Here is a 134,772-nt window from a genome sequence, read left to right on the forward strand (position 1 = left end):
CATTGTCTCTATTCGTATTAGTTTGATATATAAGAATGAATATACGTACCAACTGTTTTAAAGGTACAAATGACACGCAAAAAAGAACTCTGTGTATTCATATATCGTTCTTCAACAAGATTTGCATAAATTTGTCAATATTAAAATAATGATTTCGAGAAATTATGCTAAATTTATTCAATCGTGACAAAAGTTCCATACAGTAAATCTTTGCAGCTTCAAAACAAGTATATATTTAGCAACATTTTTAATCTTGGTCTGTTCTAGATGTAACTTCAAATTAAGAGCAAATCTTAAAACGTCTATATAGCAATGCACGTTACAAAGATCATGTGATTGACAGAAGAAAAGTGCATTAATCAAAATAAACATGCATTTGGTTCTTGCGTCTTAAATATCATGATAATTTTCAAGCAATGAGAATCTACAAGCATGCATCTGTGTTGTCATATTCATTCCGTTGAAAAGAATAAGTCTTCTTCATATGGTAAACTTTATATTAAAATTCGATAATTGCAGAAAACAAAAAATGTTGCTAGCATCTTATCAAAAAACTCTTGACTACTGCATAAACAATTAAAATGAATTTTGATAATGCCTCCAACTTCATTTTGAATAAATGTTTATTTTGAAATAAGCGACACAAGTATTCCTTTTGATCCAACCGTTTTTTTTAATTTTCAGGAAAAACAAAATCAAAAGGTAATATTTAAAAATACCTATTGTTGTCGTGAGTTATTCTTTTTATCAAAAAGGAACAAGGTTTCCTGCCATTGTTTTTTCTCAAATGAATATAGAAACATACAGAAAAGTAGTATTGTCGACATTAAAAACACTTGTACCCTTAGATATATCATTCTTATTTGTTATTAGGTGTAGCAACACGGAGTTTCCTGCGACAGTATAAAAATGTGCCGTGCGACCAAAAATAGCAGACACATTTTTTGTATTTTTAAATAGTTCAATCCAAGCTCCACTACGTGATTGTGCACGAGAAAAAAAATGGAAAGCATAGAGCCCTGTTTTTTGGCCAACAAAGGTACCAAGTGAGTCAAATTCGGCAGATGGGTTTGTGATGACCTTGTTGTAGGACAACTGTCCATGACTAAGGTGAAGGTGATTAGTCTTTGGAGCGCATCAACAAAATAAAATCCATTTTTAAACATCTAGATTGACCTAATCTTTTTCTTAAATAAATAAATATATATAGGAAAAACATGTTAAAGAGAAATTTATATCAATTTATTTATTTTATAATGACAGTCGCCCAATTACAACATCTGGATTTCCAATGATAAATTCTTCTGTCGTATCTAATTTGTATCCAGAAAAGGTACAATAAACTTGATCTGGTGCACCATAATACGAGTTGGAAGACTGTCTAGATTTCAGAAACACAATATCACCAGCAACTAGATTTAAGGCTGCGGCGTTACTTCCCGTTGCATATTCGTCGTCAGAGCCCCCATACAAAGAATCAATGTAATGGTAGTCATGATACAGGTCCACCCAGATGTGAGCATCCGAGCGAGACAGTGCGTGAAAATGAAATACGTAGACCCCACTTTCCTTGGCTGTAAAGTGACCAGTTACTTGACTGTACCGTCCACCGCGATTAGAGAAGACGCGATCAAAAATCAGATTTGTTCCAGTGAAATGGTGCGAAAGACCGACGGAAAATGACGTTTCGGATCGAGAATCTGCAAAGAAATGTCATTCACAAAAAAGTTGAAGTAACATGGAAATCGGCACAGCAGAAAACATAAACAGTTTTACTATCAACTAGAAACTTCACGAAACTGTATTACCTTCTGAGTCGTGACTTAGAGGAGCAAGAAGATTTCCTGAAAAGGTTGCATAGACTTGATCAGCGGCACCATACAGATTGACTTGATAGTTGTTTCTCGCCTTGATGTACACTTGGTCTCCTCTTGAAAGATGCAAAATGACGGTGTTACCGGCATCGGCGTAACCGGAATCAGTGTGGCCAAATGCAGAGTTGACGTATTCTCCATTACGGTACAACTCTAGCCAGATAGCCTATATGGAAAATGATCAGATATTCAAAGGTTGTGATGAGCGTGATTAAAAATATTGAACATAAAATTTATAAAGACCCACCTCATCATTCTGAGCAAGTCCATGGTAGTGAAATATATATGTCCCGTCCATCGCGGCCGTAAATTTTCCAGTCTGTGTATTGAATACATTGGCATTGCTATTTACAATAATGTTATTGTATCTGACTAGTTCTCCTTGAGATGTCTGGAAATGATGGTTAAGCCCAACAGAAAATGACTCTTTTTGATATGGATATTCTGTACGGAAGAAAGACTCGCAAAGTTATCATCATGAAAAATAAATGAAAAACCACTTAAAGTTATAGAAAGTTTTGAAATACATGTATACATGTAAAACTAATGGTATTAAATGATAAAAATCAGAATTTTATCATTTGTTCTATTAAATGTTATAGATTGCTGTTAGGTTTGTACCTGCGTCGTCAGGGTTTAACAAAACTCCTGTGAATGTCGTATATATTTGATCCCCAGTTCCGTAAAGAGTAGTGTCATAAGATGGATGAGATTTAATGCTGACGGTATCGTGTTCATTTAGATGGAGAAACACGGAGTTTCCTGCATCAGCATAACCATGTGATGTGTAGCCAAATATAGAACATATGTAATCTGTATTTTTAAAAAGTTCAATCCACGTTCTACTTTCTGAGTGTGCCAGAGAGAAGAAATGAAAAGCATAGAGTCCGGGTTTTCTGGAAACAAACGAACCTAGAGAGTCAAATTCGGCCGACAAGTTCGTAATGATCTTGTTATAAGTCAACTGTTCTCCATGACTGAGATAAAGATGATTGGTCTGGCCCAAAGTGAAAGCCACATTAGACAACTCACAATGCACACACGCTGAAAGAAAATGTTCTCGTGAGTTGATATTAAAAACAATATAAACAACAAATATTATATCGATATTTCAAAAATCCTTGCGATTTTGATGGCTAAATAAATGGATAATTGTTTTTTGTTAAATTCTTGTAGTTTAGGAAGAGAAAAGACTTAAAAAAGAAATGAAATTCCTTCTATTTGTCTCGATACATGTCGAACATTTACATACCAATAACGCGGTACGGTATTTAAAATAAAGAATGAATACTCTATAAATTCATACGGCGATCTCGCCATTTTTTAATGATCAAAACTTACCATTTCAAACAAAAAAATGTGCATGATCTGTATGAAAACAATGAAATACTTTTTTTCAGGGATATTTTCATGATAAACATACAATGTAATACCAATCAAATAAAATAGTGTACGTCAGTGTGAAGTCCCGTTATTTCTAACATGTTTTAACATTTCTAACACCCCTCTTTTAATATTCTATTATTTAGAAACTTTGACATCAGTTCTTACGTCGTTGCCACTATCGTCTACTTTTTAAAATGTTTTACTGTCCAAAAAAGTAAGCAAGTAAGTAAATACTCGACCATAACCGTACTTGCTAAAGAGCGTGGAGTGCGTGTTCGAAATGTGTTTCGAAATACTCATCTCAGATCGCTGGAGCATTTTAGAGACAATTTAAAATCATTTAAAGGCTTGTCCGGAAATCCAATGCAATCGGAAAAGTGGAGGACCTTCCATGAAGGTCAAAACGTCATGTAATAAAACTTCAACAGGACCGCAACATTAGGGTAATTCAGTTATCTAATATGCAGTGCACCGCACGGACAATTGCACAGCACATTTTGGAACACATTAATGGACTGTGTGTGTGAGACGAATCAAACCCGAGAGTTAGACAATTGCTCAGCTTCATCATAATTAATCAGAACTAGACCATATAATCAAATTGAATAAAGTTAACGTTTCACAAAGTTTTTTTTTTTGTTTACTCGTAGAATCTTTTTGAGAAGCTGTTATTAGTACAAAAGAAAAACGCACGAGGTATTAATGTTGGGATTTCTATATCGTAGGGTATTTTTATCTTTTTTTCTGAAGCCCTTAAATAAAGTTTGACTGAGTTATTCGAACAACCTGGCAATTTAACGGGCATGTTTATAGTTTGATTTAAAAATTACTTATAAAATATAAGATGTATCTAGTTCAGACATAGTTTTGTGTATATTTATAATGTTGCATAAAAAAGTACTAGGCTTAAAACAAATTTAGTGGTTACAACCACCATGGACTGTACATGTATGTTCATTATGAACAAGATAATTGAAAAGATCTCATGGCAAACCTCTTATCAGTATATTGAAGTAAATAACGATTTTTTGAGGAGGTGAAAAAGAAATGAAATGATACTTGATTCTATAATTGTTAGACATTATCTTGGTATTTTGTTTTTAACTCGAAAATTGACATTAAAAGTTAAGCTGACCAGAAAAGGTACCTTAGTGATGCATAATGGTATTCTAAAATAACCAAATGACATGCACTTTAAGTGCCAATTTTAATAAAGTTGTGATACCAATGTTGTATTGCATTGTTTTTATGCAGAAATGTATCATTTCATTTTAGTATTCTTACCTATTGTTTGGAAAAATATAAGAAGAAAATAAAAACTGAACTCCATTGTCATCAATAACGTGTCAAATAAAAATGGATAAAGATAGATAAGGTCGAGTCCTTTATCTATTAGATCCTAGGATTTCTTCTTTCCCTATAAACCTTACTAAATACTAGGTCAACTTCCTCCTTTATAAGTTACAGGGCATTTAATATGTTTTGATTTCTTAAAAAATCCCTCAAAATTTGGCAGGGGATTTCCAATTTTGTAAAATTAATAGTATTAAAAAGTAAAATTATGGTAGTTAATTTAAAATAATTTTTCTGTGCGAATATTACCAATAAACAACCACCTCCAATCATTAAAGATGCTTTGAAATATACATCAATGAATGCTATAATCATGTAATTAGAGTATTTTAAAGTATTTCTGAATTGCAACTTTATTATTCGAAACAATGGGTGAGGTAAAATCTACTAGTAATTTGCAACACTATTTTGAGAAAAAAAATCAAAACAGATTGGTTGTTTTATAGGGACCAAATTTTGTAGGAAAAAATGCAAAAATTGTTTGCCACAGGTGAATTTTGTTTAAGCCTTATTATTGAAATTAAAATCTATAAACATTTATGTCACAATGAATGCATTTTCTTGATTTTTTTCTGCTGAAAACATTTTTGTTAAAAATGAAACTTTTTGAAATGCAATTATTAAACATGAAACCACGAGAAATCAACAGTAATTGTTTTCATGTTCTATATATAAAAACACGGAAAATTATAGATATACATAGAAATGATATATCATATAATTATTTATTGGCTATGAGGACGATATCAAGTTTATTGTCCCCAAGACATTTCAGGAGGCGTGGCTGAGGGTAAAAATTACTGTCGAGAGAGACAACACACCTGCTTCGTTTGTCGTCCAAATATCCAGCAAATAGGTATTTTACTAAACCGAAGATTTTGTTGAGTATAACAGATTATGATAATCGGATTTTGAATTTAACTTAGCGATTCGGATTACACCAGAGGTGTTCCGAGTTCCGAGTTCAAGAACGATACCAGCGGTGAATAGTTTCGATAATTATTCACAATGGGCAGGGAGCACGGAAACTATTTCACGGTTAGATAGAATAGCATGTTTACTAATTGTGACTCCACATAGAAAATATTCACATGGATATTATAATAACGTCTATTTACTACTATACCTTATAAGTTCTTTTAAGAATTATGTGAAATGCTTCCACCTCTAAAATGTATTTCAATACTTGAAGCGAATTTTGTAGAAAATGAAACAATGTTTGACATTAGAGTGAAAAGAGTGAAAAGTAGTTGTTACATACTATTTAAATTATTTTTATGAAGACGTTACAACATATCAATTATCTTTCAAATGGATACAGTACGCAGTTTGGATAAATTCATTTTTAGACCTGAAATGGTTTATCATTAGGAGAGGAACAATTTGAGTGTTAATGATTTATTCAAATTAACATAGAACTACAACATATACACATGTGACCGTATTACTGAAGTATATAGAAATAGACACCAGTTATAATATATATTAATTTTAAAAAACTTTGCAAACCCCCATGAAATTATTATTTTAGCTAATTATTTAAATTAAAATAGAACTACAACATATTCACATGTGAGCGTATTACTGAAGTATATAACTGTTTAAGTACATACAAAACTAGCTGCATGTCGGAAGCTCCCAATCTGAACAAATTCGGATGAAATGTCGTCCATCCGAATTTTTTCCGAATTTGAGCTACAGACATGCAACTAATACAAAACAAAAAAAGTTTAAAGCAAACGCTAAAAAAAAAGAAATACCGTTGGTACGAGTCGACTAGTGAAGTCGTACTCAAATATTTGGGTACGAGTGAACTACATAGTTTTGGGTACAACCTGACGATTTGAGTACGAGTCGCTTTGGGTGCGAGTCGGTTTTGGTATGACTTGACTTTAATTCGATTCTATGAAATAGGCTATAAACACGAGGCACGATTTTTACTGCGAAACTGAAAGGGTCAAGTATAAACACGTGGTATAAAATTTAAATGACAATATCATTCGCAGGGATGATTAAAGTGAGATATATACCAAATTGTGAATTGATAGTTAAAAGACGTGTTACGAAAAAACATAGAAATCGCATCAATTATAAATTCAAAATTGTAAAGTAATCTCCAAAGGAATAATAACGTTAACTGAAGGTATGATTAGGAATTAAATATCAGGGTTGGGGTCAATTACTTTGAAATGTAATTAATTACTTTCAAATACATCTATAATTTTGTCAATTACTTGCAATTATAATTACATTGGTTTTTTCAAATGTAATTAATTACTTTCAATCACTTTGACAAATGTAATAAAATACATTTCAATTACTTTTAATATCTTAAGAATATATACATTTAGAAACAGCACTGAGACACACAAAACCTTTTTTATGGCAATGTCTTTAAAGGTTTGCGTTCATTTAAATCATTATTTAAAGATTTTGCTTTAAAATAATATATAAACATTACAATGGGTACTAAATTCATTGTCATTGGGTTCATGTTTGGTTCTGAACAAGAATTTTAATACTAAACTTTTAGTCCATACTATATTTGTTCTTGGGTATGAGAGGGCTTCCGGCCTGAACAAATTAAACCTTTTCTAGAGTGCCATGTTGTATAAACACATCAAACATAATGAGACACTTAATAAGTGTGTAAACACACGCCCATTTAAAACAGGTATGCAACCTAAACATAATTAATAAACTTCTGTATGTCATTCTCCTGTTAACCTTATATATCTGTACATGCATATAATTCTTTACATTTATTTGTACTGATAAAATGTACTGCTTAAAGCTGAAAGTTAATGAAGAACTGAACTGAATATGATACCTTTTTAAACTTTTAACTTGAAAAAAGTAATTGAAAAGTAATTGAAAATACGTGATATTTTTGGGATGTATTTAAATGCAATCAATTACTTGTAATTGAAGGGAGACTCAATTACAAATTACTTCCAAATACTTTGAAAAATGTAATTAATTACACTCAATTACAAATACTTCTTTCAATTACCCCATCCCTGTTAAATATGATTCTTTACTTTACGTTTGGGTCATCTATGATATTTATGGTAAATAAATCACTGATTTTTATTATTCAAAATCGAACAACCCTTTACTAGTTGAAAAATCTGAATGTAAAGTAACCGAGGTAATCCTTTCGCTACATTACTTCTAGTCCAAATATGCACGTACAAAATGTTTACATCGCAATTTTATAGCCCTTTTTTGTAAATAATTTTCCAATAATATCTAATACATGTATTCAGATAAGTCTGTTTTAAATTTAAGATATTCAATATTTATATAAATCAAAGTACTGAAAGTACTGAGAGACGGAGGCATCATTGCAGAGGAGATTAATCTAATAATTCCAAGTATTGAAGTACCGACTGGAGTTGGTTTCATTGATTGATATTTATCTTAAAATCAACAATTGAATATGTAATTTCTCATGCCAAGTAGTTTCTTATCGGTAATTGAATAACGCATATTTTCATAATATGAATTGTCGGGCTTTTCCGACAATTTTAAGAATTCTAGGAAAACATCATATAAATCATGTAGCGTAATATTTTAAAATAGAATGAATTCCATCAAACTATGTATCAGTGATGTAAATATTTCTGGAAAATTATATGGATCCAAGAAATATTTAACTATAATAATATTTAATGCTTCAGAATGCATTACATCGAATTTATCGATTATTTTCGAGAACAAGGTCTTGTCAGCGACGATGATCTGTGGTTAGGTCCAAACACAGTTTCACTTCCGGTTTGCCAGCTAGAGTAGCTGCATAGGAGAGTTGATAAAAATAAACTCCCAAGAATAATAATGGCTTTTCTTCTTCAAATTTTAAGGTATAGAAGGTTTCGAGTATTAATAAGTGTTTGCAATACTAAATACTACAGGACAGAAACTACTTTGCTAACATATTCATGCTCCCTTATGGAATATGCAAAAACAAATTAAAAACAAAAAAATAATCTGTTAGTTAGTACTATACCTAATGATTCACAATATATACTAAAATTTATGATATATAATCAATAAAAACTCTCTTTTGCAGAATGTACGATTCGATTGTAGAGTGATCAAATATATTTTTAAGCGTTTCAAAAAGTTATGGAGATGAAATATTTATATATAAAAGACGCTACAGCTCATTTTGCTCAATTTTGCTCAAAATTACCGTTGACTTAATCATTTCATGCGGTCCAAAAAGTAAATATTGCTAGCTCAGCCTTTTGATCAACAGCTTAGCGCATCAACTGTAAACATTTCGTTGTGACTTTCTGCAATGGATGTAAATATTACGAATTTGTACAGATTTTACTTGTGGTGTAAACAAAATTTTAGAGATATAAATTTAGAATTTCGGGAAAATATTTAACACGCAATTGCGAGCTTTTTTTGCTGTGAAAAGATTAAATCTTTCGGTATATGCACGACTTCTATTCTTTTATGTAACTATGTTTAAAAAGGGAAATATCCAAGATGAAGAGAATTCGCTGTAATATCTCTTTAAAGCTAAATCTAAAATAATATACCACGGTAGATCTTGTAATACCCCGTTCTTCACTTTAAAAGAAAATATACATGTTCATTCTGTCAAATGTTTTTACACTTTTTTCACGCGAAATTCTCTTATCAGGTTTCAAAAACACACTGACTTCCCAACTTACTTTGAAATCGACAGCGCTGGCCAGACAATGCAGGATTAATCAAGCTTCACAGGACGTGGTCAGGGTACTCTACCTATGCACACACTGAATGTGTGTGTGTGTGTGTGGGGGGGGGGGGGTTGCGTTAAAGGGTGTAATCTTGATGTTTAATTCATTTGTTTCACTATCTTTATAGTAGGTTTAGTATGCATGTCAAGTAAAACTAAACTAAAATGTGCCATGCTACGATCACGGTTGTCTGTACTTAATTGGGGGAATACTCAAGTTCACACAGTAGTGGTTCAACTTGTTAAATAATCATTTTATTGGATCGATGCCGGGGGGCGGAAGTGTAGCTATACATAGAAAGAGATATCTCCGCAGGAGATTAATTGATAATGCGCAAGTAATATACGATACTGACTAAGAACAACGCCGTGTTTATCCATTGAATCTCATAATTATTCAATATTTCGGTCAACACAAGATGGTTCTTGAGGAATCCTCATTATTTGACGTCACGGACAGGAAGCTGACTGTATAAAAAGTATAAATAGCCACAAAACGATTACACACCATTGCTATTCTTAAACTCATGCATATTCATACTAACTTGGAATTTGACATATGGACTAAAATTTTCGAGAGAAATTATGTTTATTGATCGCAATGTGTTTAATTCTTTTTGTTGTAATTGCAAATAAGATATTTATTTTAATAATAATATTGAAATATGAATCCCAAACAAATATTGCAATTTTTGCCGCTAGGTGGTGTCCATCAAATCCACTATCGACGTCACATGTGAGCTGACCGGTAGCAATAGAGGAGGCTCATAGAGCCTCCGTCTAAAAAGGTACAAGATAAAGAGACTTCAGGAGACTCCTCTTTTGTTTTATATTTATGACACTCAACCAATTATTACACCTGGATCGACGATAGTTAACTCTTCTAGTAGATCCAATCTGTAGCCAGAAAAGGTACAATAAACTTGATCTGGTGCACCATAATACGAGTTGGTAGACCGTTTAGACTTCAAGAACACGGTATCCCCAGCCACCAGATTCAGGGCCGCGGCGTTACTTCTGGTTGCAAATTCTTCATCAGAGCCACCGAACAAAGAGTCAATGTAGTGGTAGTTGTGGTAGAGATCCACCAATACCACAGTATCTGAACGAGACAGTGCGTGGAAGTGAAACACATGGACTCCACTTTCTTTAGCTGTAAAGTGACCAGTTACTGGACTGTATCCTCCACCGCGATTGGAGAAGACGCGATCAAAAACCAAACTCGTTCCTCTAAAATGATGTGAAAGGCCAACGGAAAAGGATATTTTTGACCGAGAATCTGCAAAATAGGTCAATCTGCAAAATTTTATTTTTGAATATATAAATCTAGAACATTTCAAGGATAGATGAAAACAACGCCAGTAAATTACCTTCAGAGTCATGACCTATAGGAGCTAGAAGTGTTCCAGAAAAGGTTGAATAGACTTGATTCGGGGCACCAAACAGATCCACTTGCCTGTTGTTTCTTGTCTTGATGTACACTTGGTCTCCACTAGAAAGGTGCAAAATGGCGGTGTTCCCAGCATCGGCAAGACCCGATACAGTGTGACCGTAGGCAGAATTAACGTATTCCTCATAATGATATTGTTCGAGCCAGACAGCCTATATGGATATTGAAATATGTTTGAATAGTTGATCTCTTTACTTACAACTAATACATGTAGGATGTGTTATCATTTGAAGGAAAACCTGAATTTTTGGAGCAAGTCCATAGTAGTGAAAAATGTATATGCCACCCAAAGCTGCCGTGAACGGTTGTATACATTTGTATTGCTATTGGCAATAATAAAGTTGTATTTTACAATTTCTCCAGTTGTTGAGAGGAAATGGTGGTCCAGCCCCACAGGAAAAACGTCTTTTCCGTAGACGTGTCCTATAAATAACAACCTATTGTACACAATATTAAGTAGTATGAAACACCAATGAAATGTATCATTTGAAATATTTTCTCAAAATAAAGACCTAATATTATGTTAAAGTTAAAACTTATTATCGTTTATCTTAATAAATTAAAATGATATAAATCATACTCATAAATTTCTCAAGGCAGAAAAGAGTTAAGGTACGGCGTACTTTGCTAATTTTGAAAACTACATTTGAATGGTGTTCATTTAACTTTTGTGCAATTTTGCCTTCTATCATTTGAAAATATTTGACTTGTGTTCCGACCTGAAATTTGAACACAACCTTCACCAGTGTTCAGACTTTATGACCATCATATTTCAAGGTCATGTTAAAAAGGTCAATGGTCAAATATGATGACGTCTTTCAGGATTTTTATTAACAGTCACATCCCTCAAATATATTTAAACCCCAATTGATGTATAACCCATTGCCAAATTTTCACTATTTTAATTTATCTAAATTACGGGGTAATGGCCATCATAAGTTAGTGTCTGTAAGTAACGAAAATGTTTACTGTACAAATTAAATAGCAGTACAAAAATTACCAGGTCGCATTTTTTCTCTACAGATTTTACACATCATTAGATGTCATGGAAAATAACAAAATACCCAAATTTGAGAACAAAAGGAACATTTTACCTTATCTGTTTTGTTCTTGTAAAATGCATTATTTTTGCCATTTTCATAATTTTTTCTCATCTATTCCAATCTAATTATTCTTTTGAAAGGGATAAAAAATCAAAGTAAAAACTATATGTATAAGGTGTTTTACCAGTTATTTCAGGGTTAAGAAAAACTCCTGTGAATGTTGTGTAGATTTGACCAAGTGTCCCATAGAGAGTAGTGTTAGTTGACGCGTGAGATCTAATGCTTATGACGTCATTCTCATTAAGATGAAGCAGCACGGAGTTTCCCGCGTCGGCAAAACCATGCGTGGTAAACCCCTAAATTTAAGCACACGTAATCCGCGTTTTTATAAAGTTCCATCCATGTTCTACTCTGCGTGTGCGCTAGAGAGAAGAAATGAACCGCATACAGTCCTGGTTTTTTGCAATCACAAGAACCGAGGGAATCAAAGTGAGCTGACAGTTTTGTGATGGCCTTGTTATAAGACATTTGTTCTCCATGACTTAGATGGAGGTTGTTGGTCTGACCCAGAGTAAATGCCACATTAGCAGACTCACAAGGCCGAAACTCTGTAAAAGACAAATAGTTCCTTCGGTAAAATTTGCAACTAGAGGTTTGTGTTTTCTAATCTATCTTATATATTCGAAAATGCAGATAAAATTTTGAAAACAATTGATATATGTAAACCACCTTTAAAAGGGCTTCTTACTATTATGAAGATAATGGTTTGTATTGTTTCTAATTTTAGCTATAAAACCTTAAGAAATGATGATTTAATCCATCTTATAAAATTTTGACGCTTAAACAATTTGAACCAATTTTGAAAATGAGTTGGCATATGGAATGAAAAATTGCTACCAACATGTTACTCTTATATGCAAAATAAACCTTTGTGGACGTAAATGAGCCTTCATAGATAATAGTGCATGTATTGTATTTTATCTTTAATTCGTTTCGAGCTTTAATTTTTTCTTTAAGAAGAAAAAAAATGACATCTTTGATAACTGCATTTAAACACACTGGTGCTGGTACCTTACATGACGACTCGTGTTTAAACTAAAAATCTAGTGTAAAACATTACCTATCGATCCAAATTTTCAATAGTTAAAAATAAATAAAACTCATTTTTATCGTTCAATTATTATTTCCTAAGTGCCAAAGGGGAAAAATACTTTAGTATAAATATATTCTCACCTGAAGCTGTTAAAAATATCAAAAGTAAACAAAAGGTGTATTTGTAATCCATTTCCGAAATAAATGTCAGACCCTTAATGGGAAAACAGAAGTCTACTCTTATAGATAAGGATATTCAAAGTGAATTATTACCTGCAATATCATAATCAAACGTGTAAGAATGACCTTTATGTACTATATTCTCTTCATCGTATTGCCAGAGAGAGAGAGAGAGAGAGAGAGAGAGAGAGAGAGAGAGAGAGAGAGAGAGTTGGGATACATAACTTTATTAACTATACACAGTTATCTAATTAGATGAAAACAATAGAACATGCAAGGAAATAAATACAACCATGATTTTTTTCCACTTATATTTATAAGAGAGACAGCAGTTTTGCATAGCAAGCAAGCCGTCTCTTGTATGTCAGTGTATGGTGTTGGTAAACATTTGTGATAAGAGACAAAAATCACAATGTTGATTAATGTGACTGACAGCAAATAGAAAGTCTGATTACAAAGAACACACATATAGAGAACAATACGTTAGCATACGTTTCCGATACACCCCGAAATGATAAACTTCAAAACACCGACCTTAGTCTGGTAGGGGACATTCCGATAACGAATTCAATGTTAGTTAAAAACTCACAGTGCATTTTAAGGAATTCAGTTCCTGTGTATGTTTAGCAGTCGTTATGCAAACGGTTGTTAGGACATATAGCACGCTGCCGGAAGAAGCTGTTGGACAGACATGGGTGTTAAACAGAGAATTCTGGATACTCCACTGTTTTTAAAAATTTCCTGTGTCTTGATAATTGCAGCGTTTGTAATCAATCTCGTTGCTTTTTCTGCTCCGTATTGGTTTGAGTCTGATACTTATCATGAAGGATTGTGGTCAATTTGTAGCGGCACGGACTGCACAGACTATACGTTGGATAATCTCTCCAGTAAGTAAACACACAATAAGCTCATCAAAATAGGTTATGTCTATGACAATAACAGGAAAAAATATTGTTATACTGAAAAATACTCAAATGTCTGACAACTCATTTAAAATTGTCCGATTGATTAAGTATTTTATACATACATTTTAAACTCTAAATTTGTGCTCTTGCGTTTCTTCGAATAAATAAGACAAAATTAATCGAATATGTCTTTAGAAAAAAAAATACAAAAGAGATAAGAATGCATGTAACATTCTGATATTTTATTTAATGATTTTAATGTAAGATGTATAATATATAAGTTCTTATCATATAATATTAAACAATATTCCTACACTTGTAACTAATCATTTTAGGATGGTTCGAAGCAACTAGGACATTTGCTGTGTTCGGTTTCCTGGGGTCCCTGACAACTATTGTCCTTCTTGTCCTATATATCTTCGTAGAAAAGCTTAGTCTTTATTTCATTTACATAGCAGCTGTGGTTTCCTGCTTCGTGACAGGTATGAAAAAATGCTATTTTATACAGTTTCACTTAGGTGGCATTGGAATTTGAGTTCTATATTTAGGTACCTATATGCACTATGTAATTAGAACTCATTTTTATTCTTCACAAATATGTTTCAAGTATTATAAGTTTATTTTTTAATTTTAGCCGAAAGAAAAACTGCTTTTTGTGGTTCAACTTTATCAAGCAAAAAGATATAATCAAATGATAAGTTCGAAAATAACAGAAAACAATACATAAAGTGTTACATTTAGAAATCTTGCTAAATTATATTTTTGTCACAACAATATAATAATTGTATTGCTGTGTCTGTAGGTAATTAAGAAAAACTCAAACGTTTTTTTTTCTTGATGTTGTAGCTGGCTTCATCTTTCTGTCTGTGTTGATCTATGCGGCCTTCCTGGACAATCTTTCCTGGAACTGGGCGTTCTGTATTGTATCTTTTCTGCTTTACGCTGTCGCCGGTGTCCTTCTCATTATCAACTTCCTCAGAAAGGACGGGAAAGTGTTCAGCAAATGAAACGTTATCATGTAGTAGATTTCCAATTTTATTTCTTCTTAATTCTTGCTACATAAAGTAGCAATAGGGCCTTGATGACGACAGATCATGCATACAATGATAAGATCATGTAGTGATTGATTGATTGTGTATCTTGATTTAAAAAAACCCCAACAACTTTATTTGCTGTAATTGATGGATTTGTTAGTACGAAATAAATTAAAATTAAAATAAAAGCTTTGATAAGGTTCTAAGTATAGAAATGTAATGAGATTTCAGGTTTCTCATCTGTTTTAACACGACAAGTGGATTGTACATTGTATAACCTAACGGGGCCAAATAACTTAGATGATATTATATCACATGACAAACCAAACGTTCGAGGAAATTTCAACTACTGAATTTTGAACAAACATGCTGAAAAGTTTAGGCATTAAAAAACAAAAATGTACTTGAGATGATAATGACAAGAGACCAAATGAAAACAGAAGTTCATATTACACTCATTAGGTAAATTCGTGAAAAGTGATGATATTAATATAATGGTTTCTTAGACATTGCACTTCGATGACCATTTTACTCCGTTGACCAACTCACAACAAACTCCATGAAAATTTACATTCAACGAATACTAATGCGACCAGAGTAAACACACGATATTTTTTTAACGGAATTGTTCATTTATCCTTTTTTTCATTTTTATTTACTGAAATTTGATAAGAAATTATAGAGTCTATAGTGTATTTTATTGCTTTAAAAGATAAAAAAAACCGGAGGCAATGATAACCCGGTAAAGGCACAATGACGTAAAATTTACGTGAAGGAAAAGAAATTTAATGCTATAGCTAATTTTATTTCCTTCACAGCTAATTATTAAAGTATGCTTAGGGGGCTTGCCTGGTAAGAAATAAATAAAAAGAGTTAGTAATCATTTTGTTGATGAGATCCTATAATGATTTTAATCCTATAAGTTAAACATGTATATTACACCCTAAAAATGCATATAAAGACATATTATTCTTAATTCAGAGTATTAAATTATAAAAGGTGTAGTTTTTCGACTTCTATATTACACAGAACAAATACCCAAAATTTAACTTTCTCTAGGCTTGCCTTTACAGTAAAGTATTAATTGCAGCAAAATGGCATTAATCGTTTAGTTGATCTTGTTTGAATAAGAGGAGTTTTGACAAAAAAGTCGAATTTCTTTGTTTAAAAATTGTTTTAAAATTCGAACAAAGTTCTCAGAATAAATGAAGAACTCCTTTGTTAGATTTTATGCAACAACAAACATATATGCCAGCTCGAAACCCCCAAAAGTTCAATACAGCGGGAACCTAAAAATACATGATATATTTAGAAAAAACCCTTTACCATCTAACTGCTTATATCAAACTGTTTTTTTTAATCTTATTCATGAAATTATACCATAAGATTGTCTTCATTGTTTTAAAATGTGCTTCTTAACGCCTTAGATGCCTTCCAATAAGCGTAATTACTCCTTAAATATCTGCACTATAATTAGATTTGATTGATAAGTTTGCTTTATCGCAATTGTTTAGTTTGAATTTTTACGTTATACGGATAGCGTTATAACCGCTATCAACCCCTTCTACATCGCTGTATTAATATCAATTTGCATCACGACGCTTTTTGAAAGGTAATATTACAACCACATCAATTATGTTTTTGGTTTGCATTATTACAGTGATGGTTTACGTGATATCTTCTTAATAATGCTTTTTGCGTTGCGATCGTTCTTGACTTCATTTAAAACGTTTTGTTCGCGTTTTGGTTTTATTTTGCTTTCTACGATATTTTATTCAAATAAACTGAATAAAGTACAAAAAGTACAGTGTACGCATGAAATGACTCAGTGCAAATCCACATTAAAATAGCTCTTTGAAATATGAAGAACATGGCTTATATATGGTTTATTCAAAATTCACATGGAAAATAGGAAAGACATTAAGTTCAAATCTGAAAAATATATCGAAACTATAAAAATCAATTGAAATGAAAGAACTTGAACCACAGTTAATACTGGTAAAACATGAAATCAAGAAAAACAACATAGATCAAAACATACTTCCTTGACAATACGTATGATTGCCTAGAAATAAACTTTTTTTATCGTGTGAATAACTGATATATTATTCAGAGAAAAAACGCACAGATGCGCCTGTTTGATTGTGGGAAAAACCATTATAAAGTTACATAAATAAGGAAATATTTGGTTATAAGTGCATGAAGATTTGAATTTGTAATGAAAATGACATTACATTGCATATCACGGAATAAAACAATATAACTGTATAGATTAAACAAAATGCATGATTATAAATCTTAAGTTATTTGTATCATAAATACGTACGATAGGTAAGTTTACATCATGTACATCCTCCAAAAACGATCAATAAAAGCGCCCCATCTATAGATACTACTTATGTGCGTTGTTCCTATAACCAAGTGACGTCATAGACGTAACTCTGTGATGGAGATTTGTTTTCATAAGAGCCCCGCTTGCTGATCTCGTCGTACGACACATAGTGGTACTCCCTCTCCTCTCGATCTTGGTCCCTGTAATCTGAGAGCGACAATTCCTTGTTTGATGTACTCACATCAACACCCTCAAGATTTTTGCTTCTCGACGATTTGAATCTGAAAAAAAAAACCATTTGGTGAAGTTGTGATGCGACAAAAAGAATATGAAATGGCTTATTTGATTTTGATTTTGTATTTTTTTGTTGACCACGAAATAGGTTGATCAATATTTTAAATACATGCATAGCTTTTTTTCTCTTAATACAAACATCATTTAGAAAGAGCATTGTAAAGCTAGTTTTTATTTATAAAAATGCATGGTGGCATCTACTATTTTAAACAATGCAGCATTATTCACACGGTGAATGAAAGAATACCTTACATCTGGAAGAGCCTGACTGCCGTGTACAAAACCACACAGATGGTCATGGAGGGAAGGGCCACTAGAATCACGATAGAATTATTGCTCTCTGCAAAGATTGTTTAAAAAACACCATATATATATATATATATATATATATATATATATATATATATATATATATATATATATATATATATATATATATAATCCAGAATGAGTAAAATTAATCCACACAAGTAAATAAATAATAAAAAATAACAGAAAGCCGATTCAAAACTCTACCGGTTTTATTATAATCTTCAGGAGTTTTTTTATTTTATATATATATATATATATATATATATATATATATATATATATATATATATATATATATATATATATATATATATATATATATTGTATATATTACACAGAATCAGTTCTCAAGTAATATTTGGAAAAAAATATTTCTAAAATAGATTTACTAAAGTAAATGGTAAAATACCATTTGCAGTACCTTCTTTAGAAGAAGTTGGTTCGTACGTTTCTTTTCTAGACTGTGTGCGATTGAATATATCCGGGAAATCAATGTCTCTTGAGGCTGAGATGTGAGATGTTGACCTATTTACAACCCAGGGTCGAGGTTTGGTATTTAGGGTCGTAGTGTAACGTTTAACCGCAGGAACGGTAACGGTCCTTCTAGAGGAAGCAAGCAGGATAGTGTTTATCGGCGATTCTGAGGTTTGGGTACTCTTTGATACTTTTTGCTGTGTTGTTACTTTGTTAGGCAAGACTGTTGTTGCTAGAGTCTCTTTTTGTCGAATAGCTGCTGGATTTCTTGTCGTCACTTAAGAAACGAAATATTTTTTTAATTTAATTTAATTTAATTTTTTCATTGTAACTTATTGAACCTCAAAATAATTTGTAGCTCTAAAACTTGCAATTAATTGTACAGATTAAAATAAATATTTGGCTGAATTTCAGTATTAATTTATGTTACAAATTTTATGTATGTTCCCTTATTCAACATCGTTTTGCTTGAATATGTCAGTCAATCGTACAAAGTAGTATTACATAAATAATATAAATTCACATTGACATCCAAAGCAAAATAGATATTGAAATAAGGTCTGATTTTAAAAGCAAATTAAATTGAATTTTAAAAAAGCAAATACAAACAAACCTAAGCAGTCTCTTGGTTCACAGCTCTTAACCTGATAGTATTCTCCATTGCAGAATTGTGTGACACAGTATCTTCTTCTTGATTTTGATCGTCCCTCACATGGAATAGGGCAAGTTGTCCAATCAGACCAGAATGTCCAGCCACCTAGAGACCAAAAAAACCCCAAACAAACAACAACAACAAACCAACAACAACAAAACAAAACGGACGAACAACTCCAATTAAAGCTGAACCTGTCGTACAAATTCAGAGTAGTCTTTAAGATAGTTTTTCAGCGATTCTCAAAACCAACAACAATCTGTGGAGGATCTTTTCGTATACATTCTTCTTTACGTAAATAAGTGAATAAACTATTAAGATAGAGCCAATTTCTCCTTTATAAAAATTCATAAGCTAATTATGCAAATTCGGTTGAGTAAATCGATTTGTTTATTTATCTTTAACGTTCACGTTTGGCGGGAAAACACCTGCTTTAAAAGAGACCTTTCTACAGAAAGGATATTGCTTTTTATTTTTCCAAGATATGATATTAAAATTAAACAGAAATATATAAGACAACACAATTCCAAGATATCAGATAGTTGTTTGTAGAACTTACCATAACCACTTTCACACAAAAGAGCCAGGACTGAAACGCACAGATTAAAATTCATTCTTTATGCACAATCTTGAGAAATATTTAATGACAAATCTGATAATTATAATGAATTTATTTTATATATGGTTTGATTACAATTAGTAGAAAAGGAAACACATGCATTCATGTAATCATAATCCATAAAAGTACATAGAAGTAGGTCATTGGCTGCATATATCATTACAATCCTTTTTGAACACATGTCTAATCTATATTTAATCTCCGTTTCCTTATGTGCCAGTTCGCTCTGTACAAAGATCATATAAAGCCGGATAAAATACTCAGAAAAAGATAAAACAACCCATTATTGATGACTTTTCACAGAATAAAACTATATTGATCACGTAAATAAAATTAAGTAGAAGCGTCATGCGGAAATTCAGAGTCAGCGATGTGACAAACTTTTTTTTTCATGCAACACATAATGTATAAGTGATAGTGACTTAAAAAAGTGCTTGATTGAAATTATCTACATACATGCGTGGATGCAGAAAATTTTTCCAGGGGGGGGGGGGGGTCCGCTGGTTTACTTAGTTTTTCGGGAGGGGGGGGGTGGGGGTGGCGGCTTACGCACATTTTTTGATAATGTTCATTCGAAGAAATTTGAATTTTTCGGGTGGGGGGGGGATGGGCGCCTCTGACCCCCTTTAGATCTGTGCATGACATTAGTACATATTATTCATCGTGAGATTTAAATTTGAACTGTTTCATAATCAGAGCAAAATTTCACACGGAAATAATTCCATGCACTTCTCTTTTGACTCCACTTTCACGAAAACATTTTTTGTTTAACGAAACCTTTATTTTTGATTGTATAATTATTTCTTCATATACAGACACACATTGCTCTGTTGATTTACTGACATTTCACGAGAAGTCAACGTTCTAGTTTTTAGTAAGCATTTAACCTTTTTTTAACTCAAGTACAGGTAGTTTAATTGATTTTTGTATTTGACATTGCATATATGAAAAAATGATAATAACAAACTGTCAACCATCTCAAAAATACATTAAACGAAATACAAATTCAAAGCAGAGCAACACGGACCTCTTAAAAGATAGAGGTAGGACCAGGTGTCATGGAGGAGTGAGCATCCTCTGCTGACCGGTCACACCCGCCGTGTGCTCTTTGTCGTAATCGGGGAAAACGGAAAAATTCGTAGACAATTAGGTGATTAATTATGGACTAACAATGTTCTTGTAAATGATATCCCATCTACACTTTGTGTTGTTGAAACAGAGCTTAGACGGCAATATATTATGCCTAATTGGTGCGTTATCTGTAGTTCCATAAATGTACCTCTGTACAAATAAAGGAATTCATTTTGCAGACACATTGGTTTTCTCTTTTGTTTGATCTTATTAACGTATCGCTGATGCAACATAAATTGTTGTTGATCAAACAGTTTATTTGTTAGGGTATATTAATTATCTAACTCAAACTTCTTTAAACTTCTGATTTTATACTTTTGGTCAGTGGAATTCAAAATGGGTAATGCTGCGTGAAATCAAATAAAAGAAAAAAATTAAATGGTTATTAATACAATGGCCATTTAATCAGAACCAATCATATAAAACGGAAATGTACTCTTTTAAATTATAGCTAAAAAATATTAATACAATTACCATATATTGAGTAAAAAAACATACAGAACGGAAATGTACACTGCACTATGACGACATTACATATCACAAGGTACCGTTTAAACAAAATGCGCTAAAATAAACGTAAAGATGCATAATAAACATGTACTTAAATGTAAAACGTACCATGTACTAAAAATAAAACAGAGTACTTTGGGCGTTCTTCTTAAAACCAAGTGACGTCATAGACGTAACTCTGTGAAGGAGATTTGTTTTCATAAGAGCCCCGCTTGCTGATCTCGTCGTACGACACATAGTGGTACTCCCTCTCCTCTCGATCTTGGTCCCTGTAATCTGAGAGCGACAATTCCTTGTTTGATGTACTCACATCAACACTCTCGAGATTGCTGCTTCTTGAAGGTTTTAACCTAAATATTCATAATGAGAACACCAGGTGAAATTTTCATTGAAGGAAAGGGGAAATTCAATGCTTTTTGCTTATTAGTTTGTATTTTTGGGGTTTTTAATACTTAATGGACTGGGTTTTTTAAACATTCTTGCGCAGGATAATTTTCTGTCGTGATATATAACTCCACTCTCGACGACTAAAGACCTATTTTTTGCCATATCTACCAGTAACACAGTAAGAAAAAATTCAGTTGTTCGTTTTAATTCTAAATTAAATGCACAGATTTTTCCTTCGACATCAATAAAAAAAACATGCTGAAAAAAACAATGAATATCTTACATCCGAAAGAGCTTGACTGCTAAGTACAAAACCACACAAATGGTCAAAACCGGAAGCGCCACTAGAATTACGATATTGGTATTGTTTTCTGCAAAATATATTTGGAAATAATTTTTTCTTAATCGGTAAATCATATTTGAAAAGAAAAGAAAATGAAATAGATTATGAATTGTTAAATAGATGTAAGTAAATTACCATTTGCAGTTTTTGATTTGGAAGAAGATGGTTTTAACATTTGTTTCCCAGCCGTGGTGTTATTTTTCCGGGGGTAATTGTCTACGATATGATCAAGAGATGTCAACTTCTTCGTGAGCTGAAGTCGCTCTCCGTTTTTCACGGTTTCTGTGTGATGTAACAAGGCAGGAACGGTAACAATGATGAACGGGTGTATGGTGACATTAGTCCTCCTAAAGGGGGCACGTGGGATACTGCTAGTCAACATTACTGAGCTAGGAGTTTTGATGAAAATTGTTTGTTGTTTTGTCACTTTAGAAGATAAAGTTGTTGTATTATGATTCTCGGTTTGTCGACGAGCTCCTGAAATCTTTTTCATAACTGAAATAATTTTTCATGAAAAGAGCATATTAGATTATTCCATGTAGAATATTGAACCTTAAATATAAAAGCTTAATTTCATCATCAACATATTGTCTATTGTACCAGTGAACACTCATTTTATTCAGTATTCAATTTTATTCATTGGAAGGACAGGGTTACAATGCAGAACCAACCAGAACGACAGCTACTGTTACAGCGTGTACAAAATCATCGATATTGCGTCAATCATTACAATAAAACAAATCAAGCTATCAACACCAATCAGAATATTTTTTATTCATTTATTCTAGTTTTAAAGTTTAAAAAAAATCCAAAAATCAAAAACATAGTAGATTCTCTATAATTCATTATAAAAGCAGGGTTGTTTTGATAAATTTAGGGATACATGTATCATCCTTTAGAAGGATTTTTGTGAAGGCTTGATTTGTTGTGATAAATCTGATAACATTTAAACCAAGAGTTCAAAATTGAAATCTCAACATGCCAGTATTGGTAACTTTTTCCTTTTTTCTATATATATTCAAAATTGTTATTTTTGGAAAAAAATTATACAAAGACTAGTTGAACATCAAAAACTGAGTTCATGTTAATTTCTATATCAAAGAAATTAAAAATTATAACAGTTTCAATTTTAAAAAGCAAAATAGAACAAACCTGAGCAATCCTTTGGCTCACAGTCTTTAAACTCAAAGTAGTGCCCATTGCAGAACTGTGTAACACAGTATCTTCTTCTTGATTTTGATCTTCCTTCGCACGGAATAGGACAAGTTGTCCAATCAGACCAGAAAGACCAGCCACCTACACACCAGAAATCAGACAAACAAATTAAAAAAAGGCTTTACCCTCTACTTTAACAACTGTCCTATCTCTTCATCAATTCACAAATTATGCAACAGAGCAAAGAAAAACACATCAAATGTTTTGTAACACCGAGTGTTAGAACTTAATACAAAATAGAGTGGCTTTGCATTAATTTAAATATTGGCTTTACAACCTCCAATATCTTTCTGATTTTTCTCCCTGATTATATGAAATTAAGTATTGCTATTCTCTCCACTTGCGATTGAAATACATATATGTGCATATTTTAAAAAATTTATTTCAATATAATAGGAGATCTTTTTTGTTTTATTTATAGATATATTTATAATGAAGTTGATTAAGACCTCATTTTGCATATTTTATAGATGTATATATAGCTTACCATAACCACAATCACACAGAAAAGCCAGGACTGATACATACAGATAAAACTTCATTCTTCTTCTGCCTTCTGTCTTCTTTGATGTTAAGTGAATTAATGAATTGAGTCATACATGTATTTATGGTGTTTGATTACGATTACTAGGAAAGGAACTATATGAAAGCATGCAATAACCACTCAAATAACGTTTTTGAAGTAGACCATTGAATTGTTATATCAATCCAACTAAATAATCAAAGGCCGGAACGGCCACAAAGGCGTCGAGCTGACATTTTCTTTTATATAGATTGATAAAATGATATCAATAATTTGAATTTTTGTACTAATAGTCGTATATCAAATAATACATATTAGAATAAAAAAAAGTAAATAATTTATGTTTTGCGTTCTTTAAAAACAAAAATCACTATATTTCCATATATAATCACAGGGGCTCGTCACGAAGTTTTTTCAACCTTTTATATATACCACCTCTATACTATAAAATACACAAGGGAGGAATCAAAACTCGGAAAAATCGCTACCTCCCGATTTCGGTCGCCTCGTATTAATTCTTCTCGGACGTTAAACCCTGCATTCTAGGTATCATTAGATCGGGAAAGGACCATAGTTTTTAGGAATACCTGCAAAATTTAAACATCGGCAACAATTTTAGAAGTTTTCACGCATTTTCTTCCAGTTTACTCTCCGGTGACACTTTCTTCGATCAGATGTTGCGCTCTCATTGGTCAATTCAATGTTGCTCAAGATAACTCGTACGCGGACTTGTATTTTAGAGGAATTTTCAAACGATATTCAAACTTGCTTTGATGCAAGAAATACATAGTCACGTCCTACCGAATGTCCGATGTATGGTTAAAATATTTCTACATAAATATGAAAATTAATACATATACTCACCACGTAATAAGAACTTCTTCACTCACCATTTGAATATCCCTCTAAAATACGAGTCAACGTACGATTTATCTTGATCAACAAAATTAACCAATGAGAGCGCATGAATAAATTTGGTGCGCAACATCTGATCGAAGAAAGTGTCACCGGAGAGTAAACTGGAAGAAAATGCGTGAAAACTTCTAAAATTGTTGCCGATGTTTAAATTTTGCAGGTATTCCTAAAAACTATGGTCCTTTCCCGATCTAATGATACCTAGAATGCAGGGTTTAACGTCCGAGAAGAATTAATACGAGGCGACCGAAATCGGGAGGTAGCGATTTTTCCGAGTTTTGATTCCTCCCTTGTGTATTGGTGGTATATATAAAAGGTTGAAAAAACTTCGTGACGAGCCCCTGTGACCAAACCGACTGCATTATCGTGTTTATTTTTTTTTGCAACAAAATCACTAGATACGTTTATCGCTTACATTTATTTTGGAGGCCGTGCCCGATAACAAATAAATTTACATATCAAATTTTATTTCTATCGGGCACGGTCTCCAGTTAAAATGTAATCGATAAACTAAAATAATATTTAGTAATGTTTACACCTTTTGTATTCATCCGCCATTCTTGAATAGGCAAATTTATACTTATGCAAAGAGTTATCAATAACCAGGGAGGCAAGGTTGGAATTTTTGTACACAATGTAGTTGAATAAATGGAATAAAAATCTTGTAATACGTTTAATACTATAAGGAACTTATTTTTTTGTGCGCATTTAAAAGGCGGTGCAGTGCATGAATTTTTGGACGATTGCCAATCCAGACGATCGCTAGAAGGCTGCCGAGCATTAGCTCGACGCCTTAAAAATATATCTGATATATCTTTTATCGCCTTTTCTGTTTGCGCTAGCCCCACTTTGTACCGATATTGTAAAGGCTGGAAAAATGGCTAATTTTAACACTGAGAAAAGAGAAAATTTAACTCATGATTTCAGTGTAATAAAGTTATAAAGAAAAACATTTAAAATTGTCAACGCTTATTCAGTATATACTGTACACTTAAGTTACACTATCGAAATTTACCTGAAAGAAATTGAATTATGGAATAATTAGAAATATTTTGAAAATTGGATAGTGCATGCAATCTAACAATGATTGTACTCTTTCAGTTTGAGTACTTTCATGTTGATACTTTTGATACATACCTCTGTGTCAATATAAGTCATTGGGTGAAAGACAGAATGAATGAATGAATGAGGGAGAAATAGAGAGGGAGAGAAGGGTGGACTCTATTCTTCAGTAAAAAAATTAAAGATAATTCACTTTGATTCTCATATACATTTTATTTACTGATTAAATTAATCTAAAATACAACTTAATTAACATTCCCTATGAGGTTTACATGTGTACTACTTCGTTTCCGCAACAATAATTTCATACGGAAACGTCAAACAAGTATTTCCGGGAACTTCTTGGAAAATCCACTTTTTCCAAAACGTTTTGTGTCTAATTATATCTAGAGTTCGATTTTATCTTTTCAATTCATATTGCGTGTAAAGTATTAACCGGTGCCAATATAAAAAAAATGCGGTATTGAAAAGTCATTCTAAACAGATATTGCTCTGTTGGCATATCAGTATTCCATTAGAAGAGAAAAAAACTTAAATTTAATATGCATATCTTTAAAAAAGTACATGTATATGTACTACGACAGTCAATACATGTAGATAGTAATTCATACAAATTGACATCAATTTATATTAATAATATTGTCTTATTTGACAATATCAGAAAAAAGACGATATCAAAGTATAATCTCCATTCAGCACATAACATTGTCTACCAAAATGGTACCTCTGAACCATTCATGTATTGTTGCCCTATTCTCCCCTCTATATATGGTGTTGTTGCTACAGGGCTTAGACTAGCGATTAATTCTGCTTATTTTATCTGAAGCTTACTGTACATTTATAAAGAAATCTATTTTGATTCATATTTTTTCTATAAGTTCTGATCTTATCAATGCATTGTTGATCCAATGCATATTCATTGTTGTTTATCACAAACTTTTGATTGTGTACTTTTGATCGGCCGAATTCAGAATTGACTTGGCTTTTTGCCAAATTTTTATTCAAATGAATTTTTTTCAGAACAATTGTCATAAGTATAAAAAGGAAGAGCAGTTTTCTAAATAATAACAAAATATATACAATTTAAGTTTGTTTTTTGTTTTAAAAAAATGGGAAAAAGAACAAAGCAAAATAAAATTGTCCCGAATGCACATTCACTATGCAATTCATGCTTATTAAAATTTTCCCTTAGAAAATACGATCTACAAACATGTCCTTTATTACATGTTGCAATATGTCTGTCTTCCCAAAATGTGTCGTTAAGGTTTCTCACTCCTCACGTTTTGATTTCATTGAGCAGATAATCATTTTATTTTAAATGAATATGATTTTATTTATTTAATCATCACAAAAAGATTGTTATTTTTTTTCTATTCCGTGTGACCATTGTGCATAATCTAAAAGCACAATATTTTAAGAAATAAGTTTACTTGATCAAAAATACTGACAAGAAATCATAATCATGCTGAAACTGCATTTTAGGTGCAAAAAGGTCAAATTAAATTGGCCATAACTCAGAGGGATGAACACTGGCATCTCATTATCTTTGTATTTTTTAAGTGTGTTTTGTCTATAGATTTCAATGATATACTTCTTTAAATAAAATTGATACAAGAACATTGAGGAGTGGAATACTTTAAGCATTTTGTCGTCCATGAGGGTAATAGGTAATAAAGTTTTAAGGAATAACATTTAAAATTGTCAACGCTTAATCAGTATATACTATACACTTAAAGTCGAAATTCACCTGATAGAAATTGAATTATGCAATAATTAGAAATATTTTGAAAATTGAATAATAAATGCATCCTCTAAAGAGACAGCCAGACTGAAATCTACACGTTCCGTTTATCGATTGGTCGAATTCTACAGCGGCTGAGACTGACAAGAAACTGACAGGACTGAAATTGACACGCCCTGTTTATCGATTGGTCGAAACCTACAGCGACCGAAGAAAAATCCCGGACTGCATGATATAATGATGATGATGTCAGACCCAAAGTTTCACAGGAAACGATTTGACTGTTTCTTTTAGCTAACATACTTCTGTACATTAACAGTAACTTAGTGAATTTTGCCATAATCAATTTATTAATTAGCTAAAGGAAGATGTTAATATAAACAATTAAATGCTTTCTTTAATGATTCATGCGGGTTATGAAGGGAGCGAACATTCCAGAAAAAATTACATAACCGGTAACGCGGGTTTTTTTTTCCGATGTCGCTATCTTCATATCCCGAATGAATCACCAAAGAAAGCATTTTATTGTTTAAATAGAAAGTAAAATGAAAATAAGATTTAAAGATAATAAAATAATAGAAGCGAACGCGGGTTATGCATTTTTTTTTAAATGTCGCTATCTTCATATCCCGAATGAATCACCAAAGAAAGCATTTTATTGTTTAAATAGAAAGTAAACTGAAAATAAAATTTAAAGATAATAAAATAAGAGAAGCGTTTATAAACCATATTGCTCGGACAACGACTGTGGAATTTTTTTCATCCAATCACTACACATTATGAGAACCAGAACCTAAAGAGGCTTCAATCGAAAAGTGGAACGTATATCGATCTATTTTTAGTGATGACAGATATCAGTACCGGTCTAATTGACCGATTCTTTATGTTAATTATATAAAGTGATCCTTAGCCGAACAAAATTTAATCTGACGACATAATTTTTGTCTTCAAATCATTTATTTCAATAGTCACCAAAAAAAATTTAAATACAAAGAGCGTTAATAACTCTAACATGTCATTATGATATAACTCACTTTATGAAGTCATGCCTGAGTAATCACATGACCTATATTTTAACTTATGTAACACCTCGCTGACAAAATTTTTACCTTCTTTGCAATCTAGAAAGCTTTTGAAAACTCTACTGGTATTCTGTTATTCTCTGTAACCATATTGTATAATAAGACTAGGTTGTTAGTTAGAAAAAATAGATTAAACAAGGGCTTTCCGTATATTTTTACAGTGTAAAACCATCAAAGTGGTGTAAAAAAAAATCCCCCGGGAGAACATGTGTTGATCAATGCGGTGACTAGGCGAGCGCTAACGTAAGAAGTGCCAGTAGAATTATTTCTTTTCATATTTGAGGAAAAGAAATTAAATAATTCGCTTCCTTTTTTACAGCGGGAATAAATGCATTAATTCAAATGATAAAACAGCAAGATACCATCTGAATAAAAGATTTAAATACGTTATTGTCATATAATTATAAAAAAAATCACCTTTCTTAAACAGGTCAAACTGTCATGCATTTATACCTGTCAGCAGTGAACTATAACTATAACTTACAATATCTACGTGCTAAATGTGGTAATGTATCCTGATTTTATATAACAAAGTCAATATTCAAAAGGTAGAAATCTTTTTCAACATTGTTGCTTTTTTAATCCCCAAGAATAGTCCGTAGACACGATTCATCAGCACAACAGTGGACTACTCCCTGTGTTTTATCCAGCGATTTTATAAGAGCACAATCATCTTTCTAAAATAAGAAATACGTATAAAACTTAATCAAAGATACAAACTATGAGTTCTATAAAATTCTTAAAAGAAACTTTTTCATCGAACTGCATTCTACTTATCAGTAAAATACCATGATGCAATGGGTGGTGAAATTAGAATCAGGCATTTTTCGGACCAAACATATCTCTGACATGGGGCATGTGGAGTTCCAATTACATCCCAGACTCTCATTACAAGTAGGGCAAGTTACACCTATGAGAGTAATAAAGTTTCAAATGTTAACAATATATTTATTACATTTATACATTCACTTGAATTAAAAAGATTCAAACAGTAAAACTAACAGACCTAGTATGCATAGCATTCCAAAACAGACACATTTGTATGCCTTTCACTACAAAGTTTAGTTATCAGTTTAAATCCAAGTTAAAAATGTGGTTTGGTTTTGAAGCAGTTGTTCTAACTTATATAATTCTGGGATAAATTAGTAAATATCGATTTTTTTTTTATTTTTTAAGACTTAAACAATTTAAACAACAGTTAATGATATTGAAATACACTTTCTTTTTATTATCTAAAAAGAAATATTACATAGTGAGTTTTATTTTTATTTTATTTTTTGCTGGAATCTTTCTTGACAACTTTTAAATGATAGAACCTAATTCATTTAAAAAAAAATTGTGCTCTTGCAAAAAAGAAGAACCATATACCTAAAATTAAGTAATGCAAACTTTTTCAAAATAGGAAAAAAACCAATAATTATTTAAACAAATCTCAATTTGTGTATCTTTCAATATTGTGACTTTATAAGAACAAATCTCAATAAATCAATGTGTTGATCGTTCGGTATTCATACCTTTTAAAAGGCATGGTGTTGCTTTTCATATATTATCAGTATCATGTTTATTTTAAAAGTTCATATACGCTGTACTCACCTATTTGTGGAGCTTAATTTAAAAAAATTTAAATTCGGAAAAGTAGAAAATAAAAAAAGATAAGCAAAATGCACAGATGAAAGAAGAGGAAGAAACAAAATATTTCAAAAGCTGTCCAAAAATAGTATTTTACTTACCTGGACATGGAACTTGACTACAGTTATTCATCTCAAACAACGGTTCAGTACAATTGAGACCCCCGTACTTTGGTGGAATACAGGCCCTGGATCTCACTCTGGTACCGTTCCCACAGGTAACACTGCACGGTGACCAGTCCCCCCAAGCCAATGAATCCCCATCCACTGTCAACAATATCAAAAAGGTCTAAATATATCTATCTACCATCTATCTCTCTATCTGTCTATGCATCAATGGGTATGCAAGCTTTACGAAATAACTTACAGAAATGTAAAATTGAATTACCCTCAACAACCAAATTTTTTTCAATTTAAATTTATTTTATTCAATTTTTGTAAGAATTTTTTCCCAGATTAAACATTTAATTGCCTATTACAGCCACTATTTATAAATTTGCTTGCAAGTAGTAAACGTTTCTATAAACTGTTGTACCTAACACTATTAAAATTACCCATATACGAAATGAAATGATTCTTTTTAAGTCAAGAGACCAAATTCTTCCCCTTACAGATTTCAAGTTCATAAATTTGTACATATCATAGAGTATAACAATAAGAATCAATGTCTGGTTAGGCATCGTCTTATCTTTACATAAAAGACAATAACTTAAAGGAAACAACTTAATATTATTTACATCCAATTCTTTATGTATTGGCGGTGTTATCATGCAAAGAAAGGGCCGACACCATTATCTCCCCTTCGTCACGTGGTACAAGAGTTAACTCGCTATTAAATATATAAATGTCCATGCCAAATAATCTTTCTTTCACTTCCTGTTGCTGAGAAGATAAGTTTGTTAAGTTAATATTTAATTTTTCTATTTGATAAGCACGTGCTGCAATTTTTTTTTTTGAAAAAATATAATTTACAAATTATTGTCAATATTTAATATCGGCTCAATTAATGTTGATGCTTATATAATGCTTTGTTTTATATGGATTTTATTTCGGGTAGCCCAATATAAGGATAACCTTTTCCTCCGCCATGTTGAATTTTTCTGAATTCCTCGTTTGATCAAGATAATATCAATTATGCATGGACGATATTCCGCCAGCAGTCCCATCATTCCACGAACAAAATGCTAGGTATGCACGTTAGCAACACAATAAAACAAAAAATTATAGAAGGGCAGTAAATTGATCTGGCCTTTTTAATGCCTCCTAGACCTGGTGGGGATGTAAAGAAATTAATCGTAAATAATATGGGGGAAATAATATCCAAGGATGCTTACCCCAAAAAAGGTTGATACCACTTAACAGTGGACTGATCTCATGTTTATATTTGCTGGGGTTTATCTTAGTGGCCACCCTGCTAAATTCATAGAGTTACTGAAATACATGCAGTGCGTTAGGATGGGAGCCAATAGGGAAGCAGTGGGATAGAAAGGATATGATGTTCAGTATAGGTTACGTAAGGCTCATAATCCAGCATCATCATAGAGGGAAGTTAAGTGGATTCTGAGCTCTGGTTAAAGGACATGACCCAACTTCAACCTTAAAAGCTCCTCAAACCTTGCATAGAGCTACATCTAAAGGAAAGTGCTACAACTTCAATTTCAAAGGGTCTTGTGAAAAATTTCCTTGCACATACACTCATAGTTGTTTACGTTGCAACGGCCAGCATGCCATGCTACACTGCACTCTTGCACAAACAAATCATATCCATACACATCCATACTCCAACAACCTGCACCCCCGTTTTAGATTTACAAACCCACAAGGTATTGGGTCTCGGTAAAACCCCTTTCAAACTCCCTGCACTTGAGAAATATTTGTCAGATTTTTTAAATACTCAGACTGCGAAAAAATTATTGTTAGGATTTTCACATGGTTTTCCATTATATTACACAGGGCCAGGAATTTATATTCAATCAAAAAATTTGATATTGGAGTATGAACATCACAACAAGCTTCAAAAAAATATAATGAAGGAAGTAGAATCAGGACGGGTCGGGGGCCATTTCGGGATCTACCAATTTCAAACGTCAGTATATCTCCTATCGGAGTAGTGCCAAAGGGGGGCAACTCTGGTTGGAGATTAATAGCACACCTCTCATCCCTAAATTCAATAGCGTAATTTTTTTCATAGACCCAGAGGAAAGCTCAGTTAAATAAACACCTTTTGACTCGGTTATACAGATGATTGCTAAAATTGGTCAGGGAGTATTTATAGGTAAATGCGATATAAAATCAGCTTTTAGCCTTTTGCCAATATGTCCAGGGGATTTTGACCTACTTGGATTTATGTTTGATGATATGTACGACATTGATAAGTGTTTACCAATGGAGTATTCTGTGTCATGTAAGGTATTTGAAGAATTTGCAACATTTTTAAACTGGTTGGCAATAAAAAAAATCTCATGTAGACACAATAGACCAATATTTGGACGATTTTTTATTTGCGGGTCAAAGCTTTTGTTTGTAAGGACACCATGTATTTGTCATGTTCTAGGGGTACCTTTAACTGAGGATAAAACTGTAGGTCCTTCCACTTGCTTAACATTTTTAGGTTTTGGAATCAACACTATTGAAATGTTGGTTAGAGTACGTCATCCAAAATATGTTGAACTCTAAAATCATTTAAAACAAATGTTTACACTCAAAAGAGTCACACTTAAGCAGTTGCAATCAGTGGTGGAAAAAATTTATATCTTTAGAAGGGCAATTTGGTCAGCCCTTGCATTTGTTCGGCGCCTGTATGACGCCACTATCGGTGTCATACAACCACATCATGACCTAAGAGATACTAAACCGATGCGGGAGGATATTTTAATGTGGTGTAGGTTTTTGGAGGGTTTTAACAGTGTGGTTTATTTCTTAAAAGAAGAATGGTATTCAGATCAGAATCTCAATTTGTTCACCCATAGCTCAGGGTTTGCTCAACTAGGATGTGGGGCGTATTTGAATGGGGAATGTTGTTTCTTTAGTTGGCCCAAAAATTGGAAATATATCGATGGACATGACCCTATAAGAGTGTATCCCTGTGGTTTTATCTGTCATCATTTTGGGCAACAAATTAGCCAACAAAAAATTACACATAGACAACCAGGTATTTGAACAAACTAACCTCTAAATATGAGCTTGTCATGGTATTAGTTAGAGCATTTGTCTTAAAATGCATGCGACACAACATTTTATTTCGCACAGAATATATTTCAACCAAATCTAATAATATTGCTGATGCCATTTCTCGTAATCAGTGGACCAGGTTTCGCCAAGCTGGACAAAACGCAAAGAGGGACCCCGAACCCATCTTTTCACAACATTATTTCAAGTTTGAATTTGATCGGCTGTTAGAAGCTGCAATATCCGATAACACACATCGGGTTCAAAAAGTCGGTTTTCTGTCATATCAAAAATTTTGTCATCAGTTCGCACTTGCATATTGGCCTCCAACACTATGTTCGGTGGTTCAGTACTTACTGCATCTATCAACATCTGGCCTTGCTTATTCAACGGTGCGTTCGTATTTGTCTGTAATATCTTATCACTGCAAGTTACAATGAATAGGGGACACTACTTCTCAATTTTTAGTTACAAAGCCTTTGCAGGGCATGATACGCTTAAATCACAAATCTGATACAAGACTGCCAATAACTAAAGACTTTATGGTTTATTTCGTGTCGGCGAATACGCAAGTTCCGAGATACCTGCTCTCTAGTAAGGGAGGTACATTTAATACCGTTGAGTGCGCATCGGTGGGTACAAATATCCAAGGACGCTTCGAATAAAATGGCGGAATCGAGTGTTGTCAGTGATGTTAAAAACATGCTCAAACCCGAGCTTAGGTCATTTCTGTTGGCAAGAGGAATCACTGTTACCGACTATAATGTGTCACAACTTCGAGAGCTCGCTATTAAAGCATCGGAAATGAAATTACCGGTTATATCGCAGAAAGACGACGCCATCGATTCGTTCAGAAAACGCTCTACGGTTGCCCTTAAAGATCGAGTGATAAACTTTCCATTTGTGTGCGATGTAAGTTTGAAAAGTTGGACATATGATTTGTCATACATGCCAGACATAGTTTGTGCAGATATTTTCGTTCATTTACTCTCTAATGCCCAGTGGACAGCAGACCGCACCAAGTGTTACAAACAAGAGAGGGGGTATAGATTGTTTAAATGCAACCATATCAGTGCCGTTCAGTGCCATACATTACCCGAAGACCATATGTACATTCGAGCCAAGTGTCTGAGAGAAACTTCGCAAAGTGAAAAGCCATACTTCGTCTGGTGTATGACTGACAGCAATGGCACCATCAAATCAGCTGGATGTGAATGTACAGCGTAAGTTTCTATTATCATAGTTTTCTAATTTTTATGATCAATCAGCTTTTATAAAAATTAGTTTTTATTCTTTCAAACTTGCATTGTTTATCAATATATATTCCTGGTACATTATGTATGTTTATTTATTCAGTAATCACTTTGGGAAGGGCCCTCAAGGGGTATTTACACATTTCAAATGTAGGGCATACAATGTTTACATATAATGGGCTATTACATTGTCGGAACCCACGGGTTTTCTATCAAAAGCAGTGTAACGGATAGAAAACCCGTGGGTTCCGACGATGGGACTATTATTAAAGTCTTATATGTGTAAAAATTTTGTTGCAAGTGACTTACATGTATAACCATAGTTTCATATATATTCAAGCTGTGATTTATCAATGATTCAATTTTAAATCTGAAAAATTGTATTACTCTATGAATTAAAATTACATTTATATCATATATAAATATTTAATTACTATTAGTAAGATATGTTATGCACTGGAAATCATTTAATGAGACTGAACTGACCATGGGTAATCACTTAGGTAAAAACCATGCAGCCCTGTATATCAATCTGGCTCCACCGTCACCAAAATTTTCAAATCCCTCAACTCGTTCCTCAACTCAAATCCTTTAAAGAGAAGTACATAAATTTGAGGTCAAACCTCAGATTTGAGGCTGAGAATTGACTTGAGGAAAGTTGGTGATGGCGGGGCCTGGTCTCATATATATTCTTAAATTTTAAGGTTACCCCGCTCTCTGTTTTAGGGATGACGGTGGTTGTAAACATGTCGTAGCTCTCCTGTTTAGCTTAGTTGAGTGGAGTGAGCGGCATACCGACAGAAACACAGCAACATGTACAGATGTCCAGTGTTTGTGGGACAAGCCGAGAAGAGAGTCGAAGCCCAAAAAACTTGATGATATTAGTAAATCTGACATTAATAGGGTCTATCCTTACACACATATTTATCATCCTATTCATGAGGAAAATGTTACAGATGATGATTTTGAAATGGAAATTTTTGAGCTTGTTAAGAATTATGATACACAAATCATAGAAGTTTTAGACAAAGATTGTACAAATAATAATAATGTTAATGAACCTCAACCTGTACCATTACTTGCTTTATCATATAGACAAAGTAAATGTAGTATGCCATTTGTCAAATTTATGCAAGAAAGTATAGATAAGTCAGCTTGTATGGAGATTGACACTTTAACTGAGGGTCAGAGTGAAAATGTGAACTGGTTTAAGTATAGAGTAGGCAGAGTTACTGCATCAATTGTGCATGATGTTGTTAAATATAAAGGAGACAATGTCCACAACTCTATTGTTAAAAAGATTTTAACAGAAAAGTTAGATGTCTCAAGTCCTGCAATTTTATATGGGAGAGAAAGAGAGTCATTAGCACGAGAATTGTATGATACTCAATGTAAAACTGATCACTGTAAACACAATGTAAAAATTCCAGGTCTTTTGGTAAATCCAAAATATCCACATATTGCTGCAAGTCCTGATGGTGTTGTTACTTGTGATTGTTGTCGGAAAACTTTATTAGAAATCAAATGTCCATATAAATACAGATATTGCACTGTGGATCAAATTTGTAGAGAAAATTATCACATTTTTCTAGATTCAAATAATGAAATGAGGCTTAAGCATACCTCTCCATGGTATTATCAGATCCAGTGCCAGTTAGCTGTTGCAGATTTATTGTATTGTGATTTTGTGATGTACTTAGAGGGTGTAGCAGCTTGTAAACACAAAATTCATGTTGAAAGAATTGAGTTTAATGCACAGTTCTGGGCAGAATGTTTGAAAAGTATTAATTCATTTTATGAAAAATTTGTTGTCCCAAGACTGTTGTCTGTATGAATATTTACACAAAATGATACTGCACATTTTCTTGATTCAGCTACAATGTTCTGTGAATCAATATTAGATCATGTACATAAACTGTTATGTAAATCATTTTATGCATGTACTGTACACGCATAAAATGTACAGTACATGTAAGTATCCTAATAAGCATGTATTTTTCAGTTTTTCCTAATGCTTCCTTTCTATGATTTCATCATCTCCATGATTCAAAATTGTTAAAAAGAATACTGAATTCTCTTGTTTGAATCTTTATTAATGTATACAATTTTTAAATCTCTTTGGAACATGTATACATATAATTACAATAATGTGACTTCATTGTGTCAATCAGCAAGTCTAACTATTGGGAAAAATACTTAATATATATATTGCACTAATATCATTTATAAAATTTTGAAAATGAACAACATTTTAGTATGTAAATATATATAACACAATTGTTTCAATATACATATGTGTGTGCAAAAATTATTGCTAGATATTTCATGCATTTTATGGATGGTTTGTAGACTTAGGGGACATGACTTAATTATTTGTAAATGGCGCATATGAATTAATGAAATCAGTTTGTAGCATGTGCAAAAACAATTTCAATACAGTCACAAGGTAGTAAGACTTCTAATTGTCTTCATCCTTTTTTTTACATTGATGAAGATTAATTGTATTTTCAAAATTATGCATATGATGACATATCATAATTTTTTTCCAAAAAAATATATATACTGTAATATTAAACTGAAAAATGCTTTTCATTACACAAATAAATGCATGAAATCATAAACAATGATGTTGTTGAATTCATTTTCTTACTAGTTTTGGCATCAGATTACACAGAAAGACACCTACTTTTACCATTTGATTAACAACTGGTTTCAGATGCCATGGTATATTATTACCCAAAAGCTTGAACAGTTTCAAACGTTGAATTGCTCGCTCAACATGTATGCGCACCTTTGCAATGTTTCTTGTTTGCTTTATTTCATTAACATTTAATCTTTTTTTCTTGCCCCATGTACATTTTCTTGTAAATGGCGGAATATTCAGAGTGGCTTTCCTTTTTGTTAACAAATCTCTAATAGTAAACCCCCTATCAGCCATGACATCATCTCCCTCCTCAATTAACTCAAGAAAATTTGAATGTTCAGTAATAAACCTGTCGGAAACATTTCCACCATAAACATCGGAGACAAAAATAAATGTACCTGATGGAGAAATTCCAAGTAAACATTTTCCAGTGTTTTTTGACTTGTATGTACTGTACGTTTCAGACTGAGCAGATGGGGATCTTGGTCTTTGGAAAAAAAATTCAGTGCAATCAATTATTACTCTAGTTTTAGGATAGGTATTTCTAAAAGATTTTGGCATGTACTTTTTAACCTGTAGTTTACTTGGCCATTTTATTAACTTTCCAAAGCAAGTAGCAAGAAATGTTATCCAGGTAACAAAAATTTGTGAAACACGTGAATTTGAAATTCCAAATATATCAGACAAAAGAAATCCAACTAAGCCTAATCTAAATCGAACTAGTGTAAGTATAAATTCATGAAATAAGGTTAATTTACGTGAAGGTCCTGGTTTGTTTTTTGATCCTTGCTGATAATTTTTTTCATTTGCACTATTGGGACCATTCCAATATTTCAAATTTGAACATTTTGAATAAATAATATTGAATAAGCCAAACAATAATGCTATAGACGGAATTCCCGTATATTGTCGGACAGACGCATCAGAACTTGTAACCTTCTCTACAAAGACCTCTCTAAAAAATGAGTCTTTGTCGTTCACACATCTTTCCATATATTCCATTTGAACGAATGAAATGTCTGTCTGGCATTCAGAGGAAATGGTGATAGGCTCATTATTTCCAGTATCACAATAGGGGTGATCTCTTGGAGGCATCCATCGTTCTGTATCACTCAGCATCTGAATACCGGTACTCTCGACTGAATCTGTATAAGTAATATTTAGTGTGTATATATTCTTTAAATGAAATAGAGGTGCAAAGTATTGATCGATCACTGTATGTATATGCATTTGTGTATATGTTTTGTACGTAAATACATGTACTGGTTTATTGTATGTAATACATGAAAATCTACTAACCTGTTGGACTAGGCTCTGTATACTGAGCGTCCACCTCACCAACCAAATATGGAACATTGTCATCTTCATACAGATTGGTAAAATCAGCATATTCTCCATTATTTTGATTGGAGGGAATATCAACATTACTGTTGAAGCTTGTTGAGTTTGTTGTGGATCTGTTAAAGGGGCAAGATAATTGTTAATCCCTTACACAATAATACATAGTATTTAGTCATACACAACACATAATACAGTGTAATGTAGTTGCCAGTTAATGTATTATTTTTAAAAAGTATCTAATATTTGACAGTATAAGGATTCATTATTATAAATTATTATCATTATGTTTTATTATAATATGAATTATGCAACATGGACTTAAAGCCAACGAATGGTGCCTTAACTGTTTGATGTTGGGAGGGGGGGGGGGGGGTCATGATTGATAAAACGACATATAACATGGGCATAATAATAATTACCTTAGTGCACATGTTTTATAGTTGTTGTAGGGGAAAAGTGTTGGTACAGTTTCACCTTGGGCAAAATGACGGGAACATATTCTCGTATATTTAGTCGTTTTCCAACTAACTTCTCGGCGAATCAGCCGCAACCATCGTAAATATTCTCGTCTGTTTTTACGCCTATCAGGTAAAGAAATGAACGTAACATCTCTCATCCAAGGATATTTATCTAACTGCTGTAAATTTCGTTTCGAAGCCGTACATTCTGGCACACAACAGCTAAAATACGGCATGTTGTTATATGCAGACGATGTCGAGCGTATTTGTACCCACCGTAGCTAATGACGCACAACTATTTCACCTCCAAACGCGCGAGTTGCAATTACGGGAGATAACTCCTGCGGAACTCGGAACTTGCGTAAATTCCAAACAATTTTGTACTTTATATGGAAAATGTAACTCTAGACCCTGATAAACCATTCTGTAAATTGGTAAATATGAGGGAGTTGCGTGTCCAATCAAGCTTGTTCAGAAATATTTAAGTGTCCGCCCGTTGACTGCAGGGCCTCTATTTTGTCACTTCAGTACTCTCAAAAGCATTAGTCCGTCTTAAGTTAAAGGAGTACACAAGATACAATCTCATTCTTTTCGGATTGGTGCTAGCACTGAATCGGCATTGCAAGGTTATTCTGCGGAAACAATTTAGAAATGTGGAAGATGGAAATCTTCGTGTTATAAGTCATGCATTTGCATACCAAAATTAAATAAAGTCATAGGCTTTGTTTATTTATTGTAGACAAGCAAAGAGTCTTGTTAGCGGAGTCCTCAATACTGAAGCATGCTCAGTAAGAAGCATTTTGAAGACCTGGAGGTCTTCACCTGAATTTAAAAAGGCTAAATATTTCATTATAGTGACAGGGGTACAGTGGCCTGAAATTGTCTCAAGTAGAGCAGAAGCTTAAAACCCTCGCAAAGGTGGGTCCTGCACCTAATGTCATTTTAATACACTAAGGGAAATGACTTAGGGGAGACTTCAATTAGAAAACTCAGGCTAGTTTTCATGAGGCTTTTTCAATTTATTCAAACCAACTTTCCACATTCAAGGTCATTTGGTCTTGCAACCTTCCACGCATAGATGACGTTATTTTCAAAATTCTCGTGCCAATGAATTACAACGTAAACGCCTTAATTCTTGTGCATCCAGGTTGGCCTTGCGCAATTGCCGTATGACGGCGCAATTATCCGCCATCCTGATATAAAGCGTGGCTCCTTGTTTTTCTGTGATGGAGTACACTTGTCAAAACTGGCTAATGCCGTTTTCCTAAATACTCCGGGGGGGGGGGGGGGGGGGGCGGCGGCGGCGGGCTTGAGGCTATCTTTACAAAAGTGCATGCTTGCTATCCGGCTTAGCAAGCCTACCCTAGGGCACGGTTGTAAGTTAAATCCGCTCATACTCCCACCCATATGATGGCGGCGTTCCCAATCCCTTAAGCTCCATAACTGCTTTTGAGTTTTGGAACTTATGGCGTGAATGAGCGGCACTGGACATTTGCGACTAGTGCATGTATGATTATGTGGACATCGATACCTGCACCTCCCAAGGGTCAATCGTAAATTCTTGACTTCTGCACCTCCCAAAGTCAAGGTATTAAACATGTGAATTTCAAGTGAACTTTGATTGAGCTATGAACTTTGTTTGAATTTGTTGAATTATGTGAACTACATGGATGATGTTACTTGATGTGTTGAATTTTAGGGCATGCCCTTTGTCATGTATGACAGCCCATTACCCTTAAACAGCCGTGCCAAAGCATCGACAGATTTGAAATAAAATTAAAGAAAATTAAAAAAATGTTTTACTATTTGTGTATTGTCGGGCACTTTTCTGAGATAATATACACTTAACAATACTTCTATAGTAAGCGGAAATCATTCTAAATAGAATCTTTTGAATACTATGAAATAAAATTTAATTTCAAATATTTCGTAACTGACATGACCTCTCAACAACAGCACAGATAAAATAAAACAATACTGGTTAAAATCAATTACTTATGACGAAACCTCAAATAAAAAAATAAACATTTTTCAACAAGTACTTCATATCAATGCAACTTCTTGCGTTTGACAGTAGACTTTACGATTAGTTAATGTTCAGAGTTACCATTGAAGGAAAAAAATCATAGCGGTTGGAAAATAATTGCTGAATGGTCTTTACCAGGTTTTACTGAATTTAAATCTACCGTTTTCCCCTCTAGATATTGTTTTACTCCCTCTTACATATGGAGTTTACTGAACACGTATAAACATTTTTAGGTAGACTATACAGTTCTGGGTGACTCGAATGGTTTTTTTCTACTAAAATTTCTGTATGAAATCTTTTTTTCTCGGTAAATTTATCCAGGTTTAATGAGATGAAATGTCAAGGAAGAAATTTTGGATTTTTGCTTTTCGTCGACTTTAATTGTATTTCTTTGATTTGTTTGTGTATAGACGTTATATATCTACAAACTGTGATAGGGATGGTCCATAATAGCTCAAAAGTGACATATAGCAGCTTTTGAAATGTTTATTGATTGAGATACCTGAACAGTGTTCCGTCCCACATTTAGCTGTTTGTGTCACGTCGATACATGGAACATCATCGGCTTTGTGAGGGCTGCACGTTCGAGTCCTGTTCTTAAAACCTTCACAGGTTGCATTGCATTGACCCCAGGCACCCCATTCACTAAGGCGCCCAGTTCCTATGCAAAAAGAAAAGAGAAGAAAAAAACCTCACAAATTAAAACGTTTAATTAGTTGCTACATTTAAGAAACTGGCAGGTCTAAAAATTAGTTATTGCATCTGCCTAAAATCTAATTATATTTTTTTATTAAGGTAAAAACTATCATTTAGTGTAGAAATAATTATACTCAACTTTGAACTGTGAATATTTCCCTATATCTTCATTAGAGCTCTTTTCATTAAGGAGATCAAAATAGTATAAGAATGACCACGATCTTTAGTCCTTTTGATATGAGACAAGAAGCAGAGTTGTCTGAACTTGATTTATATAAAAAACACGTAAGTAAAGTCCCCAGACATGGGTTTTATGAACTAGGATTAAAAATTATTAAAATCTTAATTGGAAATACAAACCTCAACTTGTAAAGTAAAGCAAGTATATGCAATCGGAAGATGTACAAAATATCGATTTAAATCCCAACTGGCTTTCCATAAACGTTTTTCAAAGATCTTAATTTAACAAAAATACGCAAAAGAAGTCCAAATATGGTGTAAACTATTAAAAAGCAGCCTTATACGGGAAAATTTTATGCGAAGAAAATGCAACTTTACAACACTGATTCTCGTATCTCACTTGCTCCGTATGGGTAAGGAACCTTAGGTTCCTCATAATTATTAAACATAAGGTGAATGAGCAACTGTTCTCGGTTGTACAGAATACGTAGTTACTAATGACAACAAATCATGGTAGATAGGAAAAAATTAAAATATAAGTCTACGAGACTTTCATTCTAGGTTCGGTGCTTAAATATTAACTATCATAATTAAGGGGTTTTTAGAAGAGACCTGTATAAAGATATAGGAAATAATTAACTGATGACTATAAAATGTTGTATTTCATCTTGATTTTATTTTTTTAAAAGTCGCCATTCTAAAATACGATTATCATTAAACATTTTCTTTTACTTAAAAGAATTAGTAAGCAACCCAGTCACCCAGAATGGTTTGTAGACAGGATTCATCATCACAGCAGATAATTCGTTCTTGTGTTTTTGGCAGCAATTTCATGATAGCACAATCGTCTTTCTGAATTCATATTCGTTTAATATCAGAAAAATAATCATCTGATCAAAGATGCAAAACATGAGTTAAATCGAATTATTAAAAGAAACACTATCACGAAACTGCATCAGGTAAATTACAATAATTAGTATCAGCGCTAGTAAATAATATTAACTTATTCTCATCAGGTAAATTACCAGGATGCAGTGCGTTGAGAATTTGTATCCTTGGAAGTTTCGAACCAAACAGGTCTCAGACATGTGGCACGTGGTGTTCCATGTACATTCCAAATTCTCATTACAAATAGGACAAGTTACGCCTAGTAGAGCAAAAAATAAATAACTTCCCTTTAATTGTATAATTATCATATCTACGGATTTTTCTGTGTAACCGAATTCGACAAGTAGCGGACGGCTTGTGTGACAGGTCAGCATAGGATGCTCACTCATCCATGCCAGCTAATCCTGTCCCTAATTTTCCTAGAGGTCCGTGTTTGCTCTACTCCTGATTTATTCTCTCTTCGGAATTTTAATTTAGAACAATATTCGTGATCGCCACATTTCATTACAGTAAAAAACGGTTATAGCAAACACGGTAATAATGAATTGACGCTTACAGCGAAGTGATTTTCGTTCCCCCTGACTATATTACATGTTGTTAACTTGAAGGATATAACGAATTACGCTTATAACGAAGCAAAATCGTCTGTTTCTGGCACTTCGTTATAACCGTGTTTTACTATAACTTATAAATGGTTATAATTCAGGCGGTAAGGAGTTGAAAAGTTTTTGAAAAAGTTGTTCAATCACACTTTATTTAATTCAGAGAAAAATCTACTATAACAACTTTTAAAAAATTATGCCGTAAGATTTGGACTTTGAACACAAGTTCAATTAAAATTCTTTTTCTTTTTTATTTTAAAAGAACATAAATACTTACTTATTCTATTTCATTTGCTCGTATCATTAATTACAACTTTTATACGACAGTTTACGGTACAAGAAGTAATTAATACTGCTGCTAACAACAATTATAAATACACATGTAATGCACATATAATACATACGTAATACACATGTAATTGAGATATGCGAGCTCTTTCAAAATAGGAACAAAATTGTTTACAAAACTTGATTTGTTTCATTTCCAATACTTTCACTCTCAATGGCATTATAATGTTGGTTAAATAGTATTATGTTCATAATTGATAAGCCAAAAGCACAGATGATCAAAGGAGAGGCAGAAAAGAAATCTGCCGAGAGAACACAACTACTTTCAATAATGTCGAAAAGGTAACAAACAATTAAAAGTTTTACAAAATCATTTATGTTTTATAAATTGTATTCTTGTAAGAACATTTTTCATTTTTTTTTCAATAGTTCTATTTTACCAGGCTTTTGTATTTAAGGTAAAACTTGTCAAAATGTGAGAAAAAAGGTAAACTTAGGATAACCATTGTGGCTTAAACTTGATCTAATATAGCAGTCTTAGAAATGAGATACCTGGACAGTGTTCATTCCCACATTTAACTGTTTGGTTTGTTTCGCCGGTACACGGAGCACCACCATGCTGTGGAGGGATACATGTTCGTTTCCTGTTCTTCAGACCTTCACAGGTAGCACTGCAATGACTCCAGGGTCCCCAATCACTAAGTTGCCCATCAACTATGTAAATAATTGGTGCGTTTAATTACGAGAAAAGAAAGCGTTGACTGATTTTGTTTATCCTTCTTTATAGAATTTTATAGAATGTTAAATCATATAAAAAACATTAAATTATTTACTTTTAATGACATCGTCTACGAGAAAATTGACTAATTTTGACAACAAATGTAATTTAATTTACCCAACGACCGTATAATTTTTCGTTATTGAAACATTTCTTTTTAGTCGTTTAAAAGTATTTTCAGACTAGCAATAATTCGTGTTGCATGATACAGGATGCATTTTAAAGAGCCCTGTTTTCACGTAAAAATGTGATGAAGTCAATGCGCTAAACTCCTTTTTCGGAGTATTTTTACCATTTGTAAATCGGTACTCCGCCCAGACTGATAATGAATCAAAATTATCACTTTATATTGATATCATATATCAGAAAGGTTATTATTTTCTCGATACAAAAATCATTATTATGCATATTCGTCCATTAGTCATCATGCACTTTTCATGATCAATTTTAAAAAGGCGTTTAAAAAAAAAAGATTTGTTCTGATATTTACTTTACTTATATTTTTAAAAGGAAGAATTTTTTAAAATAAAAAAGTGTCATAAAATATAAGTTGCAAAAAGCCAAAAGCAGCATTAACAAGACAAAACCTGGGCCAGAGGTTCTGTAGGTTCTCTACGGGCATTCCAACTACCTTCCACATCAATGACCCCTCCACTCAAAAAAACGTACCAACGTTAGGTATTAATATAAGTTGTAGAACTTGTTTATCGATCGTTGTAAAATAAATAAAGTTCATTTTTTTTCAGATTCAAAAGACATTCTTACCTGGACAGTGCAAAGCGCCACACTCTGAGTATCCGACAGTACTCCCTGGACATGGAGCCCCACCGTGTTCGGGAGGATGACATAAGCGAGTTCGTTTCCTGGTTCCTTCACAGGTGGCTGAGCAGGAGCCCCAATGTCTCCATGCTGTTAGGTAGCCGTTAACTTCAATCCAAGAGCAACATATTAAGGTGCATATTCAATAACGTCTTGAAATCTTCAAGAACTAATTATACTGTTAATTATCCTTGGAGAGAAAAAAATCAAAATATGTCCTTGTTTCAAAATATTACACATGTTTAAAAAATTGACGATAATACGTTTTTTTCTCTCAAACATCATACATGTCAACCAATTTTGAAGAATTTCGTAAATAGACTCTACATGTATGAACCCAACTTTAAAATATTTTTACCCACATTATCCAGTCACAATTTATTGACAAGGAATTTAAATAAATGTAGAATATGTTCATGCAATTTTGTATTTTTTAGTAGGACTGTTAGCCTAGTTGCATGCCTTTTGATTGAGCATACTGTGTATTTCATGCAATAGGCTATTGTGTGTATTTTATTTGTTTATTGTCATTTATATTCAATAAATGACCTATTTTATCTTTATGGAGGAGTTGTTCTATTTTTAATTATGAGGGTAGGCAGACAGACATAAATGTATTAATCTTCGTAACAAACCGGAAAATGCAAAAGAACAGCAAGATCTGGAGGTCTTAGGCGATTAGGAATTGTGAGAATGTTCAAATGAATGTTTGAAACAAATGTATTTAAATATTAAACGCAATCTTTTTGTCTTATTGGACATTCTATACATCTAAATAAACACCAGATCGTGTTTTAAAAAATAGAAAATCTTTTTAAAAAAACCTATAAAGACTGTATTCATTTAAAAAAAAGCGTTGTCATGAATATACTCCATAAAAAACAATAACATAGACAAACACACTACATTTATTATTCTTTATATAAATTGGAAGGTATATACATAGGGTACTGTTTTCTGGTGCGTTTTGTGCGTAACGTCTATAAACAACTGAATACCTGGCGGACAGTGGTGGTGATAACAATGCCCGGTCTTTGTGGTCGACCCAGAGCATGATCCGTGATGTGAACAGGTTCTATGGGCGTACCTTATTCCTGTCCCACAGGTCACACTGCAGTGGCCCCAAGCATCCCATGTACTCCAACGTGCTAAACATAAAAATATCATTTTTATTTAAAGGAGTTAATGATTTAAAGGTCAAAGTCAAATCGTCACAATGAGCATCATATTGTTATGGACATTAGAACACAATTCAGTTAGGTAAACAAATAAAGAATGTCTAAAGTCAAGTAACGAAATGATTTATAATCATAAAAAGAACACAAGGATGTAAACTTGATAAGTATGCGATCAAAACTTTCATAAGACTTATTTCGGGTTGAATGGTTTTGATCATGCGACTATTATGTTATCTTTCCAAGTTCAAATCTGAATAATTTAACAAAATAAAATTTATTTCATTTTAAATGCACGAAAAACTAGGGAGAATGGAGCGTGATTTTAAAAAAAGAAGAAGAAAAAAGTGAACGTTAGATGCTTGGGTTTCTAAATGTATATGCTTTTTCGAATTAAATGTGATTTTGTTAAAATAATGTAACAAATATAATTATAATTTTCTCTGAAATTGACTTTTTTTTTTTTTTTTTTTTTTTAGCTTTTTAGGCTTAATCATAAGAACAATTGCACACGAAATGGCACATTCATGTCAAAAATATCTGATTAATTTATTGGATAACATTGATTGAGCTACAGATATAAATTAAGGAATCAAAGTTTCGTCTAATCCGATCTCTGTTTTGGCCGATCACTGTTTTGTCCATATGAAGCATCCGGCAAATGCTTCCACGTGCGCAAACATTCCGCTTGCATAAGTAGTTCTTATAAAAAATTGAAGCTTTGGTTTAGTATTTATATAACATTTTACTCAGTTTTATTTCAGTTCATTTACCTTAAGAGATGCAAACATACATTAAATACAGTTCGACCTGTTAATTCAAGAATGCACATTTTGTCTTAGGCGTAAGAATTTCGATCGAAAGATTCATTCCGTAATGCAGTTGACCTCGATGAACTGACCTCAATCATAAGAAGATGCTCCATGAACTGACCACGATCTACTGATGTTGCATAACAGTAGCTAGGAAGACGCTTGATTTATAAACAAGGTTACGCTATAATGCGACCTCGATAGCAAGTTATGATGGCATTCAATGTTTTTCAGTCGCATTAAATTATTATAATTAACTCTTTCTTTGTTTACGTGTAACGTGAAGAGCCCTACTCAGTATTCTGAACCCCAAATTGATTTCAAAATTAAATTTGTTGACGGTTTATAATGATGAAATTATGGTATACAGATTCAAAATGTTCTATATTTTGTAAAAATACAGTACTTTTTAAATTGTTTTACATCAAACTGATCATGTTGATTGCTTCTAGCTATCTATATATCTTTATTGACGATCATTCCTTTAAAAGGAATACTTGTTTGATATTACATGTCGACCTCCAGTCTTATCAAGTATATGGCAAATGTCAAATTCGGTGCTATATATAGTCGAGTTTCTGATGGTAAAGGCTGGAGATAATGTGACAGACCATTTTGCTTAAAAAGAGCGAAAGACAACGGTATTTCGTGGGGGAAAATTTACATTATTCCCAATAGCAGTACTCAGTCTGTATATAAAAATACTCAGAGTAACCCAAAATTCTGTTATGAATACAACAACAAAAGTTTCTGCCAAAATTGTCAATATCAATGTCGAAAGTGTCAAAAACAAACATCCTTCAATTCATTATTCTGATAATCAAGTTGTACATAGGTTACATATACTAGCATAAAGACCTTTTAAAGCGCCCAAGCCGCCGATCTCATCAAATTTTTGTCAATCAGGAAACGGATATCAAACAAACCCCTTTCGTAAGAACAGGTTCAACTCCAATTAACTTGAACATATGTGCCTGATTTATCAGTACACCCAAACCAATCTATAGCTGATGAGTTAAAGAACAGGTTTAGAACGGGTTTTACCTTAATTATGAGGGTCCTAAATTTTTACAATCCTTATAAATTTAATATCCATTAAAGTTCACCCAAAAGTGGTTAAGGAAAAAGTGGATAAGGAAATTGCTATGGGTCGTATACTAGTAGCTGGCCCTTCTAATAAAGAGCCATTGGGTAATTTAAGACTATCGCCGATCTGGAATGTTGCGAAGAAAGATGGCCTCTGATCAATCACCTGTCTTATCGTGTTGTTTATTGTGTTAACGGTTTTATAGATAGTGATGCTTGTTCTGTGCTTTATACTATATTTGACGAGGTTTAAATATGGTCCGAAACTAGAAACATGAGCCTTTTTAGGGAAAACAGATGTTAAATCAGCATTTTATATGACCAATGGTTAATAATAAAATTTAGAAAGGTTACATTTAGCCAAATTTACATTCCCTACAGTGCATATATAAAATCGATAGCTCTAGCACCGAATAATCCAGTTAATAAACAAGAAAACGAAATAAAATGTTTTTACCCTTTTGTTCAAGCAACAATATACTTGTGTAGAAGGATTACAGTACATGTTATAAAACCCACTTTACCGTGCTTTTGTACAAAATGTATGGGACTACCGTTGTATAGTTGAGCCTGTCAAGAAAAATAATACATTAAAAGGTTTACAGTACCTGCAACAAAACCCGTTTCTAAAAGTCCAAAGAGGATAAAGGCGTACAATGAGTTCATGGCTGCCCTATTCACAAGACTGATGTACAATTTCTTATCTGTTTTTATTATGTTAGAAAGTCAGCTTGCCATATCTTACATGCATATCTGGTACACTACCTTTGATTTTCAATCACATAAACAGCTCGATCATTTTTTTTTCAATGATGATTTATATTTATCAGGCACGTAGCATCGTTTTTGAAAGTGGGGGGGCCAGACTCATCCAAAAAATCTTGACAAGCAAAAAAAAGAAAAAAAAAAAAAGAAACATTTTAACTTTTCCAAAATCTTCAAAATCCTAATCCTGGGGGGGGGGGGGGGGGGGGGGGGGGGGGGCTGGCGTAGAATATAACTTCAATTTCACTCTTCATTTCCTTATTTTCATATCAATTTTTTACATACTCCCAAAAAAGTGGGGGGGGGGGGGGCAACTCCATGGTAATTCAATTTTTTATATGTAAATTTTAAAAATTGTGCTGCGAGAAAAAGTGGGGGGGGGGGGGGGCAGGCCCCCCCTGCCCCCCCCCCCCCCCCCTGATGCTACGTGCCTGTTTATGAAAATAGTTTTATAAGATGGGGTTTATCGGGGTTTAACATTTTGGCAAGCACGATAGAAACCAGGTTTAAGGAGGCTGAATGGTCAACGCATTAATCATCAGATCTTCTTAAAGAGTTTTTGATTGGTTCACTTAATAACAATATGCAGTAAATGGGCGTTTCTCCACAGTAATTTGTTTTTTTCAGAACATTTATTTTCTACTGATTACAAAGAAGAGCTGCAACGCGGCGTGCGCTAAAGGAGGAGAAGAAAAGGGCGAAACGAAATCGAAACGAAACGAAACGAAACGAAACGAAATCAGACGAAACGAAACGAAACAAATCGAAACGAAACGAAATCAATCGAAACGAAACGAAATCAAACGAAACGAAATCAAAAATCGAAACGAAACGAAACGGAATTTAAACAAAACTAATATCAATTTTGACTACATAAAAGTTAAAATAAATTCATTGAAATAAATTTTTGAACCATAAAATATAACTACCTGTATGTTTCAGAGGGCGCCTGTAAAGTGCGAAACGAAATCGAAACGAAACGAAACGAAACGAAATCAGACGAAACGAAACGAAACAAATCGAAACGAAACGAAATCAATCGAAACGAAACGAAATCAAACGAAACGAAATCAAAAATCGAAACGAAACGAAACGGAATTTAAACAAAACTAATATCAATTTTGACTACATAAAAGTTAAAATAAATTCATTGAAATAAATTTTTGAACCATAAAATATAACTACCTGTATGTTTCAGATTGGCGCTGTAAATTTTTAAGCCGATTATCCGAAATTTGCAAAAATTATATAATTATGTAAATAAGTGATGTACATTCCTATACCTTTTAATGTTTCTAATTTGTTTCATTAAATGATTAAAAGATATTCAGACGTTTTGAGAGAGAGAGAGAGAGAGAGAGAGAGAGAGAGAGAGAGAGAGAGAGAGATGCCTTAAAACTTATCAGCGACATCACATAGCAAAGTATATACGCAAGTTTGGGAGAGAGAAAAAGAAAGAGAGAGATAGAGATATGAGGATGATACTAAAGGGGACATTCTAACATCAATTTTCTTTCTGTCGATTTGAAATATTGTAAAAACGAAACGATGTGATTTAGAGCATACTGGTTGGTTATATACTTTGCTATGTGATATCGCTGACAACTTTTAAGGCATCTCCTCTCTCTCTCTCTCTCTCTCTCTCTCTCTCTCTCTCTCTCTCTCTCTCTCTCTCTCTCTCTCTCTCTCTCTCTGTCTCTCTCTCTCAAAACGTCTGAATATCATTTTTATCATTTAATGAAACAATTAAGAAACATTAAAATGTATAGGAATGTACATCACTTATTTACATAATTATATAATTTTTGCAAATTTCGGATAATCGGCTTAAAAATTTACAGCGCCAATCTGAAACATACAGGAAGTTATATTTTATGGTTCAAAAATTTATTTCAATGAATTTATTTTAACTTTTATGTAGTCAAAATTGATATTAGTTTTGTCTAAATTCCGTTTCGTTTCGTTTCGATTTTTGGTTTCGTTTCGTTTGATTTCGTTTCGTTTCGATTGATTTCGTTTCGTTTCGATTTGTTTCATTTCGTTTCGTTTGATTTCGTTTCGTTTCGTTTCGTTTCGATTTCGTTTCGCACTTTACAGGCACCCAGAAGAAAATAGCACTGCTGATGGTTGCTTTAGTGGAGGTTGAAGCGGTGAAAACAGAAATGCTATTAAGACTGTTTTTTATTTTTAATTCTGAGACATGCATATTAATCAATGTTTATATGCTGTCTAATTTACAACTGGAGTATATGTACTAATGCAACAAGTACAACAGCAAGGATACAATTTGCAAACGTGAAAATATTCTCCTGAAATTGTCCTCTTCTACGTCTTTGATGTAAATATTCTTTGGTTGTCTGTTTTAATGCATATTGAATTCTTTCTAATGGAAACAATATCAGAATACCAGAAGTTGGGGGTTATCAATTTTGTCTTAACATTATACAAAAAGTTATTATTCTAAAATATATATTTGATATAAAGAACTGGCTTCTTTAAAATTATTTTAATTTTAACACAATGTTTCGGGCAAATCAATATTTTACAAAGCTTCGAATGCACCAAGCTTATCCTATATACAATGTAGAGGATTCGTCAGCGCTGAATCCTGTACCAGTGTCGTCATTGCTGTATTCAAATGACAGTGCAGTCGTCTTGCTAAACTCGAATCATTTTAAAAAAACTTAATGTATATAGAAAGTGTCTTTATGTGTAATGCCACCAGATTAGCATTACAAATAAACGTAATGTAATGAGTTACCTTCCAAAATTTAGTGTAATTTCGTTAAATATCAAAGCATTACTGTGCATTACTATGCTTGTTTACGCATATTCAGTTTTAAAATTGTGATGAAATGAAGATCTGAAATTTTACTTGATTAATAATTATTTTAAAGAGGAAAAAGTTGAAATAAAAATATGCAAGTCGCAAATTAAAAAATAAATCATTTAAAAAAAAATTCATTCATTGTTTCTTCTTAAATCATGTAATTTCTACCAATCACAAATAAGACATGCTAAATTTATAGACTGAAATAGATTATTTAATCATGTCAACCGTCTTTCAAGAAGCATGGAATTATTGGTGCCTTATTACTTTAATTAAAATAAAATGTAAATTTTCGGTGTTTTTATATTGAGAAAGCTTTTAGATTGGTGTCAATATTCCCGTAGGAAGTATATACAGAGTCGTGCCAAACATTACGGACGTCAATAAGAGTCTCTTCGAATAACGTCATGTAAGCTGTCCGTCATATGGATTCACTTTAGGGTCAGCTCAAACTTAGTAAGCACCAAGTACAGTATTTCTTTCACAAGCGGTTTTATTAAAGTGTGATCGTATAGTCAAAGTTACAACAATTAAAAGCTGCCCAAATCAAAGAATCTACTCAACCTCATTTCACATGGGTATATATAACATTTTACTTATGATGGACAGTTCTGACTAGTTCGGCCCATCTACGACGATCATGAGTGAACATTTAGTGTTCAAATTTCAGATCAATATTTTATTTCTAAATAAAGTAACAAAACTGTTAAAACTGCCTATCAAAGAGTACAGATGCAGGATATGAGTCTCCGAGTCCTGAGTCTCGAGTCCCCCACCTAGGTATGAGGCATCACTTACTCATAATACATTCATTCAAAAATGGTATAAAGGTTACAAAGGTTATATAGAATATGCAATACATGACTCAATATAGATTACCAGAGCTATATCGATGCAGACACAGAATCGCCAAATATGACAATTATTTATAAACTCTCAATTTGTATATTATTATGCCCGTATTATTATGCACCTGGTTTCATAACATCATTTAGGAATACTACACAGTGCTACAAGAGTCACAGAGTTCATTCTGTTGTTATCATTACGCATTAGCTAGGTATACATAAGTATCATAGTGACCAATATGTAATACTAGCAATTCAAGGTCATAGCATGGCTATCTGTTTACAGTCAAAAACTCGCCTTTTTCAACATATTAAGAAGTTTCACATACTTTTTGTACTTTGTGCGGTGTCCCTTGAAGCAAATGCAAGCAAATATTCTCCGTAATAAGTACTTATACTTATTTGAATGTAAATAATTATTGTAGAAGCAGAAATATTCGTTGATGATTTAATTTCGTTATTTTCGCTGGCAGTATATATCAACGAAATTAAATCCATGACGAATTTTTTACCCAAGTATTAATGAATACAAAGAGATTACGTTATGACGAAATTAAGTACCAACGAAATTTTATTTGGTTTTTAAAAACAACGAAAGTTGCTTCTAAAGTAACTGAGAAATTCTGCCAACAGCTGATTGGGGTAGAAACATGTAATTACCCCGCCCGAATTTGAAAACTCACAACTATTTTCTATATTATTTAAATATTATGGTGGCAGGGGATATTTTCGAAGGAAAGACCAGGTCAAAATTTTGAAATAAAGGGAACACCTGAGGTTTGGCTGGTTATTTGAGGGTTATAAATTGCTAGAATATTTATTGCATTCATTTTGTGGATAGAGGAGCTCATGTCAATTTCATTGATATATGACACTTTAATCCTGGTAGCACTTTTCATCAGATATGGAATGAAAACGCGAAACTGTGGCCAAAATTTTCACTTTCGGTTTTGTGCTTGAAAAGTAGAGTGGGTTCAGAACACGAAATGTCACTCGAAGAGAAGGTGATTGACCCCCATCAATTGGTGATTATTTGCATGGGTATACATTAAGCTACCAATCCTCAGGTAGTTTATGCTAGTTGCTCGGGACTGGAGCGTGGTGCTGGACCCGTGAAAATGTGACAAAAGGGCCATTTATCAGAAACTTTGAGACCGTCCCTGTCTATTCTATATAGTGCTATATGTAAGTTGTACTTGTTTTATTCTGAAAAGTTTAAAAATTCTCAAGAGTCGGGACCATGTGTCCCCTGCATGCAAATCAATTTTAGCAAATTTAAAAATCCACTGAAAAATTAAATCACACATATGAGCACTATCTGCCTCACATTTCCTTAACCAAAAAACTATCCCCTGCCACCTATGTCTGGTAAATGGGCTAGTCATATCATCCCATCAATGTTGTTTCGTATTAATATCTCTATACAATACGGGTTCGATGTACAAAATTTAAGGCAGTGTCGTCCTGGAATGCAGGAATTGTCGAGGATGTGACGGACAATTAAGGGCCACAATATATTGTTCATACAATATTAAAATGTATTTCTCAGCATTTATATTGCCGTTTATCTAACCCTGAGTACCAGGTCCATACCAGGTTATACACCCCCAGATAATGACTGAAACTTTTGGTTTGCATTCTGAAAACATGCACTCCAGTCTATACGCTTCATGAGTAGATCGCCACACGTAGACCCTGTTATTTTGACCAAGTAGGACACTGAAGATAATGTTTCTCAAATACTGGTTTACAGTTAATCTCTGTTAAATGTTCTTTTTTTAGCTGACCCTTTTCCTTATAACTTCCGGTAAATCTTGATTTCCTGCTAACATTTTACTCATTCCAACATTGAATTTGGTTGTGATATATTTTAATACTTTTCTCTGCTCCGTTTAACCAACGAAGAAACCTTGCTTTTCTGCGACAGGACATTTTTTTCAGACGGCCAGTAATTTTGTCGTTTAACAGGCTTCCGCGCTTCATAAAAGTTTAAATTACCGATCTACATGTAGATTATGAAGCCCATCACCATTGATATCTCAGAAATGCTATATCCATTTTTACTGATTTCGGAAATCGTCTTAAATTAAATTTCATTCAGGATTAACATCCTATCATACGTTTTTCTATTCGAAAGGAAGTAACTCTAAGATTGTGTCCGCCATTTTCCACGAATATTTTTGGCACAACGTTGTAGGTGTTGAACAAAGTAATTACGTGGAGAACACTTACGTTGAAATAGAGAGTTGTTGACGGTTGCTTTAATGCTGGTCGTAGAAACGCTATTGATCTTTTTTTTTTGGTAAATTTAAAGGAAATGAAAATAAATCATAATTATGTTTTTCTACAGTTTGAGTAAATCCATTAATATATAACTAGACTTTGACCTGTGCGTGCACGTGTTGACATTGCATATGATATCGGGCATTTATGAAAAAGATACATCGACAAACCGTATCGTTGACATTTACATAGCCAAGCTTAATTTAAGCCTACAATAATGATATCAATTTCACTACACTCTGCTTAGTTAGAATAATCTAACTGTGCCTCGGACAGACCTTTATCACTGTTAAAATGCATCTCATGTACCCGTAATATAGCAAAAAATTGCAGAATCGCTCCGAAACGATTTTGCAGAAAATTAATGAAGCTGCGTTGAAAATAACAGTCAAATTGTTCAAACAAACCATTCAAACCTTTCATCTAAAAATTAATTCATATTTATAAATAACCATGAAGAATGAAGAACTGTTCACCAACGTTTTTTACTTGCTTCGAATTTACACACCATTGTTGACATTCGGAACTCTCGGGAATTTTCACATTTAAAAATGCACTGAGTTAGAGTTATCTCCCATATTTCCTTTGATGAACAGGATATATGACAAGTTTTCATTGAAAATTTACACGTATTTGTAATATCGTTTCTGGGTTTATCCATGCAAATTTGATTTTGTGGAAACATAAACTAAAGGCCTCCCGTGGTTCAGCGTGAATGTAATGCGCATGCGCAAGATTGTAAAATCCAAAAAAATCCAGAGGATTTCCGGATTGTTCAAAGGAAATTTCGTTGATTATTAATTAGCGAAGCTTGATTGAGAAAAACTAAAAACAAATTGGTCATCTTCAAGTACCAATGATGTTTAAAATATATCAAACAAAAGACAGTACTCTTCCGATTTCTCGGTATTAAGGTCAGACGACACGTTCCTTGAGAATCTTTTTTGTATCTCCTCGTAATAAAGAGTTCCAATGAAAAAGATTAATTTTATGATTACTTTAAAAATGATCAAAATTTACTTAGATTTGGTTATATGTTTAGATGGTCGAGTGGTTAGAACCGTGGCCGCTCACTGCCAGAAGCGTATAGTCGTGAGTTCAAAGCCCCGCCCCGGCGAAAATAAAGTTATAATATAGTGAATTTCGCTGTGCTGTAGATGTATTAATTTTTATATCAGCAATTCAAGTGTATTTTCAAGAAGATTATATAGGAAATTGCATACTCTAGTATTTTGCAGAAATGCATGGTAAGGTACCCTAATTTTTTGCAAGAAAGCTTGTCAAAGTAGTAGTAAACCATTAACAAATTCCTGGAAAAAGTTATCTAAAATTGAGGAACGTGTCGTCTGACCTTAAAGCTAAAAAATTCGAGTCTATTATTTTAATATAGTAGAATAGATATTCAACAGCAAGATTTCATCTGTACAAAACCTCGGCGATTCGGTATTCTGATTCATATTGCTTTGCTTTCTTCGTGGTGATTACGTTGACTACCATAGGTTAATGAATTCGTATCAGCTGCTGACTATAACGTACACTTCCTAGGTTATTAGTGTAGTATTATATCCTGATTTTAAAAAATTTCACTATTTTGAAAAACAAATCGTATTTTACATTCTTTAATCATTCTGAATAAATTACAATCTAAGTGTGCAAACTAATTTCCCAGAATAGTCCGAAGACAGGATTCATCATCACAACAGAAAATTTGTCCATGTGTTTTTCCGAGCAATTTCATGAGAGCACAGTCGTCTTTCTGGATTCAAATTCATCAAATAGGATTTAAAAGACAAATAAAATAAGCACGTACTTAAAATATCATTTGATTTAAGATAAAAACTATGAATCTAATCAAATTCTTGAAAGAAACTATTTTATTAAACTGAATTCTACTCATCCGGTGAATTACCATGATGCAGTGCGTGGTGAATTTGTATCCTGGGAAGGCTCGGATCATACAGTTTTCCGACACATGACAGGTGGTGTTCCATGTACACTCCATATTCTCAGTACAAGTAGGGCAAGTTACACCTAAGAGACCGATGTATTATTGACTTGTTTTTTTAATAGTATACAATCTACTTATTTCACCTTGACTTAAATTATTATAAATCCATGCAGATATTTAATCACAATCACAAATGATATATTTCAAAGATGCGTTACTAAAAATCGATACATACTATTTTTTAAATTCAATCACTGAGAAATATGGCGTACAATTTTCTTTTTATTAAAATAATATTTAACAATAATTTTTTTTTATTTCTTATAATTTAAAAAATAATATCAAACAACGGTGACTGGTTTTTCAATCATTCATGTTGCTACTAACATCGAAGGTTATCAACACACATATTTTACAATGTCATACACATGCAATTTGGATATGTGGTGTTTTTATTAAATCGTTGAACAAAATCATTATTTTAAGCAACAAATATCAATTTATCTTTCAATATTTTGTCTATGTTATAACAATTTACATTTCTTTTTTTTTAAATTTGTGACTTTGTAAAAGGCTTAATGTTGATACTCAATAGTATATTATTTATTATGAAAGTTTATATACCCTGAACTCACCTACGGGTGACGCTAAATTTAAAAAAAAGTGGACAAAGTATAAATGATAGGTAGATAAAATGCACAAATGAAAGAGGAGGAATAAAAAGAATAGGTGAACAGCTGCCAATAAAGTAGCATTTTACTTACTTGGACAATGCACTGGACTACAGATATTCATCTCAAACAATGGTCCGGTACAATTGTGACCCCCATACTGTGGTGGAATACATGCCCTGGATCTCACCCTGGTCCCACTTCCACAGGTGACACTGCACGGTGACCAGTCTCCCCAAGGTAATGAATCACCATCCACTTTCAACATTTTAAAAAAGTTCTACATCTTTTATCATGTCTACCATTGCATCAGATTCAGCTAATTTACTAGATATAAATAAATATATCTGAAAATCACCACTTCCAGCTTGTCCAGTTTTAAATCACAAACAAAAATAAAAATATATGTACGTTGATTTCCCATTGTAACAGACATGATGGAAACCAAAGGATAATTTCAAACAATTGATCATGGAGTTGAATCAAGTGAGAGTCAGTTGATTTTTTTCCATTATAAATTACCGTAAGATATTTTTATGTGACTTTGGCGGAGTATTAATCGTGAAATGTGGTGATCACAGTGTTCAAAATCAAAAGTTCAAAGAAAAAATACAAAACAGGAATATGTGTTACTCAATTGCAAATGAAATATTTTGACAGCTTTGTGTAATTTTGATAACTACATTGAAAATGTGATGAAACCGTAACCTAGGAATAAACTATAATAGCTTAAACTTGACATATAACAACATTGAAAATGTTTAGGGTTAAGATACCTGGACAGTGTTCAGTCCCACATTTAGCTGTTTGTGTAACGTCGATACACGGAACATCACCAACTTGTTGAGAGTTACAAGTACGAGTCCTGCTCTTTAAACCTTCACAAGTTGCACTGCATTGACCCCAGGAAGTCCAATCACTAAGACGCCCTTCCCCTACGCAAAATAAATAAAACAATTAATTAGGACGTTAAAGGAAAAAGTATACTCAACAAATTAACCATCAGATATGCCTAAAACTTTTATAAATGATTTATGAACTAGAATCTATTATTAAGTCAAGAAAGACAAAAAAATCTTATTTGAAATATTTTTACAGCACAAAAGCGTTTGGGTTGGTGTCAGTTATCCCATTAAAATTATATGACTGTTGATCATAGGCGCAATTCGGCGAGCGCTAGCATAGAAATAGAAAATAACTCTGTTGAAAGTTGCTTCAATGCTGGTCTTAAGAATGTACGTGGTAGTGCTAGTGGGACTCTTTCCATTCAATTTTGAGGTAGTAGCATTCAATCATTGATTAAATTATTGATAACTTATGTTCTTTTTTTACAGTTGGAGTAAATTCATTAACGTAATAACACAATATCATCTAAATAAAACAAGTAATACATTTTGATGAAATTGCCCGTTTCTACGTCTTTAATGTAACAATGTGTCTTATGCTATTAGCTGATGACTGTAAGCAGCGATTCTAATGTTTCAGTGTGGTATTTCATCCTAATTTTATTTTTAAAAGTAACCACTCTAAAATACAAATATATTGAAAATTTCCTCGTACGATTTAGACCTACAATAAGTACATGTATGCAAATAAGTCACCAAGAATATCCTGTAGGCAGGATTCATCATCACAGCAGTAAATCTGTTCTTGTGATTTTTGCAGCTTTTTCATGATTTCACAATCGTCTTTCTGAATCCAGATTCATTGAAGATCAGAAAAAATATCATTTGATTAATTTAAAAGACACAAAATTTGAATTTTAAGAAATTCTTAAAACAAAATTTATCATCATTTTGTATATTAATGTAAATTACCATGATGCAGTGAGTGGTGAATTTGTATCCTGGGAAGTTTCGAACCAAACAGGTCTCAGACATGGGGCATGAGGTGTTCCATGTGCATTCCAAAATCTCATTACAAGTAGGGCAAGTTACGCCTAGGAGAAAAATAAATTAATTACTTTCTTCAGTCTCAGTAAATCAGTAAAACTACTATGCATCAGGTCAATAAGTATGATGCAATGCGTGGTGAATTTGTATCCAGAGAAGTTTCGAACCAAACAGGTCTCAGAAACCTGACAGGTAGTGGTCCATGTAAACTCTAGAGTCTCATTACTAGTCGGACAAACTGCATCTAGGAGGCAAACCGATTAATATCTTCTTTTTTTTTTAGATATACTAAAGATATACAATGTATAATTATATTCTTTTCAAAAATGTATTAAATTCAGGCTGTAATTTAATGAAATAGCTGTTCAATAAAAGAATGAAATAATTCAGAGATAAATGTACTAAGAAATCTAGAATTAGTTTTTTTTTCTTGACAACTTTAAAGAAACGTTCTTGGGACTTAAAAAACGTCAATAATGATGCGACTTACAACAATGATATATACACATGTGATTTTAATATGCGAGCTCTTTCTTAAAGGAAGCATAAATTATTTTGATCAACAAACCCGAATTTCTTCATCATTTAGAATTTTAATTTTATCAAAGTCTTGCTATTGCTACTGCTATAGTATTGTTTTTTGTAAAGTCTTTATTCTACATTTATCTTTCTATATTTTAGCATGCAAGCTTGTCAAAATCAAAATAACTTACGACAAAGTATTTTTGAATATCCTCAAAGAGCAGAATTTTTACAAAACAATTGATATGAAATGATTTCGATTCTTATACTTGTATTAGGTTGAAACTCTGAATTGTCAATGAACAGTGGGCATCTGCTCGCAGGTGGTGAGTTCTTGTGTAAAATGTTATATTTAATATGAAAGTACACGTATACAAAATTTAATCAACGTCTTAAGATCAAGAGACAGAATTCGTTCATTTACCTATTTTTACATTCACTAAATTGTACATGTTACTAGATACCGAGTATAACAAAACAAATCAAATACCAGGCGAAAATTAAGTATCCTACCTTTAAACGTAGGACTATAACTTTAAAAAACTCAAGCAAATCAATAAATAGAAAACCTTCCTCTGTCCTTATACATCATTGCATCACATGAGCTTAATAACTAGATATCTATAAATATCTCAGAGAAACGCCACTTCTGGCTTGTGTGGTTTCAATACACAACAAAAGATCAAGCAATATACGGATATTTTTCATTGCAACAGACATAAAAATATCAGATACCTGGACAATTTACAGTCCCACATTTAGCCGTTTGGGTTGTCTGGCCGGTACACGGAGCACCACCATACTGCGGGTGGCTGCACGTTCGACTCCTGCTTTTCAGACCTTCACAGGTTGCACTGCATTGACTCCAGGATCCCCAATCACTGAGTTGCCCATCAACTATGTAAATAAATGTTTAGTAATTAAATAGAACCATTTTAACAGGAGCTTGGACTTTGGGTAGTTGTGTCAAACAGCATTGTGACGTAGGCCTGTCTATTTCGTTGTAGGCCACTCAGTCATGGCTCTTTGAAATCAACAAGATTTGTCAGGCTTTTGAGGTAAGGCTACGCAATCGGTGTATATTTCGCTGGAAACCAGCGTCATTTTAACTTGCTTTGACGCAAGAAATAGATAGTAACATCAAACTGAAAGTCCAAGGACTTGTTAACATGGTTCTGAATTTAAAGCTAGAAAAAAAGGGTTGACTGAACACTTTCTTTCCTTTTCCTTTTTTATAAAAGGTTGGGTTATGTTCAGCATTAGTCTAATATTGTTATTCTGTATAAAATTAAGTAAACTGAATGAACAGAAATCTTTTTTTTAATGTCTTGATTAGAATATTTGTGATGCATATTTATTAATAATGCTTGAATCTTATTCATGTATTATGTTATCCTTGGAAAGAAAGATTTTTTTTCAAAACGTAAAACTGAAACGATGCTGTAAAACATCTTTTTTTAAACAAAATCATGACGTAATGGTCTGTCACAATGCACTGACATGTTGTTTTAAACTTTTTTTTATCTTCAAAGCAAACAGGACAACGCATAAAAACAGAAAAATATTAATGTCATATCGATTAGGAATTGTTCCTGAAAAATTATCAGTGAATGTTTGAAACCCATTTGTTTAATAGTTAGAAGCAATATGTCTGTCTTACTGAGAATTCTATACATCTTAACAAATATCAAACTTTTTTGAAGAAAATATATATTCTTGACTTACTGTAATAATTATGTTCATTTAAGAAAAAAAAATGCACAAACATATTCAAAGACTCAAAATCTAAGTCGATTTTGCATTACCACAAACATGAAAGTACCCGAATTATAACGATAAAAATTGTGTGAGGTGTTTTCAGTGACTATCAAACAAAAAATCAATTATATATTTCCATATAAATTTTGTCCATTGAACTTATCGAGGTTTAGAAAGATAATATATCAATTAAGAAACCTTTGTTTTTTATTTTATCTGTGTTAATTGTACTTTTTTGACAGGTTCATTTGTTTTCCTAAAAATTCCTTAAATTTTTAAGAAAAAGGTAACCTGATCTATAACATTTTTGAAATGTTTTAGATTGAGATACCTGGACAATGTTCATTCCCACATTTAGCTGTTTGAGTGGTTTGGTTGTCGCATGAAGCACCACCATACTGCGGGTGGCTGCATGTTCGACTCCTGCTCTTCAGACCTTCACAGGTTGCACTGCATTGACTCCAGGATCCCCAATCACTGAGTTGCCCATCAACTATTTGAATAGACTTTCAATTAATTGTTTTGTTAAATATTTAAAAAAAAAAAGCCCCTAAAAACAGGTCAGGTTGTCTAAACTTTTTATTTTTTTGGGTATGGATAAAATACAGTATGTTGGAATAGCATTTGTCTAATGTTGTTATGATCTATGCTATCTTAACTAAATTTTGTGATGTTTCTAACAAATTTATTTATAGTGTAAACAGAATATCTTTTCGAGCAAACAAATCCTATTAGAATACAATTGAGTTGGTTTCCTCATAGTCTTAATTAAAACGTATTATTAATTAAACAGATATGACGAAAATTGTTAGTAAAGACTCAAATTCAAAAATTCTTTGCATCATTTTTTCGATACAGAGACAAAATTCGTCCATCAGTTATCGCTTTTCATTTCTTAAACATAACATTTCTAAAATAAGGTTTTTAAAAATAATATTAACTTAAATATATTTGTAAAATCAAAGAATTCTTAACTAAAAGATGTCATTAAAATCTGAAACACAAATAGCAAAAATCAGCATTAACAGGATACCCTACCTGAACAGTGGGAAGCACCACATCCTGAGATATCGATAGTACCCCCAAAGCATTGAGATCCACCGTATTGGGGAGGATGACATACCCGAATTCGTTTCCTGGTTCCTTCACAGGTCGCTGAGCAGAGGCTCCAATATGTCCAAGTTGTCAGGTACCCGTCAACTTCAATGCAGGGGGAACATGTTATTCAACATATCATATACTTCATGCACTTATTTAGCTAATTATTTTTCTTATAAACATTTTAATTTATTTCCTCGTTTCTACTTTACTTAATATTGTAAATATAATTGAACGATGTGTAAAATTTATACTAATGTGTAATATCAACATTATTTATGATACTTCTGTTTTGCATTAATTGTACCATTGTCATTTTCTATAATTGTGTTTGTGCTATGTAAGATTATTAGTAATTTGTACCAATGGTTCAATACAAATTAAGAATATATATATATATATATATATATATATATATATATATATATATATATATATATATATATATATATATATATATCTGTGTGTGTGTGTGTGTGTGTGTGTGTGTGTGTGTGTAATATTTGCATTATTTATGATAATTCTGTTTTGCATTTATTGTACCATTGTCATTGGCTATAATTGTGTTTGTGCTATGTAAGATTTTTAGTCATTTATATATATATATATATATATATATATATATATATATATATATATATATATATATATTTAAGGTTTTCCGCTCTCAGCGGAAAACCTTACTATTATTCTGAAAAATTTTCAAATTTCTTATTATTTTTTTTTTCTTCTAGACGCCAACTTTGATCCTTAATATCTCGCTCGTTTGTTCACCGATTGTTTTGAAATTTTCAGGACTGATAACATGCCGCGTGATGTTGTCGTTGCATACTTTAGTTGAGGAAAATCCATATCCGATTTGAGTTATTCCCCTTTTAGTAAAATTTAACGACTACTTTTGTCCAGGGGGGTTTAGCTATAACGATGACTGGCAGAGTCTCAAAGATGGGCTGGTTTGGAAGCTGATACATTGAATTTGTGCGAGATATATTTCATTTATTATTTAAATGCAAATAAAAGGGGTGGTATAGATGTTGAAACAAAGGTTCGCGTATTTTCCGTGTTAGTTTTCTACCTGATGAAAATTTGTTATAACATGTATTTTAAAAGTTCTTGGTCTTACCCAGACCTTTCATTCAGTATACCGAAAAAGGGGCTGGCCCCTATAATTAGGGAGTTAGAGGCGTCCAAAGTTTCTTGTCAATAACTTAAAAAGGAATGAACATTTCTAATGCATTATTGAAGCGAAGTTGTAAAGAAATTAATTTTGAATCCTTCCATAGTATTCAATTTAATGTTTTCGTAATTTATAGTCAGTATTTGCAGAAACAATTGTTGTCAGTTCGGTCCATTTTTGTGGGGGTGCGCACGTTTATGAGGTTATGAAAGGACTTCTTGTAATGCACTAACTGATACATGTAGCGCGCAAAACTAATTCCACATAAAATTCCCAAATGTTTTTATTCATATGTACATTTTCATTTCATAAAGATGAACCTCTCTGACCTTATTTTTGTTGTTTGTTTCATAACTGTGCCCCTGTCTATATTTAGATGCATTACGAGACTCAGGTAACCGATCGATTTGAGAGTCGCTAGCTGTATTCATGGCCGTCGCCTAGACGACAGTGCATGTGCTTGTAGAGCTGGACGTTCACGTTTAACGCCCCACTGTGTTACTTTGAATTGTTTCAGTACTGGGAGATGTGTTAATAAAATGGTTCCAATACATGGTAATTAAACTCAAATTTTCTACAATACGTATACACGGCCGTCTTATAAAGCACAATGTGTATTACTGACATGACAAATGTACGCGAACGCGGGATTGCTCCCGATAGAACATTTCTTTTAAAGCAAAAAAAAAAATACTGATTTGCGATGGACATAATATAATTATCATCGTGGAGATGATTTTAAAAAGTGAATGTAATATTCGTATACGATAATATTTGAATCCTAAGCCGCTAGTTTTAAGTTACGATTATTAGGGATATTAATTATGACTTGCCCCGCGTTTCACGTTTTTTACTTGCAAAACATCTGCAAACGAAAATACCAAACAACCTTTAGCAGCAACTTATAAATTATTTATTCCATACACAATTCTAAAGAGGTAATTAAATAAATTTTATAAATGCTTTATACTTGTACTCGCTATCTTCCATGGAAAAAAGTGGCATGGAAAAAATGTTGTTCAATGTTCATCAAATACGCTGTAGCCTTAGCAATCGAAAATAATTAACAAACTGTATATTGATAGATTGACATATCAACAAACATTCAGACCCGCAATGTGTTTTTTTTTACAAGTTCTATAAAATGTAGACCTAATGACTGAATTATTTACCGTTTTCCGTCTGCGTTATTTTGAATCACGTGTGTACGTTATGTGTAGCCCTATATATGAACACTTTAAGTGTTTAATTTTTAAAAGAAATTGTGTACATGCAGAGCAATGCAATGCTAGGACAATTAAATTTCAACAATGTATATGGTGAGGCCGGTCGGACTGATACTGGTTCTGCTTGTTCTACAAATAGCGTATGTAAGACGAAGTATTGGGGGTGTTATATTTTAAACAAATATAAGTATTGCTTTCTTAAAAGCTTGCATTACTCAACTTAGTATTTTAGTGGAAGCATTCTTAGTTACCTTAGCTGCATATATGTACCAATGACAATGAACTTTATTCTCAATAAACTGTGTTTACAGTGAAGAGAGGCTATATACAAAAATTACATTGTGAAGAAGGATGAGTACATGTACACGCTCGGTCTGTATCCCGGAAAAATTGACTACCATCCGAAATTTTTCATACAAGGTTTACACACTTGCAGCTAACATTACCTTTAAAAATACATTTTAGAATTTGCCGCTGTTTATAAATTCATTTAAAAGACGCGCAGAATCAAGTGGTAATATGTCGTTTGATATGGGACTATGACGTCTATTTATATTGTTTTCATTAAAATTATTTCAAGCTTGTGGGTGGAATGAAATCAGTTTCACATGTTATATGACATAAAGATGTCCTCTCCCCACTTTTTCTCGCAGCAACTATTTTTTTAAAATTTACATACAAAAATTGAATTATCATGGAGTTGCCCCCCCCCCCCCCCCCCATTTTGGTAGCATGTTAAAAAAATGGTATGAAAATCATGAAATTATGGGTGAAATTTTGACAATTTTGAAAAATTCAAAATTCTTCATTTTTTCATTTTTTGCTTGTCAAGATTTGTTGGATGAGTTTGCCCCCCCCCCCCCACTTTCAAAACCGATGCTACGTGTCTGGAAATTACTAATTTCTTTATTCCCTTCTTTTATAAACAAATCAAACCAACAAACATAACCGATCCAGATAAATATAATTACATGTATCAAAAATAAACTTCAAAAACAAACTACACATTCATCCATCACCCACAATATTGCCTTTTCGATATTTGTCATCGTTGTAGACCCGTGTAACAATCTGTTAAGTAGTTGTTTGCACGACAAAGAACCCCTTGCTGATCTACATTTTCATTAACGCACACAAAGAAAATATATATTTTGATTTATTTTTGAATTTCTTTTGATGTAAAAAAAAAAGAAAAAGAAAAGAAATTGGTTCTCAGTCTCTCTTTATGCCTGTTTGTTAGCGGTTAATCCAAGTTCATTTTGAATATCCTTTTGTAATTTAAAAAATGCGATGTAATTTTTTTTCCATGCAATATTTCGGATAAAGCAATGAAGAGTTGTTTCTTGAAATTTTATTAGACCATAAAATTGTAAAATGCTAACATTGAAAATTGTGCCCGATTTCTTTCTTTTTTTTAAGGTAAAACTTTATTGATTTAAAAAATGATTCTTTGAGACAAACAAATTGACATAATCAATAAAAGTTTGACAATCTCTAACTGCAGGTCTGTAGCTTTTAGTCTGAAAAAGAATCGGATGGACGACCTAGGACACAGATCGTCCATCTGAATTTCTTGAAAATTGCCATTTCTTTCGTACGCGGACGCAATACTCACCGAGACTAAATGGTTCGTATCTTAAGTTTTAAGTTTTAACTGCTTTGAAAGATAATATTGGTTTTCTGATAATTATGAACATGAATAATTAAATAAAAATGGTTAAAATTACAGTAAAATTACCGGCACCGGTCTTCTCCATGCGCGGATCTAGAAGGGGAAGGGTTCCAGACCCCCCCCCCCCCCCCCCCCCCCCAGCGAAATTTCTTTCAATTACGTGTACATTATAAACTTACCAAATATGCCTCGGACATCTCTTGGCAAACTCAAAAAACCGTCTGACTTTTCAACCCCCACCCCGGAAAAAGTTTCTAATCCGCGCATGTTCCCCCTCCTCGAAATACAAAATTATTCTTCAAAACCCCCTGTAAAATTTCCAGGATATCCGCATATATACTAAGAGATTCATTGGCGTTTGCGTTCGATAAAAAATGCGTGTAAAACGTTTGCCAATGGTCTTTTTACCTTCGTACCGGGCATAACCATAGTCCCAATCTGAATAAAATGCGGCGAATCAAGCTAGAGACAACGTGTTAAGATCTGTATTTGCTTATAAACATGTAGTATCATCGTGCAAAATGCACTGTTCAATTATAATTTGTTTTTTTACTTTACTTGTAAAATTCAACATCTGTTTCGTATAATTTTTTCTCACAGTTTATTTCTTACAAAGTTACTTTTTTATTTAGTGATTGACACTTTTCAGACTTTATATGTGATTTCAAAGACACAGAGTGTCATGTCTCAAGGACTGTTAATCTCTTAAAACAACATTGTGCAATTATCAGGTTTTCATTTCTTGGACATCAAAGACTCATTGAGTTTATTTAATTATTTTATATCTGTGAACCTTTCACTCAGCTTACTTATATCATTACCTGTCAATTTATACTCATTGTTAAGATTCTTATAAATAGTTATGTACAATTGTCAATGCGCAGTCTGGAATACGGCGGCCAGCCCCGGCCACGTCCGACTCTCTCAGAGTCTTGAGTCCGGAGGCCACTACTGGCCATATCCGACTTGTTTGTAACATGTCTGTCTGTTAAATTGTTATAATGTTGCCATCGTTGAGTCTCCTCCAATTAATGTGGAATCCTGGATCAATTGCCTGTTTATTTCTCTGGAACTGTATACTGGTGGACCTTCGGGAATACGGCAAACCTACCCTTCGTTTTAGCTTACAGCCCACAGCGCGCCACAACCTTATACCTTATACACTTTACGCCAACATTCCCTCACCCGGTTCGTACTGCACACGACCGATGCAGATCCAGACGAATTCTCTAGCACCGTAAAATCTACGCGGTCACAGAAATATTATACAATTATTTAATGCTTGAACAGTCAATAGACCAGAATATTTTTCCCGAGGTGCAGGGAACAGCTCAGTATGATCTATTGCCCGAGGCCAACGGCCGAGGGCAATAGATCATACTGAGCTGTTCCCTGCACCAAGGGAAAAAAATTCTGGTCTATTGACTGTTCAAGCATTAAATAATTGTTTTATTACCTAATTCCTTTTTTAGTTTTCGGGGTTTACAATTTGCATATTGCAGATGGTTTTCGTGCCATTATGCAATATACTAAGATATTTTTTTCATCTTTTACATGCACAGAACCTGTTGCATGCATTACAACATCTCAATTTAATAGTAGTTTAAACAAAAGAAGGGGGGCTTAAACCCATTAGATTTTAAATAGTCTTTTACCTTATTTGAGGCTTTAAAGCTGTTGATTATTTGATACTCCATTTTGATAACATTGAATTTGGTTTCACCAAGTACTAAAAACAACGTCTATGTAAAGGAATATACATTCCCTGAAAACTATCGAAAGGATGTAACATTAACATACCCGCGTTCTGAAATACGTTGCCGGTCCAATAGATCGCAGTCTATTGACCGGCGGTCCAATAGATCGCAGTCTATTGACCGGCGGTCTAATAGATCGCAGTCTATTGACCGGCAGTTCAAAATAGACGCAAATATTTAATTGGTAATTAAACAACAAAATCCGTTTGATTAGGTAATAAAATACTTTGTTTCTCAGTGTTTGTACATCTAATATTGTACTATGGTCAGCTATAAATTTTTTGTAAAACGTCACAAGTATGACGCAGCTACGACGGAAAACCTAATCGTTGCTTGCAACGAGCTCGTCTCTAGTTCTTTATTCCATTTCTTTATTCTAAACCTAAGACCAGGATCAACAAATCATAAACATACCTGGACAGTGCGAAGTGCCACACCCTGATGTTTCAACTTTATTTCCCCTGCATGGAGCCCCACCGTGTTCGGGAGGGTGACATACCCGACTTCGTGTCCTGGTCCCTTCACAGGTCGCTGAGCAGGAGCCCCAATGTCTCCATGCTGTCCAGTGGCCGTCAACTTTCATAAAAGAGCAACATGCGTTATGGTTCTCCGATCCAAACTAAATTTATTTTTTTTATCATAAAAAAGGTATTTATCTTCAAAGTTTTAAAATAAAACAATAATTTTTTCAGATGTCCTGCAAGCTTTTTACAAAGTTAATGCAAATTTTCCCACGATGGATATAAAATAAATATTCCAAGTTGAGATAATAAAAAGAAGGTTGTGCCAGTGTATCGGTGGCTCGAACACCTTTACTTAAATGCATATGCAGTATGCATCCGTGGATCAACTAAGCCAAGCATTTCGATGAATAACTGATAGTAATACTAACACTGAAGACTTACTCAATTCGTCTACATAAAAGGGAGCTTTATGGTACGAATAAAAAGTCTGGATAATTTAGATTTATCGAACATGGCTGATGATCGAGGATCGTTCTTAATTTTTGAATCTGTTTTTGACTATATTTTACAGAAGTTTTAACATTGACGATGGTACGTTTATTGTTTAACAAACATAAAACACTTTTAAGGCGTGTTTTAGAGGTGTTTGTACCAAATTATGATGTATTTACGTGTGATATGTTATTTAAATGGTCATAAACTGTATATAATTAAATTTACGAATATATAAATGTTGTAATACCTGATTAATAGTTGGAAAAAAAACCTTTAAAAATTTAGACTATACATGTGGTACATTTACATAGTAATACTAATTTTACCCAGCATGAAGTTACAAAGTTATTAGTAAACGTAATTTTTTCTTAATTCTTTTTTAATATTCAAGAATACCAGTTTTGTATAAAAGCTAGTTTTGAAGTCAATGACCTTCTATTGGTCTTAACATGCACAATTAAATTTCATTAGTAAATCTGTACAATTTATTTGTACTTCAACTCAAGCATTCAAAAAATGAAGTCAGATTTTGATAGCCCAAGGTTGTGGTGAAATATCATAGCTTTTCATTTTATCAAAATTTGATGACCTTGAAAATTTAGTTTCTTATCACTGATTTTTCAAATAACATTTTGTAAAGTATAAAATGTTGTATGAGTATAATATCTATACATGAAAAAACATTTTTTTAAGTACGTGAGAAGTAAATTATCAAATGATAAAGTAAAAAATACATGTAATAAGTTACTTTAATTAATTACACTTATTTTTATAGCAATGAGTGTTAATTTGACAAAATATATATATTATAGCTTGTAATCTGACTTGATATAGAACTATATACCATTGTACATCTGCCTTGTTATGTAGACAAGTCAAGTATTGCTGAATATTGAATTAATAGTGATTTTCACCTAAATCTACAATTTGTTAAATATTGTAAATATTGTCTCTATTGTGTTTATTTAGAATTTGAGCTATGTACATTAAAATATTGATAGCAATCTAATAAAAGTTATTTCCCTCTAAAGAGAAAATTCATGGAAATTGGTTATCAGTGTATTATTTTAAATATAATACTTCATGATATACATGTATATGTAAGTATATCTTAATTAATCAATCACAATGTAACGATACATTATTTAAAAGAGCTCTTAAAATATTAGACCAAACCGAAAAACAAACGCATGAAAACAGCAAGATCTGGGGGTGTTATGCTTTTAGGTTTCGTGTTTAAGGACAAAACCCATGAATGTTTGAAAGAAGTCTTGAAAACGTAGACGAATCATTTTGTCTTATAGAACATTTTTACATAAAAAGAAACACCAAATCGTTTTTGAGGCAAATAGAAAAATTTGAAATACCATAACGATTGTGTTAGCTTAAAAAAAGTTTCAGAAAATCTTTAAAAAAATTAAATTAAACAAAACAGTAAAATCACCAATATCTGATTCGTTAAAATAATGATGTACTAAAAAGTATACCTAAAAGATTCGGATAGTCGGATAGTATATATAAATATATATACAATTACCTGGTGGGCAGGTGTGTGGTGTGGGATGACAAGACGTGGTTTTTGTAGACGACCCATCACATGATCCGTGTGAACAGGTCCTATGGGAGACCTTTGTTCCTGTCCCACAGGTCACGCTGCAGTGGCCCCAAGCTCCCCATGTACTCCAACGTGCTATAAATAAAAGCTCATTTTAAATCAAACTTTTTAATGTGTCTAACCAAGTTCAAATCCCAATAAATTTAAAATTGCTCATAATTTCTTATATATATATGCAAAGACACCAAGCAAGGGGCAAGCTCTTTTTAATAAACGAAACAAGGAAGTGAACGTCATCAGGTAAAATCCCTAATCGGTGACTGCTTTTTGGAATTTCATATGATGAACATAATACAAAAATAGATAAAAAATATATGATTACATTTAAAACAGTTTGTCCTGATTTGTCTGTTTCTTAATGAATACTCGAACTATGAAATCGCAATAAACAGGTTATGTGTATTGTTCGGTCTACGTAATTCGGAGTTCATCCTCGTATATTCTTATTGAACTTGTGAAAAATAATATATGAATTTCATCGTTCTGTGTTTGTGTCCAAAAAAATAAAGGGTGTACAATGAGTTGATGAATGCACTGTTCATGAGACGAATTTGCAAGTTTTTATCTGTTGCCACAATGGTATAAACACGTCGACGAGACTTGTTTGGACGAGTACATTAATCGTGTACAACACAGAATTACCATAACAACTGATACCTTATATTTTTCTTTTTTAGATATATGATTATCAAATACTAGTAATTTTTTTTAATTTTAACCAAGTCGTATTTTAAAACGATAAGCAATAAAAGTTTTCATTGTTTGTTTAAGCACAAAAAAAAAAAATACTTGTGTAAAGGATTACAGTACCTGCTACAAAATTTGATTTTAATAGTCCAAAAATTAGACAGGTGCACAATAAGTTCATGGCTGATCTGATCAGAAGACGAATTGAATTTCTTATCTGATATTATCATAAAAGTTGGTCGGTAAATCTAATTTTACGTGCCCGTTTGGTACACCACTTTGATAAATCCTTCTTTGAAGACCATTTTAGATATATAGCAATCATATATGGTATTTTTGATATTTAACAAGCATTACCTAAAAAGGGTAGGCTACATGTCAAAATAAGCTGTTTGTTATTTTGTTTTATGATACTTTCATGTTAAATACTGAAATCTGATTTGTTAAGATGCAGTTTATAATCTGTTCTATTACCCTCAGCGTTAGGAACACGCCCGGCAATGGGTAACACAACAAATTGGTACGTGAGCATAAATTATCCGTGAACGGTTCCTCTGCTTCGCATCGGTTGGCATTGGTTTTCTTGGGGTGTCAATTTCATCTGTTACACTCCCAATATTGATATGTAATCTACTATCCTACCGGTATTCTAATTAGTTAATTCCATTCGATCTATTTAGTTTATTAGTGCGAATCATGAGTTTTGTTACTCGGCAAACTATATTGTCTTTACAAACTGTCATAAATTAACGAGGTCAAAAACGACTTCCTCTTTTTCCTTTTTTTTTTTTTTTTTTTTACATCATATTTAAAATATATACGATATACATTGATACTGTGAATTCCTAATTAAACGCAAGGATTTAATATCTTTTTACAGTCTCGTTTTAATTTTTCGGACAGGTGTTAACTAATAGGAAATATGATGAAAAATCGGTGTTTGAGATTTTATATTCTCGCGATTAGATGCAAAACGATAGAACCGCGGAATAAAGTACTCGCGAAAAATAAGGATTCTACAGAAATAAAGGGACACCTATTCCAACCTTTCGCAGAATCAGCTCCATCATTTTCATGATGCAATTCAAAAATGCAATTTACCATTCAATAAAAACCCAATTATGGTTATTAATTTCTGTTAAGCTGAAAACTTTACACGCCAAATTACGTTATTGTTACTCTGTACAAACACAGTATTGCTTACTTGCTGAATATTCTATTAAGCATAGCTATTTATTTCAAGAAAAAAAGATTTTGTTTGAATTTTGTCCATCATCTTAAGGTTTGTCCTGATTTATTCCAATAGCATTTTTCACAGCAAAAAAGCAAAACAAAAAACAACAAAAAACAAACAAACAAAAAAAAAACAAAAAAAAAACCCTCTGAAAAACATTGGTTATCAACAGTAATGCTCAGGAAAGAGTATGAATGAAAATGTAGATATACACCATGTCTCAAATCTCTAACATTTTCAAAACTACTAAAATTACAAATGTTAGGAAAAGTGAACCTAAAAACAAAAATATGAGTGCTGATGTTTTTCTTTTAAGCAAACTTCAATGAAGGCAAGAACTGCATTTCCATGCTTAAAAACATATGGACCTCCAAGAATTTCCTCATTACCACCACGCTGCGGATCCTTTACTCCAACGTTAAGACCATCCTACTGTATGGAGCGGAGACCTGGGGGACAACAAAAACATCCCTGCAGAGGATCCAGACCTTCTACAACACCTGTCTTAGGCGCATCTTCAACATTAACTGGCCTGAGAGGATCTCAAATGAAGACTTGTGGAGGAAAGCAGGACAGAAGCCAATGGAAATGCAAACAAGACGTCGGAAGTGGGGCTGGATGGACACACCTTGATGAAACCACCATCCAGCATTACACGCCAAGCCCTTGCATGGAACCCACAGGGCAAGAGAATAAGGGGGCATATAAGAAACTCCTGGAACCTGCCGCCAGAGCAGCCCAGAACCGTGTTCGTTGGAGGACTGTTGTTTATGGCCTATGTTCCTCACGGAACGACGGGTCTAAGTAAGTAAGTAAGTAAACTTTAATGAAAAGAATACTATTTGGTATTTTTATTTTGTAAATTTGTTATTTACTTGGTGGCGGATATTCACAGTTTGACATACAGAGTGGTTGCAAAATAAAAATGAATAATGTTCCATATTTGAAATTTTGTATGAACAGCCATCCAGAAAACTTACAATTAACAATAACGCAATTTCAATTTATTGGATGAGCGTAAAACCAAATTTAAAGAATAGGACGTATTTTTTATTAATTATTCAGATTTGTACACCTATTTAATAAAAACTAGAAAAAAAATTGTTTCACTGAACCGAAAAATTGATCATGTAACCATGTATTCCAATATTCTTATATAATAAAATTTTTTTAAAGAATAAAGATATCATACAGAACAGCATTTATACGCAAAACGTTCACAATGAACAAAAAAAGTTAAACATATTTGACAGATAAGTATGTTGATTCGAAAAATAATCATCGAAATATTACATTTTTGTCTGGCTGTTAAAACATGTAATCAAGTAAATCTAAAGATTAGCTATAGATATAAAAAAAAAGGTCAGCTCAGTGAAATGAATGCATACAAGTATCATAATATAAATATAAATTAGTTAAAGTGTGCTTTGTTGCCGTTTACTTTTGAAACGATTTTATGATCAAAATTCCAAGATGCAGGTTATTTTCTATCGGACCAAGGTTTTTATTCAATACTTTTGGTTAACTTTTAACCTGTGTCAAAATTCTTCATTAAGCAGGTCGTCACCAAAAGCAAACAATTTTTTATTAGTAATTTTTCAATTAACCAAACTGTTTTTAAATTTAACACACATTATTGTAATTGTTACTACATCAATATAGCTTTTTCGGTTGAGTTATCCCGATTATCTGATTTAGATATTCTAACTTTGTCCATGCAAGATTTCAAATACGGGAAGTGATTCAGAAACCATATTTTAAAACTGAATAAACTTCAATATATTAAAGTGAATAAAAAAGTATCAATAATTTTTTCGGCATTTCCAGTCGTGACGGGAATCAGAAAATCATTTTTTTTTCTAATAAATATTTCATGAATAAAAAAATATTTTTAAAATATTGTTCAAGAATAATTAAAATTGTAAATTATGAATAGTGTTTCCATGTGTTGATATATCTCGAATGTCTCATTTAGATTCTCTTTTTTGTTTTTGTACTGAACTAATTGAAATGTCAGAGAAGACAAATTTTTTATATTTTTAAATGGGTTTTGGCTATATCAAACAGAAAATCGTGTTCTCTTTAATTTGCTTTTCATTATGGTCTTTGCTATTGCAATTAAGTGTCTGTGAAACTTGTTCTGAAATTCAAAGATTAGGATTTCAAATTCTTAAGGATTGTATAATAATTTTTCACAACATAATCGCATAGTGTATCACCATATGTTTTTAATAATATTGATGTCATGCATGTGACGGCGATGACCAGTCGAGACAACATTAATCGTCGTCATTGTCCTTATTTTATCTTTCTCCGTATTTATTTTTTTTTTACTCGCCAAGAAATTATAAGTATAATGTCCATTCATCAAGACGTTACCAACCAGAAAGGAACCTGTATTCTGCTCTTAGAATGTGACATATGAAACCTACGCTACAATTAACAGTAATTTATTTAAGGATCGATATGGATTTTCTCCATTTCTTTCTGATTTCTACATTGTTGATTCAAAATCCTGATAGTATAGTTTTGATCAGCAGTATTCTGAATAGTTTATGCTTTTGGTTCTCAATTAAATGGAATAAAATACTAAATGAAAATTTTGGTTCCTTTTAGTTAAGACAAATTAGAATTAGTGTAGACTTAATTTAATGTAGAAAATCAGCAGCTGACATTCTTTTAATAGAATAAAACATATATGATGGTGATCTCAGATCCCAGTATTAAAAGGACACATTAAGTAACCGCCATGATCGTATTTATACAATACAAAAGTAGTCTTAAACAATTCATAAACAGTGACATGTCTTCAAACAAATGAATATTAAATAATGTCAATTCAAAATGACTTGTTTGATAAAAAAAAGTTGAGTTGACAATGTTTCTCTCAAAATAATAGATACTCTCAAAATAATAGATACTAAAGGGAATTACGGAAGGACGAAAATATGAAACTATTTCTATATTTACATCAATCGAGTATGAATCCCTCTAGCTATTTCTTAAGGAAGCTTATAGATATTCTTAGTTCTAAATAAAACTAACAGAACTGAAATCTACTAGCATTGTTTATCAATTGGTGGAAACCTACAGCGACCTAAGAAAAATCACGGACTGCACAAAATAATTATAATGATGTCAGACTCATCATTAAAGACGATTTGGTCGTTTTTGAGCTAACATACTATGTACATTAATATTAATCTAGTGAATTGTACTTACTTTTAACAATCAATTTATTAATTTGTTAAAAAGGGGATGACATAAACATTAAAATACTTCCTTGATGATTGATGCGGACTATAAAGGCAAAGATCATTGCCAAACAATTGTTACATACTTCTTCGCTCATGTGGGTTACGTATTTTTCTGCAATGTCGTCACCTTCATATCCGGCATGAATCCCCAAAGAAAGTTCTTATTGTTCAAATGAGACTTTTATTTTATGATTTTATACGTATGTTTCTAGAGGGCTATATAGCCGTGACCTATTCCAGATTATTTCAGATTATATCTGTCTCCTTTAAACAAAATATGTAAAAAGATATAGGAAGGTATAAAAATTTTAAAACAATAATATGAAAGTATTTCACCAGATAATAGTTTCTAGCTAATGCATGGTTCCCACTTTCTTGTTATCTGTTACGAACCCTACAATTTACAAATCGTGACTGATCGGGTTACTTAGGTACGAAGTGATGCGAGTCGATACGTCCTTTTGCGATTTGTTGAGCGGCAAATAGGACACGGTCCTAAGTCCTGTTAGCCACATTCCAGGGCTATGCGATGTGTCACGATATTATCACGATATTATTGACCGTTTCAAAAAGATAAAAAAACGTTCAGATAAGATTTTTCAGATGGAATTCCTGATTTGATCTCAAACTGGTCCAAATATCACGACACAAGTCCCCGATTTTGGACGCTCGTGTTCGTTTAAGTTACAATGCATTTTAAAAAAGGCGCAGGAGTAAGGTGGACGTACGTGTGACACGAAGCGGGCGATTTGGATTGTTCTCAGTTATTAATGATTCATTTTACTTATATTTCACTAGTTTCAGTTGGTTTTTGAATCTGAAAATATTGCTTTGTTTTATTGATCGACTTTTGCTTATGACTTTCCTTGATTTGTGTATCTCACCTATACCTTGAAACAGATGAAGCAAGCTCGTGAGCTATATTCACGGACTGTGTTACTGTGTGTTTCTATGTGTTTGGTTCACGAGCTTAAATAACACGAAAAAGTAACGGTAGACGGTTTTGTGGTAAGAATTTCTTTAAATTCAGGAAGAATTAAAAAAGGACGTTGAGGTGTTGGAGGGACGCGTCGAAACCCTGTCCAAAAATACAACGATTGAAGGAAAAGCCTGCGTGAAATTTTCAAAACAAGTCTGCTGCGATGGAAGCGCCCTGTCGCAGCAATCATAATGAATAATTCTCCAGGAAAACCAACTTTAAAATCATGGGAGTTCCTGGGGAGGATAGGGAAAACACCTGGGAACTAATGAAATCCTTCCTAAAAAAAACAACAAAGATAGAGCTCACCGACAAAGAAATGATTGCTGCCCATCGAATTCCAGAAGCAAACGGAAATTTACGACCGATCATTGTGAAAGTGTTGAATACGTCGGTGAAATCCAGAACTATGACAATGCCGGCTACTGTGAAAGCAAAGGGAAGTGGTTCCAGATAAGCAGATAATGTAACAAAATCCAACGATGTGGTTATCACCAACCTTCTTAAATTCGAAGGAATTGAGGGCGCTTGGTACTTCAACGGGGCAGTGTATGGGAAATACAAGGAGAAAAGAATGTTTCGATATCTGTGACGACATCGGGGAGAAACTGAGAAAAAAAAAGTGATGGGATGTTTCCGGAAAAATTTCCTCCGCCCCACTATTGGTCTCGGGTTTATTCTTTACTTTCTTCTGATAAACTTCCGATGTTGAGATACTTGCCTGTCTGACAATGTGTTTCGTGTGAGAAACAGGAATAAACATTATCCTCGTTTAACATTTGCGCCATATGAATCGTATTTCTTTTTTAAACGCGTGCTTTCATATTGTATTTTTGCTTTTTGTTTTGGTCGTATGAAAGAGAATTATGAAAGTTAATGATGTGTGTCGTCTCATATACATTTATAATGGTTGATACAATTAAAGTAGCTACTGTAAACTGTCAAGGATTAGTCAAAAAGTCAAGATGATCTTAATTTTTTTAAGTCAAAAGGTTATTCCATTCTATGTTTACAAGATACTCATTTTACATATGAGATAGAGGCTACTGTGGAGATACAATGGGGGTATAAATGTCTATTTCACTCATATACTTCTAACTCAAGAGGAGTTGCCATATTTCTAAATAATTATTTTGAGTTAAAGTTTCAAAACGGAAAAAAGTAGCGACGGTAATTTTTTAGCTTTAGACTTAAATATTGATATCAGAATAACTTTAATAAATATTTATGGTCCTAATTCTGACTGTCCATATCTTTATGACAATGTTCGAGAATGTTTTTTTTAAGAATTTGATAATGACTTCTTCATACTTTGTGAAGATTTTAATTTAACACTAAATCAAGCTATTGACATTCAAAATTAAAGCCATATAAAACAACCATACAGGAAGAGAAAAAGTTTAAGAAATTATGAGTGACTTAACACTTGTGGATTACTGTAGAGTTCTTAACCCTGACAAAAATATGTTTACATGGAAAAAGAATAGTTCCCTTAATCTAGGAAGATTACATTCTGATGTCAGAGAATTTTACGAATGTAGATGAAGATATGTACATATATCAAATCTGGTTATCGGTTTGACCATTCTGCTGTTCTTCTTGAAATTAGATGAAATACATTTAAAATAGGACGAGATGTATGAAAATTCAATAATAATCTCGATGATCTTTATGATAAAACTTACGTTGATAAGGTCAAGAATCAAATACAGATGGTACATGTAAAGAACAGTATGGAAATAGTTCCTTGGAGACTGATTGTAAACTTAATGACTCTGTCTTTCTGGAAATATTACTCATGACAATTCTTGGAACTACCACATCCTACTCCTCTTGAAAAGAAAGAGTGCAATAATTTAGAATGTGCTCTTATTAAAGAAATCAATGATATTGAACATAACAGTGAAATTGTTGATCATACCGTTTTAGAAGATGAAAAACAGTTTCTAGAAGAGAAAAAAGATGGGCACTTTGTTCGATCTAGGGCAAAATGGGTAGAGCTTGGGGAAAAACCTACGAAATAATTTTATCACCTTGATTCTAGAAACTTTCTTAACAAAACAAAAAGATTGTTAACTCAAGAGGAGAGACCATTTATAATCAGTCAGAAATTATGAATAATGTCAAGATATCTATGAAAATTTATATAAAAGTTTTGATCATGAACTAGATTATATCGACATTCAGAGTGTGCCTCCTCTCCCACTGTACCATGTTAAGATTATAAGGTCTCAAAGAAACTTGAGGAACATTTTTCAGAAAAAGAAGTTCTCCAAGTTCCTAAAGATATGAAAACCAGTAAGTCAACAGGCAGTGATGGTTTTACGGCCGAGTTTTTAAAATTCTTTTGGAATAATTTAAAGTATTTTATAATTAGTGCCATCAATGGCATATTAATTAAAAAAAACAATTACAAATATCACAGAGGCTTGGTATAATTTCTCGTTTACCAAAGGGTGACAAAACTAGGCAGTTTATGAAAAACTTGAGACCTATCACACTTCTAAATGGGTTTTTCATCAGGTTGTATAAGCTATAGGATTTAATCCACCCTAGACACGCTAATTGCGGATACCCAAACCGGGTTTATTCAGGGCAGGTTAATACGTGAAAATGCTAGATTTATTTATGATATTATTAATTATACAGATTTAAATAACATTCCAGGCCTTGTTATGTTAATTAATTTTGAGAAAGCTTTTGATTCTATCTCGTGGTCATTCATTGTTAAAGTTTTAGAATTTACTTGAATTGGTAAATATATAATTGACTGGGTGAAAATTTGAATATCAATTTTAAAGCTGCAATTATGCAAAGTGGTTACTTATCGGATCAATTTAGTATTCAAAGTGGTTGTCGACAATGTGACCCAGTTGCCCCTTATCTATTTATACTTTGTTCAGAAATACTTTCTTTCTTGATAAAACAAAGAAATAAAAGGTAGATTTATCAATAACAAGTAATATAAACTACCACAGTATGCCGATGACACATTACTAACGCTTGATGGTTCGGAACAGTCTCTTTTTGAACCTCTTAATACTTTTAGCAAGATTATCTGGTTTAAAATGAACAGTTAAAAAACTTACACTATTTTAATTGGCTAAAGAAAATTTTCTACTAAAGATTTTCATCATACTAAGTGGAAACTAGAAATTCAATTTATTAGGTATTTTTTTCCAGTTCATCTCAATCAATAATGTTGACAAATTATGATATACAATCACCAAAGATATTGGCATTGATTCAGCCATGTAATAGACGAATTCCTACTCCTATTAGAAGAATAACCGTAATTAATAAACTTATATTGCCAAAGCTCAATCATTTTTTTTTATTTCTACCAAACCCAGTTAAGAATTTTTGTCATCTTTGACCCAAGAGCTTTTTAAATTTCTATGAAAAGCCAAGTCTGATAAAATCAACAGGAAGTTACCTAAAATTTTTTAAATGATAGACTTAATATGGTCAATATTGATAAATTTATAATATCTTTAAAAGTTCGCGGAAGAAAAAATTCTGTATTTTGCTGCTGATTTATCAAGACACTTTTAGGAAAGACAAATAACAACTTCTGGGTTGATGTTTTAAAATCATGGTTGTATGTACTGGCATCATATATTGGTAACTTACAAAATTCTGACAAGGTTACTTTATCTCCTGTATGGTACACTTCTAAGATAAAAAAGGGTGTAAAAAGTGGTAATGATTTCTTAGATGATAATTAAACGTTTCTATCAAAAGATATGTTTGAAAACAAATTTAACATTAATCAAGTATGCACAATGCAATTTAATAGCATTATAAGTGCCATTGCAAAGTTTTCAAGACTTTCTTGTGTCACTAAAGTACTGTATTGTTGTATTATTGGTCCAATTATACCATTGTTTTATGAGCCATTGTTCTGTTATAAGATTTTATCAATATTTTCTATAAAAATACATGTGTATTAACACTAAAGACAAAACTCCAGCTTCTATTGACAGATGGAACCCGGAAATGTCACTTAATGCATATGGTTATTTCGAAAAAAAGACTTAAGATGTGTTTAAACTGTGTTATAATTTGACCAAAGATTCTGCTGCTCAATGGTTCCAGTATAGGATTTAACACAGAATTTTCCAAGTTAAAAATTATCCGAAGAAGATAAAAGCCAGTTATAATGTTGATTGCACATTCTGTGGGAATTCTACCGAGCATATCTTCATTACATGTTCCTATTATTTATCTATGTGGAGTCAGTTTAGAGAATGGCTCTTAATTGTCAATTGTAGTTTTTAAGAATAAGTTCAAAATGTAATTTTTTGACCTTACGACAGACGACAACAAATTGCAATAGGTCACTTAATATCTTGAGTGACTCAGGTGTGCTAAAACGTTTCCATTCTAAAATATTGATATAGTAAACAATTTCAATTCTTTTTAATCAATTAAAATGAATTACAATCCGTTTTGCACGTTAATGTTTTGGACATTTGTAGATTCCTCTATTGCACTATCAGTGCTCGTACACAGTTTTCATCAGGACAACAGAAAACTTCTCCATGTGTTTTATTTGCCAGCATTTTCAGGAGAAGACAGTCGTCTTTCTGAATCAAAATCCATAAAACATTTTAAAAACCAGATACACGTACAAAAAACAGTTAGGCAATAGGGAACCATTCGTAAAGCTTGATGAGTTGATCAAATACAGTCGGGAATTCTTTTTGAGAATTGGAAAGGCATAGCCTACATCCTCTTCTCTTCTCAAGCACTCTTGTTTTGATTCGGGAAAATGTGTAAATGTTGGAACCGAAGACGGTCGACGCTTCGACCCATGTTTCGATTTCAGTTTTCCTGAATTTTCGTAACAGGCCTAATTTTTCTACATTTTAAACATTAATGTATGCCTATATCACAAACATATCAACAAAAACCGGCTGTCAAATCATTTTCGCAACTTCTACATCCTGGGTTTAAATTTGTTTATCATATTGTTTATCTAGTTTAAATTTTAAAGCAGATTAAATGTTTGTGTTCCGGAAAAAAATGGAAACGCATTTAAGACAATAATTCTAAAAACGTTACTGAATCATCTAAACCCTACAATGTACAAACAAATAGTGAGTACCAAAATAACTAAAAGGTTAATAAGAAAAATAACTTTATATAAAGTCTAAAATCAGAACAATATTTTTCCAGTTTTTCCGACTATAATTTATTTTTTATTTTTTAAACCCCTTATAGCGAGCTATCTCATAATTTAAACCCGGAATATAGAAGTTGAGAAAATTATTTGACAGCGGGTTTTTGTTAATATTTTTGTGATATACATGTATGCATGCATTAATGTTTAAAATGTAGAAAAAATAGGCCTGTTACGAAAATTTAGGGAAACTGGAGTCGAAACATGGGTTGAAGAGTAGACCGTCTTCGGTTCCAACTTTTACACGTTTTCAAGAATCAAAATATGAGGGCTTGCAAAAAGAAGTTGGATGTAGGCTTTACTTCTCCACTTCTATAAAGAGAATAACAGTCGGGGTAATCAAATTAAATAAAAACAAGCATAACAGGCTTTAGTAAAGTTTTGATCTGGTACTATTATATTTGATTATTTCAAAAATTACCATGATGCAGTGCGTAGTGAATTTGAATCCTGTGATAGAGAGAGATCGGACCATACAGATATCCGACACATGGCAGGTGGTGTTCCATGTGCACTCTATATGCTCGGTACAGCTAGGGCAAGCAACACCTAGATGATTTATCAGTTAATTACTTGATTTCTATTTTAATGAAATGCTAACAGACGTAGAATTCATTACATTACAAAACAGACACTTTACATATACCTTTCATTAAACAGTTAATTATTAATTCAAAATTCATATATATTTTTTTAGTTTTTTAAACAGTTGTACAACTAAATATGATACAATTAAGAGTAAGGAAAAATTAAAATTCATTTTTCTTTCTTTAATATTTAAAGAAATAATAAAAATAGCGTTGAATTACATTTTTTAAAGATATGATGTGCTATTACATAGCTAGTTTCTTCTAATTTGCTCCCAACTTTCTTTTCTCTTGATGAGACAATGTTTGATTCTTTAAAAAAATCGCAACGTTGAAAAAACGTGAGATTCAGACATTATTCTAATCAACAATTTTGTATATAGTAAAAAAAAAAAACCCTTTATGATATCATTTTTAAGCTAAAAACTATTATTCAGTACAAAAAAACCCCATTAATTCTAATCATATGATATTATGTTTATTTTAGAAAATTAAATACTCTCCACTCACCTGCTGGTGGAGCTAAACAAAAAAAAGGAATAAACATAAAAGGATATAAAATATAATATAATAGATAGATATGCAAAAATATATAAAAAAAATTAAATGAAACAGCCACGTTTTACTTACTTTGACATGGAACTTGAATACAGTTATTTATTTCAAACAACGGTCCGGTACAATTGAGACCCCCGTACTTTGGTGGAATACAGGCCCTGGATCTCACCCTTGATCCGCTCCCACAGGTTACACTGCACGGTGACCAGTCTCCCCAGGCCAATAAGACACCATTCACTTTCAAAAATATCAAGAATTTCTACATGTCTATCTATCTATCTATCTATCTATCTATCTATCTATCTATTTATCTATCTATCTATCTATCTATCTATCCATTCATCTATCCATTCATCCATGTATGTTTCAATCTATATTTTCATTTTCCGGTGTATTTGACAGTGATGACACTAATAATAGATTTTATAATGTATAACTAAATACATTTCTTAATGACTATGTCGCATAATTTTTTTGAAATTATATTAATATGAAGTAAAATTAATACAACTGACCATTAGATATTATAAGGTGATCGAATACGGTCGTGTGTGATCAGAAACCGTCTGTTATATAATTCTCAGGGCTGTCTGGATTTGATCAACCCTGACCTAATTTGATCCCCTGATAATACTTAAAGAATGTTTCCCTATTATTTGAATCTAAATATATATATTTATATCTATCTTTTCATGCATCAAGCTATTTTTATAATCAGGTAATTTTGTGCTAATCAGAGCACGACTATTTTAATGTGTAATGAACCATTCTAATGTATCACACCGACAATCGACCAATCAAAATGAACTTCATTATTTCTGTACTGTTTACCGGCAGCTTTACAGTTGCAGCGCCTTTTATCATGTTCATATGGCATTGAATCCCAATCCCAATTCAGATAAACGTGTGCTAGCCTGGTTCCCCGAACTAACCATAATCTTGCACAGAAACCAGGCTAGCTCATGCGCAAGCTGAATTTCCCCCAAAGCATCCGGTTTAATCGCAATTCTATATTTTCTGCTTATAAATCAAATGTGCAGGGCTTCTTAGTGTGATTGATTTTGGATGTAACAAAGAATGTTGAAAATGAGGGGTGATAGGAAGGTTATCACGTGGCTTTTATTGATCACATTGCAGATATAACATAATAGTTATGATTAATTTACCCTTTGGATGTCAAGATGCTCGTATCTTTTATTTATTCTATAGATACGTTTTAGTTGATATATCCAATTTGATTTGTGAGTCCAAATACAACTTTTTAGTCCTTTTTGTATACTGATATATTCTGATCAGTTGATTTAAATAACATTTTTTAATTAACAGAAAATAAATTAGCGGAATTTAACGTGTTTATTTGCATAAGAGGTTTTAATGTTAATCTATGTATCCATTAATCCATACATCCCATTTAAAATCGTATAGCTGAATACATTTCATCCCTGATTTTATTACGTACAGTCTTTGGCATGATTTTGGCATGACATAAAATGAATTTTGAATATTTTTGGGTGGTAAAATACGGCCGTGCATGATGATATCTATCATAAAGTTCCCTAACCTGAATTGGATTTGATCACCCCTTACAGAATCACCTTACAGTACTTTAAGAATGTTTACATGTTGCTTCTATCTATCTGTCTATCTATCTATCTATTTATCTATCTATCTATCTATCTATCTATCTATCTATCTATCTATCTATCTATCTATCTATCTATCTATCTATCTATCTATCTATCTATCTATCCATCTATCTATCTATAATCTCGCACAGAATCCAAGCTAGCTCATGCGCAAGCTGAATTTTTCCCCAGAGCATCCGGTTTGATCTCGATTCTATATTTTCTGCTTGGACCTCAATTATTCTTTTTTATCTTGAAAATGACAATTTTCTTTCAATATACTTAATATATAGTATAACAGTTTACAGTTGACAGATACATCTTCAAATACCTGGACATGGGTTTCCATTGCAATGTTCACTCATGTGTGATACTCCCTGACACTGGTGGCCGCCGTAGGCTGGAGTCGGGTGGTTACAAGTTCGAGTCCTTGTTCTTACTCCTCCGCCACACGTGACACTACACGCGGATGGATGATTCCACCCTGACCACCCTCCGTCAACTGTATAAATGAAATGTGTAGTGCTGTGTAGTTTGGTTGATTTGACCATTTTATTTTTAATTAGCAAAACGTTGCACATACCGTATTTAAAAGATCCAGAATTTATTTACATATGTTTTCTACGTATGAAAAAAATGATTTAAATAACGAATGACAGCGTGACTCCAAAAGCAATTTTTTTTTAATCTTTTTTAGTATATTGACATATTTTGATCAGTTGTTTTAAAAAACATTTTCTAATTTATAGAAAATAAATGAGGCGAATCAACGTTTTAAATTTGCGTTAGAGGTTTTAATGTTAATTGATTAATCCAGAGACTGAATTACTTTTTTGATATTTTAAAACGAAAAAATGCAACAATAAGTCATCTATTTTGATTGACATGTTTTGTTTAAAAAACAGATGAGTGTTCATTTTTCAACATCTTTTCTATCTATCTATCTATCTATCTATCTATCTATCTATCTATCTATCTATCTATCTATCTATCTATCCATCTATCTATCTATAATCTCGCACAGGATCCAGGCTAGCTCATGCGCAAGCTGAATTTTTCACCAGAGCATTCGGTTCGATCTCGATTGAATATTTTCTACTTGGACCTCAATTATTCTTTTATATATTGAAAATAAAAATTTTCTTTCAATATACTTAATATTCTAGTATAGCATTTTACAGTTGACAGAGACATCTTCAAATACCTGGACATGGGTTTCCATTGCAATGTTCACTCATGTGTGATACCCCCTGACACTGGTGGCCGCCGTAGGCTGGAGTCGGGTGGTTACAAGTTCGAGTCCTTGTTCTTACTCCTCCGCCACACGTGACACTACACGCGGATGGATGATTCCACCCTGACCACCCTCCGTTAACTGTATAAATGAAATGTGTAGTGCTGTGTAGTCTGGTTGATTTGACCATTTAATTTTTAATTAGCAAAACGTTGCACGTACCGTATATAAAAAATCCAGAATTTATTTACATGTTTTCTACGTATGAAAAAAATGATTTAAATAACGAATGACAGGGTGACTCCAAAACCAAATTTTTTTAGTCTTTTTTAGTATATTGACATATTCTGATCAGTTGTTTTAAATAACATTTTCTAATTCATAGAAAATAAATAGGTGAATCAACGTTTTTAATTTGCGTAAGAGGTTTAAATGTTAATTGGTAAATCCAGAGACTTAATACGTTTTTGATATTTTAAAACGAAAAAATGAAACAATAATTCATCATTTTTAATTGACATGTTTTGTTAAAAAAAACAGTTAAGTGTTCATTTTTCAACATCTTTTAATCTATCTATCTATCTATCTATCTATCTATCTATCTATCTATCTATCTATCTATCTATCTATCTATCTGTCTGTCTGTCTATCCATCCATCCATACACTTATCTATCTTTCTATATATTTTTCAATGTTTAATAACATTGTCCCGTGTAATTGACATTGATAACGCTAAGAATCGATTTAAAAATGTATAGCTGAATACATTTTATCAATGACTATGTCACGTACAGTCATTACAAATAATATAAATATGCATAAAATGACTTAAAATGAACTTTAAATATTATTGGGCGATCAAATACGGTCTTTTTATGCACGACTGTATATTTTGTAATTGAGTAATTTTCGGCTGAATGGAGTATGACAATTTCAAAAAGTAAACAATCGAAAGGTATCACAACGACAATCAACCAATTAGAATGAACTTATATTATGGTTTCATATATCCTTCATTTTTCGTAAAGAGGATTTTTTCCAAGGTGTATGCAACAGTGCAGTCTAAACATACAAACAAAAAACACGTGGTTAATGGGGTGTGGGGCTAAATGTTAAGTAAATGGTGTATCGTGTGCCCTTTTACGTGTTTACTGATGATATAGATAACAAACTGCCAGAAAGAAATTGGCAAGAGAAATACAAACTGACGTTTCAGTTGCTTTTCTTTTTACCTCTGTGGTGTTTAACCACTAAATGTGTATGTGGTATCACGTATAGTCCTGGACCGCATTTTACAAAAGAACTTAGGACAAAATCGTAAATATTACTAGTATCATGGAATGATCTTTGAAGAAGATAAAATATACAAAACCATTTATTTACAACTGTTTTGATTTTAATTCCTATATTTTACAGCCAATAGAATAAAACATTGATTAATTTGTAATTGAAAGCATTCAAGATTTTGGTCGTAAGTCGTTCTTTTGCAAAACGCAGCCCTGACTTTTTACCTCAGAAAGGACTTTATATGATTTGAGCCCAAAACGGCCCCTAAAATGAATATCATCACATATTTTGCTATTATTCTTTGTTTTCTTTGTACAGATATACATATGAAGTTTTTCAATAATTTCCATTTTGATTCAAGTGATTTTGATTCCCTGTTCTACTCATAATCTGGCATAGGAACCAGGCTAGCTCATGCGCAGGCTGAATTTTTTTTTCTATGGCATCCTGTTTAATCTCGATTCCATATTTTCTGTTTGGACCTCAATTATTTTTTCCATCTGGAAAATGATTACGTTATTAAAAATATTCAATTTACTATAGTCTGATCTAAGATATTTTTGCCACATATTTTTCTTAAATCATTCGATATTTATTAATATTTCTTGATTCAGACGATGTTTATTTGATAGTATGAAAAAATTCAAAGGTTTCCCTTTTGAAACGCCCCCTCTAACTTGCCAGGTTTCAATACACGGCTAAAAATAGAAAGTCTACGGGGATTTTGCATTGCATCAGCCATAATTAAGCCCTGATGATAACGTTGAAAAATTGAAAAATTGTGCGAGACATTCTAAGAGAAATAATGTCAACATTCCCAATTATGAATCACTGTAGGAAACCTGTTTTAGTTTCTTTGAATTTTTACGAAGTAAACATGAAAATATGTGAATGAGGTTATATTCTTTTACAGGTATCTGTATTTTTGTTAAAAGTCGTGCAAATGTGCAGCATTAATATCATGGGGCAGACTATAGCATATCAGTTTACAGTTGACAGAAACATCTTAGATTACCTGGACAATGGTTTTCATTGCAATGTTCACTCATGTGTGATACCCCCGGACACTGGTGGCCACCGTAGGCTGGAGTCGGGTGGTTACAAGTTCGAGTCCTTGTTCTTACTCCTCCACCACACGTGACACTACACGCGGATGGATGATTCCACCCTGACCACCCTCCGTTTACTGTATAAATGAAATATGTAGCGCTGTTTAGTTTGATTGGTTTTACCTTTTGATTTTTTACTTGGCAAAAGGTATTAACGTTGCACGTACCGTATTTAAAAAATCTACAATGCATTTACATATGCTTTCTCATATGAAAAGAATCATTTAAATGAGGAATAACAGGGTGACTCCAAAACCAATTCTTTTAAAGTCTTTTTTAGTATATAGATATATTCTGATCAATTGTTTGTGATGAAATCAATTAATTTATAGTATAATAAACTAGGAAAATTTAACATTTATTTACGTAATGGTTTAGATATTATAAACATGAATAAAGCTAAAGATTGAATTACTTTTTTATGTTTTAAATCGGAAACTGCCTCAATAAGACATCGATCATTCCAAAAAAGGAGTGTGGGTGATTCTTATTGTAGTGCATGCATCTCCGTTAAATGCCAAGAAAGTGGTCATAATATATTTATATCTTCTAAAGCACTTTATATCTAATAAATCACATATTAATGTTGATATGTAACATTTTTCAGAGCATTCAATTAGCGTTTTTTGTTCGAAAAATACAAACCTGTTGATGTTTTTCTTATTTTCACAAAATGATTGTATTACTATGTACAAATAGTTCATTATTACAATTAATTATCAAATTGCGTTTCTATTGATAAAAAGATTAAATAAACTTTGCAAAATAATTGGGTGGATATTAATTATTTGATTATAAAACTAACCCCCTGCTCCCCCCCCCAAAAAAAAAACAAAAAACAAAAAAAAAATCACATAGCAAAATCACAAGCTAGAAACGAATGGCAACATTTCTCATGCAAGGCACAGAGTGGCCACCACAAATATACAAGAATGTTGAAGAGGACTCTTAATTTTGATGAGTAAAAACTTTCTAAAAAATCAATGACAAGTATTTTTACATTTAATCGTCTTTATCCATCCTATAGGAATTGTTGCCAACTTATAGGAAAATTGCTGTTTTTATTTCTCAAATCCATGCATTTTTTAAATCTGATCAAGCCAGTGTTGTGTTGTGTCAGAAACAAGAATCTGCGATAAATATTTTTTTTGATCAGAAAAAGTAATTATTTGATAAGAAGGCTTTGAATACTAAGTACTCACATATTTTTATTTCTACTATTACAAGAAGTACACAACGCCGCCATCTTGGATTTATTTAAAACTGTCAGATCAGTTTGAGTTTTTGCTTGAAACTAAGCAGTAAAATCATTTTACATTCCTCCCCGTCTTCAGATCGGTCATTCAACATTTAAGTTAACAACAAATTCAACCAAAAACGACGCATAATATAACAGAGGACAAAAGTTGTCACCTTAAAATAAGATACCCCTTCTACATGTATGTATGTTTGTGTATATATTTAAAAATATGTGCATTCATAAACATGTTTATAAAAACTTTGTATAAAAAAATTTAAGATGGATAAATATTATCCACTTCCGTCAATTTAACTGGTATTTTGCTTGAAATCTATGCCTATTGAATATGCGTATTAGTGCTAAATTCAGAAGAGAATAGCTAAGGTACGACGTATTTATGTGTAATAAAAACTTTAATGTCTCAAATCTACGGCAGTAGATGCAAATTCAAGGGTGATATTTATTACTGACAGGCACCGTTTCGGTAAAAATCAGTTGTAACCTTAGACGCTGAAGGACCGATCGGGAGAGAGAGAGATGATTGCAAAATGGTTTTACCGATGAGTTTCTAGCAAATTTAAGCTTTTATACTGCAAAAAATATATAAGGTATCCAGGTATCTCTGGATACATTCCTTAAAATAATTGCACAACAGTCTTGTAGCAATTTTAATTACACGCGTTAGGTTAAAAAGTTTTGGTTCAACTACACCCGGTTTTGACGTTTACATGTAGATATTAATTCTAATAAATAAAAATCTAAAAGCAGCATCAACACACTAAAAAAACAAACAAACAATCAAAACCATACCTGGACAGTGCGAAGCGCCACATCCTGACGTTTCGACAGTACTTCCCCCGCATGGAGCCCCACCGTGTTCTGGAGGGTGACATACCCGAGTTCGTGTCCTGGTCCCTTCACAGGTTGCTGAGCAGGAGCCCCAATGTCCCCATGCTGTCAGGTGGCCGTCAACTTAAATAAAAGAGCAACATCCGTTTAGGTTCTCCGATCCAACCTCAAAGTATTCCTTTGTCATAATTTTTTTTAGATGTTATACAAGCAATTTATTAAATATCCCACGATGGATATAAAATGAATATACAATTTAAGATAAAAAGAAAGAAGGTTGTGCCGGTGTGTCGGTGGCTGGAACCCCTTCACCCACATGCATATGCAGTAGATCTCCGTGGATCAACTAAGCCAAGCATTTCGTTGAATAAATGACAGTAATACTGCCACTAAAGGTTTATTCAATTTGTCAAGATCGTTTGTCGTTGATCAATTTTTAATCTGTTTTTTTGACAATCTTTTACAGATGTTTCAAAATTGACAATGAAAAGTTTATTCTTTAACAAACATCAAACACTTTTCAAGGCGTCCTTTACACATTTTTGAACCAAATTATGGTGTTTTTACGCAAGATTTATTATTTTAATGGTTATAAACTGTAAACATTTAAATTTACGATATCTATGTTGTAATATCTGGTTTATAACTAGGAATGAAAAAAGACATTTTAAAACCTAAACTATACATGTGGTACATTTACGTAGTAATACTAATTTTATCCAGCATGACCTTAAAGATTTATTAGTAAACGTATTTTTCTTAATTTTTTTTTGATATTCAAGAATACCACATTTGGATAAAAAATAGTTTTGAAGTCATTTGCCTGTTGTTGGTCTTTACATGTACAATTAAATTCTATTGGTAAATCTTTGGTCAAATTCCAAGAGAGCTCAGATTTCAATATTGTACAATTTACATGTACTTTAAAAGCTCTAGCATTCAAAGAATGAAGTCAGATTTTTAGAGCCCAAGGTTGTAGTGAAGTATCTTATTTTTAAAAAAATGACCTTGAAAATTAAGTTTCTTATCATTGATTTTTCCATTAATATTGGGTAAAGTATGAAAGGTTGTGTGAGGATAAAATTTATACGTGAAAATAGATTTGATTACGTACATGAGAGATAAATAAACAATGATGAAGTAAAGAATTCGTGTAATCAGTTGTTCCAATTAATTACACTAAGTTTTAGCAATGCGTGTTAAATTGACAAAATATATAATCTGACTTGATCTACATGTACAACTATATACCACTGAATATGTGCCTTGCTATATAGACATGTCAAATCCATGTATTGCAGAATAATGAATTAATAGTTATTGTCACCTGAATCTGCAATTTGTGAAATATTGTATCTGTTGTGTTTATTTAGAATTTGAGCTATGTACATTCAAATATTGATTAGTTAATAAAAGTTATTTCACCTTGAAGAGAAAATGCATGCAAATTGGTTTTCAGTGCAATATTTTAGATATAATAATTCACGAAGATACATGTATATTTCAGGATATCTCAATTAACCCAACACAATGGAATGACAAATTATTCAGCTTTTAAGATCTTTAGACCACCCCGAAAAACAACGCATAAAAACAGCATGATATGGGGGGGGGGTGCTAGGTGTTCTGTTTGATGAAAACCCCATTAATGTGTGAAACACATTTCTTTAAATACGTAGTCTCAATCTTTTTGCCTTATTGAACATTTACATATAAACAAACACCAGATCGTGATTGAAGGAAATAAAGAATCTTTAAATACCATAAAGATTGTGTTCGTTTACAGAAAAGAGTATTCAGAAACATCATTTAAAAAAATAGATTTCACAACACAGTAAAATTTTGTATTTCTGATTCGTTGAGACAATTGTGTACCTGAGATATTCGGATACGTCTCGCGCTAAATATTAATTAAAATACCTGGTGGGCAGGTATGTGGTCTGGGATGACAATGCGAGGTCTTTGAAGACGATCCATCACATGATCCGTGATGTGAACAGGTCCTATGTGAAACCATTGTTCCTGTCCCACAGGTCACGCTGCAGTGGCCCCAAGCTCCCCATGTACTCCAACGTGCTATACATAAGAGTAACATTTTTATTCAAAATGTTTAATTGGTCTATCAATCATGGGCATGTCGCTAAAATGACGATCATATCTTTTCATTGTTATGAACAATAAACACAATTCAAGTACATTTTCAATAAGGTTTTTTTCAAAACGCTAATTTAAAGAATAATTCATTTTGCTTAAAAAAACCCCCAAAGGATATAATACCAGTTTTGGTTTGTACGCAATGAAATCTTCCCTAAGACTAATTTCAGCTTCATTGGATTAAACCATGCGACTGTTATACCGTCTGACCATGTTCAAATCCATATTAATTTAAAACTGCTATTCATTTCTTTTATATTTGCAGCGACATCAGGCATGGGACATGCTCTTTAGTGAATAAACGAAACAAGGAAATGAACGTCATAAGGCAAGACTCCTAGTTGGTACTGCCTTTTGGAATTTTATGTGATTTTATTAACATGATACTGAAATATATGACTTTGTAAACAATTTGTCCTAATTTATCTGTTTCTTATTCAATAGTTGAACTATGATTTCAATAACCAGATTGTATGTATTGTTCTCTATACAAAATTCTGAGCTCATCCTTGTATATTCTTACTGAACTTGTCAAAAATATTTCATAATTTTTATCATTCTGTGTCCAAAAATAAAAGGTGTACAATGAGTTCATGGATGCACTCTCCTTGAGACGAATTTGCACGTTCTTATCTGTTGTCATCATGATAAAAGCACGTCGACCAGACTCGTCTTGACGCGTGCATGAATTATTCAAAACACCGCAAAATTAACAAGATAACTAAATTTTGATACTTTTCTTTATAATGTGTATAATAATTCAATACTAGTGCTTTTTTTATTTAGAGCAATGTTATTTTGAAAAGAATAGCAATCAGTTTCCATTGTTTTGTTTAAGCAAAAATTTTCTGCTTGTGTTAAAATTACAGTACCTGCTACAAAGCTTGCTTTTAATAGTCCAAAGATGATATAAGTGCACAAAATGTTCATGACTGAACTGATCAGAAGACGAAAAGCACTTTCTTATCTGTTATTATCATAAAAGTTGTTCGGTTAATCTTATTTTGGCATGCCCGGATGGTACATCAATTTGAAAACTACTACTTTAAACTTCTTTTTAGAAAATTATATAACAATCATATAACGTATTTTTGATAATTAACAATCATTGCAAAATTTTATGAAAAGGTAGGCTACATAAAAAAATGGAACTTTATGCTATTTTGAAAATGCATATTGATAATTCATCTACTATCCTATTGGTGTTCTAATTTTTTAATTTCATTCGACTTTAAATAGTTTGAGTATCGCACTACGTCATAGTACGGATTTAACAATTTTACTTAGCATTTTAGATACCCTGTATTGATTTTGCTCTACATCGCTGTTGTAAACAAATTCATAATAAGCAATTAGAATAGTAATATATTCTTCTATGAGGGATAGAAATGATTAATGTTGAAAAACTCGATTATGTTAAAGTAAAATGAAAAACAAAGTTTCTGATTAACCATGATCTCAGGTATGCTTATATATTCTTCGTTTTGATTCCCTCCCGCACCGAATTTTTTCTTTTTCTTATACTATACCGGTTTAAATTTATAGACAGAGGCTATTTTGAATTTGATCAATCTTCAATTAATTAAAGTTTAAATGATATCTAACCCCTATCAAGGCTCAAAGCATGTTTATGGGTACTTAAAGTTTTCCAGGAAAATTGTTGGAGAGAGAGAGAGAGAGAGAGAGAGAGAGAGAGAGAGAGAAACAAGAGAGAGGAAAGGGGGTACACTTATTAAATGTACCTTGTACATTTATACATAAATGTACATTTTTACCAACTTGCAAAATGGCTCTGTGTTTCCCAGAGGTTGTGGTCTGTTTAATTTCCAATGATTATGATTATAATGTAGAATTAGCAACGTGAATCCCGGAGGAGGAGTTCAAACTGCCACCCTCTACCTACCCACACATAGAGATACACACGGATTTAAGAATGCTATTTTTTTTTAAATAGTCTGTTATCTAATCACATTAAATTGTGAGAAAGTGATTTACGTGCGTATAGATATGATTTAATGAGGCAGACATTAGTAATTTTTACTTGGTTAAATTTTATTCAAATACCTTTGATCGTGGGTTATCTACTTTCTGAACATAGAGAGTCTTAGACATCAAGAGATTTTAATTTTTTGGCCTATAACATTAATAAAGGTGTTGAGTCTTAATGAATTGTTACACATGTGTGGGGACAGGATGCTACTTTCATTGTTATTTGCATCCCATAGTTTAAATGTATAAATAAACTAAAATCATCTTCAATGATTTGTAAAATCTTTCTTTACATCGAAAATTAATTGCTTATATATGCTAAACCAGCGCAGATATCAAGGTGCAGATTTTTGGAACTTTCTAAGATAGACCAATTTTATTGATTGCTGAAAAAAAAATTTGACTAGAGGTACCCTTTAAAAATTACACATGTTCAATGTATGATCATATTTCACCCCTCCCACGCCTCAACTTCTGCTGCTTGGGGACCACAAATCTTGCGATTTAACATCAGGACTTTATTACAATGTTAACAATGCAAGATTGTATCTACTACAACTAGGATAGTACAGACGAAAATACTGTACTCAATATAATTTCACTATGTGGCCATATTAGCCCCGCCCTACGGCCTGAACCCCTGACCCAAAAACCATGAGTTTAACAATTTTCGAAAAAGGTTTCATTTATTACATGCATTTAGTTTTTATAAAATGTATATGGGAGTAGAGAAGACGGTTTTTTTAAAGTTTTAATATATTTTTATTAAATGGCAATATTAGGTCCAACCCAATGGCCTGTCCCAGGGGTTATGAATTTCACAATTTTGGTAGGAGGCTGCACGGACGTCATATTCATTCATTTAGTTTTTCTCAAGTGTATATAAGAGTAGTAAAGAAACTTTTCTAAGAGTTTATACACTTTTTAAATGGGAGTAGCGAATAAGATTTTCTTAGATTTAATTAGCAATTGGCCAAATTATTTTTAAGGCGAAATTAATATTGTAATCTTGTGAACGCACGACAAGCGACACATACCGCACGATGCAAGACGGCGGACGAAAACAAATTGCAAAAGGTCACTTTAGGTTTCTCAGGTGAGCTAAAAAGAATCCATTCCTAAATGTTCTGATAAAAATTTTTATTTCTGTTTAATTAATTTACATGAATTACAATCCGTTTTGCACATTAATGTTTTGGACATCTTCAGATTACCCTATCATTTCTCGTACACAGTTTTCATCAGCACAGCAGAAAACTTCTCCATGTGTTGTTTTTGCCAGCATTTGCAGAAGATGACAGTCTCCTCTCTGTATTCAAATCAATAAAACATTGTTAAAACCAGATACACGTAAAAAAAAAGTTGGGCAATAAGGAATTCTTCTTTAAGCAAAATGAGTTGATCAAATACAGTGGGGATGATTAAATCAAAAACGCCCTTAGGGCTATAAGATAGATTTGATGAGGCACTGAGCACTGTATTTGATCGTTTCATAAATTACCATGATGCAGTGCGTGGTAAAATTGAATCTTGTAACAGAGATAGATCGGACCATACAGTTCTCCGATACATGGCATGTGGTGTTCCATGTACACTCTAGATCCTCGGTACAAGGGGGGCAAGCAACACCTAGAAGACATATCAGTTGATTAATTGGTTTTTATTTAAATAAAATGCTTACAGACGTAAAAAATATTACATTACAAAACAGACACTTTACGTATACCTTTTATTAAACAGTTCAATTATCAATTCAAAATTGAAAACTTTTTAATTTTTTTTAAACAGTTGTATAATGAAATATGATATAATTCAGAGTTGGAGAGAAATTAAATCAATTCTTCACTCTTTAAAATTTAAACAAATTATGAAAATAGTATTAAATTACAATATTTCTTTGAAACGTGTGAGTCAGACACGCAAGCTGTTTTAAAATAAAAAAATTAAAAATTGTTCTGAACAACACATTCGTATCTAGTAGAAACAAAAAAGAACTTTTTAATTATGATTTTTTAAGCTCTAAACTATTATTCCAGCTTAATAAGTTAATCTTACAATATAGTTAAAAACAGCAAATTTTAATTGCTTTACTTTCCAATATAGTTACTTTGTAAAGGACATAGAATTTTACTCATATGATATAATTATGTTTAATTTAGAAAATTAATATACTCTTCACTCACCTGCTGGTGGAGCTAAACAAAAAAAAAAAGAATAGTAAAGATGATAGGTATTACAATATGCATAAATAAAAAAAAATTGAAAAAGCTACGTTTCACTTACTTTGACATGGAACTTGTAGACAGCTATTTATTTCAAACAACGGTTCAGTACAGTACATACTGTGGGGGGTTGCAGGCCCTTGCTCTCACCCTGGATCCGCTCCCACATGTTACACTGCACGGTGACCAGTCCCCCCACGCCAATGAAACACCATTCACTTTCAGCAATATAAAAAAAATCTATCTATATCTATCTGTCTCTCTCTGTATCTATCTATCTATCTATCTATCTATCTATCTATCTATCTATCTATCTATCTATCTATCTATCTATCTATCTATCTATCTATCTATCTATCTATCTCTCAATCTATATTTACATTTTCTGGTGTATATATGTGTTTGATTGTGAGAACACTAAAAATTGATTTCATAACGTATAACTGAATATCTTCCATATATGACTTTGTCGAGTTCAATTATCAAAAATTATATTAATATAAGCAAAACCAAAATAATGACCATTGAGTATTACAAAGTGATCGAATACGGTCGTGTGTGATTATTCATCGTCTATCATTAAGCTCTCCAGATTTAGAAGATTTGATCAACCCTGACCTAATTTAATCCAAAAATAATACTTAAAGATTGTTCCCTGTTGCTTGAATCTATCTATCTATCTATCTATCTATCTATCTATCTATCTATCTATCTATCTATCTATCTATCTATCTATCTATCTATCTATCTATCTATCAATCTATCTATCTATCTATCTTTTATGCATTAAGCTCTCTTTGTAATCAAGTAAATTCTGCCGAATGGAGAATGACTATTTAATGTGTACTGATCCAACTTAATGTACTAATTACGATTATAGTTTTATTGCGTGGACCCGCAAAATATATATATTGGGGAGGTTAAACCGGATGCTATTGGAAATATTCAGCTTGCGCATGAGCCAGCCTGGTTCCTGTGTTATAAAGGGTTGCTCAGGAAACGAGTCTAGCACACGTCATCGGGATCGGGATACTGTGCAATAATAAAGTATTCTTTTAAAAAAAATGATTGGCATGGGATATGGACTCAGCATCATGGAATAAGTTATCTTAATTCCCAAACTTCTCAAAATTGCATAAATTGCGATGTTTTGATGTTTTCCGAGTACACCTGTGACTTAACTTTACTTTTATATGATAAAGTAGGCGAGGCTAGAGCACTTACCGATTAAAATTGTTTCTCATTTAAGCTTGAATGAATAATTATTTCACTGTACATAATAGACGATTGAATATTTACGTCACTGTATAAAAGTTTAAATTGCAAGACACATGCATCAAAATATTGCATTACCTTACACGAAGCTGTCACTCCATAGTTAACAAGGTAGTGTGACGCGTAAAGTTTGAACACATGGTGGAATTCGTCGAACGCCTAATACTATACATGTAATCTTCAATAATATTTATATGTGATACAACCTACAAATTTAGTGGTTAAATGCAGGGGGCTGGAGTTTGTGGAATCTCTTATAATCTCTAAGCTTTTTTCACGTTTCCGTTAGAAACAAGTTTGTAAGTTTAATGTTCAATACAACGACCTTGTCAGCATATACAATCTTCCACTGGGTCGCATGCTGACTGACGTGTTTCATTCTTATTGTAAGACCATAACTAATCACCCAATTGTCTACGGACTTTTCCGGGTTTTTTTCCCGACTACCACAAAGAGCACATGGCGGGTGTGACCGGTCAGCAGAGGATGCTCACTTCCCCATGGCACTTGATCCTACTTCATCTTTTTAGAGTTCCGTGTTGCTCTGCTGTGAATTTGTATTTCATTTAATGGATTTTTGAGATAGATAACAGTATGTAATTGTAATTTTTTCATGCACATGGTCCACGTATTACAGTCCATTATTTAACGACAGCAACTTGCAAATCCTTTATTTTTTTAGACGACGACCTCTTTCAAGGCGCGTGCGGCAGTGCATTCTTAACATACAAACGATAAACACGTGGTTTATAAAGAAGACCTGCGTGGAGCTTAATATTTAGTAAATGCCGTATCGTGTGCCCTTTTTCATTTTTGATTATGTGATAGGTAACAAATAACTACAATTTACGCAAACATTACGCCTCGCACTACTTTATTTACAATGCATTACGCCTCGCACTACTTTATTTACAATGCAATGACAGCTTCGTGGAAATTAATATTATAATTTGCTGCATTTATCTTGCAATTTAAACTATTGTACAATGACCTAATTATTTAGTCATGTATTCTATAGAGGCACATAACTCTTAAATCTTGATTTCATGTATGTGCGTAAAAAACTGAATTACGATTTATGCAATTACATACATGTTGTAGTTTTGGCATCACATTAACTTATTCAATTATGCTGATAGTTCATATCAAATGCCCATCATTAGTTTAAGGTGACTCACTACATCTTGTGACGTAGTGTCTTAAAAAGTATAAGTCTGGGTGAAGTGAGGTACCTTGAATGGAATACTATGCAATTACAGCGCCATTAAAACATGTGCACATGGCATGGAATTCCGATCCCAACTCAGAAAAACGTGTGCTAGCCTAGTTCCTTGGTCTACCCAAAATCCCGCGCAGGAACCAAGCTAGGTCATGGGCAAGCTGAATTTTCCCCATAGCATTCGATTTAACATCTACTCTATCTTTTTTATTTCCAAAATGATAAATTCCTTAGAAAATGCTTAATATATAAATTATTAAAAGACAGTTGACAGAGACATCTTAAATTACCTGGAGATGGGTTTTCATTGCAGTGTTCACTCATGTGTGATTCCCCCCGACACTGGAGGCCGCCATTGGCTGGAGTCGGGTGGCTACAGGTTCGAGTCCTTGTTTTTACTCCTCCGCCACACGTGACACTACACGCAGATGAATTTTGCCGGCATGGCCACTCTCCGTTGACTGTGTCAATGAAATTTGAAGAGCTGTTTAGTTTGATTGATTTGACCATTTTTAAATTTTTACTTGGTAAAACGTTGGGCGCACCGTGTTTAAAAATAAAAAAAAAAATTATATACTTATAATTATATAAATACATATTTTCTATTTAAGCAAAGAATGTTTAAAATAAGGGTTGACGGGGTCACTCCAAAATGTTGTTTTCATTTCACCAATCTATGCATTTTTTAATTTGATCAAGTCAGAAATAAGAGATTCTAATACATAGTTGTTTTCTTAAAAAATATGTTCAGAAAAAAATACTATTCAATAAGAGGGCATTGAGTAATAAGTAGTCACTGATTATTATTTCTAGTTATATAAAAAGTGATTTCATCTTATTAACTCTTTAAGAGACAATACTGGATTCTTCAAAAGATTGCAACGTGGGAAAAAACGTGTGATTCAGACATGCATGCTGTTGCAAAATAAATAAACATTATTCTGAACAACACATTTGTAACAAGTAAAAACAAAAAAAAACAAAAGCTTTTTAGACATGATTTTTTAAGCTATAAACTATTTTAAGTCCAGAATAAAAAAAAATCATTCTAGTTTAATATGTTAATCTTACAATATAGTTTAAAGTAATAGGAGTTTTGTTTAGAATTTTAATTTGTTGCAAAAACTTTCGGGGGTGATAAGTCTGCATGTAACTTAAACTTATATGATAAATAAGTTTTGAAAAAATTATGAATGTTTGTCAGAAAAAAAAATTTCTCTTCTAGGGAAGAAAAAGCAGATCAATTTTGTACAGGACGACAAAAATTCAGTTTTGCTTTAATTAAGGCTTTTTAACGGCTTTTTCCACAAAAATATGTCATGGTAGTTTTGTCATTTTGGAAGAAAATAACATTTTCGTTGCTAAAAATTTCAGCATGAAAATTGCTGCTCATATTGCTTTAAAAAACATTCAGTTTCTGTACTTTCCAATAGGATAACTTCATAAAGGGCATAGATTTTCACTCATATAATATTATGTTTAATTTAAAACATTAAATACATCTCACTCACCTGCAAGTGGAGCTAAACAAAAATCAAAGTACCGATAGTACTGAAAAGCGCTAACCTAGCTTGGTTCATAATGGAAATTTGCTTAATGCAAGATTAGATTTTAAAAAAAAATAGATTTTATTTTTCTATATTTCGGCTTCTGTATGAGCACTATATTTCCTTATAACTGCTTGGCATTCCCTACAGTAATGCACGTAAGCCATGAAGATAATGTTCACTATAGCCCGAAATTTTTTTAGATTCACAATAGCACGTGCAATTATATATGCAAACCCCTAAAACTGGTTCTCTAACCAGTTTTAGTGATGTATATTTCTGCTCATAGGGGGTGGTTATTCCATGCACCGAAAGTAGAAGTCTAACAAGCTATGCTTTGCGCTTTAAGAAGGAATAAACAAAGAAAAGAAATAATATACCGTTTATCCGCTAATTTTCGTGATAATCTAATTTTCGCTTTTTTCGCGAATTACAAACTATTCAATACGCAGAAATTATATTCCGTATCATTTTTTATCAGAAACTTTTTAAATCGCAAAAAATGACTGACTGGGGCAAATTAAAAATGCTACACATTTTCCCCATTTTGCAAGTTTTGTGACACGTGAAAAAACTCAGATATACGGTAATAGGTAGATATGCAAAAATATAATTTAAAAATATGAACAAGCCACGTTTTACTTACTTTGACGTGGAACTTGAATACAGTCATTTATTTCAAACAACGATCCGGTACAGTTGAGACCCCCGTACTTTGGTGGAATACAGGCTCTAGATCTCACCCTTGATCCTCTCCCACATGTTACACTGCACGGTGACCAGACCTCCCAAGCCAGAAAAAACACCGTTCACTATTAACAATAATAAAAATGTCATCTATCTATCTATCTATCTATCTATCTATCTATCTATCTATCTATCTATCTATCTATCTATCTATCTATCTATCTATCTATCTGGTCTTTTCATCCATCCATCCATCCATCCATGTATACATCTATATATCCATCCATGTATCCATCCACATATTCATCCATGTATCCATCCATCTATTCATCCATCCATCCATGTATCCATCCATTCATCCATCCTTCCATCCATCCATCTTTCAATTTATACTTACATTGTCCGTTGCACATATGTATTTGACTGTGATAACACTAAGAATCGATTTCTTAACGTAAAGCTGACTACATTTCATCAATTACTATCTTGCGTGCAATTTTCGAAAATTTATATTTCTTTTTATGCATCAAGCTATTCTTATAATCAAGGAATTTTCTGCTGAATGTAGTATGACTATTTCAATGTGTACTACTTCATTTTCATGTATTAAACCGATAATCGACTTATTAAAATGAACTTGGATTATAGTTTTATTGCGAGGACCCGTAAAAAATATATTGGGGAAATTAAACCGGATGCTATGGGGAAAATTCAGCTTATGCACGAACTAGCCTGATCCTGTGTGATAAAGGGTTGCTCAGGAAACCAGGCTAGCACACGAATCCGGATCGGGATCGGGATTCCGTGCTATATGCACACACAAGTTTAAAGCATTCTTTAAAAAAAACTGGACTGTCAGCATTATGTAAAAAGTTAATGAAATGCCGAAACTACTGTATGCATCAAAATTGCATCAATCGCGATGTTTTGTTGTTTTTCGAATTCATGTGACTAAACTGTATTATTATAGTAGGCGAGGCTAGAGCACCTACCGAGTAATTTTTTTTTTCTCATTTAAGCTTGAATGTATAATTAAGCTTGAATGTATAATTATTATACTGTATATTATAATGTACATCATGATCGAATAATTTCTTCACTGTATAAAAATTTGAATTGCAAGAAAAATGCATAAAATTATTGCATTACTGTGGAATGATTTAATTTTGGGGGGCCAATTTTCGTTGAGTATAGGTATTTTGCTTATTTCTGGGAATATAATTCGTGGATGCTTCGGTTTTCAGTTTCAGTATTGATAATAATTCTTCCTAAAGTTGTTTTGTTGAAGTTGTGAACTCCTGAGAGAGGGCTACCCGAGAATACCACGGTTATTGAGCTACCACGAATTCTATTTATTCCACAGTAATTTACACGAAGCTGTTCTGCATAATTACATTGTAACTAGGTAGTATGACGCGAAAAGTTTGAACACATAGTGGAATTCGTCGAATACCTAATTCTATACTTGTAATCTTCAATAATATACGTGATGCTCCTACAAATTTAGTGGTTAAAAGGAGGGGGCTAGAGTTTATGGAATTCTAATTATCTCAAAGCTTTCACGTTTCCATTAGAAACATGCAAATGTTCCACGTATTACAGTCCTTTATTAAAGGACAGCAACTTGCAAATCCTTTATTTTTCATTGAGACGACTTCTTTCAAGGCGCATACAGCACGGCATTCTTAACATATAAACGATAAACAAGTGGTTTATATAATAGAAATGTGTGGAGCTATATATTAAGTAAATGCCGTATCATGTGCCCTTTTTCGTGTTTGTTGATGAGATATCCCAAATATTACGTCTCGCACAACTTTATCACTATGCAGTGACAGCTTTGTATATAAATTAATTTTATATTCCAAAGCATTAAACTTGCAATTTAAACTATTGTACAAGGATCTAATTATTCGATCATGTATTCTATACAGGCACATAATTATTAAATCATGTTTACATGTATCTCCGTAAAAATTTAATCGGAACGGAAAGTATTCCAGCCTCCTCAACTTAAATAAAAGTCAAGCCATTTTCAGAAAACAATAGAACATCACGATTTTTGCTATAAGTTGCATGTTGTAGTTTTGGCATAGCCTTAACTTATTCGATGTTGCTGACAGTTCATATCAAAAAACCCAATTAGTATAAAGGGAATACTTTGTTTTGTTTCTTTACTGTTTATCGACAGCTTTACAATTGCAGCGCCTTTTAACATGTGCATGTGACAAAGAATCCCGATCCCAATTCAGATAAACGTGTGCTAGCCTGGTTCCCTGGACCACCCATACATGGAGTCTCGTGCAGGAACCAGGCTAGCTCATGCGCAAGCTAAATTTTCCCGTTGGAGTTTCTTCGGTTTAACCTGGATTCGATTTAACTGCTTGTTAAAAGGGTCCACGCAATTATTCCTTTTTATCTCCGACATGATATATTTCTTTCTAAGAAAAAGCTTAACATAACAATCAGCAAAATACAGTTGACAGATACATCTTCAAATACCTGGACATGGGTTTCCATTGCAATGTTCACTCATGTGTGATTCCCCCCGACACTGGTGCCCGCCGTATGCTGGAGTCGGGTGGTTACAAGTTCGAGTCCTTGTTCTTACTCCTCGCCACACGTGACACTACACGCGGATAAATTTTGCCAGTTTGACCACCCTCCGTTAACTGTACAATTAAAATGTGCAGAGCTTTTTAGTGTGATTGATTTTTAAGCAAACAATGAATGTTAAAATATGGGGGTGACAGGAAAGTTATCACGTGACCTATTGATCACATTGATGTTATTAAAACATAAAGATAATAACTAGACACGATCTCGTTGCAAGCAACGAGGAGGTCTTCCGTCCGATTTTTAGAAGAGGAAATGACCTTGCCTTTTATCTTCATCAACGAAACATATCAAGAAATGCATATATGATCTAAAAGAGCGATGGATGAAGGATTATACACCCCGTTGGATTCCTAATTTGAAGGACCAGCCCATTTTATATCATATTAAATAAGAGATATTTTGACCTAATAACAGGTCTAATGACCTGTAATAAAAAGAAACCAAAGAAAAAAAAGAGGGTCTTCCTTTGTAAACGGAAGACCCTAATAACAATAAGAATAGAAGGGTGTTCCGCTGAAGACGGAAGACCCTAATAATAAAAAAAACTGTTTTTGTCTAAATCTTAATTGAAGAGTGTTTTTCGACTTGTACTACAGTCCAACAACCCTTTTATGTTGAATATTTTAGTTAAAAAAGGAAATAAAAAGGAGAGAAAGTAATAGAGAGAAAGAGCAAATCTTGGCTCCGGCGAGATTAGAACACACAGCCTTTGCAGGTGTCTCAAAACATGGCTGACGCGAAATAATTCCCGAATTTGTCTTTGAATTTGGGGCGTTTTCGCCCGGAAGAGGAGCTGAGTTTTTGTATGAGATGAAAAACAAGTGTAAGATGTCTGACTATTCAGGTTTGGTAACAGTGCGAGGTCATTTGAAATATTGATGCGTGTTTATGTCTGGAGGGGGTTGAAAAGACCCCAGCTTGATTTTCGTCTTAAATAAATCGAAAATAGAATTTTGAGGTGTGGATCTCGGATTCGGTTAACAACAATTAGGGGAAGTCCTAAAACAATGACTGATGCATTTTACCCATATTTCAGTGTTGAGATTTTTTTTCGTGTCGTTTACTATTATGTTTGACTGTTCTATTTCAGCAGGATTGATAAAATCTTTATAAATGTAGAAATAACGAAATAAGTAACACGTAAATTTATTCGGTAAAAATTTGATGACAGTAATTTCCACAGTTCTAACATTCATAAGTAGTTCGCACGCTATCGTAGATACAGACAAAATGGAAAACAAGAAATATACATGCAACAGAAATATAACGCGGCTGCTTACATCCCTTGTACTGTGTAAATTTTAAGTCTCCGTACAGGCTATACTCGCCGTTTGATCTCAGGAATTTCTTCTTAATTGTTCAATCCGCTGCATATTTGACAGACAATAAGAATGGGGTCCAAGGTTTTTTTCTACAGTCATGTCAAGCATGCCAATCGAAACTCAAATGCCCAAAAATTTAAAACTCTCTTAAAAATGAACGAATATGTCTGGTCATTAGTACAGTAATCTAGAATTGAATTAGGTTGAAAATAAAGGTTCAAGATGAAAGATCCAGTAAAATCAGGCCAGAAAAACTAAATGATATTGTGAATAGGAAGGGGGGGGGGCGGTGCGTGTACAGTGTGTAAATTTAATTTCCACGTATAGGCAACAAGCGCCGTTTAATCTCAGGAATTTCGTCTTGATTGTTCAATCCGCTGCATGTTTGACAGACAATAAGAATGGGGTCAGAGGTTCATTTTCACGAATTTTCATTAGGATTGAGTAAAGGGCTTGGGAATTAGAATTTTTTTTACAGTACATGTCAAACACAACAACTAAAACTCAAATGCCAAAAGCTTCATAACTCTGTTAATAATGAACGAATTGGTCTGGTAAATAGTACAGTAATCTAGAATGGTAATTAGTTGAAATTAAAGGTCGAAGATCAAAGATCAAGTAAAATCGGGCCCTAAAAACTAAATGATTTTATGAATTTTGAGGGGGGGGGGTCGGTCGGTGACTTCTATATTAAACGTAGAATATTAAATTCTAAATATCACATATTGCAATATGTGGTATTAAATAAAATACATATGTTAAAAACAATTTATAAGCGTTGTTTGAAAGATGTAACTGTTGGTTTTTTTTTTTTTACGTCTGTTTATTTTTAGGCTCAAACACTCATAAACGGGTGGTCAGTTTTTACATCTTGTCGTAGTCACCCGTTCGTTTGTATAGTTACGAGTATGAACTTCGGAGTTTTTCTTAATCCCAGACAGTCAACAGATTTATATCAGTATATAGACATGCACAAAAAAGAAAAAAGTACACCATTTTTAATAAAAATGACTTTTTAGCGTTGACTTCCAATCAGTAAGAAGACAATCATTAAACAATGAATTTCAAATTATTTGAATCTATAGACATTATCCCGTAACTTGAAATATTACATGTATAATTTTTGGACGCCAATGTACATTTAGCCTCTATCCAATTTACTGCATGTTACATGAACAAATACTAATCAGTCCTCCTTTTAAAGCCATGTAGAATAACGTTGGCGCATTGCTAAATGTTCTGTGCATACAGTCATTGAGATGGCGGCATTTCTTTGATGCCGGCAAAGCGACCCAGTGAACTCTAATGCGGTCGTACTGCAGGGGCGCTTCGGCGGCATGTTTTTGATGGCGGCGATGCGAACTGCTGACAAAAACGAGCTCTATATTTGTACTAAAAAAGCTGTTATTATTTTTATTTATGATAAAAAAATAAACGGAAAACAATAAAAACCATCATTTTAAAGGTAAAATCGTTAAACAAAACAAAATTAGGGAAGAAAAAATAATCGGCACTCGGGGATGGAACCCGGGTCGCCTGGGCACAAGTCTAACACTCTAACGACTGCGCTACGCGGACTCTCGCTTCAGAACTTTTGAACTCAAAATCTCGGGAATGCCTGGATCGATTTTAACGAGAATTTCATATTCTGAAGTGTTTTAAGCGTCTCTATCGAATAAAAACATAAATGAAATTCAAATCTAAAAATTTGAAAAATTAAGGTTTTTCATTTCCTTCCGGTGACGATCAGAAGTGACGGCGGACGTTCGGATATGCAAAGGGCACTGCGGCCGTTCACTCTCTACCTTCTCTGAAAATTTGAAGGTTCTATAGTAAATACTTTTTGAGAAAAATCGTGAACAAGCAAAAACGTTAAATCTTTAATATCTCGGTACCGGAAGTGACGACCAAAAAAAGCCCGTGTACTTTTCTTACAAATTTTGTCATGAAAAAGATCTGAAAATTTCATGAAAATTGGCTGAAGCATTTTTGAGAAAACGTGACAGAAAAAAAACACAATAAAAACTAGACACGATCTCGTTGCGAGCAACGAGGAGGTCTTCCGTCCGATTTTTAGAAGAGGAAATGACCTTGCCTTTCATCTTCTTCAACGAAACATATCAGGAAATGCAGATGTGATCTAAAAGAGCGATGGATGAAGGATTATCCACCCTGTAGGATCCTTAATTTTAAGGACCAGTCCCATTTTATTTCATATTAAATAAGAGGTCTTTTGACTTAATAACAGGTCTAATAACCTGTAATAAAAAGAAACCGAAGAAAAAAAAGAGGGTCTTCCTTTGTAAACGGAGGACCCTTATAACAATAAGAATAGAAGGGTCTTCCGCTGAAGACGGAAGACCCTAATAATAAAAGACTGTTTTTGTCTAAATCTTAATTGAAGAGTGTTTTTCAACTTGTACTACAGTCCAACAACCCTTATATGTTGATTATTTTAGTTAGAAAATTAAATAAGAAGGAGAGAAAGAAATAGAGGGAAAGAACAAATCTTGGCTCCGGCGAGATTAGAACACACAGCCTTTGCAGGTGTCTCAAAACATGGCTGACGCGAAATAATTCCCGAATTTGTGTTTGAATTTGGGGCGTTTCCGCCCGGGAGAAGAGCTGAGTTTTTGTATGAGATGAAAAACAAAGTGTATGATGTCTGACTATTTAGGTTTTGTAACAGTGTGAGGTCATTTGAAATATTGATGCGTGTTTGTGTCTGGAGGGGGGTGAAAAGACCCGAGCTTGATATTCGTTGTAAATAAATCGAAAATAGAATGTTGAGGTGTGATCTCGGATTCGGTTAACAACAATTTGGGGAAGTCCTAAAACAATGACTGATGCATTTTACCCATGTATTTCAGTGTTGATAATATTTTTTTCGTGTCGTTTACTTTTATGTTTGACTGTTTTAATTTAGCAGGATTAATAAAAATTTTATAAATGTAGAAATAACGAAATCAGTAACACGTAAAAATTTGAAGACAGTTATTTCCACAGTTCTAACATTCATAAGTAGTTCACACACTATCGTAGATACAGACTAAACGGAAAACAAGAAATATACTGTACATACAACAAAAATATTATGCGGCTGCTTACATCCCTTGTACTCTGTAAATTTTAAGTCCCCGTACAGGCTATACTCGCCGTTTAATCTCAGGAATTTCTTCTTAATTGTTCAATCCGCTGCATATTTGACAGACAATTAGAATGGGGTCCGAGGTTCATTTTCACGGATTTTCATTAGAATTGAGTGAAGGGCTTGGGAGTTAGAATTTTTTTCACAGTGCATGTCAAACACGACAATTGAAACTCAAATGCCAAACACTTCTTAACTCTGTTAAATAATAATGAACAAATTGGTCTGGTAATTAGTACATGTACAGTAATCTAGAATGGTACTTAGTTGAAATTAAAGGCCCAAGATCAAAGATCAAGTAAAATTTTATGAATGGGGGGGGGGGGGATGGTCGGTGACTCCTATATTAAACGTAGAATATTAAATTCTAAATATCACATATTACACAATTTCTAAACAAAATACATATGTAAGAACAATGTATAAGCGCTGTATAAGCCACTGTACCATTGATTTGAAATTTAAAAATCTCAAAATCTTAATTATGATTTTTTCTTTGATATTTACTTTTATTCTAATATATGTATAGCATTAACATTAGGTACATGGAGATGAATGCAACAGGTCAAAACGTTTGAAATGGGCGGGAACAAATTGACGCGGACGTCTGAGAAAACACTGGATTGAAAATGTTGTTATATGAAGCGTATTTTCAATCCACCTCAGCATTTTTAATTTGCTATATAAGTTAATAGAAAAAATTTTTATTTCATCAATAATAGTGATTTTATTTCATAAATAGTAATCGGATCCCCATCCGAGAGAGATTATACGCAGGGCAAAGTATATTGTCCGATGCCTCGTCAAAAGTCTGAAACCAAGTGAGGGCGATTTTGAAACGGGGTTTATTCCCAGGGGAGAATAATTAATTCAAATTCCGATTTAATAAATTAATACATATATTATACCCATATAAAAATGTTCGCTAGACTAATTTATACGGATATGCACATTCATTGTTTATTTAGCTATAATGAGAGAGAGAGAGAGAGAGAGAGAGAGAGAGAGAGAGAGAGAGAGAGAGAGAATTATTGACCCCGCTGCTTAATCACTAATCCCGCTTTTGGGCGAACATGTACATGTTTATAGACTTTTGTAAATAAATATAAACTTTATAAGACTGATTGTAAATGATTATAATCCCAATCCACCCTGCCGTAATGATTTTTATAAATCAAAAGTGAATAATCAGACTCTTTGTTTCAACAGTGTATATCAACGATCAGTATTTACATCTGTTAATACATAAGCCCAAACACAGATACAAGGGTGGTCAGTTTTCACATCGTATCGCAGTCACCCGGTTGTCATGGTGTGAGAGAGAGAGAGAGAGAGAGAGAGAGAGAGAGAGAGATATGTCATAGTGTTTTATAGTGTTTAGGAAATCAATATATAAGCAACCTATGTCAATAAACGCATGTATACATGCATGCGTGTATCTATATAATTATGTGAATAAATACTAAATAGTCCTCCTTTTAAAGTCATGTAGAATATCGTTGGTGCATTGCTAAATGTTGTGTGCATACAATCATGGAGATTGCGGCATTTCTTTGATGCCGGCAAAGCGACCCAGTGAACTCTAATGCGGTCGTCCTGCAGGGGCGCTTCGGCGGCATGTCTTTGATGCCGGCGATGCGACGAGCGTCTGAATTGAGCAAACTGCTGTCAGAAACGAAAACTATATTTGTACTAAAAAAAGCTGTTATTATTTTTATTTATGATAAAAATAAAACGGAAAACAATAAAAACCATCATTTTAAAGGTAAAATCGTTAAACAAAACAAAATTAGGGAAGAAAAAATAATCGGCACTCGGGGGTGGAACCCGGGTCGCCTGGGCACAAGTCCAACACTCTAACGACTGAGCTACGCGGACTCTCGCTTCAGAACTTTTGATCTCAAAATCTCGGGAATGTCTGGATCGATTTTAACACGAATTTCCTATTCTGAAGGGTTTTAAGCGTCTCTATCGAATAAAAACATAAATGAAATTCAAATCTAAAAATTTGAAAAATTAAGGTTTTTCATTTCCTTCCGGTGACGACCGGAAGTGACGGCGGACGTTCAGATATGCAAAGGGCACTGCGGCCGTTCATTCTTTACCTTCTCTGAAAATTTGAAGGTTCTATCGTAAATACTTTTTGAGAAAAATCGTGAACAAACAAAAACGTAAAATCTTCAATTTCTCGGTACCGGAAGTGACGACCAAAAAAAACCAGTGTACTTTTCTTACAAATTTTGTCATGAATAAGATCTGAAAATTTCATGAAAATTGGCTGAAGCATTTTTGAGAAAACGTGACAGAAAAAAAACCCAATAAAAACTAGACACGATCTCGTTGCGAGCAACGAGGAGGTCTTCCGTCCGATTTTTAGAAAGGAAATGACCTTGCCTTTTATCTTCATCAGCGAAACATATCAGGAAATGCAGATGTGATCTAAAAGAGCGATGGATGAAGGATTATCCACCCTGTAGGATCCTTAATTTTAAGGACCAGTCCCATTTTATTTCATATTTAATAAGAGGTCTTTTGACTTAATAACAGGTCTAATAACCTGTAATAAAAAGAAACCGAAGAAAAAAAGAGGGTCTACCTTTGTAAACGGAAGACCCTAATAACAATAAGAATAGAAGGGTCTTCCGCTGGAGACGGAAGACCCTAATAATAAAAGACTGTTTTTGTCTAAATCTTAATTCAAGAGTGTTTTTCAACTTGTACTATAGAAGTATAGTTTAGTATAATTTGTACTATAATTAATTGTAATTAGTACAGTAATCTAGAATGGTACTTAGTTGAAATTAAAGGCCCAATATCAAAGATCAAGTAAAATCGGCCCAGAAAAACTAAATGATTTTATGAATGGGGGGGGGGGGGTTGGTCGGTGACTTCTATATTAAAATAGAATATTAAATTCTAAATATCACATATTACTCAATTTCTAAACAAAATACATATGTTAGAACAATGTATAAGCGCTGTTTAAGCCACTTTACCATTGATTTGAAATTTAAAAATCTCAAAATCTTAATTATGATTTTTTCTTTGATATTTACTTTTATTCTAATATATGTATAGCATTCACATTAGGTACATGGAGATGAATGCAACAGGTCAAAACGTTTGAAATGGGCGGGAACAAATTGACGCGGACGTCTGATATATGAAGCGTATTTTCAATCCACCTCAGCATTTTTAATTTGCTATATAAGTTTATAGAAAAACATTTTATTTCATCAATAATAGTGATTTTATTTCATCAATAGTAATCGGATCCCCATCCGAGAGAGATTATACGCAGGGCAAAGCATATTGTCCCATGACTCGTCAAAAGTCTGAAACCAAGTGAGGGCGATTTTGAAACGGGGTTTATTCCCAGGGGAGAATAATTAATTCAAATTCCGATTTAATAAATTAATACATATATTATACCCATATAAAAATGTTCGCTAGACTAATTTATACGGATATGCACATTCATTGTTTATCTAGCTATAATGAGAGAGAGAGAGAGAGAGAGAGAGAGAGAGAGAGAGAGAGAGAGAGAGAGAGAAAGAGAGAGAAAGAGAGAGAGAGAGAGAGAGAGAGAATTATTGACCCCGCTGCTTAATCACTAATTCCGCTTTTGGGCGAACATGTACATGTTTATAGACTTTTGTAAATAAATCTAAACTTTAAAAGACTGATTGTAAATGATTATAATCCCAATCCACCCTGCCGTAATGATTTTTATAAATCAAAAGTGAATAATCAGACTCTTTGTTTCAACAGTGTATATCAACGATCAGTGTTTACATCTGTTAATACATAGGCCCAAACACAGATACAAGGGTGGTCAGTTTTCACACCGTATCGCAGTCACCCGGTTGTCAGGGTGAGAGAGAGAGAGAGAGAGAGAGAGAGAGAGAGAGAGAGAGAGAGATTTCATAGTGTTTTATAGTGTTCAGGAAATCAATATATAAGCAACCTATGTCAATAAACGCATGTATTCATGCATGCGTTTATCTATATAATTATGTAAATAAATACTAATCAGTCCTCATTTTAAAGCCATGTAGAATAACGTTTGTGCATTGCTAAGTAAATGTTGTGTGCATACACTCAAGGAGATGGCGGCATTTCTTTGATGCCGGCAAAGCGACCCAGTGAACTCTAATGTAGTCGTACTGCAAGGGAGCTTCGGCGGCATGTCTTTGATGCTGGCGATGCGACGAGCGTCTGAATTAAGCCAACTGCTGACAGAAACGAGCTCTATATTTGTACTAAAAAAGCTGTTATTATCTTTATTTATTATAAAAATAAAACGGAAAACAATAAAAACCATCATTTTAAAGATAAAATCATTAACCAAAACAAAATTAGGGAAGAAATATAATCGGCACTTGGGGACGGAACCCGGGTCGCCTGGGCACAAGTCCACCACTCTAACGACTGAGCTACGCGGACTCTCGCTTCAGAACTTTTGAGCTCAAAATCTCGGGAATGCGTGGATCGATTTAAAAACAAATTTCCTATTCTGAAGTGTTTTAAGTGTCTCTATCGAATAGTAACATAAAAAAAATTCAAGTTCAAAAATTGAAAAATTAAGGTTTTTCATTTCCTTCCGATGACGACCGGAAGTGACGGCGGACGTTCGGATATGCAAAGGGCACTGCGGCCGTTCACTCTCTACCATCTCTGAAAATTTAAAGGTTCTATCTTAAATACTTTTTGAGAAAAATCGTGAACAAGCAAAAACGTAAAATCTTCGATATCTCGGTACCGGAAGTAACGATTGTCATGAATAAGCTCTGAAAATTTCATGAAAATCGGCTGAAGCATTTTTGAGAAAACGTAGGAGAAAAAAAAGAATATTAACAATAATAGAGGAAAAGAATCAAAGCAATAACAATAAGGTCTTCCGTTGGAAACGGAAGACCTTAATAATAGTGAAAAAGAAACAAAGCAATAACAAGAAGGTCTTCAGTTGGAAACGGAAGACCTTAATGATATAAAATGTGGAAGTCAAGATCTTTAAATTTTTATTGTATTCTTTAGATATGTTTATGTTGACGATTCCATTTGGATTTGTGACTCAAAAACCCTAATTTTTTATAGTCTTTTTTAGTATACTGACATATTCTGATCAGTTCTTTTAAATAACATTTACTCATTTAAAGTAAATAAATTAGGGGAATTAAACATTTACAGTTTTCGTAAGAGGTTTTAATGTTAATGAATAAATCCAAACACTAAATTACGTTTTTGATATTAAAAATCGCAAAATGCCAAAAAACGTCATCTATATTAATTGACTTTCTTTCTTTAAAAAATCTATCTATCTATCTATCTATCTATCTATCTATCTATCTATCTATCTATCTATCTATCATGAGCATGACACGAACAGTTATTATAAATAATATGAATATACGTAAAATTAATTGAAATGACCTTTGAATATTATAAGTAGATCAAATATGGTCGTGCATCACAGGGCCATCGTATCCGCTCTACACTCTATGACATATATATGAATAATAACACCTTGTTTATTATTTATATATATATATGTTATAGAGTGTAGAGCGGATACGATGCCCCTGTGCGTGCATGATTATATCTCTAATAAAAGCTCTGTAATCTTTATTTAGTTCTACAACCTCTGACCGAATTTGATCAACTAATAATACTTAAAGAATGTTTACTTATTGTTTGAATCTATCTATCTATCTATCTATCTATCTATCTATCTATCTATCTATCTACACATCGAGCTACCTTTTATAATCAAGTAATTTTCGGCTGAATGGAATATGACTATTTCGAAGTGATGTGATTCATCTAAAGGCATCACACCGACAATCGACCAATTTGAATGAACTTAGGTTGTAGTTAAATATATCCTCCATTTTTTCATAGAGAGGATTTTTTCAAGGTACATGCAACAGTGCATTCTTAACATACAAATTGAAAACACATGGTTTATAGGGTAAACCTGTGTGGAGCTAAATGTTAAGTAAATGCCGTAACGTATGGCCCTTTTCGTATTTACTGAGGAGACATGAAGCAAATTAATACGAAAAAAAATGGCAAGAGAAATACAAACTGACTTTTTTTATATTATATACCTCTGTGGTGTATAACCACTAAATTTGTATGTTGTTTTGCGTATAGCCCTGACCTTTAACCTCAGATGCATACTTCTTACATAGTTAGAAATTATATTAATGTTGATTACATGTATAGTATAAGGCACTGGGCAAATTTCATTATTAGCGCAAACATTACATCTTGCAATAGTTTATTACCTATGCAGTGACAGCTGTGTAAATCAGATTCATATTTTGATGCATTGTTCTTGAGATTAAAACTTTTGTACAGTGCCCTAATGTTTCAATCATCTATTCTTTACAATCACATAATTATTGAATCATGCTGATATGATTAAATTTTAATCAGAAAGTACTAGCTTCGTCAATGTAATGTATAGATATTTTAGAAAACAATAGAACATCACGATTTATGTAATTAAATGCACATTGTGGATTTGGTATAACCTAACGTTTGTCTATGTTGCTGAGAGTTCATATCAAATCCCCATCATTACTTTAAAAGAAATACTTTGTTTTCTACTGTTTACCGACAGCTTTTCAATAACAGCGCCTTTTAACATGTGCACATAGTATAGAATCCCGAATCCAACTATGATAAACGTGTGATAGCCCGATTACCATGGCTACCAATAATTCCGCGCAGCTTAACTTTTCAATAGCATCCAAGATTCTATTTTATCAGCTTGGACCTCAGGGTTCACGCAATTATTCTTTTTCGTCTCGAAAATGGTAACTTTTTTTCAAACTGCTTAATACAGCAATCATCAACATACAGTTAACAGAGACATGTTATATTACCTGGACATGGGTTTACATTGCAATGATCACTCATGTGTGATTCCCCCTGACACTGGAGGCCGCTGTTGGCTGGAGTCGGGTTGTCACAGGTTCGAGTCCTCATTCTTACTCCTCCGCCACACATGACACTACACATGGATGAATTTTGCCAGTTTGACCACCCTCCGTTAACTGTACAATTGAAATGTGCAGAGCTTTTTAGTGTGATTGATTTTTAAGTAAACAAGGAATGTTTAAAATATGGGGTGACGGGAAAGTTATCACGTGACCTATTGATCACATTGCTGTTATTAAAACATAAAAATGATAATTAATAAACACTATGGAAGTCATGATATTTGAATCTTTTATATATTCTATAGATATGTTTATGTTGATATATCCATTTGGATTTGTGACTCAAGAATCCTAATTCTTTTATAGTCTTTTTAGGATACTGACATATTCTGATGAGTTCTTTTAAATAACATTTACTTATTTAAAGTAAATAAATTAGGGAAATTTTACATTGAGAGTTTACGTAAGAGGTTTTAATATTAAAGTATACGTTTATTCAGAATGGAAAAAAAATCCACTGATGATAATGAAAAACTATCTATTGTGTGTTATAGACCTTTTATGGTAGTGTTATTTTTCACTTTCAAAAAAGTAGGTCAATGATCTATTTTCTAAGTTAATGGCCATTAAATATTTTTTGAAAATGTAAGAAAAATCCCTAATTTTACATTATGATTGAGATTTCCTTAATTGTGAAAATAATAGAAATTGCTAAACTCTTTTAAAAATGAAATACAGTTTAAGAACGGCAATGACACTAAATAGTCACAAAGCATTCAGTTTTCATTCACAATTTTTATAAATTTTCCAGTCCGACTTTCCTCGATAAGTTTTTAAATCCCTACCAATTTTTTATTCAATTTAACAAAAACCTGAGTGATGATAATGCTAAAACATTTATAGTTTTGAACCAGGTATATTGACCTAACTCTGAAGGAATAAAATTTTGATGAGGTTAATGATCAAAATTTTAAGATATGGTGTCCCTTATCATTTTTAAGCATTTTCTATATTTTTGTAGTGTGAGCCATACAATTATCTAAATGAAAAAGTGAGATAAAACAAACAGAAAAAATGCAAAATTAAGTTGACTTACAAGTTAAATCTTAACTTTAAATATTACAATATAAAAATAAATTTCAGTGAAAAACAAAATCTGAATAAAAAAATTTCATATATCCTCCATTTTTTCATAGAGAGGATTTTTTCAAGGTACATGCAACAGTGCATTCTTAACATACAAATGGAAAAAACATGGTTTATAGGGTAAACCTGTGTGGAGCTAAATGTTAAGTAAATGCCGTGACCTATGGCCCTTTTCGTATTTACTGAGGAGACATGAAGCAAATTAATACGAAAAAATTGGCAATAGAAATACAAACTGAATTTGTTTTATTTTATTTACCTGTGTGGTGTTTAAACATTAAATTTATATGTTGTTTCACATATAGCCCTGACCTTTAACCTCAGATTCATACTTCTTACGTAGTTAGAAATTATAGTAATGTTGATTACATGTATAGTATTAGGGCATTGGGCAAATTTCACTTTTAGCGCAAACATTACAACTTGCAGTAATTTATTACCGATGCAGTGACAGCTTTGTGTATATCGGATTCATATTTTGATGCATTGTTCCTGAGATTTAAACTTTTGCACAGTGTCCCAATGATTCAATCATCTATTTTATACAATCACATAATTATTGAATCATGCTGATACGATTAAATTTTAATCAGAAAGTACACTAGCTTCGTCAACGTAATGTTTAGATATTTCAGAAAACAAAAGAACATGACGATTCATAGTATTAGATGCATGTTGTTGTTCGGCATAACAATAATTTATTCTGTGATGCTGAGAGTTCATATCAAATGCCCATCATTTCTTCAAAAGAAATACTTTGTTTCTGTACTGTTTTATACCAACAGGTTCATAATTACAGCGCCTTTAAATATGTGCATATGGCATACAATCCCGATCCCTATGCAGATAAACGTGTGCTAACCGGGTTCTTTGGACCCCCCATAATCTCACGCAGGAACCAGGCTAGCTCACGCGCAAGCTGAATTTTTTCCATAGCATCAGGTTTTACTTGACCTCAGGGTTCATGCAATTATTCTTTGTTATCTCGAAAATGATAATTTTCTTTTCTTACCAAGAGCTTAATATAGCAATCATCAACATACAGTTGACAGAGACATGTTATATTACCTGGACATGGGTTTTCATTGCAACGTTCACTCAGATGAGATTCCCCCTGACATTGGAGGCCGCCGTAGGCTGGAGTCGGGTGGTTACAAGTTCGAGTCCTTGTTCTAACTCCTCCGCCAGACGTGACACTGCACGCAGATGAATTTTGCCAGCTTGACCACCCTCCGTTGACTGTACAATTGAAGTGTGTAGCGCTATTCAGTTTGATAGATTTGACGAATGTTTTTTAATTTGGCAAAACGATTCACTCACCGTGTTAAAAAATCCAGAATAATACATTTTCTATATATGTAAATAATGATTAAAAATAAGGGGTGACAGGGTAACTAACCCCATTTTTCAGTCTTTTAATAGACTGATATATTCTGATTAGTCATTTCAAATTTTTTTTTAATTTATAGTAAATATCAAGGGTAATTCAACGGTTTTTTACCTAAGAGGTTTTAATTTTTAGAAAATGAATAAAGATTGAATTACTTTTTTGATGTTTTAATCGGAAACTGCCACAATAAGTCATCGATAATTCCAGAAATAGGAGTATGGATGATTCCTTTTGAAGGGCATGCATCGGTGTTAAATGCCAAGAAAGTGTTCATGGTATCTTGATATTTTATACAGCACTTTATATAATAATAATTACATTTTCAACTGTCTTTTCTGTGATAACATAACGAATCTGTCTTGAACCCTAAAACCAAATAACCTTATAATACACGAGTAACACAAAATGGGCGTTTCTTATCGCATAACCGAAAAACGGTATTCGCTGAACCACGTAGTAATACATAACATGTGCTGCATATAAAAAATGGTTTTAAAATAATGTTTAAAAGTGTACAAATTGGAAATAATATACAATGTAAATATGAATAATAAGGAACATTCTTTGAATATTTTGAGGTGATAATTTCAGTCAGAGCGAGGTAAAATATATCATTAAGCCCTTCGGGGTTCATTAGATTCGACCACGCCCCGACCAAAATTATCAATTCATGATAATAAGAACGATTCTTTAATTCTTAATAAATTACATATTAACGTTAATATGTAAAATTTCTCAGAACATTCAATGAGCATTTTATGTGTTTTTGCATTATGTTTACAAACTACAAACGTGTTCAACTTGATGTTTTTCTTATTTTCATAAAATGATTGTATTACCATTTGCAAAGAGGTCAATTACAATTAATTAATAAATTACGCTCTATTCTAAAAAAGATTAGATAAAATTTGCAAATAAATTTAGTGGATATTAATTATTTTATTTAAAAGCTACCCCTCCCTACACAATAATTAAATAAAAAAACACAAAGCTACAATAGAAGGGCAATATCTCTCTTGTATGGGAAGAAGTGTCCACCACACATATACAAGAATGTTTAAGAAGACTCTTAATGTTAATTAGTAAAAATACTTATTAAATCATTGATTAATATATTTACACTGCATCATCCTGATCCACGTACAGATGTGCACCCTATACAAATTGTTGGAGACTATAGGAAAAATGCTTTTTTCATTTCCCAATTCAATCTATGCATTTTTTTAATCTGATCAAGCAATTTTGTGTCAGAAATAAGAAATCCTAATACTTTTTTTGTTCCGAAAAGGTAATTATTTAATAAAGGGGCATTAAGTAATAAGTACCCACTGATTTTTATTTCTAATAATGCAAAAAGTACACAATGCCACCAGCTTGGTTTCACTAAAAACTGTCAACACATTAGTTAGAATTTTTGTTTAAAATTAAGCCGTAAAATTATTTTACGATTCTCTCCGTTTTTAGATCGGTCATTAAACATTTTAAGGTTTACAACAAATTCAACCAAAAAGGCACATTATACCTGTCATTAATAAAAAATAACACCTCAAAATGCTTTTTCTCTCTTAATATGTGCTAATTGTATAAACGGAGGACGTAAGTTGTCACTTTTATAAGGAGAACATTTCCCTGTCATTTGTGCTGGTGTAGATGTTTCAAAATATGTGCATTCTAAACATGTTTATCTAATTGATATATATTATCCACTTCCACTATTTCTACTAGTATTTTGATCGAAATCGACGCCTATTGAATATGCGTATCAGTGCTAAATTTAGAAGAGAATAGCTAAGGCATCACGTTTTTATTTCTAATGTAAACTTTCACTTCTCAAATCTACGGCAGTAGATGCAAATTGATGGGTGATATTTGTTAATAACAGGCACCGTTTCGGTTAAATTAGTTGTAAGCTTAAACGTTGAAGGACCGATCGAGAGACAGAGAAGATTGCAAAATGATTTTACCGATGAGTTCTTTCGAATCTCTTAGCTAATGTGATAGTTTTAAATAAAGACAGCGGTGTTGGGTACCTTCTGTTTTATAACAGAGAGGGTATACATCTTTTATACTGAGAAAAATATATACATCGGCAGGTGCCTCTGGATGCATTCTTAAAAATAATTGCAGCAGTCTTGTAGCAGTTCTTAATTAAACACGCATTGTTTTGAATTTCCGGTTCCTCTACACATTTAGCGATTAATGTTTATAAACAACTAAAACTAGATGCTGTTATTAGACAGTAATACCCGCACCAAGTGTTTGTCCCATAGTAACACTGTTTTGCACCAGTGGTTGTAAAATGAAGGCCACATGCAATTTTCGGTAATTTTCAAAAATTATAATTTTCATAAAGGATAAGATCCAATCCAAAAATACATATGCGCAGCCCTTTATGTATAATTTGGGGTTTAACCGTTTGTTTGTGAATTTTAAAAGTTAATCAAAAATCTTTACATCTTATGTCATTGAAAGTATGGTCTACATAATTCATACAAACAAAATTAAATTATGCCCTCTCCCCTCGGCTGTTCCCGGCTTTAGATTTGCTTCTCAGTGCCAACAAATTTCACATGCAAATAGTTCAACCCCCCATTGTACATAAAAGGCCGCTCATATGTATTGTGGGATGGAATCTCAATTTTTGAAAATTATGTTTTAAAAAATTACCGAAAATTGCATGTATTCTTCGTTTTTTACCAAAATTGTACAAAACAGTGCTATTATGGGGCAAGCACTTCGTGCAGGTATTGCTGTCCAATGACAGCATCTAGTTTGAGTTTGCCGGAGGGTGGGGGGAGGGGGGGGGTTCCAAGGCATTGTTTTGCAATTTTATGGTGTACTTCAAAGAAATTTGAATTTTGAAGGGGGATCTGGACCCCATAACCCCCCTCTAGATCCGCACATGTGATAAATTTAAATTTTCTGCTACTATTCCATTACCAGTTATTATTAAATCTAATTTCTAAAAACCTTATTGTACATCTATAGGACAGACCTAATCATATTCCAAGATATAGTGTGTCTATTCATTTAAATTTTAATCGTAATAGGAGTTCTGGGATCAGATTATTTTTAGGAGTGAGAAACATCAATTTCTGCTACTTTTTGACCCCCTGGAAGAAATTTAAATTGTTAAAACCTTGTAGCACATCTATAAGAGAGCCCTTATGATGTGTCTATTCATTAAATCATAAGAGGAGTTCGGAAATCTAGGGGTTTTTTTGTTGTGATAAACGTCAATTTTATGCTACTTTTTTTACTCCTTGGATGAAATTTAAAATTTTGACACCTTACTGCAAATCTGTAGGACAGCCCCTATCATATCCCAAGAGACGACGTAGCTACTCCAAAAGTTATAAGTGGAGTTCTGGGAGCCACACTTACTTTTTTTTGTTCACCAATCCCCGTTATAAATAATAAAGAGTCTGAAACCAGTTCACACTTCAAAATGAAACCTCAAATCGTATTCTAGAAGATCATTTGGCTACTGCAAAAAATGTTGACTTTTTTGAAACCAGATTTTTTGGTATAAAAAAGAAAGAAATGATATTTCAGCCACCAAATGACCCTCATGGCAAAATTGAAATTTCCAAAACTTTATTGCGCATCTACAGAACACCCCAAAACATATTCCAAACGATGATTTGCCTATTGTTGAAAATGTACAATGAGTTCGAGGAGGAAGATTCTTTGTGAAAAAACGTAATTTTTTACCAATAATATAACCCCCAGGACTACTTGAGAATTTTTGAAACCTTTTTATAAAACAACATGACACCCCAAATCAAACTCCGAGAGTTCAGTTTGCTAGTTTATAAGATGTAAGAGCAGTTTGAGAAAGTAAAACGTGACAGACGGACGGACGGACGGAACCGGGTAATAAAAAAATACTCGAGATTTCTTTAGAAAGTGTGGGTATAATAAGGAGGCTATGTGGTCAAGAAATAAATTTATACCATCGACCGCAAACTTAAAGATATTGCTTGTTAAGCTATTAACAATCATTTGAAAAGAAAAATTAAAAAAAAAAATTCCCATTTAAATTCTCATACATCTAAACATAGAGCTCTTCTTCTAAAGGAGATCAATACAGTCTAAAATGGCAATGTCTCTCGACCCCTCCAAAATACCTGGTGGACATTCGCGTGTGCATCGACATTGTGTGGTCCTGAAAGACGACCCCTCACATGTGCCGGATCTATAAGTCAAGCAGGTTCTACGGGAGTATCTTACACCTGTCCCACAGGTCACGCTGCAACGTTCCTAACCACTCCATGCACTCCATGGTGCTATACATAAAAGTTACAGAAACATAATAAACATACCAAGCTTAAACAAAACAGTAACGGTTCATGATTATAGCTTTTAGAACTATCGGGTTTTGTTTCACAATAAGTTGCTATGAAATTGAATTTGAAGAAAATATGTTTTCGGTTTTGAATTATGTGTTCGTAATTGCAAATGCAGATGTATGAGAGAATATAAACTCTGACAATTACGTAGACAAGTGGGGCTTATCAGCTGAAAGAGGAAACTTGAACCAAAAAATGCTCAAGTAAGCATTGCATATATTTTTTGTTTTGACAGGAAATATTGAATAATGAAATGCGTTGATTAAAACAGTATTCAAAATGAAAAGTCCAAAGAAGAAATACAAAACAGTTGCAGAGCAAACACGGACCTCTAAAAAATTTAGAGGTAGAATCAGGTGCCATGGAGGAGTGAGCATCCTCTGCCGATCGGTCAAACCCGCCGTGTGCTCTTTGTCGTAATTTAAAAATTGAAAAATCTGTAGACAAATCAGTGATTATCCCCCCCACCCGACATTTTTAGAAGTTAAACGTTAAAGTTTTCGTAAATGATGTGAATGATTTAAAACCATCACAAGCCGTAAATCTTGCCACTGCTATTTTTTTAAAATGAATAATGCACGAATTTTAAAATTTTCATTTGGACAAAGTGTACTTAATCATAATAGAGTTCAGTATTGAGGTTGCAAAGCAAATTATTTCATGTTAACTTTATGTGTTCTGTCTACGTAATAATGAGAAACCTTATACATCCTAATTGAACTTGTGAGGAATCAAATAAAATAGCTATCATTGTTTTGCTCAGGCAGCAATTTACTTGTGTCAACGAAATTAGCAATCATTTTATATTTTAACAACTATGTATGTTATTTTATAATGATATCAATTTTCAACTATCCAACTAATGATTACTAAGAATTCCACTGGTAGTCTTATTTTTACTAATCCATTTCATTCAATTTAAGCAAATTAAACTGTCATACAAACAAATTGAGTTTATAGAAATCATTAGTCAATATTCAAACGATAACGTATAAAAAAAAACCTGACGTGAATCACATTACATTTGAAAATTATTCTTAGTGTCCCATAAACATGTATATGATATTGAAGTTTGAATAATTGATGTTAAATATTTGAAAAAGCCATTTTATTTTCAAAAAGCGTACATCAAAACTCGTTATAACTTGCATCTGAACATCGTCAATAAGATCAGAAATACTGAGTTTACTAGTAATACTTATATAGAGCGATAAATTAAGCAATTATACAACCTACGTATAAAATATAAATTATGAAAAATGGCGATGTTAACAATGTTAATGCAGATGATTTAAAGGTCTTGCGTAAAATGGCGATACGCACCCTTCGCGGATTTTAAAATTTTCCCATTATTACGTAAGAGTTCAGAACCATAAGAAATAAGGAGAAAAGTTCCACGTTCGCGATTTTATATTCTCGCGATTTGATACAAACCAGCGGGATTGCGGAATTAAGTACTCGCGTAATATAAGGAATTTACAGTAAAGGAAGAAATAAGTAAATATATGCCATGATATTATGATGTTTTAAACTGCTGAAATGTGTTTTTCTTTTCTTTTGAAACTGAAATTTCAACACATCACTATTTATATTTGATTTATTTATTTGATGTGATCTATTCGGGACGCGTCAAAACATCAAGGGTAAGAAACAAAATGAAACAGTGTCAATGTGGCAAACTTACTCTTGTATCTTTTGTACCGTTCTCTTAATAAATGAATTGGTCACCTAAAATCTAGCCAAAATTGTCGAGAGAAAAAAAGGAAAGAAAATACTTGTGTTAAAGAAATAAAGTACCTGCTTTTAAGCCTGTTACTAAAAATCCAAACAGGATAACGCTGCACACTGAGTTCATGGTTGCACTGTCTGTGAGACGGATTGCAATTCTTATCTATTATTGTCATTAAAGGTCGAACAGTCTCGTGGTGACGTGCTTAAACTATTGATTTTTAACCCAAAAATTAACCAACCGGAAATCTGAGACCACCCATTATAATTCATTTTAGATACAAACTTAAAAAGTAGGTTGTAAAATTACAAGCGAGTTGCATTTTAAAAATTTAACAATTATATTTTTTTATTTAAAGGTAGTCAATATAACATCGTGATATGTATGCTATTTTGCAAAAGTGTAAAGATGATATATCATCTTCTTCATTGGTATTCTAACTAATCAATTTCTTTCGACTTGTAAAGTTTTTCAATTTGTTATCTTAACGAAAGGCCCACGGGTAACATCGCATATACACTATTTGAGGATGATTGCAGAGTAATACCGCAAATTGCAGTATAGTGTAGTTTTTAAGAAGAAGTTTTTTAAAATATTTACCATCATCTGTATTAGAATGTTGATTAACGAACTCCTCTTAAGCCAAATTAACGTATAAAAAACCTGACGAGAATCATCATACATCTGAAAAGCATTCTTAGTTTCCTACAAACATGTATATTGTGTAGAAGTTTAATATTGATGTTGACTATTTGAAAAATAGCCATTTTATCGTTAAAAACAGTACATTACATCTCATTACAACTTGCATCTGAGCATCCTCAATAAGGTCAGAATATTTGAGTTTGCTTGTAATATCTATGTAGAACGATAAATTAGGCAACTATACAACCTGTTATATATATATATATATATATATATATATATATATATATATATATATATATATATATATATATATATATATATATATATATATATATATATATTTTCCAATACAACAAAAATTACAGACTAAAATCACATATTGATGCTATTTACTGCCTGTCAGTAAATAGGATCGATTTGTGGATTTTTCTGGATGTTTATATATATATATATATATATATATATATATGTGTGTGTGTGTGTGTGTGTGTGTGTGTGTGTGTGTGTGTGTGTGTGTGTGTGTGTGTGTGTGTGTGTGTGTGTGTGTGTCTCGCCAATTCATTTTTAATTGGCTCCGATCAGGGTAAGCCTACCATTTAACGAACTATGTGGCAGCAAGGGACAGTTTCGGATAAAGTACCCGTCGATATTTTTGTAAAATTGAGAGTTGTTGTACTTGAAGGCTTATGAGTCTTGCTAAAATTCATGAAATGATTTTTCATGATTATCATAAGTTAGAGGGATGTCTCTTGTTGAAATTGATATGCAATATGTAGACCCCATATGTTAGATACATGAGAATTGCAAGTTAAATGCGAAACCTGCGGCTATGGTAAAATGGTAAAATAACACGAAAAGTAGGTGGATGGGACACTGTAAACTATACACCGGTAAGTTTCTGACATGTGATGGTGCAACACGCACATGGTCAACCCTTTGCAGGAAATTAGCTTGGGGGTCTAAAAAGTTAAAAATCATAAAAAATTAGCAGAATATGAAAGGATCAAAATTACATTAAAAAACAGTATGTAGAAAATTGTATAGGTTTTGCCTAGTAATTTTCTTCAGAATTTGTTAATTGACCTCATTAAGAGTGATTTGAATGTATTTGTGCTGAATGGGAATTGAGGAAAGTTTAGTTACAAAATTCCAAAGACACACAAGTCCTGGCTATAATGAATTGTATAAAAAAATGTTCTGTGCCACTGATAACTTTTGGTCTAGTTACATGTAACAGTTAAGGGCGCTTATAGCAAAGCGCCAAAAACTACCAAGTTTTATTCGTTATAAACGTATTATTCTTCAATAATAAGGCGTTTTAGGATTAGAGGTTATGAAACCTACAGATGTAATTCGTAATAACCATGATTTATCGTAAATGATTGTCCAGTTTGTTTCATTGAAACTGAAATTTAAGCATATCATTATTTATATTTGATTTATTATTTGATAAAATCTAATCAAGACCTGTCAAAAGAACAAGGACAAAAAAATAATAGTAGAAAGTGACAAAGTGGCAAATGTTCGCTTTTGTACCGTTCTTTTATAAAATGAATGGGTCATCTACAATTTAGGTAAACTTCTCGAGAGAAGAAAAGGAAAGAAAGTACTCGTGTCAAAGGATTGCAGTACCTGCCTTAAAGCCTGTTGTTAAAATCATTTTTTTATTTAAAGGCAGTCTATATAACATCGTGAACTAAACGCTTTTTTGCAAAAGTGTAATGATGATCTTTTGTACTCCATTTCTATTCTAACTAATTATCATAATTTAAATTTAAATAATCTATGCAAACTTGTCGGGAGAGTAAAAAGAAGGAAAATACTTGTGTCAAAGGATTACAGTACCTGCTTTAAAGCCTGTTACTAAATCAAAGTACTGAGAGTACTGAAAGACGGGGTCTTGAAAGTTTGAATTTGTAATTGTCCTGGATTTTCTCGAATATGCTTCCGAAATTTATGAGTTTGAATTAGTTGTTACAATTTATGTTTATTCGGCTTTTTGCAGTCGTCTGATACTTTGTCTAGATCTAAATTTTACTCAATCCCGGCCTTCATAATCGGAGAAAATTGACACAACGGTATATTATGTAAAATAAGACCCCAAGGAAATTTTTTTAAAATTACTACTAACCGGGAAAATCAAACAACTATATCAAAGTAGATAATTTTAATCATTAGATTTATTCAATTTTGTGATCCAAGGGAAAATCCACAAGTCGGACGGTATCCGTAATAAAAGTTTTATGAAAACACCGAAAACTCTAAAACTGCTGAATTAACAAACAAAGTGAACATTTGTATACCAATAACAAACACAGGCACATGACGTTAGAAATATTTTTTTTTTAAAATAAGATTCCAAGAACTTTGACAATAAAAAGATTTGTCACGGTCGTCATTTTGATTTTAAGACCGACTTATCTGACACGATTTTCTTCATTTGCGATTCATGCAAAATTAATAGGTAAAAATAAATCCGTTCGCCACTTGCTACTTTTTTGTGTAAACTCGTGCATCACCTACACGAATTACGATACAACCGTTCCTTTCATTAAAAATCATACTCCGAATATCAGAGACATAAATAACAGAGATTGTCAACTCCGCCATTAGCGTGTAAATGTTACGGGACCAACCTTACTTTGAGAACTACAAGTGCTACAGCAATCTTGTATAAGTCATTAAATTTGAACCTGATAGTGAACATGAACATGAACCTGTAAATATGTTAAGCATGTTTTATTTATCAAATATTTACAAAAACTCTTTATTTAGTTTTAAGATTGCTTTTTTTAAAAACTTATTGACTTTTCACAAAGTAATGGTAATGCATTATTTTACTCATGTAATGGAAATGAAGTAATGGTAATGTAATGCATTATTTTCAACGTAATTCACCCCAAGCCTGAATCCAAATAGGCCGGAAAACATGAATATTAACATTTAACTTGGTTCTTCAATCGATAAGATTGTATATATTACGATGTATAAGTCTTCCAAAATGTATATTAATCTATTATAGATTTTGCTTATAATGCATTTTTTTAAATTTAAATTCAGTTTAATCAACTAAAGAGCCAACGAACGAGAAGGCAAATTGTTTTTATTTTCTTTGTACAAAATTCCAGTAGAGACGGACAGCAGTCATACCGAAAGTAGACTGGAAGCCAATGAAACACCTATTTAATTTGTAAAACATTTGGTTATAACCCGCCCCGATTTCAACTTCGGCTTACGCATGAAGTTTGGTAGGATTAAGGTGAACGATTGTCAAAATAAAATTCACAACTTTTCAAAAATGGCACATTGCGTTTGGGAACTTTAATTTAGATTCCACCATCAATCTCTTCTATTGATAAATGAGCTCGTACACCAACTGAATCGTCAACGGCGCATTCAGTTACGTAACTCATTCCACATTTGAACCCGAGCAAGAATATTTTGATCAATAAAACTATTTGTTTATTTTCTAAATAGAATTTTGTATATACACAGAGGACTTAAAAAGATTTAATGCGTGTTTTTATAATACATATGCATGAAAACTTTCTGCACTATTTTCTTACGCGTAGACTCAATTCATGTGTTCTACGCGTGCCTTCCGGTTTGAGACTTTGGCTGACAATCCAATAGACGGGGTCACGTGACTCCGTCTAAAAACCAAACAGGATAACGCTGCCCACTGAGTTCATGGTTACAATGATTTTGAGACGGATTGCAATTTCTTATCTATGTTTATCATTAAAGGTAGAACAGTCTCGTAGAGACGTGCTTAAACCTCTGATTTTTAACCCAAAAATCAACAAACCGGAAATCAGTAACTACTACTTCATAAATCGTTTTAGATATAGACTTAACAAGTAGATTGTAAAATGACTAGGGAGTTGCATTATAACAAATTAACAATTACATGTATTTTTTATTTTATTTAAAGGTAGTCAATATAACATCGTGAACTGTAAGCCATTTTGCAAAAGTGTAATGGTGAGTTATCAACTTCCTCATTGGTATTCTAACCAGGGACGTATATACTATACGTTATATACGTTAGTATATACGTCCCTGTTCTAACTAATCAATTTCATTCGACTTGTAGCGTTGCTTAGTTTGAAATCTTTACAAGAGGCCCACGGGCATCATCGCATATAATAATACAATGTTTGAGGATGATTGCAGAGTAATACCGCAAATTGCAGTAGTGTAGTTTTTGAGTTTTTGAAATATTTACCCAATTTATTTGAATGCTGAATTAAGAACTCCTCTTGAGCCCCCAGTACTGGTCCAGGGGTCAACGTTTAACAATTTAGAATAATAAACTCACGTATTGTAGCAATATAGTTCTTCATAGGAAGAATTTAAAACATTTCCTTCTATAATTCTACGTTAACTGTAAGCCCCTCCTGGAGCCCCAGTGCGAGGTCACGGTTTGAACAATTTAAAATCTACACTTTATGACGATACTTGCAAAGTAGTACATGCATTGCAAATTGTGCATTGTAGTTCAAAAGAAGAATTTTTTTTTAAACATTTTCCCCAATATATATCTATTTTGGACTTTGAACCCCTCCTGGGGCTCTATTATTGGTCAAGTGGTCACTGATTTGACAATACTAAAACAATTTAGAATCATTTTACAAATGCATTGGGATAATCCTTTTTTAAAGCGAGATGACCCCCGAGGAAGGCATACTATGTAGAAGATTTTCTCTCATTTTTTCCATTCCGGTCATGTTTATGGCAGACCATTCGTGGTGATATTTTGCAATATCTAAGATGACATTAATTACTCATCATAAATAGTTATAAATGTTAAGCTCCACTGAAGAAGGGGAAATTAAAGAGTCATTGGTTGCGAAATTTATTTAATTAAATAAATTATTTTGATTTATCCCCCAAGCCCCCATCCCTCAAAGGTCACACGTTCAAAGTTGAAACTATTAAAAGTTATTGTATCCGATATCTTTCCGTCTACATCTGAACTTTTAGCAAGTGACTGGGTGCAATAATATGACAAGGAACTGAATCTTTGGATTCTAATGACGGGGCGAAATAGTACAATTAACTAGACACGATCTCGTTGCGAGCAACGAGGAGGTCTTCAGTTCGATTTTTAGAATGAAATATGACATCATCGACTTTGATTTTCGACAACAAAACATGTGATGGAAAAAGGAGTGAAGTACTAATGTTTTATTGTATCGCTTTTTATAAGTTCTCTTGCTTTTTTAAATACTTGCATTTCTTTCAATTAGGATAGAAAAGATCAAACTTGTTTACCTCTGGTCCCTCAAAAACCCTAATTGGGTAACGCAAGAGAAAATCATTATATTGTTAGGATATATAAACGTATTATACCTAATCTAGCTTAAATAACCTTTCACAAATCGGCTCTCATTAAAGGGCTATAGATAAAAGATTAGCTCTTTAATCCCCTAATTTAAGGGGCAATTCCTTTTTCTTGGATTCAAATGAAAGGACATTTAATTCTGAACACATTTTGTCAACAAGTGTTTAAAAATTCGTTACCGTTTTGGAGATATATGAGAAAGAAGGTTTATGGGGCCGATCCCTTATCTCCTTTTAGGGGCCGTTTAACGAATTTTTGAAGGTTGCATTTTGTTGAGAACATCATTTTGAACAATTTTTCTTCGTACTGCATTACAAACTATATTTCCTTTTTGAGATATGGGTGATCAAAATTTTGGACTTTTGGCCCCTAAAACCCTTAATTACGTAACACATGATAAAATCATTACATTGCTTTGATACATAACTATAAGATAAACACATTTGCTTCTATAACATTTCACAAAATATCCCTCAATTAAATTGTAATAGATAAAAGACTTTAGAGCCCTTTTGCATTATTTTGAACAACTTTTCTTCTGTACTGCATTTCAAAATATTTTACCTTTCTGGGATATGGGTGATCAAGATTTGGGACTTTTGGCCCCTTAAAACCCCTAATTACAAAACACATGACAAAACCAATACATTGCTTTGATACATAACTGCAGGATAAACACATTTGCTTCTATAACATTTCACAAAATATCCCTCAATAAAGGGTTATAGATAAAATACTTTAGAGCCCCTCGGTCCCCTAAATTTAGGGGTCAGTCCCTTTTACTTGATATTAAATGAAAGGTTATTTAATTCTAAACAAATTTTGTTCAAGAAGTGTTTAGAAATTCGTTACCGTTTTGGAGATATATGAGAAAGAAGGTTTATGGGGCCGATCCCTTATCTCCTTTTAGGGGCCGTTTAACGAACTTTTGAAGGTTGCATTTTGTTGAGAACATCATTTTGAACAATTTTTCTTCGTACTGCATTACAAACTATATTTCCTTTTTGAGATATGGGTGATCAAAATTTTGGACTTTTGGCCCCTAAAACCCTTAATTACGTAACACATGATAAAATCATTACATTGCTTTGATACTTAACTATAAGATAAACACATTTGCTTCTATAACATTTCACAAAATATCCCTCAATTAAATTGTAATAGATAAAAGACTTTAGAGCCCTTTTGCATTATTTTGAACAACTTTTCTTCTGTACTGCATTTCAAAATATTTTACCTTTCTGGGATATGGGTGATCAAGATTTGGGACTTTTGGCCCCTTAAAACCCCTAATTACAAAACACATGACAAAACCAATACATTGCTTTGATACATAACTGCAGGATAAACACATTTGCTTCTATAACATTTCACAAAATATCCCTCAATAAAGGGTTAAAGATAAAATACTTTAGAGCCCTTCGGTCCCCTAAATTTAGGGGTCAGTCCCTTTTACTTGATATTAAATGAAAGGTTATTTAATTCTAAACAAATTTTGTTCAACAAGTGTTTAGAAATTCGTTACCGTTCTGGAGATATATGAAAAAGAAGGTTTTAGGGGCTGATCCCATAACTCCTTATAGGGGCCGTTAAACGAAATTTTGAAGGTTGCATTTTGTTGAGAACATCATTTTGAACAACTTTTCTTCTGTACTGCATTACAAACTATATTTCCTTTTTGAGATATGGGTGATCAAAATTTTGGACTTTTGGCCCCTAAAACCCTTAATTACGTAACACATGATAAAATCATTACATAACTTGAATACATAACTATAAGATAAACACATTTGCTTCTATAACATTTTACAAAATATCTCTCAGTAAAGAGCTACAGATTAAAGACTTTAGAGCCCTTTGGTCCCCTAATGTACTGCATTACAAAATATTTTTCCTTTCTGAGATATGGGTGATCGAAATTTTGGACTTTTGGCCCCTAAAAACCCTTAATTACGTAACACATCATAAAATCATTACATTGATTGGATACATAACTGTGAGATAAACATATTTGCTTCTATAATCTATTTCAAAATATCCCTCGGTAAAGAGTTATGGGTAAAAAACTTTAGAGCCCTTTAGGTCCCTAATTTTAGGGACAAGCCCCTATGAAAGGTCATTTGATTATAAAGACATTTTGTTCAACAAGTGTTCAGAAATTCGTTACCATTCTTGAGATATCTGAGACAGAATGTTTTAGGGGCCGGTTCCTTATCTCCTTATTGGGGCCGCTGAACCAAATTTTTTAGATGCATGTTTTAGATACATCATTTTGAGCATCTTTTCTTTTATAATGCATTTCAAAATATTTTTCTTTTTTGAGATATAGGTGATCAAAGTTTTTGACTTTTGACCCCTAAAAACCCCTAATTACGTAACATATGAGAAAATCGTTATACTGCTTGGCTTCATAACTGTACGATAAACATATTTGCTTCTATAATTTATTACAAAATATCCCTCGGTAAAGAGTTATGGGTAAAAGACTTTGGAGCCTTCTAGGTCCCTAGACACGATCTCGTTGCGAGCAACGAGGAGGTCTTCCATCCGATTTTCAGAAGAGGAAAAGAAATTGCCTTTGATATTCATTAACGAAACATATCAGGAAATGCGGAGGGGGGATCTAAAGTGCAATGGGTGAAGGATTATATACCCCTTTGGATCTCGAATTTGAAGGGGCATCCCCTTTTTCTTAATGTCAAAAGAAAGCTCATGTCATGTCAAACAAATTTTGTACAACAAGTGTTTAGAAATTATATACCGTTCTCGAGATATCTGGAAAAGACCATTTTAGGGGCTGACCCTATAACTCCTTTTAGGGACCGGTAAACAAAATAAATGATGGTGACATATTGTTAAGCACATTATTTTAGAGCATGTTTTGTTCAATTTTACTTTTCAAAATCTGTCTCCATTTTGAGATATTGAAGATTGAAATTTCTGACTTCTGGTCCCTTAAAATCCCTAATTACGTAACAAAGTAGTAAACAATTGTCATTTATAGGTTTATAATGTTTCGATGAACATAATTATTTCTATGTATTACAAAATATTTCACAAGTTATTATTTAAAGATATCTAGCCCCTTAAAATATTTCTCAGTATAGTGCTATGGATGAAAAACTTCAGAGCCCTTTTGGCCCCTAAATTGAGGGCCCAGCCCCTTTTTCTTGATATCAAATTAAAGGTAATTTAAATATCAACACATTTTATTCAACAAGTGTTTAGAAATTCGTTACCGTTCTTGGGATATACGGGAAAGAACGTTTAAGGGGCAATTTCCTTATCTCCTTTTAGGGGCTGTTTAACGAAATTGTGAAGATTGCATTTTATTTAGTACATCATTTTGAGCATCTTTTCTTCTTTACTGCATTTCAAAATATTTTCTGTGGTATGGGTGATCAAAATTCTGGACTTTTGGCCCCTAAAAACCCCTAATTACGCAACACATTATAAAATTGTTACATTGCTTGGATACATAACTGTAAGATAAACATATTTGTTTCTATAACTTTTCACAAAATATCCCTCAGTAAAGGGCTACAGATGGAAGAATTTAGGGCCCTTTGGTCCCCTAATTTGAGGGGCCAGCCCCTTTTTCTTGATATTAAATGAAAGGTCTTGTAAATATAAACTTTTTTTACATTACATGTGTTAACAAAATATTTTTCAGAAAAGAGATAAACTAA

General features: G+C 32.8%; 8 protein-coding genes, 2 long non-coding RNA genes and 1 pseudogene across 11 annotated transcripts; 2 read left to right on the forward strand and 9 right to left on the reverse strand.

Annotated features, from left to right (window-relative positions):
* Positions 1 to 1,215: 1,215 nt before the first annotated feature.
* On the reverse strand, positions 1,216 to 4,635 carry LOC128155949 (uncharacterized). The gene is made up of 5 exons (XM_052817883.1): positions 4,545 to 4,635; positions 2,496 to 2,918; positions 2,122 to 2,318; positions 1,809 to 2,040; positions 1,216 to 1,700 (listed from the first exon to the last, which is right to left on the reverse strand). Exons 1-5 carry the CDS (start codon positions 4,594 to 4,596, stop codon positions 1,252 to 1,254), a joined length of 1,353 nt encoding a protein of 450 aa, XP_052673843.1. The 5' UTR covers positions 4,597 to 4,635; the 3' UTR covers positions 1,216 to 1,251.
* Positions 4,636 to 10,039: 5,404 nt separating this feature from the next.
* Positions 10,040 to 20,193, reverse strand: LOC128175521 (uncharacterized; annotated as a pseudogene).
* On the forward strand, positions 13,705 to 15,272 carry LOC128175584 (uncharacterized). Its single transcript, XM_052841374.1, has 3 exons — positions 13,705 to 14,000; positions 14,354 to 14,500; positions 14,865 to 15,272. The coding sequence occupies exons 1-3, from the start codon at positions 13,805 to 13,807 to the stop codon at positions 15,023 to 15,025; spliced, it is 504 nt and encodes a 167-aa protein (XP_052697334.1). The 5' UTR covers positions 13,705 to 13,804; the 3' UTR covers positions 15,026 to 15,272.
* Positions 20,194 to 20,307: 114 nt separating the features above from the next.
* Positions 20,308 to 23,997, reverse strand: LOC128188436 (uncharacterized). The gene is made up of 5 exons (XM_052859489.1): positions 23,809 to 23,997; positions 23,259 to 23,402; positions 22,242 to 22,601; positions 22,047 to 22,134; positions 20,308 to 21,726 (listed from the first exon to the last, which is right to left on the reverse strand). Exons 1-5 carry the CDS (start codon positions 23,861 to 23,863, stop codon positions 21,525 to 21,527), a joined length of 849 nt encoding a protein of 282 aa, XP_052715449.1. The 5' UTR covers positions 23,864 to 23,997; the 3' UTR covers positions 20,308 to 21,524.
* A 4,503-nt stretch (positions 23,998 to 28,500) lies between these two features.
* LOC128188422 (hemicentin-1-like) lies at positions 28,501 to 49,223 on the reverse strand. Of its 2 annotated transcripts, XM_052859470.1 has the most exons (10): positions 49,095 to 49,223; positions 46,412 to 46,561; positions 45,360 to 45,521; positions 44,369 to 44,530; positions 43,064 to 43,185; positions 42,800 to 42,890; positions 41,665 to 41,823; positions 30,375 to 30,539; positions 29,433 to 29,554; positions 28,501 to 29,321 (listed from the first exon to the last, which is right to left on the reverse strand). In XM_052859470.1, exons 1-10 carry the CDS (start codon positions 49,150 to 49,152, stop codon positions 29,223 to 29,225), a joined length of 1,290 nt encoding a protein of 429 aa, XP_052715430.1. In that variant the 5' UTR covers positions 49,153 to 49,223; the 3' UTR covers positions 28,501 to 29,222. The 2 variants fall into 2 exon arrangements, with proteins under 2 accessions (XP_052715430.1, XP_052715439.1); XM_052859479.1 differs by lacking the exon at positions 29,433 to 29,554.
* On the forward strand, positions 34,010 to 37,317 carry LOC128188406 (uncharacterized). The gene is made up of 2 exons (XM_052859447.1): positions 34,010 to 34,663; positions 35,420 to 37,317. Exons 1-2 carry the CDS (start codon positions 34,107 to 34,109, stop codon positions 36,525 to 36,527), a joined length of 1,665 nt encoding a protein of 554 aa, XP_052715407.1. The 5' UTR covers positions 34,010 to 34,106; the 3' UTR covers positions 36,528 to 37,317.
* On the reverse strand, positions 36,766 to 39,494 carry LOC128188415 (uncharacterized). The gene is made up of 3 exons (XM_052859457.1): positions 39,098 to 39,494; positions 38,637 to 38,794; positions 36,766 to 38,482 (listed from the first exon to the last, which is right to left on the reverse strand). The coding sequence occupies exons 1-3, from the start codon at positions 39,370 to 39,372 to the stop codon at positions 37,332 to 37,334; spliced, it is 1,584 nt and encodes a 527-aa protein (XP_052715417.1). The 5' UTR covers positions 39,373 to 39,494; the 3' UTR covers positions 36,766 to 37,331.
* Positions 49,224 to 56,815: 7,592 nt separating the features above from the next.
* Positions 56,816 to 72,400, reverse strand: LOC128164014 (SCO-spondin-like). Its single transcript, XM_052827757.1, has 13 exons — positions 72,318 to 72,400; positions 71,430 to 71,582; positions 69,348 to 69,509; positions 63,042 to 63,203; positions 62,335 to 62,496; positions 60,981 to 61,142; positions 59,649 to 59,770; positions 59,433 to 59,523; positions 58,608 to 58,766; positions 57,925 to 58,089; positions 57,796 to 57,807; positions 57,122 to 57,243; positions 56,816 to 56,968 (listed from the first exon to the last, which is right to left on the reverse strand). Exons 1-13 carry the CDS (start codon positions 72,373 to 72,375, stop codon positions 56,870 to 56,872), a joined length of 1,629 nt encoding a protein of 542 aa, XP_052683717.1. The 5' UTR covers positions 72,376 to 72,400; the 3' UTR covers positions 56,816 to 56,869.
* A 9,669-nt stretch (positions 72,401 to 82,069) lies between these two features.
* Positions 82,070 to 94,446, reverse strand: LOC128171060 (hemicentin-1-like). Its single transcript, XM_052836825.1, has 10 exons — positions 94,366 to 94,446; positions 93,260 to 93,415; positions 91,301 to 91,462; positions 89,157 to 89,327; positions 86,824 to 86,994; positions 85,951 to 86,121; positions 84,067 to 84,231; positions 83,947 to 83,958; positions 83,271 to 83,398; positions 82,070 to 82,253 (listed from the first exon to the last, which is right to left on the reverse strand). Exons 1-10 carry the CDS (start codon positions 94,421 to 94,423, stop codon positions 82,152 to 82,154), a joined length of 1,296 nt encoding a protein of 431 aa, XP_052692785.1. The 5' UTR covers positions 94,424 to 94,446; the 3' UTR covers positions 82,070 to 82,151.
* A 2,543-nt stretch (positions 94,447 to 96,989) lies between these two features.
* On the reverse strand, positions 96,990 to 102,550 carry LOC128171071 (uncharacterized). The gene is made up of 5 exons (XR_008242005.1): positions 102,392 to 102,550; positions 100,489 to 100,659; positions 97,766 to 97,922; positions 97,666 to 97,677; positions 96,990 to 97,111 (listed from the first exon to the last, which is right to left on the reverse strand). It is a non-coding gene; the product is annotated as an uncharacterized LOC128171071 (long non-coding RNA).
* A 16,219-nt stretch (positions 102,551 to 118,769) lies between these two features.
* On the reverse strand, positions 118,770 to 125,232 carry LOC128171079 (uncharacterized). The gene is made up of 3 exons (XR_008242006.1): positions 125,157 to 125,232; positions 123,138 to 123,296; positions 118,770 to 118,856 (listed from the first exon to the last, which is right to left on the reverse strand). It is a non-coding gene; the product is annotated as an uncharacterized LOC128171079 (long non-coding RNA).
* Between the last annotated feature and the right edge of the window lie 9,540 nt (positions 125,233 to 134,772).

The sequence above is a fragment of the Crassostrea angulata genome, chromosome 1, assembly GCF_025612915.1.
Source record: "Crassostrea angulata isolate pt1a10 chromosome 1, ASM2561291v2, whole genome shotgun sequence".
In the NCBI taxonomy this organism is placed as follows: domain Eukaryota; kingdom Metazoa; phylum Mollusca; class Bivalvia; order Ostreida; family Ostreidae; genus Magallana; species Magallana angulata.

Bases quoted from the DNA above. Each gene is read 5' to 3' on its own strand.
- LOC128188422 (XM_052859470.1), bottom strand. From the start codon at position 49,152: ATGAACTCATTGTACGCCTTTATCCTCTTTGGACTTTTAGAAACGGGT. The intron at 43,186-44,368 runs GTATCTCATTTC...TTGCTCTACTAG, and splicing joins TGGGAATGAACACTGTCCAG to GCGTAACTTGTCCTATTTGT. The intron at 42,891-43,063 runs GTAATTTACCTG...ATATGAATTCAG, and splicing joins TCTCAACGCACTGCATCCTG to AAAGACGATTGTGCTATCAT.
- LOC128175584 (XM_052841374.1), top strand. From the start codon at position 13,805: ATGGGTGTTAAACAGAGAATTCTGGATACTCCACTGTTTTTAAAAATT. The intron at 14,001-14,353 runs GTAAGTAAACAC...TAATCATTTTAG, and splicing joins TACGTTGGATAATCTCTCCA to GATGGTTCGAAGCAACTAGG. The intron at 14,501-14,864 runs GTATGAAAAAAT...TTGATGTTGTAG, and splicing joins GGTTTCCTGCTTCGTGACAG to CTGGCTTCATCTTTCTGTCT.
- LOC128188415 (XM_052859457.1), bottom strand. From the start codon at position 39,372: ATGCCGTATTTTAGCTGTTGTGTGCCAGAATGTACGGCTTCGAAACGA. The intron at 38,795-39,097 runs GTAATTATTATT...CCCCTTTAACAG, and splicing joins TATAAAACATGTGCACTAAG to ATCCACAACAAACTCAACAA. The intron at 38,483-38,636 runs GTTAGTAGATTT...TTACTTATACAG, and splicing joins TACAGAGCCTAGTCCAACAG to ATTCAGTCGAGAGTACCGGT.
- LOC128188436 (XM_052859489.1), bottom strand. From the start codon at position 23,863: ATGAAGTTTTATCTGTATGTATCAGTCCTGGCTTTTCTGTGTGATTGT. The intron at 22,135-22,241 runs GTAATTTACTTA...TATATTTTGCAG, and splicing joins CAAATCAAAAACTGCAAATG to AAAACAATACCAATATCGTA. The intron at 21,727-22,046 runs GTAAGATATTCA...ATGAATATTTAG, and splicing joins GCAGTCAAGCTCTTTCGGAT to GTTAAAACCTTCAAGAAGCA.
- LOC128155949 (XM_052817883.1), bottom strand. From the start codon at position 4,596: ATGACAATGGAGTTCAGTTTTTATTTTCTTCTTATATTTTTCCAAACA. The intron at 2,319-2,495 runs GTACAAACCTAA...TCTTCCGTACAG, and splicing joins GTTAAACCCTGACGACGCAG to AATATCCATATCAAAAAGAG. The intron at 2,041-2,121 runs GTGGGTCTTTAT...TTTTCCATATAG, and splicing joins GACTTGCTCAGAATGATGAG to GCTATCTGGCTAGAGTTGTA.
- LOC128171060 (XM_052836825.1), bottom strand. From the start codon at position 94,423: ATGAACATTTTGTGCACTTATATCATCTTTGGACTATTAAAAGCAAGC. The intron at 86,995-89,156 runs GTAATCTAAGAT...TCATTTATACAG, and splicing joins CAATGAAAACCATTGTCCAG to TTAACGGAGGGTGGTCAGGG. The intron at 86,122-86,823 runs GTATTTGAAGAT...TCATTTATACAG, and splicing joins CAATGGAAACCCATGTCCAG to TTGACGGAGGGTGGTCAGGG.
- LOC128188406 (XM_052859447.1), top strand. From the start codon at position 34,107: ATGGCGGAATCGAGTGTTGTCAGTGATGTTAAAAACATGCTCAAACCC. The intron at 34,664-35,419 runs GTAAGTTTCTAT...TCTCTGTTTTAG, and splicing joins GCTGGATGTGAATGTACAGC to GGATGACGGTGGTTGTAAAC.
- LOC128164014 (XM_052827757.1), bottom strand. From the start codon at position 72,375: ATGAACTTATTGTGCACCTGTCTAATTTTTGGACTATTAAAATCAAAT. The intron at 63,204-69,347 runs GTATGTTTATGA...CCTGCATTGAAG, and splicing joins TGGCACTTCGCACTGTCCAG to TTGACGGGTACCTGACAACT. The intron at 59,771-60,980 runs GTATCTGATATT...TTTTTCTCCTAG, and splicing joins TGGGACTGTAAATTGTCCAG to GCGTAACTTGCCCTACTTGT.